Genomic DNA, 144,179 nt, shown 5'->3' on the forward strand with positions numbered 1-144,179 from the left:
TGGGACCTGCAGGAAGGGCATCGTCACCCCTGTCAGGACTGCCCCTGCGTTTGTGGGAAACGGGGAGATTCTGGAGGATGAGGAGCACTCTGGGGGATCTCAGCCGGCATGACATCCGGTCACCTCGGCCTTTCACGCCACTCTCCAGCCTGTACCGTCACTGGACAGGGACAGCAAGGGATCCTGCCCACAGAGACGCAGGGATGGCACCCAGGACGAGACCTTGGCCCACAGCCTCCATCTGCAGGTCCAGCCTGCTTCCTTGCTGACACGGTGCTTGTTGGACTTGTCCTTGGAACAAGGCGCTGGCTGGCTCGGTGGCTGGCTGGCATCAAACCTCTGACGGCGCTCACTCTGCCTCTGTGTGAGAGTCCCGATGGCACATTTTATAAGTTCACCCGTCAAGCTCCTCCACAGAGATGTTGGCCAGCTGCTCGCTGTCGCTGCCCGCCGAGAGGGACCGGTTGAGGTAATTGCCCTTGTACAGCAGGCCGGCCGTCACGTGGTGGAACGGCATCTTCTCCCTCTCGCTGGGCCGGGGCCCCGCAGCCCGGCTGCCGAGGCGCCTCCGCGAGGCGCGGGGCTTCCTCTGAGGCCCGCAGGCAGGGGGCGGCCTATAGAGGCAATTTCATGAGCACAATTCTAACATTACTCCCATTCAAAGACAAGAATATAAAATGTCCAAATAAGGATTCACTAGAGTTCTGTGCTATCCCTGAGAATCTCTTCTAAATACCAGAAATGATGAAAGTATTAAAACTATGCTTAGTAAAAAAAAACTTATAGGTTTGATAAATACATACCTATCATTAAAGAGATATATTAAATGTAATTAAAATTGTGCATTTAAAAATATTTATTTATTGGCCAACAAATTCATATTATAGTGATGGGTGTTGACCTTCTAAAAACTATTTTAAAATTAAATTGTACCTAAAATTGACATATATCCATATACATTAAATATATAAAGAATCTTTAAAGTGGATATCTATATCTCAAAAAATAGCAAAAAAGTATCCCTTAGTGTTAAAAAGCCTTGGTTTCAGGAATCTTTCCTTCTCATATCCTATGCAAATACTAAAATCTGCACTGTCCCAGGCCTTTATATTAAGTGTTGTGGTATTTGCATATAAGCTATGCACATCCATATATATATATATATATATATATATATATATATATATATATATATATATACATTGTCCCCAGATTACACATGACACATAATACACTTTAAATACTTTGTGAATATTTTTCATAGTGTATAATTTAGGGATTAATGAGAAAAAAATGTCTATATAATATACAGACTTAATAAACTTAGTATTCTTTTTGCTGAATATGTTGTTCTGTGGTTGGATATATCTGGAGATACAGAACTCACAGATATATAGGGCTGACTTTGCACAGAAAAAATATTTCTCATACATAACATATTCCCATTCATAAAAATAAGTTTCTTAATTGCAATTTTGTTTAATACTATGTCAATGATACTCTCTGAATAATACCATCTTTTTTCTCCCTCAAGATGGTCTTTTGCATCTTTTTTTATTAATTCCTGTAAACTGTTCAAAGTTGATTTTTATGATTAATACATTTGAAAATACTGACACATTCAACTAAATCTTGTCTGTGGACCATGAGTTTTTAATTGATAAAACAGTCTGACCCACTTATACATTGATACAATAGAATTTCTTCTCTTTCTATTTCTCTCTCAGTCTTTTTTTCTTTAGTCTCCTCAGATATAGCCATGTTAATTTCTGCTTTGTTGTGATTGCTCTAGCCGGTCCAGGACCATGTGAATTTCAGACAAATGTAAACCAAAAACTACAAGTTATATTGGAAGAAATCTCACCTGGAACTGTTGGGGATAATAGAAGCTAAGTAGATTAGAAAAGGAATGAAAGGAAGGAGACAGGAACAGAAAGACAGTGGAATGAATGTGACATGACTTTGATATGCACATATATGAATACACTATGGTGAATCTCCACATTGTGTACATCCACAAGAGTAGGGTCCTAATTAGAATAAGATATACTCTTTGTATAAATAGCTTCTACTGTGATATATAACTAAAAGAACAATTTTAAAATTCTTAAAACATAAACAAAAACTCAGCAGCAATGAAGTATGGGACTCATTTGGAAAAACAACAATTTCCAGTTTTTCTTTTCTGGGACTTGTGAGAGGATCTTGCTTTTATCTCACAGACAGAATAAATACATTTCCAATTCTTGAGTGTTGGCAATGTGTGATTAGCCTTCAAACATTAATGTGCTCTCACAGAAATTGAAAACAGAGTGGTAGTTCCCAGAGAATAGGAGAGAAGGTGGGGCAAGTTCATTCAGCAGGTACTAAGTTATAGCTAGTTAGGTGGAAAAGGTCCTGGTGTACTGTGTATCTAAAAAACTAGAAAAATGAATGTTGAATGTTTCAGTGTTTTAGTCATTATGAAATTGTAAAGGGTTTAGTAGACAGGTATGATTGCCCTGATTTAATTACATAATGCATACCTACACAGAAAAATAAGAGGATCCCCCAATTTCTATGATTTTATGCATCAATTAAAATTAAAAAAAAACAAATATAAAGATTGGAAATATTTTAAAAAACTAGAAGAAAAAATGAACAAAGACCAAGCATTCATAAATTATGGGGGTCAATTAAAAGTAAAAACTCATGGACAGGTCAGTTCAAGTAACCATGAAGTCTGGTAAAACAGGCCTGCCTTTGACAGTCTGGGTTTCAGTATAAGAATCATATTTAATTTCTTACATAAGTCTCAGTGTGCTTAGTCTTTACTTAAGATTTTTTTTTCCTTTGGATACATTCCTCCCTGGTCCCCAGATTAAGTAGTTCTTAAACATATACTTGAAGTCACTTATTTATTTTATCATTCTTTTTTATTTCCCTCCAAACCCCTAAAATCCCTTTCTAAAACTGAAAAGAGTAAACACTCCAAGACTAAAAGATTTCCCCAGCTGGGATCAAAAACTAGCCTGACCCAAATAGCCTCCTGCAGATCTCAGCATGTTCTAATCTCTAGGACCAGACACCTTGGATAAAAATATTGCTCAACATTATGGATTCGACTTTACTTTGGCTGTCTGAATTTGCCATCTTTGAGGCCCTCTGAAAGTGGTATCCTTTATTCAATACTTACTGTCAGCCTAATTTTTTCCATGCAATCAACAGATTCAAGTATATATATATATATATATATATATATATATATACATATACTAATACATAACATTGGGGATCATTTTCACATCATCACAGAAATATGAAATATAATGTGCTCCACTTCAATCCCCACTGATTCCCTTTCCCTCTTCTCCTCCCTCCCATTACTTTTCCTGTACTTTGCTGGTCTTCATCATATTTGCTTACAATGTTTTTTTTTTCTAATTAGTGCTTATTAGATAAACATAAAGGTAAAATTTACTGCAGCATATTCATGTATGTACACAGGATATGATAGTTTGGCCAATTTTTTTCTGATAAGCAGTAGTCTTCACTCAGCACTTTTACTTGGAATAATATTTCATTGGTCTGAAAACTTTCCCCCAATGAAATATGCTTTACTTTTAACTTCCTTTCACAGCATGAAAAACTCCCCTAAAACAATAATGTAAATAAGAATTTTTTTTAAAAAAATGTTTCATTTAAAGGAGCAAATGCCTTGTTCTAATTAGCAGTCACGAATTCCTAAAACCATTCTGTAGTAATACAAAAATGTCAATATATCATCTATTTTCTTGACTAATTTTTGATTCATGCATATTTTATAACCATATATTTTGAGGCGTATACCTTGTTAGCACTACTGGTTATTTTAAAAGGCAGCACTGTCATCTACTTTCAAAGAGAAACTCTTTCCAAGTGTTCTTTGCTTGCGCTGCTCATGGTGAGAATTTGCCATAAGAAGTGTTAGCAATGTAGGAGATGTCAAGGAAGCAAATGGTATTATTCTTCCAAGTAAGCAGTGTTCAGAGACAAGCTTTAACATTCACATTGGGGCCACTTTTGGTTTTGGAGGGACTTTGTGTACTTCTCTGTAATTTTTCTTAGAAAAGCTTTGATGCAATTCGTCTCCAAACTGTTCTTTTTTTTTTTTCTTGCCCAGATTCCAATATTTTCATCTGCCACACAACAATATTCCAATCTTTGATCCCCCAGCTTCTTGACATCCAAGAAAGCCCTATTCCTAGCCTGTGGCCCTCATTATTGCCATACTTGCAGGTGTTTGTTTCCTAGATGGAACCCAGAATGACCACATATTCATTGCACTTCTAGAATGTAGGAGACTTGAATTCTCTGGATTTTAAGAATTTTGATGGTTGGAAAAAATTTGGAATTCTGTCCACAGTGTACTCAAAAACTGTGTATTTTCCCTCCCATAAAGCCTCAGTACATAATTAATAACCAATCAAGGAAGAAGTTTCAATATTTGTGCTAAATGATGAATTTTAAATATTGTCATTTATTAATATTTGCCAAATATATAAACAAATTTTAACAAAGTATTTGCTAAAAATATTGTTTTCCTCTTTATAAACTGTGAGTAAATTTTGAGTGTCAAACTATGGGATTACGAATGGGACAAAATATTAGATTCCCTCTAAACTGAGAATTTTTATTTGAAAAAATAATCTTTACTAAGATTTTCTAATGGTCAAAACACTTCAACATGTGCTTGCCCAGCATGTGTGAGGTGCAGGGTTCGATTCTCAAAACCATATATAAATAAATAAAATGAAGATCCATTGACTAAACAATATTTTAAAAACAATTATATTGTGAATATAAAGCATATCATTGGATCATACTTTTAGTACAATGAGTTATTGGATGAAAAACTTGAGCACATAATTATTACTTAAAAAGACAATGCTCAGGGGAACAGATTTTTTTAGTTATTTATTGCATTGAGTGTATATGAACAAAATATAATATGACATAATCTGAGCACACCAGTTCATTCTTCTTTGTTATTTTATTCTTTGGATTTGAATGTTATGAACAATGGTGAACTGAGGAATACTATATTTTCTAAAGTTAAAAGTATCAAAATTAAAATGATCCAATATATAAGATTACAATGCTCTGGGCATTTGCAATAGAGTTGTTTAAACAGTCAAAAATCAATCAGAATAAAAATGATTTTCTCTATAATATATGGATAGTTGAATTATTCAGCATAAATGTTATAATTTGTGCTTAGAAAACTTAACAATATGAGCCACAGTTTATTTCATTATTAGAAATAATCAAGCACTACCTTCATCAACATTTAGTTTATATTTTTGGTTGAAATTTATTGGTATTGACAAAACTTAGTCTAGAAGAGAAAGGAGATAATAACAGTAACATTAATTGAATCACTACATACTGTTGTGAATAAGAAAATTTTTGTTGCTTCTTGAGTTTGGAATATTTGTGATATCTAATTATTCTAAAGAGTACATGTAAATATGTGATTTCTAGAAAATACATTTTTTCCAACCATTGTGATTTTTCAACTATCTTAGTGTGCTAATTACCTAATTAACTGGGATAGATAGTTCAATTATAATTCTGAAGTTCACTGTGGATGCATAATTATTTTCATAATCATTAACTTGGCTTAATCACCTTTAACACTAGTTTTGTAGGTCCTCAACTAATTAGTTTTACTAGCTAATTACTGAATATACAGAAATTTGACTTTCATTAAGATCTGATAATATCTATTGTTATAAGGATGGAAATGTTAGAACATCAGGTACAGGACACTAGACAAAGTCCACTGAAGGTCAACTTTTGTCAAACTCAGAAATTCTAAAACATGATTGATTTATAGAGACACAGATAGGTGCACAAACCAGGCTCTCATTAGTCTCTAATAGAATCTTTGATTGTGTCTACACATAAACTCCCTTCCATGTAAATTAAATATTTTTGAAAAGTCAATTTTGCAGCTTTAACTGAAGTGCTTTTTGAAAAAGTTAAACCATTAAGGGAAAAAAATGTTAATGGATAACAAAAACACTCAGTAGATTTTTTGGAAGTCAGTAAAATTTTAATCAAGTTTTTTCTATATTTATTTTTTAGTTTTAGGTGGACACAATATCTTTATTTTACATTTATGTGGTGCTGAGGCTCGAACCCAGATAGGTGAACACTCTATCAGCCTCAATCAAGTATATTTTTTAATTTTTTTAATGTTTTTATTTTACTTCTATCTCTGACAAATTTGTCATAATCTACTTTTTTCATGTTTTTATGCCAACACACACTTGAAAAACCAGTCATAACTGTTTCACTTTGCAATATGATATTCACTTTGAAAAGTCAGACCCTGAAAGTCATTTACTTTGGCAAATCATGTTCATTATAAATTCTGGAACCAAGTTCAATAGATATTTGTTCCCTTTGGATTATTACTTGGATGTAATACACTGATTTGGTCCCCAAAGATGAAACAAAATATTTACATATTTATGAAAAATAAGTAGTCAAATATATCTGAAATTATGCACATGAATGCCCAATGGCACATACACTATAATTTATATTTATAACTTCAGAAATATTGCCATCTGTCTTGCAAATAGCAAGAGACCAGTCTAAAACATATTTAATGTGATTCATTTATGTTAAACTTTACCATCTGTACATTAAAATATAAAATAATTAATATAAATTATCCAAACAATTGGGGAATTTAAAGTAATTTCCCCTTTATCATATTTGCTTCAACCAGAAAAAAAGGGGTAGTTTTTACAGAGAAGAATTTAGGAAATATTTAAAATATTTGCTAATGTCAAACAGCAGGAAGTCAGAACAATTAACAAAATATAAAGCAAAATCCAAATAAATGCAAGAGATATTCTAGCTGCCACTGTCTGATGCATAATTTGATTCTACCCCCACCAAACCCTAGTAATAAAGACAACATTCAGAAAAAATATTAAACAATTTGGTCAAGATCAAATGACCCCAAATCCATAGAATTTGTGCCACTTCTTAATTCCAAATTTTTTACTTCCACTATGTTGTAATGTTGCTTCTCACTCTGAGTAAAAATTCAGAGTAAAGAAATAAAAAAAATGTGTCTTCCTTAAAGGAGGGATTTTATTTTATCACAAAAACTAAATGCAAGAAAAATGGCCTAAATAAGTAACAGAAAACATTTATAAACCATATTCATTAATGTAAGCTTAATCACACAAAAATTGGGGCCATTAATATGAATTAAGTGAAAGTTACAAATTTTGAGTCATTCTTTCACTTCTATATATCCAGATTACTTCAATTCAGAAACAAAAATTTTGAAATTTAGAAGATACATAGGAAGTATCCACATACTTAGAATTATTATATACTTGTCCTCCTTATTAATTCTAGTGGGGTAAAAAATATTCACAAATTATATTTAAAAATTCATATAAGTAGTGAGATACATAATACATGTCTGTGGTACAGTTTCAAGAAGTTTGAAGAGTACACTGTATATTGTAAGATCATAAATACTCTTTTTCTCAACATCCTCTTTCCCTCTCCAAAGGCAACCATCCACCTTCAGTCCTTGATTACTGCTATTGAAGAAATATCTACAAATGTATTAGTTTAAACTATTATAGCACATATCAAACTATTTATATTGCCTTCCACTTAGAAGTATTTTTCATGTAAATAATTTTCAGTGTGTACAAAATTTTTCCTTGCATGAATATTTTCTAATTAATTTATCCTTTCTCGATACATGCCTGATATTTTTATGATAGGCTTTATTTCTTGCTAAAAAAAGAAAAACTCGCTAAATAATATTATCCATATATGATAACACATGTCTAAGTTTATAAAAGACTGCATCAATCAATGTTGCAAATTTGTTGTTCTAGTTTGTATTTTTATTCTACTCTACAGATCATAGATGTTTAACTGTTTTGACTTCTTACTGTTGCCATCAGTAAAGTTCTCTTGATACTTAATCTCCTATACTCTTGACTTTTGACATGTACCTTTCAACTTAATATTAGTAAGGAGGTGAGGTTTATTTTCTCACTCTTAATTCTGAGCTCAGTGTTATAACTATGTGCCAAGGAGATGCTGGTAGAAGGAGATAAGCAAAGGCTTGAAAGACAGTTTCAATATTTTCTTGTATGACTACATTTACCATGAGAACATTCTCACAGTAGCCTTTTGGAGAGATGTGAGTGAAACCTGAGTGTTAATTGGGTCACCCCAGCCAGTAGCAGGCCAATAGATATCTGACTCAATAAAAGCACTGGAGAGCAGACTAGGTCAGAAGAACTAGCTAGCTTAAATGACTTACCCATAGATTTCAAAGCCAGAGGGTTGGGGGGATGAGAATGAGACTATTTAAACTATGTCACAGGCCCAAGGTAAAATTTGCAATTATTATTGCCTTAAGTCAGGTGGGAAAGGATACTATAAAAATAGAGCAACAAGGAAAATTTCTTTATGCATATTCCAATTTACCTAACAAATGGTTAGTTTCTCTTTTTGAGGGCAATGTTAGCTGTCATTCCAGAAGATGTGGCCTAGAGAAATTTTTAAGAGTACGCATCATATGGACTAGGAGGAGAATGGTAACAGTGAGTTGACTGCACAGAGTAGTGAATTTCTATGTTGAAGTTTGTGCTAAAACTTCCTCTGTATGAATTGTGGTATCATAACCAAATTTTTATTTAAACTTCTGAGTTTGATTATTCATTTTGACAGTAATGAGTTTTGAAAGATTTGGAGTGTCAAAGATATTTGTGTGATAATGTAATCGATTAGGATTACTTTGTGTAGGCAGTGGTTTTATAATCTAACAGTCATTTCCTAAAAGGCAACAGTAATTGAATCTCTGTAAAGGAAGTGATATTTCATTAAGTGGGTTAGCAAGATTTTTAGCATGCCTTTGATGGGAGATAAAATTTCATGTATAAAGGAAATTGTATTATAATTAATAAAAAATAAAAATGTGAAGTATCTTTAATAAAAGCAAATGAAACAATGAATTAACATCCTCTAATATAATAAACCCAATTCAAATTAAGTAGTTTTTAGTAGTTTCAGTCATATTATAGCGTTTTCCCCCCATCTTTTCTCTACATTGGCAATATTTTGCATTTTGATTAAATTAAAACATCCATCTAAACTTTTATTTCCTTTTTGTGTTAATTTATATTGTTCTGTTCATGTTGGACTATTTTCTGGCTCAAAAGATTCTCATAACATTTTATTATTCTTATATATTCTCTAGCTTTTCCTAATAAGTTTTCTACTTCATAAATATCAAAACTAGTTTATGGTATGTTCTTGAGACATATGCTTTAAAAAGCAAGGAAATCTTTGGAAATGAAATAGCTTGAACAATGCAAATGGAAATAATTTCCCAAATATTAGTTTCATTACATTTCTGTTTTGTTTTTAATTCTTTGCCTCCAACAAAAATATAGTCACTAGATAAGTAAGATTCCCCCCAGAGAATTGCTAAATATGCTATTATGGATCAGGAACCAATTTATTCTAGTGAATCAGAATTTGGTACAGATAGAACTTGAAGAAAATAAAAAATGTTACTGAAAGCTCTTCCTCTGTGATTATTTAATACATCAAAATATGAGATGAAATTCAGGCATAAAGAATCAGTTAAGATAAAGTAACATTTAATGCAATATGAAAGTTTATCATTGAAATGATTATTACAATATATGGTTTATTACATTAAAAATGGCAATGATAATTTATGTTTATTGAGCCAAGGACAGTGCTAAATGTAGATAAGTAAAATTATTATCATTTATAGATTATAAAGTTATGTGATCAAGTAATTATATAAAAGGAATGATGCAACTGACCAGTGGATGAGTCAGAATTAAAGGGTATTGGTGTCAACAGCAGCAAGAGCTGTGTGCATGTGTGGCCTCTCATTACTGTATTACTTACCAGACAGGGGCTGGCCAAGCCCTTTATTTGACATTTCATGAGGAGATTTTGCACATTGTAGCAAGATAGGTTGTTGATCTACATATCAGAAGATTGATTGTCACAGCATAGATGAACAAATATGTATAATAGGGCTGCAGTGTAGCTCAGTGGCAGAGCCATATATTTAACACGCCAGAAGTCCTAAGTTCAGGGCTTTTATTTACATCTCCCAAATAAAAAGTAGGGTAAAAGGAAAAGCAGAAAACACGTGAAAAGGGAAATCTGTCAAAGAAGAGTTAAATTAGATAGAAATAGAGACTATACAGAGAAAAGTACTACACGTTGTGGAAATTAGTATTGCACTTTTCCACATATTTTCAACATTTTTCTCCAAAACAAGTGCTAGATTTTCACCTCATATCCTCTGTGAAGTCAGATGCTTTGCTCTGGTTTGAATGTGTTCCTCAAAGCTTAGGTGTTGCAAATGTAATTCCAGATGCTACAGTTTTGAAGAAGTGATTATAATATTACTACTAGGGAAATGTTTTGTCGTCGTGAGAGTTAATTTTTCACAAAAGTGAGTTCGTCTGCCTCTATCTTTTCTCTCTGTCTCTTTTTCCTTGACTCTGTCTACCTTTGTGTGTTGCCTCTGCCACAAGATGACACTTCATTAAGAATCTTACCAGACTTTCTAGCCTTCATGAGAAAAAAATGTGTGTTCTTCATAAACTACCCAGTCTCAAATTTACTGTTATAGTATGTGAAACAGACTAAGATATGATTTATATATTTATTTAATTTTTTTGAGAGAGAGAGAGAATTTTTTAATATTTATTTTTTTAGTTTTCAGCGGACACAACATCTTTGTTGGTATGTGGTGCTGAAGATGGAACCCGGGCCGCACGCATGCCAAGCGAGCGAGCTACCGCTTGAGCCACTTCCCCAGCCCAAAGATATGATTTACATGACTTGTTTTTTAAAAGAAATGTAAGTGGAAGGTACACATGAATTCTAGGGGGAAGCATTAAGACCAGTGAGTTATTTACAGTGCTTTTCCTCAATTCTCCTGTGATTTGTAAACATATAACTATGACAAACCTCTATGCTACCAAAATATACTAAACACATTGAACATACAGAATTCAAGGGAATATTCTAATTTATTTATTAAGCTTCAAAATATAAGAAAATCTGTACACTTACAGTGATAAAATTAGAAAAATCTAGGGAAATATTCACAGTTAAAAATAAATTTTAGTGGGCTGGTATTGTGGCTCAGCAGTAGAGTGCTCGCCTAGCATGGGCGGGACCTGGGTTCCATTCTCAGCACCACATAAATATAAAAGCATTGTGTTGTGTCCATCTACAAAAAAGATTCAAAATATATATATATATTAGTTATATTTTTGTTATCATAAAATAAGAAAACATTAATAAATAATATATTAAGATCTATTTATTTTTAGATAGTTTTTAAAAATTTATTTATTTTTTTTTAGTTCTAGGTAGACACAATATCTTTATTTTATATTTATGTGCTGCTGAGGGTGGAAACCAGTGCCTCATTAATGCTAGATGAGCGCTCTACCACTGAGCCACAACCCCAGCCCTAGTAATTTTTATTTCATATCAATTTCACTTTACTATGTTGTCTACTCCAACACACTTATATAACTCAGAATTATAGAATTTGTTTTCAGTAATATGTATTTATAATAATTGTTATAGTACTTTAAGTATCAGGATACCCTATCCTGGTAATCAAAAGTTTATCCTGAAAAAAAAATTATAGTAAAGGTTAGCTCACAGATTGACGAAATAGAAAACATCACTCACTGTCTCAAGTGAAGAATAAATGTTACATGTGTAAGAGAATTGTACTTCACCATACTATTTCAACATGAACACATGTTGTGTAACATTTGTGTGGCTAATTGAAAGATTACATTGCTACTTCTTTGAAAAAAAATCAATACAAATTGTCGAGAAAATATAACTTATTTTACTTTCTTAAAGCCAGATTTGTATGGGATCATTTGCTATATTTTAAAAATCAGGAACAGACCAGTGTGTACATTTTTTTTTACTGTTCATAGTTGATTTTTTACCTAAAGGGAACTTTTTTCAAATAAATTTTTTATATTATGCACTCTGAAAAAAATAGATTACTTATGATTCATAGTGTAGCAATCATCAAGAGATAATTAGAAACAAATACCAGAGGGCCAAGGTTTGAAGAAATGCTATACAAAACTACATTTGGTTTGAGGGAACACTTTAGTCTAAAAATTATGAAGATTTACTAAAATACCTGACTTTTTTTAAAAAAGTATTCTTTCTACATATTCTTGTACATTATGTGAATTGCAAATTCTAAGTAATAATAAGAAAAGAAATCTCTTAAGCTTTCTAAGTAGACATACAAGCTACTTAGAATATAGAAGATTCAAATATATTAAATTTCTCATCTCTAATACCAGGAGCTAAAAGATTGTATGAAGAGACTCCTCTACTAAAAAAATCATAGAACAAGTTAGTATTATTTTTTCGTATATATATATCACTTTCTCCAAGTATAAATATAATTTAATATATTTTCACTAATTCAAAATCTATATTAAGGTGCAACACACCTGCAGAAAATACTTAACAGAAGACAACAGAATAGTAAATTATAGAGAAAATGTTTTGATATGATACTGGAGACAATGAAGAGAAAGTTGAGTGGTGAATAATCAACCACCAAATTACAGGTAGCGTGTGTGTGTGTGTGTGTGTGTGTGTGTGTGAGAGAGAGAGAGAGAGAGAGAGAGAGAGAGAGAGAGAGAGAAAGTCAAGAAGTTCAAATTGATTAAGGATTAGAAATTCCAATGCCAAAGCAAATAAAATACTTTCTTTAGAGAAAATTACCACAAGAGGACTCAAAATTACAATCTAAATCTGAATATATTAGCCATCTCAGCAAAATATAGGAATTAAGGCAGTTTGATTAAAAAATGCTTTTAAATACAGCATAATGTGAATAAATTTATTGGAAAACAATTATCTTAGAAATCTTGCCACACACACTCACACTATATATATGTTTTTAGTTTGCGATCAGACTATTGTTTTTATTAAATCATCTGAATTTCCAGATTAAAACTATATGTCATATATGTTACAGAGGATCGTATGAAATTCCATCAAGCAGGCACCAGTTCCTAAAGGAAGCTACCATAATATTCTGTAACCAACACTTGAAAGAATCATTCTTTATTCTTTAACTTTGCAACGAGTATTTAGTAAACAAGAATAACTGCATAAACCATAACTGAACATGTTAATAAATCTCCACAAACTCAACACACTTGTGTAAAAAACAACCTGTCAAGAAACAGAACATTGGCAGCACCCTCAAAATCACCCTGAAACCTCTACAACAATGTGCTCAGAAATGATGACTATATTTTGATATCTGCCATATGTAGATTTTACCTGTTTTACCTTCATATAAATGGAATTAAATTATGTAAACTTTCTTTTACTTTATTTAGCTCAATAAACATCAATTTGTGAGCAGTATCTATATTATTGCACATACTTAAAATCTATTCATTCATTGCCTCACAGTATTTTATGGTATTAATATATAACAATTTATCTGTTTTGATTTGGAGAACTGTTTTGTAATGTCTAAGTGGAACTATTATAAATAGCATCACCATGATTTATATCCATTCTAAAAAAATATATGCATTATGGGAAGAACCATACATCTGTAATGATTCTTAATCTACAGAAGAGTAGTAGAAGATATTTAAAAAAAATTTCAAATGATATTAACACAATTAGTTGATAAAGCATTGTACGTCAAATATTAGCAAATAAGGAAAACATTTTAAATTTAAAAGGAAATTTAAATACATATTTTTATAATTACATCTTATTATAAATTCCTACATGCTTTAAATACATAAATTTTACAAAATTACAAGGATTTTAGCACAACTGGGAAGATATTTTTTGTGTTTGGGTATATAATTATGATCTCCTTTCAAATTTATACAAAATACAACCCTGGTATTTAGTCAGATTTAAAATGCAGAAAATGTAACTTGCTGTCATACCAACTTTCATCTTTTTACTATACATTTTTGGTCATCAAAGGCATTGATAAATTCCATAAGAGTTCCTTATAAGAGCTCTGACTATATCAGTAAAGTTTTGGTTTGTTTTGTTTTATTAAAACTTGTTTCTGGATGGCATTCAGTTTATCCTCATGCAAAGGAAGTGACAAGGATCACTACTATGTTCATACATAAAAATGACCAAAAGTTAGAGACAAGGAAAAAAAGGGAGAAGGAAGCAATACAAACGGAATGGAGCTCTCATAAGGAAAAGAGGATAGAGAAGGTTGAGTTTAAACTTAAAATCAAAGGAGTACTGAGAGTTGACTTCTACTTTTGGTGGAATGGATGTCATAATTTTAGCAGGGTGAATTAATGGTGTGCTGGAACCAAATTCTAATTACAGAATTTTTATTAGAGAGTGGAATTTAAAAGAAAGACAGTCAATGCACTGTGTCCAGGGCCACTTAGATGTTTTGTTATAAGGAGAGTAAAGATAACTTCCAGTGAGCTGCAGGGTCAAAAGGAAACTGTAGAATAATTGCAGCCTGCTCCTGGTGATTGCCTGATGATATGAATATTCTAGAAGGAAGAGGAAAACAAATGGCCAAAGAGCAAAACAATTAAGGACCACACTTTCTTATTTATTTATTTAGGTACCCAATTGAACCCAGGGGGCTCAACCATTGAGCCACATCCCCAGCCTTTTTTTATATTTTATTTAGAGAGAGGGCCTCACTAAGTTGCTGATGTTGGCTTTGAACACTCCATCTTCCTGCCTGGGCCTCCCCATGCACTGGATTACAGGTGTGCACCACTGTGTCAGTCAGTTCATCCATTTTAACAGGAGAGAAAATAAACTGTAGGGGCTCAGTTGTACTCAGAGGAAAAGATTTGGTGGTGAAACATGAGAGTGTGATTTTGTTCCCTTTATTTATTTTCTTTGACAAATGAATAGGGAAGTAAGGTTTGAAAAAAAAATAAGAGGAAGAAGATGCTGTTTATCCATAAAGAGATGAGAAATAGTAAAAGAGGAACTCACACAATAGGAAAATAAGTTTCTAGATGTGGTCACAAATTGAAGCTAAGATAATTCACAATGATTGTGTCTCTCCCTTACCAAAACTCAGCAACAGTGTCTAAAACCAAAACTAAGTCTACTTGAAGTGAAAACATTTTGGTTTTCACTAACAAAAATTACAAATAATATTAACAAGATTAATAGATAAAGCATTTTTTGACAAATATTAGCGACTAAGAAACTTAAATTTAAAGTTTAAGATGAAACTTAAATATATATTTTCATAATAATTATAAAAATATAAGTGATATTTTTGTTATTTTAAATCAACAAATCACAATAAGCTATACAAGTAAAGCAATGAAATTGATAAAAGTACAGTGAGAAATGATAAAATATTGTTACTAAATATGAAAATAAATTACAGGGATTAAATATGAGTTTCTTAAGAATATTTTGTACTGGGAATGGAATTATTATCAAGGGTATGTTATCTTCAACATATTTATTTAAATCCAAGGGAAACAGGTTAATTCCCATCAAAGTTTAAATTGGGCTGGGTGCCCTGGTTTATGCCTATAATCCCATTGACTCAGGAGGCTGAGTCAGGAGGATTGCAAGTTTGAGACCTGCCTCAGCAACTTAGAGAGAACCTGTCTCAAAATTCAATAAATACATACATACATACATACATACATACATACATATGTAAAAGGTGTTGGGAATGTGTCTGAGGTTACATGGTTAAGTGCCCCATGGGTTCAAAATCTAGTACCAAAAAGAAAAATAAAAACTTTAAATTAGTCCAACATAACAAAACAAAGTGAAGAGTCCTATGAAGATAATATTGAATGCAAAATAATTTTTAATGGATGTTTAAAATCACTAATCCAGAAGATATCTAGAAACATCTCATTAGATAATTAGGAACATACATTTCCATAATTATTTAAGTTATTTCAAACTTATCTCTTATAGATGAGGTCTTACCAAATAAAAATTTTTTAAGAGAGAATGACTAAAAGAAAATACCATATAGTAACAGAATAAAATTAAAGTTATTGAAAAATACCACTTTATCATAAATTCAAACACATTAAATCAGTCATAAGCTATTGGTGCCAGCATCATACCTAGATTTTATTCCTTATCATTATAAAAAGTATAGAAACATGAAAAAAGTGAATAGAAGAATACAAAATAAGACTTAAAAATAAAATATTACTTTTCTGTTTGTGAGGACTCCTGAGAGCCACGGCCGAGTCTGTATGGCGCCGCCGATTCACACACCCTCCAGTAACGAAAAGTATTCAGTAATAGCCTTTTGCTGCAACTTTTTTCCTGATAATCCTTCCTCCTCTGAACTTTCTTTTTTCTGCAGGCGACTGCGGCAGAATAACCGGCGGGTTGCGAGCAACTTGTGTACATTGATACAGCAGGAGTGGGAGCCCTTTTTTGTAGGACAGGAGGGGTATATATACATTCCACACAGCTTATCTTAATTAACATGAACTAGATACAGCAGTCAACCAATAAGGAATCTCCACACTTAATGGCTCGCTGGCATTACTTCACAAACCACTCCCTCTGGCAAAATTCCAGGCGCCATCTTGACTTGTTTACAGACCCTAACAGAGGACTGTGAGAAGAAGGGATTAATTTTATCAATTAAAAACTGATCAGAAGTCAGGTGTGGTGGAGCACCTGTAATCCCAGTGGATCCGGAGTCTGAGACAGGAAGATCACAATTTCAAAGGCAGCCTCATCAAAAGCTAGGCCATAAACAACTCTTTGAGACCCTGTCTCTAAATAAAATACAAAATAGGCCTGGGGATGTGGCTCAGTGGTTGATGTCAATCCCTGGTACCAAAAAAAAAAAAAAAAAAAAAAACCACTATCAGAAAATCATGCCTAAATGATAAAGTTCCATTTATTAAGCAATAATAAATTGCTTTCAAATATATGTAATGGGTTGGCAAACATTTTTTCTTCCTTCCTCTCTTCCAATTCTTTCCTCCATTCTCCTCATAAACTATTTTTAAAGAATACATATTGTTTAGGTTTTCAGAAAAATTCATTAAAACTAATTACATGGTGTTTTAGTTTTTTTTTTTTTTTTCTGCTGTGATTAAAAGGACCTAACCAAAACAACTGTAGAGGAGGAGAAGTTTATTTTGGGGCTCATGGTTTCAGAGGTCTCAATCCATAGACAGTCATCTAGTCCTTGGGACTCCAGGTGAGGCTCAACACCATGGTGGAAGAGTATGGCAGAGGGAAGCTGCTCACATAATGATTAGAAAGCAGAGAAAGAGAATTCCACTTTCCAGATACAAATATATACCCCAAAGCCACACCCCAACTTCCATCTCCTCTAGCCACACCCTACCACTTCAGTTACCACTCAGTTAATCCTTATCAGGGGATTAATTCACTGATTGAGTTAAGACTCTCACAACTCAATGATTTCTCCTTTGAATCTTCTTGCATTGTCTCACACATGAGGTTTCTGGGACACCTCACATCCAAACCATAACTTGTAGCATAAGAGGAAACAATGGAGACTCTTCCCACAGTAGAGGGTCACATGTCAATGGACCCTAATTCCAAGCATGTTGAACTAGTGGACATGTAAACAGATTTGGAAAAGTGATATTCATCTTATACATCATTGAAAGCTCCATATGCTTTAGTATATGCAAAATATAGAGGGGAAAATTGAAATAAAAGAGGTTAAATTACTATCTCAATTCTTTTGTGGGTGTAAGGGGTATGGTCAATACATAAAATTGTCAGATTTCAAATAAAAACTCAGTCTTTACTGCTTTGTACTTATTATACCTTTTAATGATTCATAAAGGCATTCTTCTGATTTGAATGGTTCTGTGTTGTTGGAGCTCTGATAGATGTTTGTTGTAGCTCTGTGAAAATTTGTGGCTTTGCTCTTAGTAAATCTTAATATGCACCTTTAATTTTTTGGTATGTATTAGATATTTTGCAATATAACATTAACAATACCACAACTAAATTCCTTTGTTTTATAGACAAAGAAACTAAGATAAAAATCCTTAAAATAGCACCTGAATTTTCAGAGTAAGTAACTAATTTATATGGGAAAGAAGCCATTTCACTGCACATTCTCTCACTGCTTTGTTTCATTACCAAACCAGTGGTAACTAAAGGCCCTTGGCTGAGATAATTATTAGATAACAGTGAAGTTTTGACATACATTAACACAATTAACAAATGACTACCTTATATATACCAATGACATACAGTGTTCCAGGCACTGAATATTAGCCTTCAACAAAACAAATAGTAATAAAAGAAATTCTATGCATTAAGTTTTGCCACTACATACTCCTGAGCCTGGAGGTATAAAGTAGCTAACACTAAAGGTTGCAGATTAAAAAAACAAAAAATCAATTGTTACTAGAAAAACTGGTCAGACTCAGGTAAATGCTACATAATGATAAATTTGGAATAGTATTTGCTAAATTCAACTAACTGGAGTTTATCAATCCACCAGGCCATTTCTCATTGTAAGCATTCAATTCTGAAATGACAAACTAAAAAATTGACTGAGAAGGATTACTCTTATGTGAAAATTTGTGGCTTTGCCTCTATGAGTTTTGCCCTCACTAGTCACAGGAGCACTTCTCCTTTGTAGTGTCTACACCAGTAAATCTCCAAGTACTCTAAACGAATAGGCTTTCATTTTCCTCTTTGCCATTGAACCAAGTTTCAAGATTTTATTTCTCTTTTCTGAGTACATAAAAAAGACAACCCATTTTTAGTAGAATGTTAAGGTCTGTAAACAAGTCAAAATAACAATGTATGCAAGTTATTAGTCACCCCCCGGTTATTTTGCTGCAGCCAGACTGCGGCAGTAGAAGAGACAAAACATAAACAAATAAGCTTTCTACAGGATTTACTAGTTGGCAACAATATTACAAAAAAAGAAAAAGTAAAAAAGAGGTTAAAGTCTGTGCCTGTGAGAAGTGGCCATTTTAATTGGAAAAAGTAATGCTGTTCCCAGGGATTCAGAAGGTTGAGATAGGACGATCTCGAGTTCAAAGACAGCTTCAGCAACTTAGTGAGGTCTAGAGCAACTCAGCAAGACCTTGTCTCAATGGAGGGAATACAATTATGTTATGTACATGCCCAAATATGCTACAACACAACTAAATACTCTTGCAAATATCTCAGCAATACTTCTGTTTGGTTCATACAATTATAACTTCACTAAATCCAAAATCCATTTGTTTGGGGATCCATGGTCTAGAAAATGGGTTCAGGTTATGAGGTTTCAAGATGGGAGTAATATGCTATTAAAAGGATATCTGTCCTTTCCTCTCTCTCCTAAAAATGACAGTCTAAAGATGAAGAAATTGAACTTCCATTACCCCCTCGAAAATTGGAGGTTCCTTTTGACTGCAGCCCAACTAACTATATGATGAGACAGATTTTAACACACTGCTTTTAAATGGAAAAAGGGTCTTAATTGACTTATATTTCAAGGATCAATTGTTCACAAATCCTCACTAAAGAACATAATTAGTGTTATAAGCTGTTGACATTATAACAATGATTAAAAAGTTTATGTTGGTCACATACACTTATGAAGCAAAAAATTAAATACCAGCTGTGTCTGAATAAACCTGTATTGCTTTCTATTTGTAACAACTAATGAAAGCACAGCTTACAGAAGAAATAGAAAGTATTATTTTACACACACACAAAAAGAGTCTGTTTCAGAATTCTACGTGATATATTGATTCTAATGTAAAATTTATTTCATGCATTATAATTTAATTTTACTTTCTCTTTGTTTATAGGGATTAAGTGCTGAAGGAGGGTATGATGATCTCACTAATAATTCTGGGAAGGTTTTGGAACATTTGCATTCTGAGAAATTCTTAAAAAAAAATTTTTTCAGTAAAAGCAAACTTTCCGAAGGAAAAAAAAATTAAACTGAAATTTAAGTAAAAGTCAAAACTGCTCTTCCTACCAAAACTAAATTCCCTTGCTTTTCTACTCAACTTGATTTTAAAATTATATCTATCCAGAGGCTGGTCACAAACCTTTTTCTTTTTCCCCTTCATATCTTCCACCTTAGGTGCTTTATAAAAAAAAAATAAGGATTTTGTAGTTAGATCTTTCTTCTTCTTCCTTTGGCTTTTGCTGTAGTGTCTCTGAGAGTCTAGTTACCCTCTGTCTCAGACATTCTCAACCACATGAATCATTTTTCCTTCCTTCTCATGGGGTATGTTAAATATACCAACATCTTTTGGTTTTAGCCAGCTCCAGTTTCCTTTTACTTTTTCTTTTATCTTTACATCATTATACTTTTACAGTTAAAACACACATAACAGAAATACACCCACATGCATGCACAAGCGCACACCAGTGGAAAAACATCCACAATTCTCAACAGAATCTTTGGAGCAAGACATTTTTATAGTCCAGAATTTTAGTTTTTAACTTTCCCTTGCCATGGAACAAAAAGCAATCACCCAGTAACCACACTGGAGGATTGACTTTGAGTTACTATTGGGTCTGTGCATATTTGATTCATGTCCCACATGTGATCAGTCACCACAGCCACAGCCTGTGAACACCAACTCTATTGCTTCTTGGCAAGGGAGACAACATATAAAAACATTGGTAGCTTATTCTTGTGTCTAGGTTATTTCCAAGGAAGATTGCCATTCACCTATCTTAAAATATATATTTCTCCTTTGAAAATTTTGTTATCTTCTTTGAAATGTCCAATAAACTTTGGTGGCTAATGCATTAAACTGTAAACTCCTTAGTGCCCCACTCCAATATTTTCATCGACTATGACTTTTTGTTGTTGTTATTCTTGAATATAGTAACTACATCTCACTCTTTTACTTACAGTATGCATTTAAATGTGACTGGAATGTTATGTATTTCCAAAGTTTCACATACTCAACTTATTTAAGTTACTATATTCTTAAGTTGCAATTAAGTTTTATTATGCGGTTTGATTTATTGAACCAATTGCAGAAAATGCCTTTTATAAATTCATCTACTTGTCAAACTGAGGACACTGTACTTTGTACAATACTATGTATTGATGTTAATTCACCAATGATAATAAAAATTTTGTACATTTTAAAGAGTAAAATTCCTCATTTATTCTGACACTCATTTATTCTGTTATGCATTGAATTTTGTTCTCCAATAAATATTTGTTGAGGTCCTAAACCCTACTATCTCAGAATGTGAATATAGCCTTATGTTGCAGTTTGGATGTGAAATATCTTCTAAAAAGCTCCTGTTTTGGAAACATGATATCCAATAAAGCAATGTTCAGAGATTATATTATTAGATTACAAGAGTTGTAACCTCCTGAGTGGACTAATCCATTTAATGGATCAATAATTTGAACACAATAAGTGGGTGATAACTCTAAAGTAGGTGTGACTGGAGGAAGTAGGTCTCTGGATTTATGCCCTTGGGGGGTACATTTTGTCCCTGACTTTTCTGGGTCTCTGCTTCCTGGGTGCCATGAGTTGAGCAGCTTTCCACTGTCATGCCCTTCCATTATGATGTCCTGCTTCACCTCATGTCCAGTGTAACTGTGTCTGGAAACCATGGGCTGAACCTCTGACACTGGGAGCACAAATTAAAATTCTCCTCCTCTAAGTTGGTCACAGTGAAGAAAGATGCTAACAGGTTTGGGGAATAATAGTCTACCAAGTTAGTTATATGTTTGGGTTTTGTAGAACGTTTTTAACCCATTTTCATTCAACATAACATTCTTTGGGGTTTTGTGGGTGTAGACGTAGACGTATTTTCATTCTTATCCCTAAGCTCTTTCAAGGCTAGCTTTCACTTTGTGGTTTGTGGTTTGTGGCATGCCTGAACTATCAATTGATACACTTCCCTACCTCAAGGAATTTTATATTGGGGGCTTACTTATTCTTTCTCACTACTGAGTTTTGATTGTATATCTGTTCTACAGTAATGCATGTAAATCAAGATATTAGGCTCAAGGATAGGAGGTCTCAGATCCTTTTCTTTCATGAATCTAAAATGTAATTTATTTCACTTCTCCATTGGTGATATGGCCTATATAATAAGTTACTCAATAATATTTGGTAAATCCCTTGAAAGAAATATATCTTGTTACTTTCATATTCCTGAAGAATGAGTACCCATTCAAATGTCATTCAATAAGTGTCTGTATATTCACTGAAGTTTCTGTAGGATAGCTTAAGTATCCTCATGGAGTGTACATGTGTACACTTACATGGGCTCCACTATATTAGGTTTTGAAAAGCATATAATATGGCATTCATTGAAATAATATTTTTAACTGGATGATATTTTTAGAGGTAGCTATTTCAAAAGTTTCATAACCTCATGGATGACATTTGCTCAAATCAAGTCATTCACTCTCCAATAAATTCATAGACAACATTTGCTTCACTTATTGTAACAACTCAGGAAAGATATTATAAATTAATGTTGACAGTATTGATTGAGCAGAGCAATGTTATTCTTGGAATATAAAACTAGGTAGCATAATTCTACCTTGCTGAATAAATTTGCAAATGCTTCTTAAGATTATTTTTATGTCTCTCACTAGTAAGGTAGATGGGTGGCAATAATTTAAAATGTTTCTCTTCCTCTTGGAGACCAGAAATACCACACTTAGATTAAAATGATAAAATCAGGGATCCAAGGTGCCAGGCCAGAGGGAGGCAGCATTCTGTGTTGTTCTGTGACCTGGGAATTAAGAAGTGAGACTATTGCTTCTCCACAAGCCATATTCCTATTTCTGCATAGGAATCACAGCCACCCTGCCCATGCAGAACTCCAGGCCTCAGCATCAGAGTAGGTATCCCAACTACTCGCCCACACAGGACTGCTGGGTGCGCGAGCAGGATCATCAGCATCAGCACCCACACAAAATTTTGGGTACCCACCCGACAGAAATCTCACATGCAGTTCCCATACAGGATACCTGGCAGCTATCCACATGCAGGATCTCCAGCCATCACTCCTTTGTGGACCCCCATAACCAACATGGGGTTCCATGTCACCTCCATCTTAGGAATCAGCAGCAATGGAGACAGTCCTCTACATGCCTTAGCCTGCCTGCACTGAATAACTACATACAGACTCTGAAGACAGCTACGTCCACAAGCTGCATGCCATCGACCTAGTCTCTTAACTCATTGTCCAATGCCATCGCCCAGCTCCCCCAACCCAACCCAACACCTAATCACTGAAAGCAAATGCCTCCATCTTGGTTCACCTTCATCACCATCATTAGTGGGGGCAAATACCATTTTGGAACTCCGGCTGGCTAGGTACCAAATTTCTAACTCCCCTCTCTCCCCAGCAGCCACTACCTGGCACACTGACTGCTCAACAAAAAACAGCTCTCAGCGGGGCAGCTGTGGAGTGCCCCAAAGCTACACATACAAGAGCCCAGGACAGAATGGTCCCTTATTAGGAAGCAGTAAGGGAGAGAGTGAATGTGATACAGTTTAGAGACTAACAGAGACCAGGAACTGGGAGGACCAGACACTCACATTAAAGGAGTAGGCCCCAAAATAGATCCCTGAGGTGCAGTCTCCCTTCAGAGACCAGTGGGTGCCACAACCTACTTGTAGGTGCCCTCACCCAGGACCATCCCTTCCCCCCTGAGGGCAGAAAGTCCACCTAATAACAGATGATCCCACCTATTGGATGAGAGGGGAAGCAGGAGAGATATGAATCTCCAACCAAAACTATCCTTGTTTTTTCCTTCAAGACATTTTTTTTTAAATCTTTCATTCTTTCTTTTCCCTCTATATTCTTCTGTCCTCACATCCCTAACATATGTGAAACCAAGTGCTTTGAAAGAATTAGGACATTGAGGTCGGAGATAACTGAATAGTATATTACAGTTGTGTTCTACATTCTTTTCTTTTCTTATTTGATTTTTACTATTTTAACATTTTTTAAAATTTTTTCTTAATATATATGTGTGTTTGTTTTATGTACTTTACTGTCTTCTCTCTTACTTATCTACTCAAAATTACTTCCTCTCTATTCTCTTGCTACTAATCTTCCTCTTTAGATTTCTCTTTCACATTTCCCAGGATATAATAACTCTATATTCTCACCTCCTACCTCCTCAGCATATCTGTCTACACCTCACCCCTGGTTCTTTGACCAGCATTGGAAACTGTAAACCCTATTACAAGCCTACTGATTAAATTGTAGATAATAATTAAATCCACCATTGCTATAAATTGCGACCAAACTGTAAACATCTATTAGCAACTATTGGTTTTTAGGTGATACATTTTTACGTTAGGATCTGTTAGCATTGTCCTACCACACAAAGGATAGGTATTGTAAAACTACAGGGGCACTATAAGCCTATAGAGTAAAAGTGGTAATGCCTTGGATCCATGGTGCTAAAAGTGAAGACACAGGAGCACCATGAAAAGACAAGGGAAGAAAGTGCCCCAAACAAATCAAGATACTACAATATTAGAAGCCATGGACAGCACCGCAGATGAAATTACAGAGAAGGAGTTCAGGATGTACATAACTAAAATGCTCTGTGAATTAATGGGTGATATAAAGAGCAAATACAGACAGCAAATGATCATATTGACAAACAGCTACAAAAACAAATGCAGGAAGTGAAGGGTTATTTAAATAGGGAGATAAAGGTTCTAAAGAAAAACCAATCAAAAATCCATGAAATGAAAGAAACAATAAACCAAATATATTAACCCCTATATTTAACATGAGTAAGAAATAATCCCTTTGCTCTTTGAAATTATAATTTATATTGAAATTATAATTTGATCCGGAATAGAACTACTTTGTAAATGAGTGCTGTGCTATTAATTACTATACTAAGATAATAGACATATACATGGACAGTCCTGAGAAAATAGGATGGATGTGTACCTTATTTACATAATACAGTTTAATGAGTTAAAATTCTGAAAGACATATTACCATTTAAAAAATATATATGAAATTTACTCTTATTCTTTTCCACTGCCTTCTATTCATTCTAATTAGGTCAACCCTTATTTGGCTACTATAATCAGTGTATGCTAAAAGTTTAAGTGAAAGCATCACCAACAGATTAGACCATTGGAAGACAAGACCTCATATAATACAGACAAAATATATAATCTTGAAAAGAATACAGACTACACAATTAAAATGGAAAGAAAATACCAGAAGAATATTCAAGAATTATGGGATAGCAAAAAAGACCAAATTTAAGAGTTATTGAGATAGAGGAAGGCATAGAACGCCAAACCAAATGAATGAACAATCTATTCAATGAAATAATATCAGAAAAATTTCCAAACATGAAGAATAAAGTGGAAAACCAAATTCAAGAGTCTTGCAAGATGCCAAATGTACAAAATCACAGCGTATCTACATCAAGTCACAATATAATGAAAATTTCTAACACATGGAATAAGGAGAGAATATTAAAAGCCATGAGAGAAAGGAATCAGGTTACATATAGAAGAAAACTAATTAGGTTTTGTGGAGGTTTTTCAACCCTGAAAGGTAGACAATTATGGAACAACATATGTCAAGCTTTGAAAGAAAGTGGATGTCAACCAAGAATCTTATATCTAGCAAAATTAACCTTTGGATTTGATGATGAAATAAAAACCTTCCATGATAAACAAAAGTTAAAAGAATTTACAACTAGAATGCCTGCACTACAGAACATTTTCAGCAAAATATTCCACAAAGAGAAAATGAAAAACAATAATGAAAATCACCAAAGGGAGATTACACTAAAGAAAAAAAACAATCAAAGGAGAAACCAAGTCAACTTAAATAATAAAAAAAAAATCTAGAAATACAAATCATGTCTCAAAAATAACACTGAGTGTTAATGACCTAAACTCAGTAATCAAAAAATAGATGCTAACTGATTGAATTAAAAAACAAAAGAAAGGGAAAAAAACCCAACAATATTCTGCTTCCAAGAGATGCATCTCATAGGAAAAGACATCCAAAGATTGAAGATGAGAGGTGGGAAATATCATACCATTCACATGAACTGTTGAAGCAAGCAGAGCTTTTCATCCTTGTATTAAATAAAGTGGACTTTAAGCTAAAGTTAACCAAAAGGGATAAAGAAGGACATTTTCTACTGGGTATGGAACCACCATTTGACCCAGCTATTCCTCTCCTCAGACTATAGCCAAAGGACTTAAAAACAGTATACTTCAGAGAGAAAGCCACATCAATTTTTATAGCAGCACAATTCACAATAGCTAAATTATGAAGCCAACCTAGATGTCCTTTAGTGGATGAACGGATTAAAAAAATGTGGCATATATACACAATGGAATTTTACTCAGCATTAAAAAAGAACAAAACCATGTCATTTTCAGGTAAATGGATGGCTTGAAGAAGATAATGCTAAGTGAAGTCAGCCAACACCCCCAAAACAAATACCAAATGTTTTCTCTGATACAGGGAGGTTGACTCATAGTGGGATTGGGAGGCAGAGAATGGGAGGAATAGATGAATTCTAGATAGGGAAAAAGGGGTGAGAGAGAAAGGGAATGGGCAGGGGAGTAACAAGGATGGTGGAATGTGATGGACATCATTATACAAAGTTCATGTATACAGACTTGAACTGAGTGTCAGCATACTTTATATACAAAAGGTGTGGTATTTATGTGTATTAAGAATTGTAATGCAAAATGAATAATGTTACCTTAGATTAGAGTGAAAGGAGGGAAAGGCAGGGGATGTGGGGATAAGAAAGATAGTAGAATGAAACAGACATTATTACTGTATGTATGTATGTGATTGTATGATCAATGTGATTCTACAATATATATATATTCAGAAAAATGAGAAATTATATCCCATCTATGTATGATATTTCAAAGTATATAAGTGCATTCTACTGTCATGTATAACAAATTTTAAAAAATAATAAAAAAAGAGTTTAAGAATTATTGGGATAGAGCAAGGCATAGATCTCCAAACCAAATTAAAGTACAATCTATTCAGTTAAATAATATGAGAAAATTTTCATACTACTCAAGATAATCATACACGAACAATAAATAAAAAATTATAAATATATATGCCCCAAACAATGGAGCATCTATTTTTAATCAAACAAACTCTTCTCAAGTTTGAGAGTCAAATTTACCACAACACAAAATTTCTGGGTCATTTTAACACACCCTTTTCATAACTAGATAGATCTTCCAAACAAAAGCTGAGAAAAGAAACGAGAATTTAATTATACAATCAATAACTTAGACATAACTGACATACATAGAATATTTCATTCTTCAATGAGTGAATACACTCACTTTCTTCTCAGCAGCACATGGATCCTTCTCTAAAATACACCACATATTACAACACAAAGAAATTTTTAATAAGTACAAAAAAATAGAGATACTACCCTGCATTCTATCAGCTTACAAAGGAATGAGTTAGAAATCAATGACAAAATAAAAGATAAAAGCTACTCCAACACCTGGATACTAAACAATATCTACTGAATGAACAATGGATTAAAAAAGACATCAGTGAGGAGATTAAAAATTTCTTAGGGGTAAATAATAACATTGATACAACATATTGAAATCTCTGGAACACTATAAAGGTAGTACGAAGAGCAAAGTTGATTGCATAGAGTTCATTCCTTAAAAGAAGAAAAAGTTACCAAATAAATGACCTAACATTATATCTCAAAGACCTAGAAAAAAAAGAACAAATCAACATCAAAACCAGTAAAATATATGAAATAATTAAAATCAGAGCTGAAATTGAAACAAAAGAAACAATTGAAATAATTGACAAAACAAAAAGTTGTTTCTTCAAAAAATGAATAAAACAGACAAATGATTAGCCATGCTAACAAAGAGAAGGAGAGATAAAACTCAAATTGCTAATATACGTCATGAAAAAGGAAATTTCACAACAGACATTATTTTGAAATTATTTTGAAAACTGGTACTCCAATAAAATAGAGAATGTCAAAGGCATCAATAAATTTTTAGAGGCATTTGACTTGCCCAATTGAAACAGGATGATATTCACAATTTAAACAGAACAATTTCAAGCAATGAAATAGAAGACACTATCAAAAACCTACTAACCAAGAAAAGGCCAGGACCAGATGGATGAACAAATGAGTTTATAGGACCTAAAAGAAGAACTAATTCCTATACGCTTTAAATTATTTTGTGAAATAGAAAGAGAGGGAGAACTTCCAAGCTCATTATAAGAGGCCAATATCACCCTGATTCCAAAACCAAGCAAAGACATATCAATGAAAGAAAAATTTAGACCAATATTTCTAATAAACATAAATGCAAAATTTCTCAATAAAATTGTGGCAAATTGAATACAAAACCATATCAAAAAAGATTGTGTACCATGATCAAGTGGGATTCATCCCAGGGTTGCAAGGTTGTTTCAACATAAGAATATCAGTAAATGTAATTCATCACATCAATAGACTTAAAGAGAAGAATCATATGATTATCTCTATAGATGCAGAAAAAGCATTGGAAAAAATACAGCATCCATTTATGTTCAAAACACTAGAAAAACTAGAAATAACAAGAATATATCTCAACATCTTAAAATCTATCTTGCTAAGCCTTAAGCCAACATCATTATAAATGAAGAAATATTGGAAGGATTCCCTCTAAAAACTGGAATAAGACAGGGATACCGTTTTTCACCACATTTATTTAACATAGTTCTTTAAAGACTGGTCAGATCAATTAAAGTGATGAAAGAAATTAAAGGTATACACATAGGAAAAGAAGAAGTCAAATTAACACTATTTGCAAGCAATACGATTCTATACCTAGAAGACCCTAAAAGCTCAAATAGAAAACTTCTAGAACTAGTAAATGAATTCAGTAAAGTAGCAGGATACAAAATCAACACACATAAATCAAAGGCATTTCTGTCTATCAGTGACAAATTCTCTGAAAGGGAAATCAGAAAAATTATCCCACTTACAATAACCTAAAAAAAATACTTGAAAATACATAAAACAGGAGAAAGGCCTCTATACAAAAATTTCAGAAAACTACAGAGAGACATTAAAGAAGACATTAGAATATGGAAAGATCTCTCTTGTTCTTGGATAGGCAGAACTAATACTTTCAAAATAACCACACAACCTAAAGCGCTATATAGATTAATGTATTTCTGATAAAAATACCAATAACAGTCCTCATAGAAATAGAAAAAGCAGTCATGAAATTCATCTGGAAAAATAAGAGACCCAGAATAGCTAAAGCAATCTTTAGCAAGAAGACTGAAGCAGGTGGCATCACTTTACCAGAACTCAAACTATACTACTGAGGAATAGTAACAAAAATAGCATGGTATTGGCTATAAAAGACTGGTAGACTGATGGTACAGAATAGAGGACATAGAGACTAATCCTCATAGTTACAGTTATTTTATATTAGACAAAAGCACCAAAAAACATTCTTTGGAGAAAAGAGAGCCTTTTCAAGAAATAGTGCTGGGGAACTGGAAATATATACATAACAAAATGAAATTGAACCCCTATCTCTCACCATGTACAAAACTCAACTCAAAGTAGATCAAGGACCTAAGAATTAAACCAGAGACACTGCATCTATTCAAAGAAAAAGCAGACCCAAATCTCCATTATGTCAGATTAGTCCTCAACTTCCTTAATAACACTTCTATAGTGCAAGAATTAAAACCAAAATCAATAAATGGAATGGGTTAAAAACTAACAAGCTTCTTCTCAGCAAAAGAAATAATAAGTGAGGTGAATAGAGAGCCTACATTTGGGAGCAAATTTTTACCACTTGCACATCAGATAGAGCACTAATCCCTAGGGGGGGTGTGTCTGTATATGTATGCATATACATATGCATACATATACATATACCCAAAAAGCTAACCCCCCAAAAAAACAAATAGTCCAATCAATAAATGGGCCATCAGAAGGTGTTATATAATCAATCAACAAATACATGAAAAAATATTCATCATCTCTAGAAATTAGAGAAATGCAAATCAAAACTAAGATTTTATCTCACTCCAGTCAGAATAGTAGCTATTAATAACACCAACAACAATAAGTTTTGGTGAGGATGTGGTAAAAAGAGACAGACTCATGTATTTCTGGTGGTACTACAAATTGATGCAGCCAATATGGAAATTCCTTGGAAATTCCATAGAGTATGTAGATTCCTTGGAAACCTGGGCAGGGGGTTAGCAATGATAGTGAAATGTGATGGACATTATTATTCAAAGTACATGTATGAAGACACAAATTGGTGTGAATATACTTTGTATACAAACAGAGATATGAAAAAATATGCTCTATATGTGTAATAAAAATTGTACTGCATTCTGCTGTCATATATAAGTTTAAAAAAAATTTAAAAATAACTCACAGCAGTTCAGGATTCTGAAGCAGGAGGATCTCGAGGTCAAAGCCAGCCTGAGCAACAGTGAGGCACTAAGCAATTCAGTGAGACCTATCTCTCAATAAAATATTTTAAAAAGGACTGGGGATGTGTATCAGTGGTTGAGTACCCCCCCAAGTTCAAACCCCCCCCAAAAATGATATGATACAAAATGAAATGGAGAGTTCCATATATTAAAGATATTTTTATACTAATGTTTAATGTTTAATATTTAGACAATATCCCCTGTTTTTTTAATAATCTGGTTTCTTGTCATATACAGGCCACTCTCTACTTATATTGCTAAACTTATTATATTAGTATATAATAAAAAATTCCATATGTATGCGGTTAATTAATCCTTAAATGAATCAATAAGGAAGCTAGATTATTTTGAAAGATACCAAACATCATTTTAATAGTGTTGTAATACTTTTTCTGTTATATTCTTATTTGCACTGATGATCACAGTTTGAAGCTGAAAATTTATGGAAATAAAATATAATACACTTATATATCAGGAAATTAGAAAACAGTCTTTAAATGCATTTTATTATGGTATTTGTCAATTTTAATTATAACTTTTGATTATATTTCTTATTATAAAAGTGCTTAATCCTGTGGCTGTATATTATATTGATTTTCTTAAAGTGGACCCCACAAGTTGTATAACTGTCAGACTCTACAAATTTTGATAACTTTGTTTTAGACACTGTTCTACATGAGCCTTTGTGGAGGATTATGACCCGGTATTAGTTGGCATGGCTACACCTAGACCCAGATTTTTCACTTTATTTTCATCTAATTTTTCATCCACTGTGTCTGCCCACTACTTTATTGTTTAAATTTCCTTATAATTATATCATGCACAGGAAAGTTTTTTCAGTCAAGGAAGCTAAAGAGCTGGTGTATTGCTTTCATGACAAGAGGTTTTAATCTTTGCCCCAAATCTTTGTTTATGGCAAGTAATCTATTCTTTATTAATTTCTAAGTAAACCATTACTGCAAAACATGTAAAATCATCTGCATCCTGTCATAAAGATCAACATACTATTTTAAAGTATATAATATCAAAAGATATGTTTTTATCCATCTAGTGTAGTTTCTACTTATTCATTTTAAATTTCTATAATAATTGTATGGTTAAGGAGCATTGAACCATGATAACTTTAAATTATGAATAATTGAGTATGCATCTTAGGGTATATTTGTTGTCAATATTGGAAAGCTTTTAAATGTATTTTGAGGTTGTCTTCCTACAGGCAAACACTTGCATAAAATTTTCAATATTTTCTTGGTTTCTTAGCAGTCATTGAAACTATGCTACCATATGCTTCAAATGTTTGATGTTTGACATTTTTTAATCATTTATACTGTAGGCATCATAAATGTATATTTTACCATCATTAGTTTAAGAAATTTAGCAAGCTGCTTTATAAGAAACAGCTAATATTATCTAACCAGGTCTCCATATATCTGTTTAGAATACTAACCACTGAAGTCACTAAAACAAAGGCAATAATTCTTATGATTTTTCAAAATATCATCAGTATTTTATTTTTCAACAGTTTTTTCTTAGAATATTGAATTTCACTTGAAAACTGATCCTAATTTCTGGGGAATATTTAAAGTATAATATACATGGATAGCTGCCCTCTTAAAGTGACTGGTGTTCAATTCTGACCTAACATTCTGAATATTAAGTCACGTGCACATTTAGCTGGGAAAAGATAATCTCTTGTGAATTGACAAAAGTTTTATAAAGTTTCTTTCACTGTGACAATTTTTTTTACCTAAAATAGTGTACAAGTTATGTTAAACACTCCCATGAAACTAGAAATCTATTACCTCATGACTATATTATAAAGTTTCAAGATTCTACCAAAAACATCCTCACCTTAAATTCTATGGCACACTTAATGGTGCAATTTGAGCCAGATTGAGCATGTCTACATCAGAAGGGCTCTCTTTATCATACCAATATGTACTGCTACAGTTTGGATATGAGGTGTCCCCCCAAAACTCATGTGTAAAAAATTCAAGAAGGCCTGGAGGTGAAATGATTGTGTTATGAGAGCCTTAACCCAATCACTGTATTAATTCCCTGACTGGTAGGGTGTGACTGGAGGAGGTGAGTCATTAGGAGTGGAGGGTGTGCCTTTGGAGTGTATCTTTGGTGAGCTGAGCTTTGTCTCTCTCTGCTTCCTGATGTGTTTCCTGAGCTGCTTCCCTCCACCACGTTCTTCCACAATGTTATATTGCCTCACCTTCATCCCCAAGAAATGGGGTCCACTTTCTAGGGACTTAAATATCCAAAATCATGAGCCCCCCAAATGAACTTTGCCTCCTCTAATTGTTCTTGTTAGTTCTTTTAGTCACAGCAGCAAGAAAGCTAACTAAAACATGGACCCATGAAATGCTTCCTGAATCCTTAACTTTAAATACTGATTCGCTTACAGTGTTGTATGTTGTCATCCCTTCTGCCCATTCTGCTTGTCAATGGAATCTAGAGATCCCTAAAGCAGTGCTTAGGATAATTCAAAAGACATGATGGACAAACAAGGTGGCATACAGGAGGTGATGTAAAATGCTAGAAATCTCTTATGAATAGGTGATGGTCTTGACTCTTGCCTGGCTCCAAATAATATTTCATTTATTTATACAGGCCCTTTCTTAAACTATTAAAAAGAAAATTCATTCTCTTCTTTTGAGGAGCTTAACAGAAATGAAGAATCAACCTTCCAAAACTCCTAAGTTCTTCACCAGAGGTGATGGGTACAAAAAACCTATGTCACAAATTTTATCTTATATACCAAGTCTCTTATTTGTCCCTAACATGTCCTAAACTATAGATGAACTATATATTATTAAAATTCCATATATTCTGGATGGTATTACACATTCAACAATTATAAAAAACCAAAATAGTGGTCAAATTTGATCATTATTTCTTTGTTAACAAAGCAAAACTTTGATGTCAGTGGCAAAGTTTTATATACTAGAAGAGTATTGATAATATGGTTCTATCATATAATCTATACTTCAGAGGTTTCATAAGGCAATTCACAAAATCGCCCTTGCATGTATTCTATACAACTAAAATTTAGATTCTGATTATCTGTACTGCTACAGTTTCTAAAAGAACAATCAGAAGGAGATGAACAACAGATAGATGATATGTAGAAAGGTAGTTGATAGATATATGATAGGTAGAAAGGTAGTAGATAGACAGATTTTGGGGAAGAGATTTGCTCACCAAACTACTTAGCCTAAGTCCCTAAATCTGCTATACATAGTGAAACATGGTGGTAGAGTACTAATTTAAACCTGAAGACCTGAGTACAAGAAGAACCAAAGAAAAACACCAACCTATCAGAAGGTTTAATAACAGGGAAAAAAAGGAATCATGTAAATCCAAGTCTGATCCCAAAGTCCCAGAAACACTCATGTTCAAGGAAAGATATGATGAATGTCCTAGTTCCAGAAGCAAAAAAGTGAACTGTCCTTCTTCCATTTTTTTTTAATGCCATCAACTAACTGGATGATGACAACCTGCCTTGACAAATGTGAGCTTTATTCTATCTACTGATTAGAGTGCTAATCTATGTTTTCAAAATTCTTGCAAACACAAATAGAAAAAATATTTTTATTTGTATATTCCTTATCCCATTCAAATTGGCAAATAATATTAACTATCACATTATCTATATGTTCTTCCTTTACTGTTTGTCTTTGTCAATTAAATGTTTAAGTTTATGCTCCTTGACACTGATATTAGATCAATTTGTTTTGTGCCAAATACTTCGAAAAGTTCACATTTCAATAGTGGTTCCATGAGATGAACAGAGAAGGTAGGAAAATTGTGTTTATGTGTGTGTGTATATATATATATATGTGTGTGTGTGTGTATATATACATATATATATGTATGTGTTTGCATTTACATAATATATGTACTATATATGCACATATACATAGTTGGGTGATAATTACTGCAGGATAAAAACATATCTCAAAAACTGGGAGAAAAGTAACTACGGATAAAATATACTGAGTTAAATTGTGATATATGTTATATGAAATTATAGAGTCTGGTAACTATAGGCAAGTAAGCAAATAATTGAATTATCATTACATTTATGCTTTCTGGTGAATTTGTGAAAATGAAGTTTAAATAAATATATAAAATATATCTGAATAGGTGACACCTATGATATTAGTAAGATAATATTTTTTAATTTATGTTTTGATTATAGTTTGGTATCAAGCTATAGAAAACAAAGCTTATGAATACACAAGCTCATTTGTGTAACATAAATTAAATGCTATTCTATGTAGTGTTCCTTTCTTTCTTAAGTCAGGAAATCAAAGCCAGGGTCTTTTGCATGTGAAGCAACTAGTCTACCATTAAGCTTGATTCTCTGTCATTTCTATTTTAAAAACCTCTGGTTTTGTTTCTGAAATCTATACAAGTTTTATTTTCAATGGTATACTATTCAAGTTATTAGAATCCCAATATCAATATGATGAAGATTCAAAAGAAACTACTTATTTTTAAAATTCAAAAGAAACTACTTATTTTTAGTTAATCTGTTCTGTCAGAAACAATCAATTAGGCATAAGAAACTTGATTCAGAAATAATTATTATTTCATATTAGATAAGAAATGCCATGGCTTTTGTTGTAGTCTCCAAGGAGAAGTAGATCAACAAACCTAAATTCTTCAAATCAGAGTGCACTAAAATCACTTATTTGAGCTATTTCAATTATTTTTCTCAAGGCTTATTACAACTTTATAAACTGAAGTGTTTATTACACAGGATTAAATATAGGTTCTAATAAAGATAATAATAACTACTTATTTCAAAGTCTAATGATACCTTTTTTTTTACTATATGAATGAAATTTGCATGGAATGATTTTTAAAAAAAAGCAAGTTTTGGGGTAAGCTAAAGAATGAAGTTAAGAATCACTATGATCATAAGTAAATCTTTTAGGTGTTTTTGCTAGGCTATAATGATCTGAGAAAAAAAGTTCAAATAATAAAAAATCATTGCATTTAATATCATAAAAAACTCTATTCATTTGGTGTATGATTTTAAACATTTCAGGCCTTGCTCCTCTAGTCTGTTGTAGAGATTTTCTGAGACATGCTGGAGTTGGAATTTCATATAATTTGTGTAATCTCAAAAGAATATAATTTTTTTGTGAATTTTCAGTATCACTGACATATTATGTCTTTTTTTACATGAGTAATGATGATGGTACAACAATGATGGAATACTTATCAAATCTGAATTGTACACTTTAAATTGTTAAGTAGTAAAATGAAGGTTAGATTTATTTTAGCACATAAAAATAGTAATGTTTTACTATGAAAATAAAGTTTGAAAAATTAAGCTTTGGTATCAGATTAACCAGTTTTAAATTTTTGTTTCAAAATCAACTTTTTAAATGAATGTAGTCGTTACTTAATCTTTTTGACTTCTTTTTTCTTCAACTCTGGAGTGGCTTGATTTAAGCCTCTATCTTAGAGGGTAGTTGTAAGAATTAAATGAGATATAAAAATTATGACTTTATATTAAAGACTCCATAAATGACACAACTCAAAATCTGAAAGATATAGCACACATTTCTGTAATACAGAATTTGTTAATAACTTCTACAATTCCATCATAAACTCTAAGTCGTATACATGTTTCCAAACATTTAATGTTTTTATTTTTTTGAGAATGAGAATCAATGTTAGATGACATTGTTGTTCTAAGGATCACTTCATCCTCTCAGAAACTCTATGTATGTAATAGAAATTTGCCTGAGCAATTGTCAGTTTGTGTCAGTTTGTTGTTTATATAGGTTAGAAAAATGTATAGAATCCCATTTGATATGATGCTATATTCTTAGGTACTGCACTAGTAAAATGATGACCAAGAAAGATAATTTTGAATTATATAGTAACATTCAGTTGTATCCATGCAGATTTTTGCTCTGTGGTCCACTCATGGGCACCAACCAAACATTGTGTGCCTTTATTGCTCAGAGCAACTACTTGGGTAACGTTCTGGAAAAAGGCCATCAAAATTATATTTTTACTACATTTATATTTCCCAGTTTCAACATCTATCTCTTGAAGACTTTCCTGCAAAAAAGGTCTAAAGCAAATTCTGTTCTTATATTTGACCAGTTATCAAAATTAATTATACAATATGAAAACTAAATTCATTTTATGTGTGAATGCTCAAAATCATCTGCACATTATTGTATTGGGATCATGATCTCCATTTTAATAAGAAATGCATCAACTGATCACTAATTAAGAACAAAAATATATGCAACATCTGAAAATGTGCCAATAAGAAAAACTCAACACACTAATTTATAACATACTATAAATAAATAACAGAAAGATCAGTGGAGAAGAGGAAAGGAAACAGGAAGAGGGAAGAAGGACAGAAAGGGGAAGTACTGGGGAGTGAATTACATCAAACTATATTCCGTGCTTTTATAATTATGTCAAAATGAATCCTATTTTTATGTATAAATAAAAAAGAATCAATAAAAAAAGAAAAACTGCAAAAATATTAGTTTTTAATTCCTTTGTGAAGCAAAAATTGTTACTATTTATGTGGTTCTTTCCATGATTGATAGATCAAATGGTAGAACATAGATTCTTTGCCCACTGATTTTAAGATTTAAATAATGATTAACAATGGACTTTAGTGTAAATTTTATTTCAATATTGCTGCAATTTTATGTGAAAAATGCTGTTTAAATTTTGAACTTTTTAAATTTATATAAATCCCTAGATTTAAAAGAAAGTTTAACTTTAAAAGTCTATGCTTAATCAAATGTATTTTAAAATAATAAATAACTATATAATTGTTTATATTTTTGTACATACATTTGGGTATGCATGTATCTATATAGTGAATCCCAATATTTATGACAATTGTGCTCTATAAATTTGCTGCAAACACTGAATTTGTAGATATTGAGCCACTAGTCCTATGGAAAATAATTTGGGGTTTGTAACATTTTGTCAGTCAGTCAATATATAACTTTATTTTTATATATGCTTCTGTTAAAAAAAACTTTAATTAATATAAATTGCTGGCATATTAATGTTGCACTCAAGTCAATAACACTATAACTAATGTCCTTATTAAGCTTACCTAACACACATATTTCTTCGGTGAGGCATATCACAGCCCCCATGTGCTTAGGAAAATTAGACAACACTTATGAACTGTGTTGGCCATTTCACAGTGAATTTACTACCAAAATCATCAATTTTAAAAAGCAAAAAAACAAAAACTAAAACCAAACCAAAAAAACATAATTTTAATTCATTGATTTAAAATACCCCTGTTTGTGGTTTGAGATTTGAAACAAAAACAAAGCATTACCACCTCAACTGGGAAGTTCCATGCGTCTGTTGTGACTCAAAATTATCACCACAGTAAGCATGTCTGCCTGTGAATGGCCCTTACAATGCCCCACGCTTTGATTTGGTGGTTCCAAATTAATTTTGAAGAATACAAATTTGCAAATATGAAATTAGATAATGATAAAAATAGACTGTCACATTATAAATAAATTAGAACAGTACACTTTAGAAATGATATTTTTCTTTTTAAATAATATTTTTTATAATTTTTAGTTGTACATGAATACAATACCTCTATTTTATTTATTTTTATGTGGTGCTGAGGATCAACCACAGTGTCTCACACACGCAAGGCAAATGCTCTACCAGTGAACCACGATCCCAGCCCTACCACTGAACCACAATCTCAGCCCTAGAAATGCTATTATTCTTTGATACAACAAATGTAAATATAATGAAAATGTTGGGGGCAATAGAGATTATTCTATGATTACTAAATATCCAGATAGTAAGAAGCCAAAAATACCTATTTTATTTTTATATTTATTTTTTAACTGCAGTGTTTTATTCTGAAAATTTATTAGAAAGGCTTTTAATACAAATACATTTTCAGACTATTGGAACACTTTAAATAATTGAGAAAATTTATTTTAAACAGCTGTATCATTTCCCCACAAAGGAAGGCTAACCATTTAGTCTAACAACAGCAATGAAATCTAGTCAGATGCAATTAGAAAGAAGGGAATCTTGAATAAAGTATAAGAATGTTTTCCCAGACCATTTATTCTTTTTAGAAATAAAATGATATAATTTAAAGCCTGACATAATTGCTAAGAAAATTAATAAGCATTGATTAGGAAAGTTCAACCAATTTCCAGTGTCTCACTTTGTCTTTTCATTAACACATTTAACTGAGTAGCAGAAAAAGATATTTCTAATAAACAACAGTTCAGTAATTTCAAAACACTTGCCTCATGAAAACATGTCTAATTTACAACTTAATAAGAAGTATTGTTAGAACGTTTCGTGGCAAGAATGATAATTATCTTAAAGCATGTTATTCAAACCAATGTGGAAATATGAGGTAATTATTGATATGCTCCAATGTATAGAATGAAAATATTTGTGCAAATAATTTAATTGATGCTCAAATTATTTTTGGAGTCAGAACGTATAGATACACAAATAACAATTTTTTGTTAGACCTAAGTAATAACCAAGCAAACTAAATTTTAATATACTGAACAACAAAATAATCTAGGTCAGGGGACAAAAATCAGTAATGCTCTGAATTTTAATGTCATTTGTAAAGGGTTAATATTAATGTTATAGCATGTATTTTTGATAATTAGATATTTATAGGTATTAGAAACAAGAGACTATAACTTACAGGGAAATAATGAAAGATTCTGTAAACCCAATGCAATTATAGTCCAGCCTAAAGACTCATAATTAAAAAGTAAACAACTATATGTTAGAATGAACTTTACTGCAATTCTAACTTTACCGTCAAGCAAAAGTGTTATAGTTTCTATTCAAATAGAATTACAAAAATACATAGCTGTTACTAGGTTTCATGGAAAAATTTATCATGAGTTTTGTATACACAAAGAAAAATGTTTGTTTTTCCATAACTCCTCTTCTTCTTCTTCTTCTCCTCCTCCTCCTCCTCCTCCTCCTCCTCCTCCTCCTCCTCCTCCTCCTCCTTCTCCTTCTCCTCCTCCTCCTTCTTCTTCTTCTTCTTCTTCTTCTTCTTCTTCTTCTTCTTCTTCTTCTTCTTCTTCTTCTTCTTCTTCTTCTTCTTCTTCTTCTTCTTCTTCTTCTTTCTTTTGTAAGGAATCCATATACTAAGCAGTCAGGTAACTTATTTCATGGGATGGTCATGGAAAAATCAACAAATTTAACAGTTTTAGATGAATTAATGAAAATAGTTTTAGATGAATTAATGAAAACAACTGCAAAAATACAAATAATGTCAAATGCCTTTCAGATGTTTCTAATGAACACAATGGAAAAACTAGTGTAGAACTTCACATTTCTTTTTTCTTTCACAAGGTCATACAAAACTATACCTTAGATTTCTGAATGTTAACTATTTAGCTATAAACTAACTTCTTAAAATGCTACTTTCCTGTCAAGAATATATTATTATTGAAAATTTCACATATTTATATTTCTAAAAATAGTATATGTGTGTTGCTTTTGATTTGTCAGTAATTTTCAGTCTAAGCTTTCTTTTGTATTATGCCAGTAAGTATATTTTTTAAAACATAGAACAAAAAAACCCCAAAAGCAATAAAAGCACTCTTTAATATTATCAAGTTAATACCCTGGTTTTATTAGTAACCATATGAACACATATAAACATTTATTTAACTCAGGAATTATTTATTTATCTATTTATTTATTTAGTGGTGCTGAGGATTGAAACCAGGGCCTTGTGCAGGCAAGGCAAGTACTGTACCAACTGAGTTATCTCCCCAGCCCAGGAATTATTAACTTAACCATACAATTCTATTAAATCTAGCAATAGAAATGAAAGAAATTACTGTTATATGCTATTACATGGATAAAACTTGAAAACATGTTAAATTAAAGAAGTAAGTCGGCAAAACTTACCAATAATATGACATATATACATGTACATATATATATGTACAGAGTCTCATATATAGATATACATTCAATCTCTGCAGCCAGAAAGTAGACTAATATTTACATATGGTAGGGAGACAAGGGTGTATGATAGAGAAGGAGAGATCAGAGTTAATGTTGATGGGTATGAGAATTTCTTGGGAGGAACATTGATGATAATGTTTTAAAATTATTGGCAGTATTTACAAAAATCTATGAATGGACAAAAAATTATTAAATTATGTGCTCTGAATTGGTAAATCTTACATATGGGAATTATACTTCAATAATGCTACTTTCTAAGGAAAAACAGAATATAAGATGTAGAACTATACACAGTCTGTCAATAATGGCAAAATAAAGTTTCTAACAAATAAATGTAATGAAAAATAAAATTGTAACCATCTGATTACTACTTAATAAAAATAGGTAAGTTTGCATGTAACTTAGTAATGGGTGTACTCCAATCAAATAGTAAATAGCAAAACCAAGTAGATATTTTTTTTGAAAAGTTAATAATCATATATCTGACTTATTAAATCTTTCCCAGTAATATATATATATATATATATATATATATATATATATATATAAACACATATACATACACATACACACACACTCACACACACACACATATTATGGAAATTTCTTCACAATCCTTTTTCCAATTTTGATCATATTTGATTCTTTATCATGCACAGTGCACTAATTAGTACTGTCCAGAGATAAAATAGAACATTTAGATGTTTTGTGTTTGTTATTAAATATAAAATAATACATATGTATAAATTATACATATATGTATATATATATATATATATATATATATATATACACAATGGGAATTAGTATAATAATATGAATGCATGATCATGGAGGCCAAGTAATCCCACAGGTAGTCATCTGAAAGTTGGAGAAACAGAAACCTCAGTGGTGTTATTTAATGAAAGTCTAAAAAACTGAGGACAGGAAAAGGAATGTTAAAAGCTTTAAACCCTGATAAGAGTCCAAAGACTCAGAAACCAGGAACTTGATGCCTGATGACAGGAGATGAATACTTCAGCTGAGAGAGAGAGAGAGAGAGAGAGAGAGAGAGAGAGAGAGTCAGTCATTTTTGCCTTCCTTCACATTTTTGTTCTGTTCAAGCCATCAATGGATTGGATGATCTACATCAACAATGGTAAGGAAGATATTCTTTACTCAGTTTGATTGATATCCTAGTATTTTTAAAAAATACTTCATAGGGCTGAGGATATAGCACAGTTGCTAGAGTGCTTGTCTTGCATGCACAAAGCCCTGAGTTCAATCCCCAGCATGCACACACAGACACACACACACACACACACACACACACACACACACACACACAGAAAAACATAAACAAACAAACAAACAAAAACTTCAAAAATGTGATCAGTAATAATGTTCACCAGCTATCTAGGTCTCTTTTATTCACATAAGTCAAATGTAACAATCAGATGCAAATACATACAGAGAGGATATTGGTCCTACTTTTCTTTGTATAGGCTCTAACAAATTGGCCCATCAATAAGTTGTAAATTGATGTATACATCTTTGTTTACTCTTATCATTTTGAGCAAAGTAAGATGAAAATATTTCTGGAAACGTTCTGGAAATTTGTGCAAGAAATCTGATTTAACATTTAAACTATCTTTTAAATTGCTTCTTCCATATCCAGGTTATGAAACAAGATTTGAGAATATTTCTTCTAAAAATTCCAGTCAACTACACATAATTAAAGGGAATTAATATCCTTTTGATCTTTCACAAAATTTTGAAGTCCTCTGCACTAACAGAATGTGTTCATCTTTATAAATTCTGAGGCTAGATTTCTGTAATTTAGACACTGAAAAAATGCGTTAGTAAGTTTCTGTAGGCATTGAGTCACATAAAGTAAAACACTTGCTTATCAACAGTCAGCTTATCAAAACCCACTGAGCTTTACTCTTCTTATGGACTTTCAGGTTAGACCATGTTTGCAGAATTCTTTCCAACAATTATTCTCTAGTAGAAAAATATTCTTTATGGCAACACTAACAAAAAATAAGAAAAGGGAAGTGATAATATAAAATATAATTTAAAATTTGGCAATTAAAATGCAAAATTAGTTTCAAACTACATAGAACATAAAAGTGGAAAGAAGAAAATGATAAAAAAATGAATTAGAAGAAGTTAAGAGAGAACAAATAGGAAGAGAAAGAAAGGTAAAATAGGAGAAAGCAGAATAATGAAAGAGAGAGTATATCTAGTTTAATTAAGAAAAATATATTAAATTGTCTAGAACTCTATGAACGATGGGGGGGACCAAAATAAACCTACTCAGAAAACAATATAAGCAAAATAAAAATTAGCATAAAAATATTATATATTCCTCCTTGTCCATATATTTTAGATGGAGAGATTCCTTTTAAAGACTTTCAGATTTGGGATCCTCTAGGCATTGGAAGTGTAGTAAATGTTCAAGTCCTCTGAATGTCTCTAGTCATGAAGGCTGTGACTAAATAAAACATCTTTTGTGAGACACCATGTAATAATTTTTCCCATATAGAGATTAGCACTCTGTTTCAAGAAAATGCACATAATTCATGCATGTGAGCCTATCTACATGATCCTCACACTGTCAAACTCTGGCATGGTCAAAGTAATTCTGAGAAACTCCTTTATGGGTCCAGTTCCTGGACCACCAATATCAAAATTGAATGCTTGGGCTACAGTTGTGGCTCAGTGGAGCACATCTGAGGCACAGGTTCGATTCTCAGCACCACATATAAATAAATAAAATAAAGATCCACTGACAACTAAAATAATATTATTTTTTTAAAAAGTAAATGCTCTTCACCTTTCTCTGCTTTGCAGATAAGCAGAATGGCAGAATGCATACTCCAAACCCTAGAGATGTCAATGGATCTTCGACACAGCCTCTTTTTTGGACTCATACTGAATCTTTGGGTGGGTTCATACTCTCCCTATAAAACATGAAAAAAGAAAGAGAAACAAGCAGAGCCACTGCCACATCATTTGTGGATCCTCGGAATGACTGTGTGTGGGAGAGGTGGCTGAGCCCACAAGGATCTGTTCTGGGGTGGTGGCTGTGGACTCTCAGCCTTCCACTGAACCCAGCAACCGGATCCCTGGCCCTAGCCCCCTCCTGAGTCCATATAAAAGAATCTAGCTTAAACTGAACTTCCTCTTGGTCACTAACCTCAGACTGCCAGTTCTGTTTGTAAAGCCTCTCTGCTTCTTCCCACTGTGCCTTTAGTCATCCAGAGATGGTAGATGGATTTGTCACAGTCTCTCTTCTGGCCCCAGAATGAAGTGGTGTAGACATGGTCTGACCTAGTGAAGAAGAATTAATTTTAGGTCTTTTATATTGAAAAGTTGCTGAAGTTTCTGATTTTCCTTGCTTTGAAATAAATACTCTTATTCTTTTGAAAACCAGTATTTCTGGGATTCACCTAGTAATTGCTTCTCTAGCCTTTTTTTTAAATATTTATTTATTTATTTTAGTTTTCGGCTGACACAACATCTTTGTTTGTATGTGGTACTGAGGATCGAACCCGGGCCGCACCACTTGAGCCACATCCCCAGCCCCTGCTTCTCTAATCTTACACTGATATTCTCTTTCATGGCCACACTTCTTCATTATGAAGACACACACCTATTATTTGATTCAATATCCCGGAGCAGTCAGTATGTGCTGGTGCCCCTATTCCACCATTTGCCTTCCCTCACACCTGAAGTTTTAAATGTAACTAAAGATGATGAAATCATATTTTAGTTGACCCAGAATGTAACCTAATTATCAGTCACTTCTGTAACAATTAGAATTTTATTGCATCCGTACAGTTTGTACAATTATTTAATTAAATAATGTTAAATATTGTGCATTAGTAATTTCAATTTATCTGATTCATAAATTATTATTAGAATTTTGGAAGTCAAGCACAACCAGATTTGTTATTACTAAATAAAATACTATGAAAAATATGCTTCAATAATTCCCCATATTAAATCAGAGAAGGGCATTTTTATGTATACTTATTGAATTATATGCAGCAACAAACCTATATATATGAATATTTATATTGACTCAATTTATATGAAGACTATTTTTTTTAAACATTTGTATATGTAAATTGCAAAAAGTAGCTGGACATCACTGGAACAGTTCTACTTTTTGGTACCAATTTTTGTGTTTGTCAGATTTTCATCACTAAAAGAAATATCTGAGATAATCCATTTTAGAAGATAAAAGGTTTAATTTTGCTCATGGTTTTGGTAGTTTCAGTTCATGATCAATTGGTCTTATGGTTTTGGATCCTGAAGTGAATGAAAGCACCATGGCAGGAGGATTTGGCAGAAACTGCTCTCCTCAATGCCATAAAGCAAAAGAAAGTGAGTGGCAGAGGAGCAGGCTTCCCATTCTCATTCAAAGCCATGTCCCAGTGACATCAAAGTCTCCCACTAGGTCCCACCTTTTCTCAATAGTGCCAACAGAGACCAAACTTTACACCAACGGGCCTTTGGGGTATATTTAAACTATAACAGTCATATATAAACAATGGTATTTTTATGCCTGGGTAAAAGGATCTGGCTTAAATCAAGAATTACCTTAAGTAAAGGGAGACTTTTATTTTTGTGTTTATTAGAGTAATTGAATTCACTATTAGACATTTATAGTTAATGAACAGGAAAAATCTCTGACTTGTGCAAAACTCTACTATATTTCCATCATTATCTTCTAAATTATCTTGAAAATAGGGGACCATTTTAAGATGTCTTACTTGTGTGTCTTTTACTTTAATCTCTTTATGAAATATAAAAGTAAAACTTTTTTAGTCTCAGATGTGTCATAGGTAGTTTAATAATGTTATTTGATTTTCAATCCAATCAAGAGTCTTCAGCAATATGTAATTTTGAATATAATTTTGAATGCAATAAGTTTGTGTAAATTTTTTGTTTCTTTGTAATAGGGATTGATCCCAAGGGTACTTAACCCTTGGGACAAGGTTTAGCTAAATTGCTTAGCGCCTCACTAAATTGCCAAAGATGACTTTGAACTCACAATCCTCCTGCCTCAACCTCTTAAACCATTGCAATTACAGGTGCATACTGCACACAGTAGTTTGTGTTAATTTTAAAAAAATTTAAAGGAAAAAGTCTCCTTACAAATTAATCTGTCTTTAGAAAGTATTGTTTAAATTTATATTTCTTAAAATTAATTTTGAGTTCTATCTGGTATTGAGAAACTGGACTAAATTCATAAAAGAAAAAAAGCATAATATAAATTTGGAAAATGCATAGGAACAATGACATTATATAAAACAAATGCAATTTCCAATGATTCAAATTAAGCTTTTCACTTTATAACTTTGCAAAAATGCTATTTAATCAGTAGACGCCATTCATTGAATTTTGACACTTGTTCTCCTCCTGGGCTTCAACTATTCATTAGCATACTTTGTGGTGTTTCCCATGTATATGCTAACATAAATATTTTGAGCATGTTATGGGCTAGACTGAGCTATGATGTACAATATGTTAGAAGTACGAAAATAATTAATGTTATATTCAAATTAATGATGGATTTATCAGGACATTACTGCATCAGAACTTGAGGGGCATGTGTATACAAACGTGTATTTGTTTTATAAAAATACATGTAAGTATAATAATACATATACAATGAACTATTAAAACTATGATTCAAATTATACTGTTTAAAAATTAAATAAATCAAGACCAACTGTATTATGGAGTATTCATTCCCAAATTTAACTTCCCACACTCTGATGATCTTTCTAGATTCATACACATAAACATACGTACACTTTAGACCTGCTTAAATTTTACAACTCACACTTAGTTCCTTTATCCTACAACAGAATAGCATAAGGACATTTTGAGTTAACTTATTATTCTGGTTAATATTTTACCCCTATAGATGTAGAGAGATGTGAATAAGCCTGAAGGTTCCAAGAGTTGGTTCTACTTTAATAAGTTCATATATGAAGATCCTACCACCATCTCATATTCCCTTACATTAAGGCAAAAAAAGTCAATGGCAGTTCCTCTTTCACTGGGATTACACTTCTCAAAGGTTTTTGTAGTTATCTTAGGAAATATCACTTTGCCATGTTGAATGAGTTGAAATTAATTTAATTAATTGATTAGATTAAACAATTAATTTCACCCCCATTCCCTATAAAAGCTTGATTATTCCTGGAGGTATAGGTACAAATATACCCAACAAACTATCAAACTCATTGTTCTGATCCAGGCAGCAGATGGTCTGCACTCCTTTGAATGTATGTGGCTAGTCATTAGAATGCCTATAATTTCTTAAATTGACATTATTTTTCATAGCAAAAGATTCTGTGTTGTTGTTATTTTCCTCAGCCTAGGAGAATAAGAGGAGTTTGCATTAGCCTTTAGAAGTGAGAAGTGAGTGATGGTTTTTTTTCTCCTTTCTTTATTTAATTTCATTGGAAAACAAATTATGGAACCACAGTTAAAAGTCCAAAGACCAAGTGTGAAGAAATTCTAAAGCCAGCTCAATGGTGAGTGTTATGTTAATTAGAGTAATTAAACAAAAGCATATATATCAAATCTTTATCCTCCTGCTTTTTTTCAAGTAAATAAATAATTACATACAAAATATTCTTTAGACTCATTCATTAGAGGGATGCAATAGTCCTAAGATCTACAAAAGATTATATGAGTGATGCTGTCCCAATCACCTTGTCACAGGTACTTCCCATTCATATTCCAATCACTGGCTATAGAGGGAGTTATTGGAATGTCTTGCATATGTTTGTGAATTTCTGTAACTTCTATTTTGTTCCACTACTGTTTTCTTATATTCAATAAGTGATTAAGTGCTATATCATATTGACATTTTCTCCTGATGTTAACATTGGTATGGTGATAATAAGTGAGAAAATTGATAAAAAATCTGAATTATTTTCTTAATACTAAAAGAACGTTAACTCTCATGATAGACTGCCTGCCAGTGGCTCAAACAAGCATCCCTAATTAAATCTGATCAAGCCAGTGGGAAGGGGATGATGAATCACTATTAACCCAGTAGAACAGTTTTGCTTTATGGAAGTTGTGGGAGTTTTAGGCAGAATTTTTTATTGTTTTTTAAAGCATCTTTAGACATAGCCACCTGTATAAGAAAAAGTTATAAAAATCATTTTTTATTTTGAAATTTACTTTAATGACACTTTAATTGAAACTAATGATACCTCAATTAATGTTAATGTAAATTTTTTCATTTGCAGATAGCATTATAAACTTCTGGAATGTTGCTATGATATTATTATCTGCATTAGAATGAAGAAATTTTACTTAACAATTCAATCGGTGTATTGAGAAGGTGCATGTTTTTATTGGATATCAAAATACATCTTTGTATTACTTATTATGTAAGAAAAACTATACAAGTGATGGAAAACTAATGGAGTATTTCATAAAAGAAAAGAGTAGGGGCGTTGGGGGACACAGAACAGTTGGTAGAGTGTTTGCCTCACATACACAAGGGCCTGGGTTCAAATCCCAGCACAACAAAAAATAAAAAAAGAAGAATAGGCTTCTACCAATTATGAAGTGGGAAATTTGATAACGAAAGAGTAAAGTTGCCATTATTTAAATTTGATAAGATTTGTCCATGAAACTCTAAATTATATCAAATGCATAGAAATCATTAGAAGCATATATGCACAATAATTTGAGAAATAAAATTATAATATTTTACAAAGTAACCTTAAGCAGATTTGTGGGTAAGAAGTTTTAATATCATAAATATCCTAATTATCTTATCATTTGCCCAGGTTTAATAATATAAGTTTGATAAAATTTTAATCAAATTATCAGTAGAAATTTATCCAGAAATTTAAATTTTGATTATAAATATTATATAAAACAAAAATGTACTGAAATTATTTATACCTCTGGTCATAAACAACTGGCAGTTGTGGTTTGTCATTCCAACAGTGGAACTGACATAAAAGAATAAAAATTAAAACAATGTTGAATTGTAGGAAAAGTTGTACTTCTGCTTTACCTAAAGGAAGCTCAAGGAAAGATTTTAAGTTCTCTGGAACTTTATATTATGATGTATTAAATTTGTAGGTCAATGTATGATTTTTGTGTTTAACGCAGATCATGAAAAATATTATTGAAATGAAAATTAAGTGTACCTTGATGCAAATCCGATGCATTTTATATATAATACATCAGTAATATAATATATACATGTACTTCAAACAGATTAAAACTTTAATGTTGAAAACAAACTTTTAAATATCTAAGTAGGAAATATGTTTAATAATAGGGTAGGGAAGAATTATTTTAAACTTCTAATTCAACTGAGAATATATGGAAATTTAATTATGTTTAAGTGGATACTATTTTCATAAAAAGACACCCTGTGGAAATTGAAAAAAAAGGAACACATGGAGAATATATTTCAATTTTTAAAACTAAGAACATTATTACTAAGATATAATTCTTTTAAATTTTTAAAACAATCAGAAGCAGTAGAAATCTAAAGAGAACATGGGCAAAGGATATTATTAAAAATTTCAACTAAAAAGATTATATGAGCAATACATATTTGAAGAGGTGCATATATTGTCCAATACTTAGGGAAATGCCAGTCAATGTCATTATAAAATAAAGTTTGATATTCACTGTACTGACAAAAAAATAAAAGTGTGAATGTAATGGTTTATTATTGAAGGCATTTGAAAAGTGACGCAAAGTAAGAGCCAGGGTGTAGCTCATTGGTTGAGTCTGTACTTAGCAGGGGCCCGAGTTCAACAATAAATAAATAAATATATAGATAAATAGTAAATATCTGAATGAATGATATATAAATAAATAAAATCACAGACTCAGTAGCTTAAACAATGCACATTTAAACTTTTGCAGTTTGGGAGATCAGAAGATTCACAGGGCTAAATTCAGGGGTTTGCACTGTTGAATTTTGTTTTAGAAGTTCTAAGGAAGAATATATTTTCTTTTCCTATTTTGCTTTTAGAGATTACCATGGTTCCCTGGCTCATGTTCAGTTTTTTTTTTGAGGGTAGGGGCAGATACTGGGATTGAACTCAGGGGCACTACTCAACCACTGACTATATCCCCAGCCCTATTTTGTATTTTGTTTAGAGACAGGTTCTCTCTGAGCTGCTTAGTGCCTCCCCATTGTTGAGGCTGGCTTTGAACTCAGGATCCTCCTGCCTCAGCCTCACCAGCCACAGGAATTACAGGCATGCACCACAGCACCTGGCTTCATGATTACTTTTTGTCTCCTATCACAGCAATATTGTTTGTGTCTTTTTCTCATCAAGTCACTCTGGTGTTGTTTCCCCTGTTCTCTCTCACATATGTAAAAGGCCATAGTCATTAAACTGGATTGTAGATAAATGAAGATATCTTCTTACATTAAGTCCAGAATATTAGACACCTTAAGCCCATATTCACTCACATGCACCATCTTGCCCTGCAACATGGCATATTACAATATTATGGGGATTAGGTTATGGAAAAATTGAGCTGGCCTTTTTTTTTATGCCTATCACAGCATCCAATACTATATATTGGATGTGTCTATATCTTTCTTATTCACTATTGCTAGAGTGTCTTTAAGATAAAGAATTTAGTTTATTAGGATGGTGAGAATCATGGTAATAAACAACCTTGTTATCATGGTAGCCTCGAAAACTATTTCTTGCTCAACAAAAATAACCACTGAAGTAGGGATAAAAACATTTGTAAAGATGTAGACTTAGAAAACCCTGACACATTAATTATGCTTGGAATTTTGTATCTAAAATAAATTTATGCATATGTGTTTAGGGAGATGTGCAACAGCTCTTGGGAGCAAAACCCTGGAACCAAACACCCATCAAACTGTAGAATATTCATGCAATAAATATCGTACCTCAGCCAAATGGTACTTCTCAGTCACAAACTGATAAAAAAGGTACAAGGAATTTCTTGGAAAAGTCAGTTGTTTTCTCATGCTATGTCAAATTCAGTCTTAGAGTGGAGGAAAATATCGAATAATTCCCTTCAAAGGAAATGCATATTTATAAAAATAATATTTTTAGTATAAATAATTCACTATAGTATGTTTTAAGACCAAACCCAGTTATCATTTCACTTGGGAGTTTTTCAGTTACCACAGGTAGCTTGTGTTTTCATGTTGCCACCTCCCTACCGCTTTCATCATACTCACCTCCCTGCATTATGTGTCTTTTTATAGATATATTTCTGAAACTTTATTTAGTCAGGACATATAAAGAGATCAAAATAATATTATTTTTTATATTAGTCCCAGTTTCTAGACTATAGAGCTTTAATTATCTATATGTTTTTCTATAAAGAGTTAGGTCATAAATATCTGGGCTGTAACAGCCACATGTAGTCTGTGTCACTGCTCCTCAGTTCTTATATGCAGTATGAAAGTAAATATAGAAAATACACAAAAAGATGGGTGTGTGTATGATCAAATAAAACTGTATTAGTAAAACCAAGCCCTAGGATGGATGTGGCTCAAAGCTATCCTTTCCCCATCACTTCTCCTGGGAAAATGGAATCTAACTTGCAGACAAAGAAATGTATTGTTGGTTCAGATAACTGATAGGAAAATGGTTTTAGCATATCTGAACATACATTAATTCATATTGATATTTTTGAAATGTTTTAACAAATGTGTGAGCAAAAAAGCAAGTTAGGATAAAATCAGAGTTCTATCAGCTAAATTTTATAAATTAATATCTTAGTTTAAGTTAACGTAGAAGTGACTTGCCTCATGTCTGTATTAATATATAATGTAATTAATCTTCCTAAACCTGTTTGATAATTGTTTATTGATCATATATTATTATATTTGACATTTGAGACCAAATTGTATTGAAAGCAAACTGTACTCTATGCTAATTTTATATGAACAATGATATTCTAAAGTGGATCATCACTATTTTCACTTTTTAATTTTCAATATTCTAAATATGCTTTTATTTATATTATATTGTGTTTTTTAATATCTAATTGGTAATTTTGATTATTTTTGCATTGGTTGAATTTAATGTTTAGTGAATTAACAAATCCTATGATAATTCCTTAATATCCTCTAAAATATCCCAGCAAACTTAACAAAAAGTAATTCATAATAAGGAGCCAATAAAATAATGAACTATATCCTTAAATAGCCTCAAAAGAGAGATAAAGATATTTTCATTACAGCATTAATAGACTTTTTCAGGTTATTTATGAGAACTACTAGATAATGGTTTTTCATTTTTGTTTATATCCATAGTTTAAAAGTATATGGAATATCATAAATTGATTGGCATATATTATACAAAATAGAGCACTCTGATATTTTTATTCTCTTTTAATGTTGGCAGTTCTATTTCACTTTTTAAAATTCAGACAAAATCTATTGAAGTAATTATGTAATTGAAAATAAATGCAATGCAGTATTTGAATTCCTGTTAGAGCACACAGTGACATGAAGTTAGTGGTGCAAAGGCTTTTCCACATGTTCTCTGTTGCAAAATTTATTTACTTGTCATGCACTTATACTTTTAAAATAATTAAGTACTAAGACTTTAGAAAATTGAACAGTTGTTTGATTCCAAAAATTCTGGAGAAATAAAAAGATGTTATATTGTCTTTCTAATTATTTGAAAAAAATCATTATTCTACTGAATTCATTACATCAATGTCAATTATTTATCCTGTAATTCTTTTTATAAAGCTTTGTCAATTTTCTATGTTATCAGGCTAGTCATATTTGCTTTTTAAATGATATACTGCTGATACTACCCTGCTCAGATTCATTAAAATATTGATTTTTATAAACATCTATTTATGTGTTTCACATTCATTGAGGAATAAAAGAAAATCCATTCTTGTGAATTGATAGCACGTATTGATTCATTTAGATTTATTTGAATCAATCTAGTTGCATCTTTTATGGGAGAAGCAGTTTTACAATTTTATGATTTTATTCCCAAATCACACACATTTCTGGTCAATTCCCACAGAGAGGAATTAATTTTCTTTTCTATTTCTTTTTCTTGGAGGAGAGGGGAGTTGTAGTATAGTTAAAAATTGGTCTGCAGCTAGCACAGTTAAAAATTGGTCTACATTCATGACCTCATGTTTTTTTCTTTTTTACTTTTTGTTTGTTTGTTTGTTTCTGTATGACCTAGCACAGCACCTGAAATGTATTTGTCATGCTACCAAAATTTATTGGTTTAAACAATGACCAAGTATTTTCAAAGCATTGTGACAAACTCTGTATAAAACAAGATATTGTGTTGTATCCAAAATAATGTTGATTCAATCAGATTCTTTACAAAATAGGAACTGTTAAATGAATAGATGCTTTCAAGAACACATGAAACCAACATAGGAATAGTAGCACTGTTTTGTAAGGGGAGTTTAGGAATTGCAATCTGTACTTTTTAATAAAATCATTTTTAATTGAACATATAATAATTTCATATGTGAAAAAATTAAATGTTTACAATAATAAGATATAAGTATCTATGTATTAGAATGGCCAAAATCTAAAATATGGATCATGTCAAATTCCAACAGGAATTTTCATTAATTGGTGGGAAGGCAGAAGATTTCAGTCTCTTTGGAAGAAGTTTCCAAAACTGACCATAGCTTTTTATAACATGAAATATCAATCCCAATCCTAGGTAGTTTCTTAAATGAGTTAGAAACAGGTCCTCCGAAAAACATGCACATAAAGATTTGGAGCAGATTCACTCATAATTCCCCATATTAGAAATAACCATGATGTTTTTCAGCAGATGATGGGATTAACAAACTATGGTGTATCTATAGAATGGAATAATCATCTTCACTAAAAACAAATGAGCTCCCAAGAACAAAAAGACATGAGCAAACTGTAATTGTATATTTTGAGGTGAAAGACATCAGTTTGAAAAGCATAAATGCTCTCATTCCAACCATACAACATCTTGGAAAGGGCAGAAGTAGGGGCAAGCACTAGCTTCCAGGAGTTGTGGGGACAGAGGTGGGATGAAGTGGTGAAGCCTGAGCGTTGGGAGAGTAGTTTAAATATTCTATATGATATTCTAGTAGTAGAGAAATGATATTTGACATTAGACAAAACAGAGAGTACTATACACACACATGAAATTATGGACTTCAGCTAATAATGTATCATCTTTGTTCATTAATTGTCACTAATATATCACATCAATGCAACATGTTAATAAGAGGACCAATTGAGGGCAGGGAGAATGGGAGTATTTAAGAGGGAACTCTGTACATTCTGCTCTGTTTCCTGAAAACCTAAATCCTTTTATAAAAATAAAGATGACTAACTTTTAAAAGCAGAAATTAGAAATATTAAATACATGGTTTATGATCTTTTTCATTGAAAAGGGAAGTGATAACTCTTTATATCTAACCATTATAACCTCTGTGATACCTTAAAAAATCACAAACTTATTTTATTTCCTTCAAGGCTATTTATATCACCCAGAAATAAAAAAAATAAAGATTTAAAATTTCTAGGAGGGATTTTTCTGATGGATTGGCTATTGTATCATGACTTAATGGGCTCCTACAGCCCACCCTTTGCTCTACAAAGTTGTAGTTACGTCCATCTCTGGTCCTGTGACTTGCTTTGACCCAAGGAACAGAACAATTAAATGATAAGCAGAGGTGTCCAAAGGACCTCCCTTATTAACATGGCAAATATATCAAGACTTGGCTTTGCTGAAGTATGAGAGAAAACATGAAACTGGCAAAATGTAGTCTCAGATATCAAACTAAATTAGTAAGAGGCAATTGACTTAGAGTTATCTCTACAGTTTGAATTATTATATATTTAACAATAACTTAAGTTATTAAGTAAACAAACTTAAAATTACTTTTATATGTAGTTGTATAACAAACAGCCAGGTTGTAGTTAGTCATAAAGGCAGCCAAGCATCACAGGCAGCCAACTGATCAGATCACACCCAAAGAAAGTAAGCACCTCACCACACCATATCTATCTAAGAAATATCCTGCTGCATTCAATTAGAACATGTCTCTATTTGCCTTCCCCTTGAGAATATAATGTTTCCCTTACTTCTCATGCTACCAGGGGAAGCTCTCTGAATGTCTTTTAGTTTTTAGTATTGTGCCATTAAAAAGAAAGAAAAGAAAGAAAGAAAGAAAGAAAGAAAGAAAGAAAGAAAGAAAGAAAGAAAGAAAGAAAGAAAGGAGGGAGGGAGGGAGGGAGGGAGGGAGGGAGGGAGGGAGGAAGGAAGGAGAAGAAAAAGGTGTAATCACTTTGGAAAGCAGTGTGGAGATTCCTTAGAAAACTTGGAATGGAACCATCATTTGACCCAGCTATCCTACTCCTCAGACTGTACCCAAAGGACTTAAAATCAGCATATTACAGTGATGCAGCAACATCAATGTTTATAGCAGATCAATTCACAGTACATAAACTATGGAACCAAACTAGATGTCCTTCAATATATCACAGTTTCTTAATATATATATATATATATATATATATATATATATATATATATATACACACACACACTGTATATACATACACACACACACACACACACACACACACACACACAATGGAATATCACTTTGTATTAAAAGAGAATAAAACTGTGGCGTTTACAGGTAAATGGATGAAGTTGAAGAATAGCATGCTAAGGGAAGTAAGCCAATCCCCAAACACCAAAGGACAAATGTTTTCCTCTGATAAGTGGATGCTCATCCATAGTTGCGGGGTGGAACAAGGGAAAAATGGAGAAACTTGAGATTGGGCAGAAGGGAGAGAAGGAAGGGGAGGGTGTGGGAGGAATTTTGTGGAATGAGATGGAAATTATTAACCTAGGTTCAAGTATGATTGTATGAATGGTGTAATCTACATCATGTACAACCAGAGAAATGAAAAATTGTGCCTCACTGTGTAAAAAATTAAATTTTAAAAAATCATCCTTTTGGTCAAAAGTCTCTACTAAATTTAACTTACATAAGATTTTCTCTTAACATATCTAAATGGACTCTATTCTACACACTAGTCCTCAGCAAACTCTCTGCTGACCATAAACATGGGAGCAATAGCCACATGGATTTGCTGGGCCTTGCCCAAATTAATAGATATTACCCAGCTAATGTACTGATTTAAGAGCAAAAACAAGTAGTTAGTTTTGTAAACCCATTATACTTTGATATAGTTTGTTATGCAGCTTTATTGTGTCAGAAAATTAATTTAGTTTCTGTTGAAAAAAATATTGCTTGTACATTTTCACTAGAACTGTATCACAGATTAAGACCCTATGTATGTTTTAACATCTTCAAAAACTGAGACTGGATATATGGAACTATTGTTAGATTAACTGTATATTTCAGTTCTAAGGGATATATAGTATTTAAATACCTGGCAAAAATAAATAGATTCTTTAGGGGAACAAAATGTCTGAAATTAATCCCACATAAAAAAATGGAGACAATAGAACAATAATGCACTAATTGTCCTTGGAATAAGAAAAAGAAGTAAATAATTTACCATATAATCTTCACAATAGAGAATTTTAAAAATTTAAAATACATTATTGCATTATATATAATATGGACTATAGTGTGTCAACTTTAGGTAAGAAAGTTTTATGTCTGAGGCCCTCCTACTCTAAGAAAGCCTATTATTTTTGCCTAGTAATAAAAATAGTAGTTTAATGTATTATCAATTAATCTTAAAGGGCATAATTTCAAGATAATGCATTCTGAATGAGGCAATGATAAGGATGTATAAATGTTATAAGTGTGCTCTAAAAAAATCAGAGTATTATTCTGACATTTATCATTAAAAATCTAAAATAGTTAAGATAATGTCTTAAGAAAGCCAAGGATTGTAGACAATTTCACACTGACACTAATTTGTTTGCTCCAAAATTCCTGTGTTTATAAGAATATATTTTCAAGAAGTAGAAGCCATTTGAAATATAATAACTTCTTCAGAATATTTCTTTTACTTTCAACTGGACTTTTGCCACATTATACTTTCCCATCTTTTATTCATTATAATGCCCTCTAGCATATTCCCCAGAAATATTTGGCTGAACATGAAAAGTAACTCACCCTGGGTAATAAAGAGTTCTCTACAATGTGCTCGCATCACATAAAAGTAGATTGTTTAAAGTTAGTAACTCCATCATCTATGGGCAACTTTGAATAATATAGGAATTGTAAAATATTCCAACGGGTAGAATTTGAAAAATATATATTGTGGTAAAAAGCCAAAGTCTATATCAAATCTTAGAATTGGCTAAGTGTTGAAAAGTTATTTTAAAACATGTTTTTCACCTTTATAAGGCTAGGAACTATTCAATTGTATGTTACTAAATAATGAGAATAATGACCCAGTTAAAGCCTGCCTCTATGGGGACATGAAGAGGGTTAGGTTAGTAATCACATAAATATGGCTAGGGAATGTAAAATACAATAGTATAAACAGGCTGATTAGCACATTGGTGATGGTTTTCTTTGAACAAACCTGAAGTTTGAGCTCACTGATATTTACTGTGGTTGTCAAATAGCACACTCTAAATACAAAGATTTAAGTGACCAAATAAATTTGACGACACATTATTGGACTGTCAGTTTATTGCTTACCTCAATTTGTCTAATTCTTTTCAAAGAAACAATGAGGAAATGTTCCACAGTGGTAGGATTTCAGACAATAGAATTAAAAAAAAAACTGGACTTTTTCTAATCAAAGCCTATAGGTATTTCAAATCTGACCAATTTTTCAGCAGTAATGACCATTCATGGGTCTTCACCATTGTCTTAACATGAAAAAGCCAGTCAAATACATTAGGATAGGAAGAATTCACTGGACTACTTTCATCATAAAGAAAAAATCATGATTATTTTAGTGACATGGCCTGGCTTCTTACATTTAATTCATGTCTACATCTTTCAACATGGAAAGCGTACAATATATTCTCATATTATATTACATAATAAAGCCTTCATCAACAAACTAAATTCACAGTAAACAAATTTACATATATATATATATTTTATAATTTCTCTACCAACTTGATGTTTCTTAACTCTGCATTTTATTTTCTTTCTATAGTTAGCTGTTATTGTTGTTGTTTTGCTGCTGGAAATGGAATCTGTTGCTTCTCTCATGATAAACACCTGCTTACCACTGAGTTAAAAATCCAGACCTAGCCAATAAATTTTTCCTACTAAAAAGGAGAGATATTAATATTTGTCAATCAGAAAATATTCTGCTTCCTGGAAAGCATTGATCTAACTATGAAGAATGTTTTTGATACGATGGTGCCAAAATTAACAAACAATTTTACTATTCTCTTAAAGACTTGATTACATATTATTGGATGCATTTGAAAGTCAGTGCCTGTCATAACCATGCACAAACTATTGTACATTCAGTAACATAAAAATGCCCTTTACTTATTACAATTCTACACCAATGCTTTATTTTTATAAAAAGTATTTTTTGATTCTCCAGATGGTGATATAAATATTATAGGCAAAGAAAATCAGGGCACATTTAGTGATATATGAGTTCTGGTGATTGGAATCAATGCATCTTCCCCATAAGTAAGCTAAATTGTCACCAAATGGTTGTCTGGTCCTTGCAAGGAACTTTGTCCAGCTTCTGTCTTGGATCCTGTATATGTAGGAGTTGAACTTTAACCAGTGGCTGTAGCTAGATCCCACTGGACATTACAGAGCCCATTCTCTGAACAAATTCTGACCATTCAACACTGTAAAATCAGACACTCAGCTCATGATCCCCATGCTGTCAAACCCTGAATTCTGATGAGTAGCAGTGTCTAACATCCACATAATGTGTTATTCTGTATTTTTCTAATTAATGTTATAAAGTCTAGCTAAGAAAATGTTTTCCATTATTCTGAAAGAGTCTGAATCTGTGTAATTGTCAATACTTTTTAGATATCTATGTATTTTTTAAAATTTTTGTCTCTTTTTTGAACATGCATGTGTCCTATTGTGACATTCAAGGTACTTGCCAGTTTCTCTTCATAAGTCCCAATTAGCTTCATGCCATTAATATGTGGATGATCATTGGGTGTTTGTTAAGTATCATTAAGATGAACATTCTTTGAGTCTAATTTATGACTAAAATAATAGAGTTGAAATATTCATAGGGCATAATGGTGAACACTTACTTTTTATGCCAATTGAAAGCCAAGGATGTTTTATATTCTTTATTGATGCACATCAATAACAACATTTTTTACAGATAATTAGAGATGATTAAGTGCCAAAGGCTAGGTTATTCTACTACAGTCAGCTACCACATCTGGGAAAGCAGCTGTGATTTGGATTATAACCTGAAATTTTGTCCTTGGTGTCATTTACAACAATTCAGATATTTTGCACTGCTCAACATTGTGATAACATCTAAATTCAATTTGTTGATAAAACTAACCTCTGTAAAGTTTTCTGGAAAGGGAAACTATTTTTATTTGACAATGCTTTACTTTATGGTCTTAATTCTACGTTAGGAAAAACCAATGTAATTTTTCTGCTATTTGCTTGTTATGTTCATTTCATTACATACTATGGGACCAGATAAACTCCTTCATAGTACTTCGGAAACATGACCCCCACTGTGAGTTTTGGACCAATACTCCACTGGTCAAGTGGTCTCTGTAACTCTCTCTGCAAATGAAGGTTATGAAGAGGCATGGTTTTCAGTCCTCTAGTTTCATATCACTTCAAATCTCCCATTTAAGCATTATAATATCTACAGATTATTTTCCCTCAAGTACAAATGTATTGTTGTAAATTTATAAGGGAATAAATAACACATGAATACATGGTAGTGTTGTTGGGTTGCTTCTCATGGCGATATGACCTTTCCATATTTGAGTGAGATCCAAGTCATTAAACTGACATAGATCAGAGAAGGAAAAAAGATACTCTGATTCTTCAGCTGAGAAAGTTGATATCTTATTATCTTGTTTGTTGGTCTTATACAAATCTAGCAAAATTCTCCTTAACATCTCTTCTATATTGAAACACTAAGATTTACCATCCTTTCCCCCAAATATCTGCTGACTAAGGCACTGTTTATAACCCTGGACTTATTACACCTTAGAATAACTGTATTCACTTTGTCTTCTTTGTCTCTAACAATTAATTCTTATGAGTAGGTTCTTTGGTTTTAAATTTCCATAATATATTGCTGATAATAAATAGTATTAATAATAAGTACTCATGATCTAAGGTCGATGAAAATATCTCTTTCCTCCATTCCCAGCCCACATAGACAATTAATAAGAAAATTCTTATGAATTGGGGTCTTGCTTTGTTAGCTCTTTTCCTTATTCCTTACTAATTGTGTCTAAGGAGTTTCTTCTGGAGCCATCCAAGATATGTAAGTGAGGCCGCACATCCCACCTAGAACCTCCTCTTCTTGAAAAATATGTCTGTGAATCTCTGACATTTCATGTCATTTAAGGTTAGCCAGTTGTTGTGCCCTATCCCAAAGGCAATTATCAAAAGATTGTTAGGATTTTCTCTAAGTTTCCTTTCTTGAATAAATAATTCTAATTCAGGGGCAGTTGTCCTCTTATTTAAAACAAAATTTTCTAATTCAACCTCATATTTAGCCCCATGAGCCATGGTGCCACCTCATGCAATGCCCTCCAGCTTGACCTGAAGTCACAGCCCTCCTTTCCTGCTACCACGTATCAGCCAGTAATATAATTTCCTTGGCATACTTGACATATTTGCTCTGGAGGAAGAATTTTAATATCTTCTTCCTGCTGCTTTGACACAGATAATTAGTTGAAGCAAGTTAGGGTTATAAAAAGAACAAGGTTCATTACAAAAGGGACCAAAACTGTGGTAGTATTTGTAGGAAATAGAGGACGGCTCCATGAAATTTTTATCTCAAAGCACACCAAATAATAGAAGGGGCATTTCGTTTATCATACTTTTTGGCAATGACAATCAATGTTCTTTTCCAATGCCAATTTCAAATTACAGAATATCAAGTGGAACACAAAATATTTTGTTTTCTGTGCATGTGACAGGAAAATGGTATCAATGCGAACATACTGTTTATAATGCTTCTCTGTTTATATTTTTCACATTTTAAGGCCTTCATACTCAATCTTAGTTTGTATCTAAGTTGCACTGTGTTATATACTTTTTTATAAGTATAATAGACTATGTTATCCATGTGTCCTCGTAAGGTTGAAGGTTGTTAAGTAGAAATGATCAGAAGGGTCATACCATTGAATAGAACAGTGACAAGAGGAACAAGTATGTGCATTGTTGTGATGTGCCTTATGTAGCTTGGCTCATGATGATTGTTTCTGTGCTGAACAGACATTTTTTCTCATTACTGTCCTCTAAACAATAGAGTATATGATCTTTACATAGAATTAAGTATTGTAAGTAATGCAGAGATAACATAAAATACTGCACATGGGAGGATTCAAAAAATTGTAGCATTTTATATAAGGGACTTTTATATAAGGGACTTGAGCATCTGCAGACAAGAGTATCCACGAAGGGTACTGAATCAAATCTCCCAAAGATAACAAAGGAAGACTGTAACTTAATTTCAACAATAAAAAATTATCTTCTAGGCTTATTAATCAGGCTCTTTCAAATTGTGATCTATCATTTAATCTAATGTGTTCCATTTAAAGAGCTTATTTGTCATTGGTTCTTATTTTCTATCTTACTACTTTCAGAAAAAAAAATAGTAAAATGATAGAATCAATTACTTTTAACACAGTACATATTTAGTATCAAAGCATGGCCCCTTAGTTTATAATAATGCAACAAGCACATCAAATAAATCTGTGTTCTTCTATGATATTTATATAAAATCATGCAACAAAGTTTCCATATTATCTATTGACCTGGTTTATAATTATGAAAATGCATTGCTTTTGCAATAGCAGATTGAGGGAAAAACCTCATGCACGAGGCATTAATATAACTAAATGTTCTGGGCAGAAATTTCATTCATTGGATTTCAAGAGATCAATGACCTGTTAAACTTTATTTATTATTTTGAAAGTATAAAAAGAGCAGGTACATATAGTTTCGTGATATAGGATTACATCAGAACAGCCAACCAAAAGAGCACATTGATATTCAAGTCCTAAGCTGAATAAATTTAAAACAAGTAAATTAAACATGTAACTATTAAATAAACCACAAAACAATGTTAGCCATGTTTTCCTTTTATTGTGTAATTAATATACCAAAATCTGATCATCTATTCATGGATTACACCACAAAGCAGTTTGTGGGGTGTGTGTGTATGTGTGTATGTGTGTGTGTGTGTGTGTGTGTGTGTCTGTCTGTCTGTCTGTGAGTGTGCATGTGCATACATGTTTATGTATGTTTAATACCTGTCTGTGGCTAAATCCATAACCCAGAACACTAAAATAAAAGATGGGGAGAATGCAGGTGAGTCCTGATAGTGTGACCCTTGCCTGCTTCTATGAAGAATTTTTGCTAGGGAGAAGCTCTCTTTTTATGTGAGAGGTAAGGATATAAATAAGTAGCATTTATGTATAATGCAAAAGCCCCGTCTTTCTAGACATGTGCAATTTAGGTCAGAGTGTAGGATTTTGACAGTGGGCTGAATGTAAATACACAGTTCACAAACTGAATACATGTTAGAAATAACAAAGTGCAGCAAGAAAACAAACATGTCCTTGATAATGTGTGGGAAAAGCAAAAATACTTCTTTCAGAAGGACATACTACCAAAATTCACTACTGAGTGAGCCTGGGTGGGCATTTGGCCTATATATACATATATATACACATACATATACCTATTTATATACATATATATATACACATACATATACCTATTTATATATCTATTAAAAGGCTACCCTTCATCTTAATTGAAGGACTCAGGGGTACAATCTATACAACTGGCTAATTTAGAATTAAGGCAGGCAAAAAGGAATGGCTATAACTGGATCCAATTAAGGCTGAATATTATACTGAAAATGGAGCACCAGACTTTCTATTTTTCACACCACATATAGTAGCCTGATCCATTACCCTTTCTTGCATCTCTGGAACCAGGCAATCCTGAAGCCATTATATAGTTGGATTTAGCTATTACTAGAGTTAGTTTCCCTTTTTGCTCACAAGAATTGGAAATCTCTTGCAATCAGTTGAGTCTTAACATTTGGTAAGTGGAAGTGGAATTCTGTGTTAAATCTTAGAATGTGCAATTGGTTGAACCAATATTTGACATGAGATGTATATTTATTATGTTATAGCTGACTAGATAGATAAATTATGGTTATTGAATATTGGAACTGAAACAAGGGTTTCTATGAATGCTTAAGTTTAGAGTTAGGTAAAATTATTTCATCTATTTAACTTTAATTTGCTTTGGTGAAAAGGCTTTTAAATAAACTGGGAGAAATTTCAGTTGAAATCGAATAATCTCACATATGAATCAGTTTTTTGAGACAACTATTTAAGGCTAATTTTTACTGAAATAGTTAGTTGGAAGTAATTTATTTCTTCCATAGTTCGTTCTCTTTCAAATTTCTCTGTTATTAAGTAAATTTTGTTGTCATGTTTAAGAATTTTTTTCTACCATTATTTTTGCTAAATACGCATATACCTTAACACATTTATTTAATGATACATTATTGACATTTTCTTATTTTCATAATTTTTAACATATTAATATTATATATTACTCTAATATTTTATTTTATAAAATTTTTTTTAAAATTTTTCTTAATTTTTTTTTCTAATTTAATTTTTTTTTCCTTTTTTGGTATTGCATACAGATTTGGCCACCTCACTTAAGTTTTATTCACAAAACAATTACAATTCTGCCAAGATGGTTTGTATTCTTTCTTCACGTTTAGAGTCTATATTTCAATCCTCTCTCTTTCTCTGGCTCTCTTTCTATTTCCATATCAATTAATTTATTTTGGTTCAAAGTCTGGCCACATATTCTTTGGGGGTTTTATTGTCTTCAAGTTGTTTTGCTGACTCATCTGATTTCAATCATATTAAAAATTAAAAACATTCAATAGGTTTTGTAGAAGAATTTATACCTCAATATATACACTTTGTTGTTAGTCTCCTTCTAGGGTCCATTCTCAGCTTCCATGTTACTATCCTAGTAACTAAAATCCACGATAAAAAACTGGAGATATTGATGAATAATGACCCAGAAGAGACTCCTAAGATTTGTCTTTGAAAGTTTTGCTTCCTCTTTTCAATTACCCATAACCATACTAATCAGGCAGTTCATTTCTATTATTTAAAAGTTTATAAATAAATAGTAAAAAAATAATTAAATTCTATCTGAATTTTCCCTAAATCTACCAACAGAAAGAAACATAAATATTAACAAAATGCTAGATCAATAATTTTATGGTAAGCAGGTGTACTTTAATTTGGAGCATTATAAGTACTACTCAATAGTTATATTTTTACTAAAAAGAAGGAAATATACTTCATATATCTAAGCAGAAAGTATCGTTTTCTCTGACTTTGATAAACTGGTTTTCAGCAAGTGTGACAGGGCAATTCAGTTGGGGACATAATGCTCTTTTCAAAAAATGATGCTGGCACAACTGGATACCCACACACAACACAGAGGAGTTGGTTGTCTACCCCATGCCAGAGACAAAATCAACTCAAAAAGGTGAGAAGATCCAGACAAACACAACCGTAAGACGCTGAGAGGGAAATGGAAGTTGAAGTCCTGGAGTAGCCAATTTCCTTAGATATGAGACCCAAAGGATAAGCCACAAAATGAAAGGATTGGGCCTCATCAAAATTAAAAGCTTCTATGCTGCAGAGGGCACAATCCTGTGAAAAGATGCTCCGAGATGGTTAAAAAACCTCTTTTCAAATCTTGTATCTGACAAGGTTCTAGTATGCAGCATATGGAGGTGGCTCTAAGGCTGAGAAATAAAAAGGCAGATGAGCCAATTAAAAAATAGACAAAAGACTTTAAATCGACAATTTTTTTCAAAGAAGAATCAGAAATGGCCAGCAACATGAAGAAATGCTCAGTAGCTCTAGCGTTTGGAGGAAGGAGCTCCGTGAGATGCCACCTCCTACCCACCAAGATGCCTATCATCCAGTCTAACCACATCACGGGGCGCACACTGATCCCCGCCCGGGGGCCAGGCTGTGGAGAACTGCACCCCTCACTCACCGCTCGCAGCGGTATAAAATCGTGCAGCCTCGTTGGAAATAGTCTTCAGTTCCGTAAAAACGCACAGAGAGACTGACCCTGTGAGCAGCCCGGCGGGCCCTCCAGACGCCCACGCAGGGTTCTCACCACTGTGACTGTGCGGAGGAGACCAGGGTGTGGTTAGATCACCAGAGCCACAGGTTTAGTTAAGGGAGAGGTGACAGGGGTGCCGAGGTCAGAGAGGAAGGAGGAGAGCCCACGGCCGGCCCAGAGGAGGAGGAAGCAGCCACATACCAAGGAACATGGTGGCCCCAGGAGCTGGGCAAGGCAAAAAGCAGACTCTCCCCGGAGCCTCTGGAAGGAGCAGAGCTGGTCTGTTCGTACCCCTGGCGTGTAGTGCAGATGCCACAAACTGAACAAAGACATTTGTAGCAGAGGTAACAATAAAGGACCAGTATTTCAAGTGCTGTATCAGCCCATTGACTTTCATTATGGTGGAATAACTGAAGCTGTGAACTTTATAAAGAAAAGAGGTTCATCGAGTTCACAGTTCTAGAGGTTCGAGGGCATGGCTCGGCTCTGGTAAGGACCGCATGGCAGATGGCACCATAATGGCGGGGTGGGAGTGAGAGGAGATCCCATCACCAGACAGGAAGCCAAAGAGCAGGGAGGAGCTGGTCTTGCCCCCTCCACCGGGCCCCACGGGCCCCAGTGTCAGGTGCCACCACGGCTCAGCCCCACCACACGGGGGCTCAGCCCCAGCCCCCAGAGGGAACCACTCAAACCAGATGACAGCCCCAGAAGGTGCCCCATAAAGGTGCTGCACCAAGAGAAGAGGAAACCAGACAAAAAGGATCCGTGGCCATTTGCAAAAAGGAAACAAACCCAGCAAACACCTGAGGTAGAACACGGCGGGCAGGGGGGGACTGACCTGACAGGACACTCACACATGTGGCCAGCAGGCGGCTCTGGCACCCACGGGGACAATGTGACCATCCCACTGAGGTCGCAGGCACACATCCAGTGGCCGGCACTTCTGCTCCCTCTAGAAACCTCCTGCACCTTCCGACAGGCGGGGAGGCTCCGCAGCAGTTTTCCTTGCAAAAGAAAAAAGTCAGATGGAAATGAAATGTCCAACCCCAGAAAACAGATGAACTCGTCCCCCGGGAAACCACGCTCACGAGTGTCGGGGATCCAGCCCACGATCCTCAAGACGGGCAGCTGGGAACACGCTGAGAAACCTTCAGAAGGAGCCTGGCCACCCAGCCACCGCGCCTGCCCACGGCCAGCTCCACCCACGTGCTCCCTGCCACAGAACACCACGGGCTCTGGGCCATGGGACACCCACGTGCTCCGGGCCACGGGAGCAGAGCCAGGACCCCAGGTTTAGCTTCAGCTACCCCAAGTTACATTCCTGCCACTTTCCTCTAGAAGCACTCAGTCTGTGGCCTCCTGGACCAAGGTCACTTCTGGACCATGCTGCAGGGTGGAGCTACCGTTTCCCAGACAGTGACACACGGGCACAAGTGCTGCCCATCAGCCGTTTTCTTGACCCTGGGGGTGGCCAGGCACCACTCTGTAGACGTCTTGCCTGGGTTTCCAGAGTGTCTGGGAGATGCTTGCTGATTCCTGGCTTCTTGGGACCATCCACCTCTGGAACAGGGTGCTGAGGTGACTTTGGCCTCCGCGTCCCACACTCCTGAGCAGGCACATGCGCATCCTGTCCCTGCCTTTCCTCACATTGGTGAAGGGTCTGGGACTCTGCCAACTGTAGACGATGGGGAGGCTTAGGTACCGGACACCCGGGGTCTTGGTGCATGTGCCTCAGTCCTCTGAGTCCCTCCTGTCACTGCAGGGTATGGACACCAGCTCTGCAGCCATGCTGGGTGGGAAGTGGCCGTCTAGGGGAGGGGGAGCCTGTTACCTGTCCTGGAGTCCTCCCTCTTGCCTCTCGGGACCCCTGCGTGGCAGACCACCCACTCAAAGCAGGGCACCATGAGCAGCCTCAGCGTGTCTCCAGAGCCACTCTCACGTGGACATGGTCGAGGACAGCTGGTCCCAGCCTCCTGCTGTCTGCGGCTTAAGCTTTTGCTGCTGGTGATTATATTGCTGCCCGTTACTGTCCGTGGATAATGGGCAGCAGTGCCCAGTTCTGCAGAACTGCCACGTGGCCACCCAGAAGCACAATCCTGGCGGGCAGTCGGGCCATGGAGAAGCCCACAGGATCCTCCAGACAGTGGAAGCTGAGTCTGGCCCCTGGGGACATGAGCCGTAGGTCTGCGGAGGGAGTTGAGGGAGTCACAGAGGTGGGGCAGGTGGCCCGGGAAGCAGGCCCCTGTGACCCATGTTATTCTGTGGGGACATTCCACCTCACAGCTCTCCTGGACTTATGACCGAGGGTGGAGGTCATTTCTGGCTGTCTCCACCAGGAAAGGGGAGCGGGGACCCGCATGGTGCCAGCTGGTGAGGCTGCAGACAGCGTGATGGGACCTGACGGAGAACCGAAGGCCAACTCTGGGCAGGCGAGGGTGGGAGGGGCAGAGGTGGTGCCTGCCCTGGGCTGGACAGATGACCAGCCAGGCCGGCCATAGCTAAATCTTACCCCGTGTTTTCTGCATTTCCTGGGGAGGAGGTGGGACGGCTACTAACATTCTGAGGAATCAGATGGATGCCGTAAAAGTCGCTGGCGACCCTCGTTATATTAAAGGGAATAATTGCAGGGCCCGGGTGGCGTCGCCTCCACCTTCCCGCGTGTGCGTCTCGCCTTCTATGCCCAGCCGTGACCGCCTGGTGGGTGATGGCCGTTATAAAACTGATGGACAGCTGAGGTGGGCCTGAAAAAAACGATCAACTTCTGACACTGCTTCCTTAAGGGACACCGCGACAGGGGACAGTGAAGGGCTTCTGCCTCTCTGCCAGGTGACTTTTTTTTTTTTTAATCTGTTTGGTTTTGTTTTGTTTCTAAAGGAAAAATGTTCACAAGCACCAACGTCTCTCGATTTGCAGAAAATTAATTCCGTAGATGATGTGGAAATGATGGCCGATGAAGTTAATGAGATATTACCGAAGGCTGGGTAAACAATTAGCAGTATTAGCCGGGAAGATAAACCAGGACCTGTGGCCATCGCACAGAACCGCACTAATTAAACTAAAATTACAGTCAGCCAGGGAGACAAAGGCGCGGGACGGCTGGCCATGGACGGAGCTGATATTGCAAAAGCCAAACTGATATTAAAGATAAAAGGGGGAGGGGCGTTAAAGCCACCATCTCCCCCGCCCCCGCATTGTCCCCATGAGCCCAGGTTCTGCATCTGGCCACGCTGTGGGTCTCTGGAGGTTTTGAGTCTGCATCTCCTCATGTGCATCACCTGCGTGAGTCATGCCCATCCGAGGAAGGAGCCCCTTCCTGACCCCACAGATGGTCCACCAATTCCCTGAAGCATGAAATTAGCTTCCTTGTTTTTGAGCATCAAGAGCCGCAGACCTTCCTAAGAAAAATTAGCTGCGTTCAAATCTCAGCGTTACACATTAGACCTGAGACCCTCACATCCTGTCCCTCAGGGTTGCGAGGCTGCAGTTCTCATCATCATCATCATCATCATCATCACTATCCACAGTCTTCCTGCTTAGGAGCCTGCTGTCTCCTCCTCCTGCCTTGGGAGCCTGATGGAAATGGAGATGGGTGAACCCCGAGGCAGGTGGCCTTCCACCCAGCAGAGCCCTGGGTGAAGCCCGGGGTCTGGCTGCTGTGCTGGCACCTGGCCTGCGCCATGGTGGAGGGATCCTGGAGAACCAGGTGTCTCTGTGAGACCCAGGGTTGGCTGTAGAGGGACACAGGAAGAGCTGGCCCCTCTCTTGAGCCCATCCAGCGTTCCCAGAGCTCTGGGTCATCTACGCCCGTGTTTGCTGACTCAGAGTCCCATGCATACGGAGGGGCCCCATGGCCGCCTCACTCCTGGGATAGCCAGGAAGCCTGCCTGGGCAGTCCCTGCATAGCCCAGATTGGTCACCAGAAGAGGGACAGGACCAGAGTCCTCTGAGAGGATCTTGGGAGGTCAGAACCAGCTGGGCTGTGTGTTCTCAGATCTTTATCCAACGGCAAGGTCCAGGGGCAACCGAAGGGTCACCCTGCACCAGCCGTCTGAGGGTGACCGTCCATGGCTGAGCGCACCTCTGCTGCCCGTGCGATTTGCTGGATCTGGGACCGGAGCCTGAACTCCTAATGCGACTCTTCCTCTAGAACGCTGCATCCTGGCTGCACAGACCCCTCCCGCCCGGGCCTGGAGCCCTTTCTGTGCCACCATAACAGGGGCATGGGATGAGGCTGGCTTCCTCTGCAGGCACACCGCTGGCTGCTGCCTCTGTCACATCTGGTCTTCTCCTCCCTAGCTGGACACTCATGGGTCAGCCATCGAGACTCTTCAGACTGGGCCTTTCCCTCCGGTCCGGCCAGCCCCACTCTGGCTCATGTGGCTGCTGCCTCCCAGAAGCCGAAGCCCAGCTCCTTCTGAAACCCCAGAGCTCTCCTGGCTGCCATCACAAGGCCAGTTTTCTGTCTTGGCCTTCTGTTGGGTGAAGGCCGGCTGTTGAGAATCATCTGGGGAAGACATGCTGTCCAAGGGGCCAGTGGACCAGGGCTACTGCCATGTTTGACGTGAAGTCATTTGACAACAGTGTGCAGGTCTGGGCTCCGGGCATGCTGCCGTAGCCCTGGTGGGGTTGGCTGCAGAAGGCAGGACGTTGGGGACAAGCTGGAGGGGTGCTCAATGTTGAGCAGTGGCCCTGAGAATCCCACCTGAGTAGTTCTCCAAGGGCAGGAGCCAGGGACTGAGTTTCCCAGGTGTGATCCGGTCCCGCCAGGCTGCACAGCGCCCAGAGACAGGATCAATTAGCCCTCGTTAGTGACTCCTTTATCAGTGCAGCCTAAGATGCCCGCCAGCCCAGAGCCAGCACCCATCTGTCAAACACAGCATCATTTCAGGTCACAGCTGTCATCTGCAGCATTGGCGGGGCTGGAGGGAAAGCTCTCAGCGACTTCCGGCACCTGAGAACAGAGCTGAGAGAGACCTCCAGGTAAGCACTGTGATTCTGCCAGTAATTAAATAACCTTAAACTGACTCATTATCTTCAGAGTTACATGTTAATAATTTAACTGGCAAACATTTCATAAGTTAATTCTGAAGACTTAAGCAGAGACAGATTTAATTAATTCCATATTTACACTGTTTTTGCGCTTTTAACTTCAAGTGATTTCCTGCAAAGTCAAGGAGCATCTAGGCACGTTCCAGAGGTGGCAAGATGCCAGCAGCGACCAGACTGTGGGGGGCGGGCGCTCCTCAGTGGGCGAGGCCAAAGGAAGAGGCTCCTGGCAGAGAGGGCAGGTCTCTCGGGAAGGGCAGGTCCCTGCTGGGAAAGCAGTATTGATAGGAGGGTTGTCCTGTCATCTCAGCTCGTCAGAAGTCACAAGGTGCCATGCCATAGGACATCACATGGTGCCTTTCCACGTGTTTGTGTCCCCAACATGCTAAATGCTGGACACGGCGCTGGTGTCCAGGGATGGTTCTCGGTGTTCAGGGGAACAGGGAAGGTGGGCGCCTTATCCTTTGTCCAGAGAGCTTCCAGTGTGCAGCCTCGAGCCCTTGCTCCTCCCCTGCAGCCCACTCTGGGCCAGGGAAAGACCCAGTGCAGCTTCAGCTGTACCCAGGATGTCCCTGGAGTCACCTCCCCTGCACTCCCAGGGCATCGAGCCTCCCTCCTCTCTAGCTGGTTCCGAGTCTTCTCCTTTGTCCTGAGTGAGTCTCTGCTGAGCCCGGTGCTGGGGCTCCCGGCTTCCCTCTGGTCCTGGTGGAACAAGCATGCCCCTCTCCCCACCGGAGCGCCACGTGGGCAGCAGCCGCCAGCCCTTGATCTTGTCTCCTGTCTTCCTTTGTTTTAGGAAAGGATAGACGTTGGCTCCTAATTAACCCAAATGCCTTTGCTTTAGTGAAAGCCTGGGTGAGGTTAATGATTCCACTCTGCCTCTACACGTGTTCTTTCAGAAGGTAACCCAGGCACAGGAGGGGACTGGACGGGAGGGGACTGCAGGGCGTAGCAAGCCCGCTGCGGGGGCAGGGCACGGAAGCCACTCTTACTAAGGCCCGGGGAGGCTCGGATCTGCTGCTAATCACAGACACTGTTCCAGGATTGATGGACATTCAGAGTCAGGCCACAGCTGTAGGGGAGAAAGGACACAGTGGGAACCAAGCGTCAGATGTCCACGGCGGGAAGGGGGCGTGGGCTGGGCTGGGTCGGTAATGACTGCCTCCTCTGCCACCTCTTCACTTAGGGCCCAGACTGAGCCCCAAGGAAGGGAGCAAAGGCGTGGAGCAGCCCAGGCACGGCTGCACCGCCCTCTCTGGGAGGCCGAGGACCTGGGGCTCTGCACCCCGAGCTCCCACCCAGGACCTCCCGCTGTCCCCAAGAACACCCAGCTCCATCGTAGATACGCACCATTTCTGGGCTGCATTAATTTTTAATCAGCCGGTTACATCCAATCTAATCATACTACTGAGGGCAGTTTCTATATTTCATAAGCACAAATAAATCCCTTCCCCATCTCCCCCGCCCCTGGTGGCAGTTTGCAAAGACCTTTGGGTAGCGGTTTTCAACCTCCATCTCCTGCAGGCATCCCCGGCTTGTAAGTACCTCTGAAAGATTCATTGTTGCTTAAATAATTGAATCTATTTAAAGAAATGAAGCCAATTAACTTTTCAGTTTATGACTAAGAAATAATTTCACTGTGTGTGGTCAGATTCGAATAAGTATCTGGGGATTCAATTACTGTTTAGAGGTCAGAAAAATGCAAGCAGCATCCTAAACTATGCAGGACAGAGCGTTCGGGCACGTGGCACGGGACACGGGCCCTTTGCACAGGATTCATGGTAAGACACCAGGCAATTGGAACTCTGTGTCTAACATCCTCAAATAGACTTTTCTACCAACATCCTGAGGCTATACTGGCCAGTGAAGGCTGTGCCCTGCTCCCGTGACCTCTGTGCTTCCTCCTGTGCCCTTTACTTCCTGCCGTAAGAAACCCAGTCCCCTCCTGGTCTCTATCTGATCTTAGGTCTCTTCTTGGGCTCTCTGTTCACATCAAGCTGTAAATAATGGATATAAGGTAAGAAAAATGTAGAAAAGCAGGTGTCCTCCTCCACCTCCTTCAGGACAGCCCAGCACAGAAGGCCCATGCTGACCACCGGCCACACTGACCTCCGATGGCGACCACAGCCATTCTTCCCAGCATGCACCTCTTCTGTGCCCATGCCCAGGGCTTCCGTGTCTGGTCCTGGACTCCATGCTGGGGATGGCCAAGCTCCTTTGCCCCTGAGCTTCATCCTGTGGCCGTGTGGCCATCTCTGCCACGACTCCCAGTCCAACTCTGCTCCAGCCCTTCTCTCAGATCCAGAAAGGTGGCTCAGACATTTGTGTGGCTGTCCTTCCTCCCTTCTCAAACTGAATGCCCCAAAGTGGACTCGGCCGCTGCTGGAGGCACTGCCCCCCCCCCACCTTCCCAGCTGCCCAAGCCCCAGGTGTGGCTGCCGCCCGGCTCTCCCACTTTGTTCAGTCACAAAGGACGTGAACTCCGTCTCCTCGAGTTCTCTCATCTGACCCCGCCGGGTCACTGAAGTGGCTCTGTGGGCTCCCTATACCTGCTTTTGACTTCTCCACCCTGGTCATCCAGCAGCCTCCGTGGGGGATCCTCCTCCCTGCAGCCTCCTCGCATCTCCACCCACCAGGGTGCCTCTGCTCAGCCATCCTCTCCTCCCCTAGGTGACACGTCAGAGTCACCAGGGAGCCTGTCTCCACCACCTGGCCCTGCCCCTCCACACTGCACTCCCCCCGCCCCCTGGAACGGCGGATCCCTGGCCCAGGCCTCCATGTGAACAGTCGGCGGCACTTGGCAAAGGCCAGAATCAGGAGACACCTTGAGGCGGGCACCTGGCCAGCTGCCTTGTTGTTCTGCAGAGGGACAAGGGAGGTGACATTTCTGGGAGAAGGGCCGAGTGACTGCGTTGTCTCCTGCAGGATTGGAAGGGTGTCAGGGTGGGGGCCTGAGGCCCAAGTCTTCATGCAGTGAGATTTTACTCTCAGGGATTCCTCTGGAACACCCCCAGTTTCATGTCACTGGGGGTCATGGGGCCACCCGCAGGCAGTCCTAACAAGGCAAATGCATCTCACTACCCGACGGGGCCAGTCTCCTGGAAGGAGTGCCTGTAAGTAGAGGGACACAGGGACTGACCCACAAGGCCACAGACACCTTCCCTGCCTCCAAGGCCTTCAGGACCCGGGACCACACCGTCCAGCAGACAGCAGCACGGCTTCCCTCCTGCTCCAGGTGGGCTGGGGACCCACCAGGCTGCTCCTGTGGCGTGGATTTGGAGAAGGGTCCCACCATGGCAAACCTTTTCTAGAACAACCCAGTGGGAGTGGCCGCTCCTTGGGCTGGAAGGGTCAGGTGTCCCCAGACTGGCTGAGGTCAGCCGTGCTGTGGAGTGGGGGGGTACCCTGGGGAGGGGAAGCCCAGGGGCCTCGAGCAGGTGACCCTTCCTCCCCTGGGGTCCAAGCAACGTCAGTCTCCTCCTCAAACAGTCGACCACAGGGAGAAATGACCCTTGGCCACAAACTGGAAGTTAATTGTCTCCGTTTCATTAGAGGATCTTATTATGTCAGCGCTGGCCCGGCTCTGGGCCAGAGGAGGGAGGGTGTGTCCATGGCCCTGCCTAGGGACCCTGGCACCCTGTGGCCCGGACCAGGGAATGCAGCTCCTAAGCAATGACAAAGTGGCCCTGGGCGAGACGCTGTGGCCAGGGAGGAGCCGGCCAAGATCCAGACAGAACAGCAGCCCCCGGAGCACAGTGCCTGATGGAGAAATCCAAGTTCCTCCATCGCCGAGGTGGAGATGGAGCCTCACCCCAGCATAAGCCAAGGCGAGTGTCCCCAGAGCCATGGCCTGGAAAGGAGGCCTCTACCCCCCAGCAGCTGGGTAGGTGCAGTCCCTGGACATGAGTCCTGGGCGGAGGCTGCTGGACATGTATGGGCAGCCCTGCGCAGGGTGGGCCCTGAGCTGGGGGGGGTCCCCTCGCTGCAGAGCCCCTGTGGCCCCTGTGTGAGTCACAGGCCACACACTTTAACCCACCAAGAATGGCTGAGCATGAGGCGACTGTCCTCAGATCTCCCCTCTGGGGACAGAGCTCACCTGTCCTAGGTGTGGCCTGGGCTTCTTGGTGCAGTGTTGACTGATGTTCATGTTTCCCCCCGAAACAGTCCACTAAAATCCCGAACGTCAGTGGACTCTTACCCCTTGGACCAAGCCCCACTGATGCCCGCCTAGGTCATGGGCGCACTCACTGGAAGGTGCTTTGTGTGTGTGAGATTGAGGCGGGCACGGCCGGGTGAGGGGTGGGCGCACTTCCACCCCAAGGGCCTCACTCTCTGTTTTCACACAGTCAAGTGGCTCCAGCAGCTCAAATGAGGACGACATGGGCTCCCAGCTGGCTTTTCGGGGGCCCTGCAGGTGCAGGCCACCTGGCAGGAGGGTCTGGTGAGGTCCGTGAAAGGCCAGTTCTCTGCGCTCTCACACATACCCTGTGCCTAGTCACTGCCACCCCAGCTGACCCTGAGTCCCCAGGTCTCTTTCTGGCCTGGGACTCCTCTGGTTTGGCTTCTCCACACCTGGTGTCATCTGCTGAGCACACTGTCACTCCTCGTTCCCTGAGTGATGGAGAGAAGGATCGCAGCAGCACTAACCGGGTGGAGGTGGGGGTGTTAGTGCGGCAGCACAGGATGGGGTCATCGAACCCTCTGGTCCTTTTAATGAGCTCCGAAATGACTTCTGGTCTGTCCTGAGACATGTCCCTCCACAGCAGACCACACGCCTTGGAGTCCATCCATTTTTGTTGGAACTGTGGACCGAAGTGGATGGCCCCCAGGGATTCCACCCGACTGAAGCACCCAGAGGCACCCGAAGGCTCTCCGAGTCATGAGTCCAGGACTCTGTGTCTTGAATCAACTTCATTCAGTCGTATTTACCGGTATCCCCAGCATGCCAGACCCCGTGCTAGATGCCACATCCCCAACTCAGGGCTCAGTGTCCTGTTGGGACAGCTGGATGGCACCAGAGATTAAGGAGACCAAGGGCGGACCCAGCCCACCCAGCCTCGGGAAGCTGCTGCTACGGAGGGGCTGCCAGCAGGACCCGAGGCTGGGTCCCAGGGAGCAGGCACGGGCGCAGGGACGGGCACAGGGCGGGCGGGGGAGCGGACTGCTCTGCAGCCAGGGCACTCGAGGAGAGCCACGACTCTCCACGTTCAAGGATGCTCTGTGTCCATTCTGGCAGACGGCCACCTCTGTGCTGTCGTCACCTCTCTGAATGGTGCAGCGTGACGGGGAAGGGTGGGCAGAGGAGAATTTAAACCCTCCCACCTCCACGTTTCCTGACCAACACCCCCAGGGCCAAGCGTCTTCCCACCCATCTCCTCCTGACCCCCCCCCCCGAAATTATAGAAAAGAGCTGAGCTGGACACACTGTGACCACAGGCGTGGACCGAGGTGGTCACCTGACTTCCCAGCCTGGCTGATTGGCAGCCTATCCCCGCTGCACTCACAGCCGGCCTGCCAGTTACAGCTTCGTGCAGGAGACCGGTTTATCAGGGACAGGACAGTCCTGATGGTTATAAGAATCTCTGAGGGTGCTGTCTGGATGATATTAAGTGGAGCAAAGTAGGTCAATATTGTGTGGAATAATGAACTCGAGTTTAATCAACACATCATAAGCAAAATTATGTGGAGAAGCCTCGCATGTTATTGTTGCTGTTTGGTTATTTGACTACTTAATCTTTTAATATATGCACTTAATAATAAAATAATTTTACATGTAGATAGAAATCATTTTTCGACAATCATGCGGTGTACTTAACAATATGTTAATAATGCATCTTGCTGTATTTGTGGGGAAATGTCTTTGTACCGTTGGGAGACATTGGGGGCACACCCATGGACAGCATGGTGTTCCACATGCACACAGTAGGAGCTTAATAACTTGGGCAGAGTGGAGTTCAGATGTGTGGCTGTGCCCCGGGTCGCCAGCTGGACCTGCCCCAGGGAAGGACTTCCTGTTGTTCTGTGACACAGGGATCCAGGGAAGACTAGTTCTGTCCACTCAAGAGGCCAAATGTGACCCTTGTGCTTTAGAGGGGCCTCCTGGCTGGCGACTCCCGAGGCTGCTGCCCCCCTGAGCCCAGCCCCTCCCTGGGAAGTGAGCTGGCTGCAGTGAGCCCCGGAGTCAGGACAGGCCCGGTCAGCACCTGCCATGGATACTGCTCCTGCCAGCTAAAGGAGGTGTGCCCATGTCCAGGGGCATTTGACCCGCTGAAGCTACACCATGCCCTGGCTGACCCACCTGCACCCTGGCTGAGGGCAGGGTGGTGCATTCTGGAGGGCGGCCTCCCTCTGAGCCTGCTCTCTCTCCCTGGCCTCTCCGGTGCCCGCCGTCTGTGAGACAGCAGAGGAGGGAGCACGCCCCTCTCCAGGGAGTCGGGCATTGGCTCTGGCCCAGGGATGGATCCTGTGCACCTAGGAGGCCAGAGCCTAGCCGTGTGGTCAGCAGCCCTCATCATCCCACCCGGCTGCTCTGCTCCCCTCTGAAAGTGACCTTCAGAGCTGGTCCATGGGCTGCAGGAAGCCAGATTGCTTTCTAGTAAAGCACAGTTTAGGCTCAGTTTCAGGGATTTTCTGGGTGTTTTTATCTTCGCAGAGAAGCCATAAAGACTCCGTGGCAGCTGGGCCGGCCGTGGAGCTGACGCTGGCTGTGCTCATCACGGGGTAATGGCCTTGCTGAGCCGCGCTCAGCTCAGGCAGCGGCAGACGCAGGCGGGCAGCTTGATGGATGCGCTTCATCAGCACCTGCACCAGGCGGGCGGCTCTGGGGTTTCGGGGGGCCGAGGTCCCGCTCCAGGGGAGGGACGGGTGGTTTCCAGGGGTCAGGTGCAGAGGGCCAGGCCAAGGGCACCAGTGGGCCTGGGGGCAGCTGAGGGAGCCCGGGGCGCTGGTGGGGAGCGGGGTGAAGCCCTTTCTCCAGCTGAGCGGATGGTCAGTTCTGACACTGCCCTGGCTGTTGGGTTGATGGGATTCATTGGGGGAGGCCGTCTTGGAAGCCGGGCAAATCCCAGTTTCAATCTCAACTTCCTCGTGATCTCCAGGCCTCAGCAAAGTCCACGTTTTGAGCCTCATTTTCTCTGTTCGTCCAACCAGGACCCACAGGCTTCTCGTCACCCTTTGCCCTGTCACGAGCCACCCCAGACTTAGAGGCTGACCAGGAATTTCATACTGTCCTGCAGGTGGGTGGACTGACCGCTCAGCAGAGGGGGGTGGTGTGGCTTCTCTCGTGGGTGTACTCAGGTGGTGGCTGTACCCAGCCTCTCCACTCAGCCTCTCCACTCACTGATGGCCAGGGCGGGGTCACCTCTCCCTCCCTGGTGCCTACCCTCCCGGCCCGGCTGTCCGTCTCCTGGTGGTTGGTTGCTTACATGGTGAGCGCTTTTCCCAAGACTGTGCAAAGAGGACGCAGACAGAGGCCACAAACAGACCCCAGGGCTCCTGCCACAGCCTCCTCCCCAGCTGGATGGACAGCCCACCTCCACCTGGCTGTGGGAGGAGTGGCCGAGCACGACTGTGGCCATCTTTCCCCATTCTCCAAGGACCCCTGAGCGCAGTAATGAGGGAAAGACGCCAGGCGCCCTCCAGCCCTGACACCGGCTCCCAGGAACTGGCCGCTCCTGTCCCTTCTGCCCGTGTCCTTCCCTAGGCCTCTAGAAACAAGAGCTGTGTCAGTAGCACCAGAGGCCCATGTCCAGCCTGTCCTCCAGCTGGCCACGCAGTGGGGAACCTGGACACCGAGGCTTTGAGTGAAGATGGCTGTCTCCACCCTGGCTGCACAGGGGGACCCCAGGGGGCCAGCACACAGGCCAGCTCCTGTCCCAGTGCCGTTCTCATTTGGTGGTTATGCACGGTTCCCAGATCTACTTCAACGCCAGCCGCGAGAGGGCAGCCCTTGGGCTCCCCAGGGAGTGCACTGCTGAGCTAGGACCCAGGGGGAGAATGCCGAGGGAGACCCCAGACGATGGGGCTCAGGTCGCAACGTCCCATGGGCACCTGTCACCTGCGCTCTGGCTCTCAAGTTCAGCCGGAGGGCACAGACGGCCATGCCGCATCACCCCGCCTGCCCGTCTCCTCTGGTGAGCGCAGAAGGCACTTTTCTTCTCTGGAGATTCAATGCCACAGTCATAAAAGCAGCATGGTCACAGAGACCCCACTAGGGAGGACGCGGGCATATTCGTTTCTGCCAGGCCCGCCGCGGGTGATGGATATAAATAGCCGGCGTTTCAGAGGGGAGCGCTGAGCAGGTGCAAATATCACCACATCTGAAGGAAGGTGCTGCGAGCGTATTTTTCCTGGGTAATTGGGGTTATGAGCAGCTGCCCCGAGAGCGGGCAGGGTCTGCTTCTGCAGCCAGCGCCTCCAGGCTGAGTTAGTGCCGCCCCTTGCTGCCGCCAATGTCCACCAGCCAGTTAACCCTTTCTAGCTGCTGGGCGAGTGTCCCCCACCTGCACCTGCCCAGCTTCCTTTGCCCATGAGAACTCCTTCCCTGCCCACGGTCACTGTCTGAGGGTGAGGACGCAGGAGGCTGCAGGAGTCAGGGTGGGAGGCGAGGTGACTCTGCCGCAGGAAGGAGAAGGCAGGCGAGCCTGATGGCCGTTTCTACACAGAGGCACAGGTGGCCCACTCCACCCTCCCGCCTGCCCACCCCTCAGGCTGGGACAGGCTCTGGAGGGACCCTCCACCTAAGCAGGCTGCCCAGTTTTCCGCTGGCATTGGGCGAGCTCAGGAGTGGCCTGCTGTTCCAGAGCAGGAGCGGGCAGCAGAGCCCAGCTGGGGCAGTGTCTCTGGGCTCCCGGTGTGTGCGTAACCCTCCTTTGCCTCTGCTCTGGACGCTGATGCAGTGGGGAGGCCTGGCTGGGTCCTGGAGCGGGGAGGCCACTTTCCAGCAATCTTTGAAGGTCCCAGCAGGTTTCACCAAGTCCTGGGTCACCGCAGGGCTTGACAACGCCCGACCCTTTCCTGAAGAGTTGGTATTTGGAGAAACTAGGTTCTGTCCATTCTGATGCGGCGAGCAGCCGATTGGCAGCTCCCGGGTCACCTCCCAGGGACCTCGGCAGCCTGGACAGGGGATGTGGGTTTATGGGAAACCTCTCTAGCAGGGCTGGGGCCTGGACAGGACCCTCCACCCTGGGCTGAACAGGGTCAGGGTCAAGTCCAAGATCCAGGTGGGGCAGGGCGGTGACCCCTGTAGCCTCTCCTTGGTTTGCAGAAAGTGTCTTCTCCCTGTGTCCTTGATGGCTGTCCCTCTGTGTGCTGAGTGTCTCGTGGCCATCCCTCTGTCTGTCCTGATCCCTTCCTAGGAGTACTGCAGTGATGTTGGGTCAGGGCCACCCTAATGGCCTCCTTCTAGCTTCATCAGGTAAGGGATGCCGGCCCTCCTGACAGCACGGTCAAATCTGAGATCCTGGCCTAAACTTCAGCCTGGGAGTTTAGGGGGACACTGTCAGCGACCAGTCTGTATGGTCACTCAGCCTGGCCACATGACGACGAGGGGCCAGGGCTGCCGGTGCAGGAAAGGGATGCACCTCCAGGTAGCCACCTTCCCTGGCTAGCCACACCTTCCCTGCCACTTCCCGCGGCAGCTGTCCCTTCTACCCCTGCAGCCTAACGAAGACGGATTGCTCCTCTCACGTCTAAAGGCTCTTGAACAGAGAGCAGAATCGATTTCATATATGGAGGCGGGAGCGTCCCCTGCCAGGCCAGCACGGGGTGCGCTTGATGACAGAGCGCCACCCTCAGCAGATGCTGCTATCCGGGAGGCCGGGTGTGCGCCTGCCCCCGAGCAGAGGGCAGCGCGCTGGCCTCGTGCCCCATCACCGCCCCAACGGGTCTGAGTCAAAATTTTTTTCCCTCATCATTTTCCACGGATCTGCTGCCCCTCAGTGAAACCGTTTGCAGGTCATGAAATAGGACCCATCAGCACTTTCAGAACTCATTTCCTCCACGGCGTCTCCGAGCTGGGAGTCTCAGCCTCGTCAAGCACTTCCCTTGCTCAAGAACCTTCGGAGGCTCCCCACTGCCTGCCCTCCTGCAGGAGCCGTGCTTCCTCCCCTGTCTGCAAATGGGACTTACATCTCTGAACAGCTCAGCTACTCCCCACCGCACCCCCACTTCCTGGGGGTGCAGTGTCTCACCTTCTGCCCCAGCTCCCTCCAGCTCCCTGCCTCTCTGGGTTCCTACTGCTCCTGCAGCCTGAGCCAGTCAGAAGGTGGCTACTCCGGGATTGGTCTCACAGGCCGGAGCTCCATGACGCCATTCTTCTCTGGAGCTGCAACAGGCAGGCAGTGAGGAAAGGGCTCCCACGTTCTCCAGGAAGTCACTAGGGCTTGAGGTCTGGCTGGACAGGGGTCTTTTCAGGCCACAGGATTATTTTCTACAGTACCAATCATGGCTTTGAAATCAAGGCATTACTTATTTATCTAAAGCCCCAAATACTTTAATCTGCAGGCTTTCTGCCTCTGTGACTCAGCTGTTTCCTTAAACAAGGGTGCTCTAGGACAGTTGTGTCCTTTCTCTGCTGTGACCTTTGGGGCCGGGAGTCTTACGTTGGTGTAGAGAGGACAGATGCCTGCCACCCGATCCCGGAGCAATGCCCACACCGTCACCAATGGACTGCTGGCTTTGTGAACTTTCTCTGCAGAGTTCCTCAGCTTCGGTTTTTCAGGGACACTGTGTTTGGTTTTGCAAACTGCAGCGTAACGTAGGGGTCAGCGTAGGAACCCTGGAGCCAGCATCCTGGTTCGAGTCTTGGCTCTGATGCTTGCTAGCTGTGCGGCTTAGGGCAAGTCACCTCACGTCTCTGTGCCCTGCTTTCTTCAGCCGTGAGGTGGAGGCTAATCAAAGCACCTGGCAGAGACAATTGCTTCAGGGGCCAAGAACAGGGTCCTGTGGCTCCCTGACACAGCCCTGGGAGCAGAACCCTGGATTCAACCCAACTTCCCAACTTGACTTTACCACTCGTCCCAAGAAATTCTGGCCCCAGAGAGAGGCTGTCAATGAGTGAATCACTGGTTGTCACCTTCAGCCATGTCCCCAACGTCCCACTCTCGTGCTGCCTGCTGCACCTAAACCCCATCCCTGAGCTCCCGATCAGATCCACGTGTGGAAAGTCTGCGCCCGAGACTCCCCTCGCCCACCTCAGGCTGCTCTGGGGGCTTGGGAAGGGGCCGTTGGAGCCTCTGTGTGGTTTGTGATGTCCAAGGGGCTCACACCCTGCTCAGCCACCACGGACCTTCCTGGGGCTCCTGTGTTGATGATTGTGCGTGTGTAAAAGTGGGTAGTTTGCATTCTTTACGTCCTGCTGATGTTGGACAGGGTGTCTCAGTGCCCCAGTGGGACCAAAGAGGTTGTCTCCCTGGTGGAGAGAAGAGAAGCCTCAGCAGAGCTGCAGGAGGCCAGCTGCAGGACAGAGCCCAGCAGCGGCCATGCCGCCCCCTCGCTCCTCCTCCCTCCTGGAGCAGAAGGGTCCTGGCCGTGAGGGACAGAGCGGGACCAGGCAGGGCTCAGACCCACGTGCCCCTGCCCTCTGGCCCTCTTACATGACTTCCCCTTGCACCCCTGTGTCCTCCAGAAGCCTGGCCCTGCCCTCCTGGACAGGAGGTGAGCTCAGAGGAGACCACTGGGTAAGGCAGACAGGCAACATTTCCAGAATGTTCTCTCCCGCCACCCTTTCTAATATCTCATAATTGGATATCAATGCTTTCTGGCGAAGGACATCTCAAGGACGCTTCCTGAGGAGTGACAGGTTTGGGGGGACACACCCCCACCCCGTGACTTCCTGCTCCGCGTGGTTTGGCCAACCACAGTGATTGGTGGGTGCTGCCGTGTGATGGTCTCTGGTCTGACCTGGGGCTGGAGAAGGCTCGGGGGGCACAGGAGGGGGGCCCTGCGGTGGAAGCAAGCCAGCTGCGAGGTGACAGGAGAGGCCCAGCCACACTTTGCCCCGGCTGCCCCAGAGAGGGAGCTCAGGGGACTTGGGAGGCAGCCACCTCCTCCCAGGGGCAGCCCAGCTCCTCTTGGAGCAGGATTTCCACCCCCTCTGCTGGGCTGGGCTGAGCCCCTTCCTTCACTTTCTTCCTTCTTTGGTGTTTAGCATACAACAAAGCCACCCCTTTTGTCCCCGGAGCAGATCTCCTTACAGGATGTGATGACCTCTCGGCCCTGCGAGTTCTTCCATAGTGCACGCCCTTGGACTCCCGCTGAGGCTGTTCTGAAGGTGGGCATCCAGCCTCGAAGGCAAGCCGGAGCCAGAGCGGGCGCTGCAGGGGCGCGGGACGCTGCCTCCGGGCCACCTGAACCTCAGTCCTCACATCACAGAGGCAGGGTCCTCCTTTTCCGTTCTGGGGCCATGGCGGGGGCCAGGTGGCCCTGAGACTCAAAGCCCCCCAGACTCGCTGGGCCAGGAAGTGCTAAGACTCGTTTATACCCACGCTGTGAATCTGAAATTCAGGCAAGTTCAGAGAGGGCGGGCAGCCGGGAGAGGAGGGTTCAGGGAACAGATCCCTAATGCAAGTGGGCAGGCAGGAGGGCAGTGCTCCCGTGGGCAGCCTGCGCCTGGACAGAGGAGCCCCCCATTCACATCCCCATAATCGATTTGCCAGTTACCAGCCTGCCCTATCTGGGTCCACTGTACTGGGCAGCAGGGGCCTCACATGGCCGGGACAGCGAGGTGCTTACAGCTCAAGAGTTATTTGCTGATTGAAGAAATGAATGTTTCTTTTCTTTCTTTTTTTTTATTGAAATAAGCCCTGAAGGGGAAACACTTGATTCTGGTGATCAACTCGCTGCTGACTGGCTCATCTCCATTTCTTTTAAAACCCGCGCAGCCTTGGACTCTTTCCTAATCCACATTAGTGGTTCCCAGCGGGAGCTGTCTGGCCTCGGGAGACATGTGGCAGGTCTTGAGAGGCTTCTGCTTGTCATAGGTTGGGGGTCATTACTGGTGTCCAGAGGGGAGGACCAGGTGCTGCCAGCACTCCACAGCTGCTGGACGTCTGGCCCCACGGGGATGGCCCCCGCCCCCCGTGGAGTGGGGAGCCCTGAGGCTATGGTCTGAGGTTTTCACTGTGGCTCTTGATGCCCCTGGACATTCCTGTCCATCTCCTCAGACTTAAGTGGGTCCAGGTCAGGAGCTCCAGAGGAAGCTGATTCTTCATGGTCACAGGTGGATGGATGGCCAAGAGGGGCAGGGCAGGTGCAGCCTCCCCCAGGTGGATCCGTGTCCAGGCAGCATCTTCTGCGTGCCTGGAGGGGGAAGTACCAGAGGACAGTAGGGGCTTCCAGAAACCGCAGCTCTAGACGGACCCTGGGGTGCAGCACAGGCTGGACAAGTGCTGGTGTGGTGCAGGGATCAAGGCCTGAGCCAGAGAAGGTTCTGGAATGGCTCCTGCTCAGTGGCAAGAAGTGGACTCCTGGGCCATCTCCTGGCTTAACAGATGGCCCCTGGGGTGGACGGCAGCTCACTGCAGTTTGCCGTGCTCCGTCTGCCTGGCCAGCCGTTCCATGAGAGGCAATTTGGTGGCTAAGAAACTGCTTGGAAGCATGTCCCATGCCGTGACGTGGAGCACATGGCAGGACACAGAATTGCAGAAGGTCGGGGGTTGGCCTTCTCCAGAACGCTGGGCAGCCAGCCTCCTCCACAGTCCACGTCTGTCCCCCCTTCAGGGTCATGTGGGGTGACCTGGGGAGGGGGTATCCACGGTGTGGGCACTTCTGTGATCATGGACCTGGAGTGAGGGGAGGTGGCCACAGGCCGCCCCTTCACAGCCGTCTCCACCTCGCGGACGCCGCCTGCACTGGTGAGCCTCGGCTCCCCCCCCCCCCCCCCCCCCCCCCCCCCCCCCGCTAACCTGGGCCCAGGGAGCCTGCCCTCCTGGCCCGCAGTGAGAGGGATGGCCCCGCAGAGCAGAGAAGAAGGGAACAGGCGAGGGACGCACCCTGCAGAGAACGCTGGCCCCCAGGACAAGGCAGGTCTCCAAGCAGACCTAGGCCAGGGCTCTGTGACGAGGAATCCAAGGCAGCAGGAGCGCGGCCATCGCTGAGGACGTGTGTGACATCCTCAAGAGACAGACAGCGCGGGACACCATCCAGGCTGAGGGAGGATGTCTCCAGCTGCCCTGGGGCAGGCAGAACTGGGGCCACACCTGGTGGGAAGTGGCAGAGCTGGGGTCAGGGACGGTGGAGGTGATAGCAGGTCTCTTTGTAGACGCAGGTCTCTGCTGTTTGGAGCAAATGGTCTCACGCTGGTTCACATGGCACCGTCACCCACAAGGACACAGCTTGAGGACCTCCTGCGACTGAGCACATCTGTTTGCATCCCAGGGCCTCCAGCGCCCCAGCCCACCATCCTCCTGCCCAGGGCGGCCGCTGTCCTGAGTTCTGAAGCCGTGGGCAGGTGGCCTGCTTGTGCGTTCACAGGGAAAAGGTGGGATGAGCTGCTCCTCACCCGCACGTGCGCTGCCCCTGGGGAAGGGTCACCCTCTGCCCCCAGCAGCCGCCCATACGTGGCTGCATAGAGCCGCGTGGTCTGACCTCCTGTGTGCACACGCTCTGCAGTCCTCTGGTGGTCACCGTGAGTCACACTGCAGCTGTTTGCCGGCCCACGGTGGCCACAGGGCTTGTGCCTGTCCAAGGTCAGGGGCTGTCGTCACTGCTCCACGGTGGCTGTGGCCTCTCCCGTCACCAGGCATGGCTGTGGCTTCTCCCTGCTCAGCCCGAGGCCTGATCTTGCCCTCTCTGGTCAGTCTCCGCTGGTGATCCTCGTTTCCTTCCCGCGGTGATCGATGAGGGTGAGCGTCTCATGGCCCATTGGAAGGTCCTCGTCTGCCAAGTGCTTGTTTGGAGCCCTTGGCCCTTTTCCACGGTGCTCCTGTCATTTTTAAGTGCTGAATTTGTGGGTGTTTATTTTTAAGTTCTAGAGTTTGTTTGATCAATTTCTACAGTTTCCAGTTCTCTGCCAAAACTCCGTTTCTTGCTCTTAAATCTCCTGAACGTATTAATCAATTACTCACGAGGCGACGTCTGAACTCCCAGCACCTCAGGGTCACTGTGGGTGGCCTACTTCGTCTGCTTTTCTCTTAATTCTGGCATTTTTAAAAGGCAGCCCGCAGGACATGGACAGCACATGGACAGGACATGGACAGCACACGGACAGGACATGGACAGCCGTGTTTCCCAGGGCTCTCTGTGGTGGGGGTCCTGAGCTCTGGTCGCCTCCCCACAGTAGCCTCCTGCCTCAGTTTCTCCCTGGTCCTCTGATCCCTGGACTCCTGGTGGGGACCGAGTACCTGCCTGGACAGCAGCCCTCACCGGTCCCCACCTGCTCCTGTCCTCTCTGGAGCCGAGCGGGTGGCCTGAGCCGTCTGCGCAGGCGCGGCTGGAAGCCGAGGTTCACATTGTCTTTCTTTCTGTTGCTCCTACTCCCCTCGGTCCCCCTTTCTGAGGCTCGGCAGGACGGCCACCTCCAGCTGCTCAGTCCTCGACCCCAGCCTTTCCCGGGTCCTCGGTGGCCTCCAGCCTGTTGGCTGTGACAGCTCTGTCAGTCCAGGGCCTCCTGAGCCCACCTGCTCCGGGTACTGCAGAAGCTCTGCGCAGCCGCACGGCCTGCCTGCGTCCCCTCTGTGTGTGGCCCCCGCCTGGCGTCCCTGCTGCCCTGCTTGGACTCATGTACCTTCAAACAGGGCTTGCTTCCCCCCAGAATTTTCTGTTCCATAGATTTTGTTTACGACCTTTTCTATCTGAAGGCTCTTCTGTCCAAAAGGGATCATTCACAACAAATTTGTCTTGGGTGCCGGGACGTGGACGTCTGGGGAGCCAGCCAGGCCCCGGAGAGGGCCTGTGGGACGTGGTGGACAGCAGTGGGGGACCTGAAGGCTTCTCTAACTGAGAAATGCAGTCTGACCTCTGCCGCTCTCACATCTAGGGTCAGCCTGTGGCTGGCCCGAGGGTCTGCCCTTGTCTGGTGTGTCCCTTCCAATTAGAGAAGCACTTGGGACCAGAGGGTGCGAGGTTCCCTGGGCACCCCTGAGCAGGAGCTGGTGTCACCTGCCCCGATCCCCAGGGTCCTCCTGTCCGTGAGTCGGAGGTGCTGGGGCAGGGCCCGTCCCGGCAGGTCTGAGTGCGCCCTTCCCCAGTGCAGAGCCAACACCCCCAGAGGCTGCTGGTTGCTTTTGGAGAAAACTAGGATGAAAGTTCAGAGTCTTTTCCTCGTGAGCTCATTCCCGATCCGTCCTCATGTGGGTGTGCCCAGCTCCCGATTCAGAGACCCCTGGTCCGCGAGGCTCCCAGGTCTGGGATCTGGAGAGGGGCTGGGGGTCTCAGGGTTAAGGCGTGGGTCAGGCTCTCTTGCCCAGGGCCACACCAGTCCCGCAGGACTTTAAGAGCTGCTGACCGTTCTGCTTCTAGGTTTCCAACAACAGTGACCTCCCCTGCGCCTCACACAGAGCTCCCACATTGCCTCGTGGGACAGACCCTCATCCCGGGAGGCAGTGACCTCTGTCCCTGGGCCCCAGGCAGCTGCCAGTGCTGTGCTGTTAGGGTCAGGCCTCCAGCTTAGCACACCTCCGGATGCGTGCTGTGTGAGCCCTCTGCCTCTCCTGTGCAACACCGCTTGGGCAGGCCGGGTGCGTGATGAGTGTGCCGTGCGCAGAGGTCGTCCTCCGGGCCTCTTTCCTCTGCAGCCATTGGAAGGCGGCCAGCATCCCGGCTTCATTAGCGGGCCTCTGATGGACTGTTGGGTCCAGGTCCTATTCAACCGACTCAGCAAATAATCAGAGCGATTTCTAATGCTTGACCTGGCACTGCACAGTCTCTGGAACAACAGCCACATCGGGAAAAGTAACCAGCCTGTCTGACACCGTTCTCCTCTGCTCGGACGAGCACCTCCTCCCCAGGCAGAATCTCCGTCCTTAATTGGTGATTATCAATGGGGCTTACTCTTCTTCCAATTTTTACTCTGTTTCGAGATCACTAAGCCAAACACAGCCAGTCCTTCCTATCTGCAGAATCCCCATCCATGGGCTCCACCAACCTCAGACTGAACATAATAAGTTATATTTGTACTGAACATGTGCAAACAATTTTCTCTTATCATTTTCTCTGAATGATACATAGGGACTATTTGCATAGCTTTTACATCCTACTCCATAGTAAAAGTAATCCCATTAGGCCTTCAGCTGATGGGATGAGGCCCACCCACATTACGGAAGGCCTCTTGCCTCACTCAGGTTCGCCTATGTTAATGTTTATATCCAAACGCGGCCTCACAGGAACCTGCAGAATAAGGTTCCACTGTGTCTGAGCGCTGTGGCCCAGCCAAGCTGACACATGGTATGAGCCAGTCTGCCTGGGGAATCCTAACCGTCAACACCTCTGAGGCGTCCTGGCAAGTTACTCACCCACTGTTGGGGCCTCTGTGCGGATATGTGGCTGCCACTCGTGAGCCATTTCCAGGAATTGGGGAGAAACCCTCTGCATCCCCACAAGATAACCTGGAAGCTCCTTCCTACCAGCACAGGCTCCGCTGGGCCTGCAGCGGGTGGCCTGGGTGCGAGGCATCTAGTCCCCAGGGGCTTCCCTAGGAGACACGGTCCACCTGCACCCCTGTCTCCAGTGTGGGCTCCCGTGGCTCATAGAGAGACAGCAGCTATCTTCCAGAGATCTCTCCTTGCTCAGGGCTCCAGGGACACAGGCCCCGCGTCTCTGCCGAGTCCATTCCAATAATCTAATTTGAAATCCTATTTCTGGAACACAGCGGGCTTCCTGCGCCCGGGCAGAACAAAAGAGAATGGAACAGGGGCCATAACGGGAAGCATTCCGGGTGTTTGCCGACTTGAAAGTCAACAATCTGTTCTCTCACGGGGGCTCTGACCTCTCGTTTTGAAGGGAAACAGGAAACACAAGCCGGGTACAGACAGTAAATATTTTGCTCTCACCAATCCTCCCATCTGGGCTGACACACGCCTCCCCTGGACCCTGCACCCTCCCCCGCCTTCCGAACGCGACTTTGGAGATCAGCGTGAAGGTGGATGATGGAAACGAGTTGGAAACGCGATTTATCACCTTTGAAGAAACAGACGCCTGGTTCCTGGCAGGGGAGGAAGGGCGCGCTCTGGGGCTTTCAGGGAACCCTGGGAGGGAGGACGTCACCTCCTCCCCTTGGGAGCCTCGGTGGGTGGAAGGATGACATCTTGTGGGTGCAGATCGGCCCTGCACCTCCACTTTAGGATCCTCAGTGACCCCTGAAGGGTCAGGGTCTGCACAGAGCGCCTGGTCTCCGGCCCGCAGAGGCGCCTCCTCCTTGGGCATTGGAGGCCCCCTGGGCCGCGCCCCACCACGGCCCGCAACACCTGTGCCTCCAGACCATGGGCATCTCCTTCCCCCACAGCCCTGGGGAGCCCCAGGAGGCCTGGGGCGCAGGGGACACGGGCAGAGACAGCGGCGAGCAGGCTGGGCTGAGTGGCCGGGCCATGGTGAGGGTTGCTGTCTGTGAGTAGCTTAAAGACATTCAACAGGAGCTTCTTCTTCTGGGGAAAACCTGAGACAAACTGTCCATTAGGGCATAACTACCAGGAGAGGTTTCTAAAGTTAGAAAGTGAAGGGTCCACTGATGGCCCGGGGGCTGCTGCCCCGGGGCCAGTCACCTAACCACAGCCCACTTCCCGCTTTCTCCCCACCCTGCGGCAGGAGAGGGCTTCTGTCCCCCAGCCTTTCCCCTCTACCTGCTCCTCAAGGGGTCACTCTCCAGGAAGCCCAGCTCTTCAACAAGGCCAGCAGGAGTCTGGGCGTCTCCCAGGAGGCAGGGTAATGGAGGTGCATGACACAGGAATCCGCCGGTGGGGACAAGCATGTCCCCTGCTCCAGGAGAACACGGTTTGCAAAGAAAGTAGAAATACCTTGCACTATGGCGAGGCCACCGAGACAGGATACAGGCTGAGAGGGCAGGGCCAGCAGCCCGCAGGGGGCGCTGAGGACGCCCCACTGGAGGTCAGGGTGAGCATGGGGGGGGATGTGTGGCAGGGCCAGGGCAGGAGGAGGAGCCCTGGTGCCCCAAGGAAGGAGGTGAAGGGGACCCCAGGGGAGCAGGCACAAAATTGGCAGGGAAGTAAGGCAAGACCATGAATGGCACTCAGGCCTCTGAAGTAGGGGCAGAGACACAGAGATGAAGAGACACAGGGACGCAGAGACACAGAGACTTAGAGACTTAGAGATGCAGAGACACAGAGACACAGTGACTTAGAGATGCAGAGACGGAGACTTAGAGACGCAGAGACACAGAGACTTAGAGACTTAGAAACAGAGACACAGAGACACAGAGACTTAGAGATGTAGAGACAGATGCAGACACAGAGATGCAGAGGCACAGAGACACAGAGACTTAGAGACGCAAAGACACAGAGACTTAGAGACACAGAGATGCAGAGACACAGAGACACAGTGACTTAGAGATGTAGAGACACAGAGACTTAGAGATGTAGAGACACAGAGACACAGTGACTTAGAGATTTAGAGACACAGAGACGTAGAGATGCAGAGACACAGAGATGCAGAGACACAGGGATGCAGAGACACAGAGACTTAGAGACACAAAGACTTAGAGATGTAGGAACACAGAGACACAGAGACGCAGGCCACTCCAAGTGAGTGGGGGGGCAGAGAGCAGCCCCGCCCACCGTCCATGGCGGCCCAAGGCCCATCAGGGATGCCCTGGCTGCAGCCCCCACGCTGCTCGCTCCAGCAGCTCCCATCCTGCGGGGCAGAGTGGCGGAAAATGCTCTCCAGGCCTCCAGGGTCCCTTGTTCCTGCGTCCAGAACCCCGAGGACACTCCAACCACTTTGTGCCACACCGACCTGCCTGGACCGCTGTGTGAGTGCTCGAGGTTCCAGGGTGATCTCGACCTCTGCTCGTCTCTCAAGCCAGCTTGGGGTCCACACAGGAGAGAAGGGTCCACGTCGCCCTGCGGAGGAGCCAGCACTGGGGAGGAAGGACAGGTGTGTGGGCCACCAACTCAGGCCCCAAACCTGCCACAGGCCACCATCCATGCCCACCAGGTGACACCAGTCAGGGGCAGCTCCTGGCCCTGCAGCTAGAAAGGAGGTGACCAACCATGGCCTTTTCTTTCCTCCTTCCTCATCCTCCAGGGACCAACAGAGACCCCTGGACCGGCCGCGTGGCCCCGCCAGATGGGAAGAGTGGAAATGGGGTGGCTTCAGACTGAGTTTGGCGCTGTTTTTCAGAAGTGTCCCAATGCCACATCAAGCTGGGGTCACCTTCATCCCTGCCCTCGGCAGCGTAGCTGAGCCCAGAAGAGCATCACTATGAAACCCAGACTGGGCCTAGTGGGTCAGAACCAAGCTGCAGACCAAGGAGGGCCCTGGGACGAGGACAGACGCTTTTCCCTTTAAGCCCCAAAGCTTGCCAGTGTGGCCCCAGAAGGACACCAGAGGGTCATCTAGGACAGAGCGGGGTGCGGCAGGTGCCTGGCCTCAGTACAGAGTCGTGTGGGAGCCAGGCGGGGGCCCCCGCTGGCCTCTCTGCAGGCCTGGCCTGGCTCCCGGGTGCTGGGTGAGCCGTCCTGGGCTGCAGCCCTCGGAACACTCCTGCGTCCTGGCTGACCCAGCTCAGTGGCCCTGCCGCCGTGGGCACCAAGTGGCTCAGCGGGAATCCTCGGGCTCCCGGAAGTCGGCCTCACCATGGAAAGCTCTCTGGTTTGGAGTTGGGCTTGTGTCCATCTGCAACACCGTGACGCCACGGGCCCTGCGTGGACTGCTGAGTTCTGAGCCTGGTGACCTCCGCTGGCCGGGGCTGCTCCCTGCAAGCCGCTCCCCCTACTCAGTCCACTGGGCCGGGGAAGCTGCCCCAGCCAGCTGGTCTTCATGACAGCTCAGGGCTGTCACCTGCCAATCTCACCATGGCCCCAGCAGGGCCAGCTCTGCCACCCAAGCTCCACTTCTCCCTTTGCCCCGGCCTCTGGGTGTTCCTTGAGCACTCAGTCTCTCACCGCAGGGCCTTTGCACCAGCTGATTCCTGTGCCCAGTGCCCTCTCACCCAGAGAGCCCTATTGTCCTCAGCAGCTTCTCCTCCCCTCCTTGTGGAAAGGGGGCTCCCGCCGGCCTGTCCTCCCTCCAGTCTGTCCATCTCTCCTGGGTCGCTTTTCCACTGGTGCTTTTCCATCTGACTTGCTCTGTGTGGACCTGGGTTCTACTTCCTGTCCCTAGAACGTGAGCTCCCTGGGCAGGGTCCCACTGTCCTCCCAGGGCAGAGCCTGCACATGGCCCATGGCCGAGGCTCAGTGAAGGTCTGCTGAGGGGCTGAGAGGGTTCAGGCCCTGTGGGTGGACCGACCGCCTCTGCTGGATTCCCGCTTCCTGCCCCCTCGCCCACACGTCCACCTCCACCTGGTTCTAGAACCCTGCAGAGCCTGGCCTCTCCTCGCCGGCTCCGCTGTCCTGGAAGAACCACGGCTAAGGAGTCTGAGCCTTTCTCCTAAAAGCAGAGAGCAGAGGGGACAGCTACTCCGGGGGCCATTGGTGGCCCTTCAGCAGCCCGGCTTCCCCACTTCCTGGAACCCCGCACTGCCAGGAAGCAGAGGGACACCTGCTTCCAAGAACTAATTCCCAGTGGATTATCCCCTCAGCCCCGCCCGCCCCCGCACACGGCCACCCTCCCAGGGACAGTGCTGCACAGCCTCCAGGCAGCTCCAGAGATCACACACAGCCTCCAACGTCTGAAGGGGGTGGAAAGGAGCCCAAATGATGAGCTGGGGCCACAGAAGGAGAGCCTCTGAGGTGGCCTGGCCCTTTGGAAATAGGCTTAGGCTCTGCGGGCCCCGAGGAGGCTCTGGGCCAGGACCCTGGCTCAGTCGAGCTGGGCTGGCCAGGGGACCCGGCCCTCCTGCCAGCACTGGGCACTCCCAGGCGCCCTAGCCCTCTAGTGGAAACTGTGGCCATGGGAGTCTGGAGCACATGTCCCTCTCTGGCCATCTGCACGCCCTGCTCTCTGGGGCTGGCCCCTGTGCCTGGGCTCCTCCGTGTGCCCAGACTGGGCAGGGAGGAGAACCTAGGAGAACCTAGCAGACCTGTCCTGGCGTTTGGAGGAGCCAAGGGTTCATGACCTCCGAATCCCGGAGCCCAAACTCAGCACCAGTCCATGTGTTGATGTCAGCTCCGGGGGCACCTCCTGGCAGGGGCAGGGTCCCCGCTCACCCAGGAACAGCAGGGCCCAGGCAGCTTTGCGCTTGCATAGACCCTGCAGCATGCTTGGGACCCCTGAGGACACACATCCTCCATGGGTGGCATTTAGTAAAATAAAGTGGGAGAAAGTAAAAGCAGAGAAGCCCAACGCACTGCCCATAGCACTCACCTGTGCATCTCAGACTGGGAATAATAGGCCAAGTGTCCAAATCGAACTTCAAAAACCATGTCCCACGTCACGTGAATGTGCCCATAAACCTTGGTCAAAAGAAGGGCAGTTCCACCTGGGCCCAGGCCACAGGGGCCAGAGAGTTGGCATGAGTGATCCCCGCTGCCACCCCGGCCCGAGAAGCAGGCCTGGCACACGACAGACGCCCAACATGTGCCCCCGGCATGAACATCCCCCGTGTTGTGTGCTGGAGAAGCTGCGGCACCTGTGTCCAGGGCCAGGCCTGAGGAGTTGGCCACGTGTCCCCAGCACCCACCGGCCAGGCCCCTTGCCTGGGTCTTCTCTGGGCCTCTGCTCCCTGCTGCAACATGGAGCTTGCTCAGGTTCATGAAGCGTCCCCGAGGGGTTAAGAAGCTCTGGGAGCCACATCGTGCCTGGCCCCAGAGACTGCCCAGTACCATGTGCCTCAGTGGCCAGGGACAGCAGCAGTGGCTGCAGAGGGAAGTAAGGAACAGCGGGCCACAGTAGGTCCAGGAGAGGAGGCTGGACGTCCGGGAGACACTCTGGTCCCCAGCTCTCTGGGCACGGATGTCGTTGCTTGGGCTGTGTTAACCCAGGGGGCCTGCAGCTGCCACTGCCAGATAGGGCTCCCCACTCCCTGGAGGAGGCCCCCGACTTCCTGCCATCTCAGCACACGTGGTGAGTATCACCCTGGGACTGGGGACGTCAAGGTCACCTGCTACAGGCTGAGCATGCCACGCCAGCCACAGGGTCAGCACCCCGGCCTCCAAGGACCAGAGGCGGAGGCCACAGGAAGCCTTGAACTTAAATTACAGAGTAAATTGGTTCCAGATTCCAAATTTAGGTCCTGGTGGGACTGCCCTCCCTTTGAACCAAGATTTATGGTGACATTGCAACGACGTGGGACGCAGTTCTTGGAATTTGATTTGAAAACATCCCTGTTATTCTTCAAATTCCAGAATACATAGGCGACCTTGTATGCTCCAGTGGGTTGGGCTGCTCTATTTTTATTTGACACTATCGTATTTTATAGCCCAAACTGATATCACAAAACCACATTCGAAAGCCCCTGAGTCGTTGGTGAAGACCCTGCTGTCATCAGGCCCACTGGGAGGGGGCCAGGGCCTGCAGCAGGAGAGACTAGTGCTATGTGGGCAGACGTTCTCCTAGCGCAAGCGGAGCCAGGGGCTGGAGCCCTCCTGCTGGCCAGCGATGGTGTCCATCCTCCTGGTCACTGGGCTGGATGTCCTGACCTCACAACCTGCCCTCCGTCCAGCGAGGGCGAGCCGCCCTCCCACAGCACGAGGCCGGTCCTGGCGTTCCCCGCCCTTGCGTGTGGGCTCTGACCAGGACAGGAGGCAGGGGGTGCTTTGGGGCTCCGCTCCTCTCTACAGGGACCCACAGCGGGCAGTCCCCTGTGCAGATCTCACCACAGGAGGTGCTGCAGGCGCCCGAGGAGCGTGGGAAGGCAGCTCACCCTCCTCAGCCAGCTGCCCCCACGTGGCCCGGCCCCCTCCCTGCAGACACAGCTGGCCTCCTTGCTCGTGGCCCCTGGAGGAAACCCCAGGCTCAGGGTCGTCTAGTGTGAAAGTGTGCACAGTGCCGGGGACCCCTACACCCCGAATGCATGAACCAGGGAGGCCCATCTCAGCGTCCTCCTCCTCTTGAGTCAGGTGGGCGTCCAGCGGTGCCTATGAGAAGTGGGCCACTCCTGGGAGAGTTAGAGGCCAGGAGGATGGGCCCCAAAGCACACAGAGAACCCTCTCTGGGGAAGAGAGTGCTTGGACTGAAGGCGCACAGGACGCTGTCAGAGGCCGCGGTCAGCCAGCGCTCGTCCCCAACAAGGCATCCAAGCAGCGTTTCTAGAGGGTTCTATTGATTCTGGATAAATGTCTCTGCTCTGGGCAGCCCTGTCTTCAAAGGTTCCATGGTCCAGTGGGGGAGTGGGGACACGTCCACCCACGCACACCCCCCTGGGGTTGACATCTGGGAGGACGCGCCTCCCAGTCCCACCTGCCGTGTGCAGACATTGGCATCCTGTAGAGTTAGTTTCCCAAAGAGGTAAAGTTCTAATCATGGTGTCAGTTTCCTGTTAATGCCTGGTAAATGACGAGGTATTTATTTATTTGTCAAGTGCTGGGTATTTGGTACCTGCTATTTAAACTCGGGCTGTGCACCACATTTAAGCTTATTAAGCGCTAGGCATCTGAATACCTGCTACTTAAACACAGGTGTTGTGTTCAGATCCTGAGTGTTTCAGTATCCAGTACCTGGTGTTTAGTGCCTATCTCCCGTCCCCCAGTGAGTGCACATGGCCCAGCAAGGTGCCATCCAGGAGGTAATGAGGACGAGCAGCGGGCGGGGTGCCAGGCGGCACCTCAGCTGCCAGACCCACTGTCCCAGCCACCGCTTCCTCATCCACAACTTAGGCCCACAACTTAGCAGGATTCCAGGGATGGCCAAGCCCGAGTTGCCCGAGGCCTTTCCTCAGCTGTATCTGCCCTGATGCTGCCAGCCGCACACTGGGGAGGCCCAGGAGGTGTCCCTGCAGGGCTGCCGTGGACGGCTCCAGGACTGGAGCGGAGCTTGGGGGAGCCAGGTGGCAGCCTTCCAGAGGGCGCAGAGTGTCCTGAGGGAGAGGCTGCATGGCCTGACTGCAGGGCAGGAGAGGAGAGTGGGCGGACAGCAGGTGGGGACACCACAGTCCTTCCCTGGAGGCCTCTGGGGAGGTGGGAGGACGCCTCGTCTGGGCTCTGGGAGCGAGGTGCAGCTGGCTTGGCTGAGGTGTAACTGGGACGGGAGGAGCGCGGGAGGAAACTGGGGCTCAGAGAGGGCGAGTCCTCAGGACCACACAGCAAGCACATCAGGTCTGGGGCCTTCTGATCCAGGGCCCCAAACCCTCTGCTGGACGGGGATGGAGGCTCTGCCTTCCAGGTCCTCCTGCTGGGGAGCGTCCTCTCTGACCTCCGGGCAGCTCTGGGCACCTCCTCACTTTCAACAGCCACAGGCCCCCTTCCCCCTCCACAGCCCGACACACGAAGAACCGCCAGGTGCCGGTGCGGGGTGCTGGGTGCTCAGTGCTCACGGTGCTCAGTGGGTGAGTCCCTGATAATGGTCCTTCATGGCTTTCCCAGAGAGGGTGGGGGCACGCCACTCTTGACCCAGCCACACTGAGAGGACAGACAGACAGACAAAATCCAGCACCACTCCACCCTCACCGTGACCCAGGGGGCCAATTTGCCCCTCTGCAGGGCAGCCCTGGGGCTCCCAGCTGCTTCTCAACTGTGAAGAGGAGGAAGCAGAGAGAAGGTCGCGGGAGTGGGAAGGGTGCGTCCCCAGGGCCAACGTCCCCTCAAGCTCCCGGATTCAGCTGTCCTGTGGGTCCCTCACCCCGTGGCCTCCCATACTGTCTGCTCTACCTGCTCCCCACCACTCACGGAGGGAGGTCTGTTGGGTTCCCATGTGTCCCTGGTGGCTAATGAAGCAGGCATGGGTTGTCACCAGCCATGTCCCAACCAGGGCAGTTCTTTCAGGATGTGACCAGTTGCAGGTCAAGGGTGGCAGTGTCTGTGGGGGCTCCCCTACTGGCCACCACACCTGGCAGTCCCAGGGGCTCGTGAGGGCCCCTGCTCTAAAGCTGGGAGAGCACGGGGCAGGGCCCCTCCTGGATTCCCCGGGGCTGCCTGTGCCTTGGGCTCATGTTGCAACCTGCCCCGAGGACAGGAGGACACTGGCAGCTGACACCCCTCGGGCTGGGTGCACTCCGAGCCCCCAGCCCCGGAGGAGCAAGCCTGCCCCCCAGGGAGCCCCAGAGCCTGAGGTGCTGCCCCTCACTGGGAGGCCAGGGCTCTGGAGAGCCCCTGTCCCCAGCACCAGGGCTGGCATCTCAGGCCCGACCTTCTTTCCCCCAGCACTGGGGTTTCCTTGGGACAAAATCTCTACAGATGGGCCACGAAGCGTTGGCGTCCCCAGCAGCTCCCAGGCCACCTTCCCTCCAGCGCTCAGGACTGCGTGAAGGAACTCTCTGGAGAGTCCCACGTCCCTCCCCTGGGAAGGGCCAGGCCCACGCGAGCCTCCCCAGCCCTGCACAGACCTGTCCCAGTGGACGCCTTATCCTTCCGCCGACCGTCTGCGTGGTTTGCTCCTCGCCTGTTGGCCTTGGGTTCCGCTGTTTCTGCAGCGGTCTCCTTTCTAGAGGGCAGGTCGGCACCACTGGCCTCGTAACCAAGCACGCGCAGCAGGAGGGCTTCTCCTGGAACCCAGGACTGGGCTTCTCTGGGTGGCTCAGGGGAGGGCCGAAGCAGACAGAAACAGGCAGCAGAAACAGCAGGAGAGAGGGGTCGGGGCAGCGAGGGACGCTGTGACCGGACGTGGCCAGCGAAGGCGGGCGAGAACCTGAGCCCCCGCCCCGGCCAGCCAGGGAAGCGCGCGGGGTTCCCCCGGCGCCTGCGCTGACAACTGGCCAGAACGGCTTCTTTGGCACATTTCAACCGTTGAGTCATCTAAGGTGATTTGCCAAGGGCCTCTTGCCTGGACTCTCGGAACAAAGCCCAGGCCAGGACAGCGGAAGCCAGGAGCCTGCCCTCCAGAGCACCACTGTGGAGAAGCTTGTCACCCTGCCACCAGGGCAAAGGGGAACCGTGGCAGGGGACCCGGTGTGTGCGAGCGGGGGCCTGAGGACACCATCGCGGCTCCACAGGAGGAGGCCCAGGCGGGTGCACTGGGCCAGGTCAGGGCCTGGGGACGGCAGGTGTCTTGTCCCTGGGGAGGCAGGACAGCAGGGCTCACTGCCCGTGGGCAGGGTCAGAGGAATCTGTTTCCTGGACAAGGCTGGCCAGCCCACCTCCTGCTAGGTGCAGTGAGGGTTCTAGTGGGGGACATTCCCAGCCTGGCCAGAGCCAGCTGTGGGCACGAGGCCTGAGAGCAAGGATGTCCCCAGGGACAGCAATGGCTGTAGGCTGGGGCCAGCCACCCCCCAAGCACCCGCTCAGGACCCATCAGCACCACCTGGTGCAGGACTCGCCTTCAGTGTTAAAAGTCCAGCCCTCGACAGTAAACGGGAAAATGCCGGAATCTACTGTTCATGTCCAGCTCTACTTGAGAGTGTCCCCTCAGTGGGTGTCCAGCGAAGTTCCCCAGCTAGTCTTCCCTTGGGGCAGAGTGAGGCAGCTTCGGCTTTGAAGTTGGTGACTACGTGTGGATACGATTTAAAGTCCCTGAATCAATATGCTCACCATGACAGTGACATAAAATACACAGATTTAATAATTGTGTCCATGAAAGAGGTGAAGGAGCCTTTGAGCCGGCTGATCTACCTGGGGACTTTACCGACCTCAGGTGCCCTACGAGGGGACTCAGGAACTCGGCTGCAACTCGCAGAGGTGGTCTGGAGTGTGCAACACAGCAAACTGTGTTTAGCACCCCCCCCTGCCCCCCCGCCACATGAGACTCTGAGCTTGGAAAATGGTGACCTCAGGTTATCAGAGTTCTTAAGGAGCCTGCACTGGGGGCCATCGGGAATAGCAAGTTAATTATGTGGCTCCCGCGTCACCCGGAGAATTTGCTGATGGAATTTGCAGCTGGGGATCTGTACCCTCGGGGGAAGATGTTCCTCACCTGTCACGTAGGCTGGTACTTAGGACAGACCTCAAGGCTGACCGTGTCAAGCGTGACCCGATCATCACTTGCTCTCAGGAAGCGTGGCGGGTGTGACGGATGCTGCGGGAGCCCTGCCGAGCTGCGGGTTAAGTGGATTCCAGGAATTGTTTCGGATTCTCAGCAGCAGCGACCTGGCTGGCATGTGGTCAAGTCCACCCTCACTGCTAAACACCAGCCTTCTCAAGGTCGCCCGGGACATCCACGCGACTGGACCTGAGACGCACCTGGTCTCCCCGTGCCCCGGCTTTCAGCTCGGGGGGACCCTCAACTCCCTCCATGTTTCCCGCTGTCTCCTGGGTCACTTCCTACTGCAAGGTCCACTCCTGCCCACCTCCTGAGCTGTCTCTGCTTCCTCAGCCCAGGAGGTGGGGAAGGGAGCACTCAGTCCCCCTGGGGGTGATTCACAGTGTGGGCTCCTCCAGGGCTCTGGGCTCACACCGCCTCCTGCTCCCTCCAGTCCACACGAAAATGCACCAAGATCTCAAGGTGCACCGTCAAAAGGGAGAATCCCAGGTTGTCCCTCCCTGACCTCCCTCATCTCAGGGAGTCTGACGCAAACTCAGGACCGATTCCGATTCTTCCGTCCCCTCCCCTCCTCCGTCGCCATCACCCAGTTCTCTGGTTCTCTCTTCTCACGTTCTCTCTCTGAGCTCACAGCGTCCCAGGCCCACCCCTGCTGACCGGGCCAGCCCCATTAGTGTCCTGCACAGCCCCCGCCCATCTCCTGCTGTCCTTGGGCCTAGTCTCCGCTTCACAAGCAGCAGGATGACCGCTCTTGGGCTTGTTACTCCGAACCACGTCCATGGCTCCTTAAGACCTTGCCAGGGTGCCCGAGTCCTCAGGATGAAGCCCAAGCCCTGAGTGTGGCCAGGAGACCCTGGGGCCTGGCTCTGCTCCTGCCCCAGGCAAAGGATCCACGGGGAGGGGTTGTCATTGTCATCTCCCTTGCCAGGAGGTTCCACCGGTCCTAGGCAGAGCCCTCCCCCCCAACTGGCCCTTGGGGAAGCTCTCCTGCCGGCCCCACCTCCATGAGGGGGCGCCTCTCCTGTGCCCAGAGGGTCCACCACACTCCCTCTGTCCCTCCAGCTGCACATCCTGTCCTCTATGTCTGTCCCAGCACCCCCTGTGCCCCTCTTATCAAGCTGTGCTGGTGGCGTCGGGTGCCAGCTGTTCCGTCCAGGCTGAGAGCCTCGTGCTCTACCGTGTCCGTCCCTGTAAGGAAAGGCCGGCCACATGGGAGCCCCGAGGAGGGAGGTCCACCTGGCTCACGGTCTTGGAGGGTCAGTCCATGGTCGTGGGTCCACTGCCTTGGGGCCCGTGATGAGGCACAGGAGCAGGGTGGAACAGGTGGCAGGAGCCGGTCACTTCCTGGTGGCCAGGAAGCAGAGAGTCAGGAAGGGCAGGCCCCACCTCCCCTTCAAAGACACACCCCCAGGGACCCCACTTCCTTCCACGGGGCACACCTCCTGAGCTTCCACCAGCTCCCAGAACACCAGGGCCGGGACCAGGCCTTTGGAGGACACTTCCCCAAGCCACAGCATCCCTCCGTCCAGGTCCTCGGCTTGATGGAATCCGTGTGTCCAAGGTGACCTCCACTTTGCTGTCCCAAAAGTCAGCATTCATGTGTCCAAGCACTGGGGTGTGGTCTGCTTTGGGGCCACCTTTAGGCCCCTGCACACTGTTTCGTAAGCTTCTTAAAGAGATGCTGTTTCCCGCGGGGGCTGGGGGGGGGGCTGCTGTCTTAGGCGCTGGTCAAACCACTGGGATTAGCCAAGGGACATTGGGTGGCTTTTCTGTTTGCTCTAAGAGTATTCTCAACAGGGAACCACAAGCCTGGGGTTGTGCAGACCACAGAGCTCCGTCTTCAGGACAAGAGGGTGGCCCTCTGTGCTCAGGAGAGGAGGGCCAGGCCTTGGGAGACTTGCTTCCTACACAGTGGTCCTCCCCTGGATCAGCGTGAGTGGGCATCTGGGCAGGCAAGAGTGACGAGGACCTCAGCACACAAGCCAGGACCTTCCCATACACCAGGCGGTGTTTCTTGGACAGACCCAGCGGAGGTCCTCTTGTTCCAGTACTCAGAGTGGGGTGCAGCAGCCGGCTTGTCCTCCCCACCCACGTGTGACCAATGCCCTCCTGTTCCTCCTCAAGCTCCCGGGCAGCCTCCGGTGGCTGGGGGAAGATGCTGGCAATGGCTCCCTGCTGCTCCCTCTCCACCCTAGGTGTCCTCCGTGGGAGGCTCAGCCTTCCCACCCCGGGGGGCCCAGACGCCCCCTTCTCCCTCCTCTCGTTCTTTTTGAAGGCCCAGCACGGTGCCTGGATTGTCCACAGGACAAAAGCTCAAATTAGGAGCATTAAGAAATCACGATCAATCTCCCCCCAGGAGTGGAAAGGACGGACCCCCAGCAGCCCAAACCCATTTTCCTTCATTTCTCTCCTGATGCTGCTCCCCTCCCCGAGGAGGAGTGAAGTGAGACTCATTTCATTTTTGGTGTGAGAAAAACAACAGGCAGACGAGCCCCGGGGGCCCTCTCGGCTTTAGTCTGGGAGAACAGGGCTGCCCAGTCCTTGCCCCCGGGCCTTCTCTGTGGCCTCGGAAGGGCTGTGACCACGTCCGGGCTCCTTCCCTTTAAAGCCTGCAGAGGGGAGGCAAGGGTTGGCCAGACAGAGCCAAGGGTGAGTTTTAGAACTAACAACTGCTTTCAGACCCCACCTAGACCTGCGATCTGAGCTCTTCTCCACCTGGCTCCTGAGCTGAACTAGACCCATGACGCCAGGCTTACTGGGTCTGCTAAGAGAATCCAACTGGAAATGCACATGCCGACTCCGGCCCTGTGGCACCCAGAACCCGCCAGCTCTCCTTTTCTCCCAAATGAAACCAAGGACTGAATGATGAAGTGATAGGTCCAGCCCAGGCCACCCTTGGAGAAGCGATCCTGAGCAGCAGGAAGCCGAACAGCTCCTTCTCCATCCATGGGAACACAAGGTTAATACACTTTAGGAAGTTGAGTGGAAGGACAATGTCAGTATGTTAGAATGTTGCTCAGAAATCATGCATTTCCCCCAATCGGCTAAGAGGAAAGATGGAAATGTCTTCTTTGAAGCCTTGCTCTCTAAGTGCCTCCCAATGGTCTGACCAGCCAGAGAGGGTCGAACCACCTCTGAATCCCACGAGATGTTCTGTAGTGAGCTGCCTTTTGCTTACCTGGCCTGGGCCTGGCCTCTCCCTGCCGATGGTGAGACTTCACGAGGACCCCGAGGGACTCTGGAGGGGGCTGGGCTTGCTCGTGGAGAGGGAGGGGTGCATGTGCTTGCTCCCGCCCAGCCAAGTGTGCCCTGCCTTTATTTTGGAGATGTGTCAGGTAGGACTCTGCTGGTCATAAGTCACCAAGACCACTTCACAGTGGCAGGAGAAAGGCCAGGCATCTGGGAACCCACCGGCTCAATGGTCTGGCCAAAGAGGGAGAAGCCACCCCCATATCCACTCATATTTGATGAGCTCCCTCGGGCGTTGCAAGCAGGTGGGTGGCCGGAGACGCCAGGTGCGACTGTGACAGCTCTGGAGCTGGACTGGAGCCCCCAGACAGGGTGTGCACATTGGTGGGGCACAGTCCCTCGAGGGCACCAGGGAGGGTCCTTCCCAGGCTCCTCTCCAGCTTCTCGGGGATCCTGGCATTGGGGGGCCCTTGTTGTGTGGCCACCCCACTCCCTGCCTCTGTCTTCACATGGCCTTCTCCTCCATGGACAGAGTCAGCCAGGTGTGGTGTGCACAACCGTGATCCCAGGGGCTGGGGAAGCTGAGGCCAGGCTCAGCGACTCAGCAAGGCCCTGTCTCAAAATAGAAAAATAAATAGGGCTGGGGAGTGTGGCTCAGTGGTTACGTAGCCCCAGCTGATGCCGAGACTCAAAACAAAAACAAGGGCCGGCCGCATCCGGTCAGCACCCACGCTGCCCCTCATCTTAACCACCCACATCTGCAGTGGCCCCGCATCCTGGGTTCCGGGATGCATGAGTTTGTGGGGACGTGACAACCCAGGCCCCCAAATCTGACTTCACTGGCCACGTCTCCCTGCCGCCAGGTCTTGGCCAAGGCTGGTTCTCCCACGTCCTTGTTGAAGATGGTCAGCACACTGGTCACCAGCTGGGCCCTTCCTGGACCTGATCTGACCCACCTGTCCCAGAAGATGCAGAAGCTCACTCAGACAGGTGTCCCTGGACATCTGCCCACTGCGAAGGGGCCCTGTGGCCGGGATGGTGCCCTTCCCCAGGAGGAAGGAGACAGTGCTCACTGCTGCACAGAGGGACAGCTCCACGGTGAGACAGTGATGAGCAGTGGCAAGGGGCACCTGGCTGCGCCATCAGGGTGGGAGGGGATGCGCCTCCCTGGCCGCTGCAGCTGACCAGCCCTGAGTCAGATGGCTCCAACGCTCCGAGTGATTAATGGCCCCTCGGAGGAGCCCTGCTGAAGGAGTGAACCGGACTGCAGACCCCACCCACAGCCCCTCTCAGCCCTGCCAAGGAGGCTGGTCCAGCCCTGCCCACCGAGGCTGGTCCTGCGGCTCTGTCCTTCGCTGGAGGTGGCTGCCAGGTCGCTGCTCTGCTTTGCTCCTCACCACAGCTGAGTGTTTTCCTTCATTTCCAGATAGATGAACCGGAGGAGACAGAAAGTCCTTTCTCCAGCCTTCGGGGAGGGGCGGGGGGGAGGGCAGCCACCTGGCAGGACCAGGGAGCAGCCTCGCAGTCAGCACCCCCAGCTCCTGGGATCCAAGGGGTTCTCCATGGAGAAGAGAGTGAGAGAAACCAGAGAGGCCCTGGGTGGGCCTGGCACTGACCCTCTAGGGTAGATGAGAGGACGAGGGGTCCTGTGGAGGGGTCTGTCTTCTGCGAGCCCCATGAACCTGCAGGATGGCATCTCCCCGGCCTCCGCCCCGGCCTCCGCCCCGGCACCCTCACTGATCTGTCTGCAGGATCAGCACATCAGGACAGCTGCCTTGACAAGAAGGTCGAAATCCTCGGTGCTCCAGGCTGCTGGGTGGGTGTGCTTTGCACAGGGACAGTCAGAAGGGCCCAGCAGCCCACCCTGGAAGGCCACCCCTGAGAACGGGAGGCTCCTGAGTGGACTTCTGGAGATTCCAGTGTGCACTGAGCCTGGGCCCAGGTGCTGCGCCCCGGGGCACCACGCAGGGCCACTCTGCAGAGGCCCTGTCCCTCAGACCCCCACCCAGGACCTCCAGAAGACACCACCGTTGGAGGCTCTGCTTCCTCCTCCACAGCAGCTGGGTCTCAGGAAATCCTCACTCAGATGGATAGAAAGACAATGTTGATCCAGCCCTGGAGGAGGGCGGCTGAGCAGGGACACACACACACACACACACACACACACACACACACACACACACACGCACACACACGTTGGTGCCAAGTGCAGGCTGTGAATCACAATTCACTGTAAATCAGGTTATGCTTTGCACTTTACATGTAATTGTTAAATTGCTCTAAAAATAAGTCACCGATGAAATGGATAATGATCCAATTTGCCTCATCTGTGACTGGGTCTGAACCCAGAGCTGACATGGGCCCGGCACGTTCACGGGCCACTTGGCGGCAGCATGGAAAAGGCTCTGGATCCCCTGACATGGCGGGAGGGTTTCCATTCAGTTGGCCAGGCCTCGGAGTGCAGGCCTGTCCCTGCCCTGGGCCATCGGATCTGCACAGGTCTGCAGCTTTGAAAGGCCTCGGTGAGCGGAGCTCTGCCCTTGGGCAGCTGGTCCCCCAGTGTCTGGAGTAACAAGGTTTCCTGGGCTGATCTTTCCGTGGGGTGCGCCCAGGCCTGCTTTGCTCCGTGTGTGTGTGTGTGTGTGTGTGTGTGTGTGTGTGTGTGTGTGTGTTTGTGTGTGTTGGGGGGATCCTGGTACAGTCACCCTGCTGCCTGGACTTGGGAGAAGAGCCCCAGACCTAACATCTGATTGACAGGCTTTGAAACCCCAAGTCCCCCAGCCCACAGGAGGGTGGCTCAGGTCCTGTCTGCCCCAGGCCCCTCTCTAGCTGAGCGGCCCCTGGTGTCCTCAGGGGGCCTTCGGGACATAGAGTGGCAGGGTGGGGCCCGGAACCACTAGACCTAGTCCCCAACACACTGTCACACTAGTCCCCAACACCCGCGTCACACGACCCTTCTGCAGGAAGAGGATGACAAATAGCCTGCCCAGCGTCGGGCTGAGCCCGTGAAGGCCACGAGATCGTGGGCAGGCAGCCCCACGGAGGACCACAGAGCCGCACAGAGGCACCAAGAGAGCCACGGGAGGCCTGTACATGTCCACCTGGATCACACGTGGCAGGAAGCAGGCGGGAGGTGAGATGGGCACCAGGAGACGGCCCAGCACTGGGCATTCCAGACTGACCAGGCCCTAGTGCAGGCCTAGCGCTGCCCTGTGTGAGAGAAGCCTCAGGCCAGAAGCCATGTCATGGTTTGGATCTTCAGTGTCCCTAAAGGCCATGTGTCAGAGGTTTGTCCCCAGCTGAAGGTGGCATTGGGGGGTGATGTGCCGCAGTCCGGCTACAGCAAAATAACCGGGGGGTGACGAGCCACTTGTGAAGGTTGATGCAGCAGGAGTGGGAGCCGTTTATTGTAGGACAGGAGGGGTCTATATACACTCCACACAGCTTATCTTAATTAACATAAACTAGATACAGCAGTCAGCCAATCAGGAATCTCCACACTTAATGGCTCGCTGGCGCCACTTCACAAACCACTCCCCCTGGCATTTGCCAGGCCCCATCCTGACTTGTTTACAGACTCTAACGGTGATGGACCTTCAGGAGGGGACCCAGTGGAGGACGTGAGCTCGCTGCCCTGAAGCAGGAATCGGGACCCGGCCCCTTCCTCTTTCCTTCTTCCTGGTCACCGTGAGTTGAGCAGCCCTCACCATGACGGTCTGTCCTGCCACAAGCCCACAGCCACGGCCCAGGGGGCCACAGACTGAAAACTCTCAAACCAAGAGCCCCAAGAAACCTTTTCTCTTTGTCAGTCGCTTATCTCAGGTACTGCGTGCCAGCAGCAGAAAGGCAGCAGGACCCTGGTTCCAGTGAGGTCGTCACTGTAACTGCCTGACGCTGAGGTTCGGAAGCCTTGGGGTCGGCTTGCAGGGGGGATGTGGAAGAGTTTGGAGAAGGAGGACCCCAGCTCCTTCCATTCTCTCTCTGCTTCCTGGCCATGAGGAGGTGAACATATGTCCACCACACGCCCCGCCATGGTGTGCTGTGCTGCCACGGCTCTGTTGATCTGGGGTTTGAGACGTTTCAGCCCGTGGCCACTGGACTCTCCAACTCTGAGCCTAAACCTTTCCTCCTCGTGTGCTGTTTATCTCAGGCCTTCTGTCACAGCGGTGGCAGCCGGCTGGCACACTGTGTGATGCACAGCCAGGGGGCTGGGCGCCGTGGAGGAGGGGGCCTCCATTATCAGGTGCTGGGGGACACAGGGAAGCCAGAGAGAAGCCGCAGGGAGAGAGTAGGCAAGAGCCCTGAGCCCTGGAGGGAGGCCGAGGGGTGGAGACGGGGACAGGAGACACAAATGACAAGGCTCGAGGGAGACAGAGCGGTCTTGGGACCAGGCTGGGGGGAGGGGGAGGCGCCAGGCCCCAGGCTGCAGGGCAAGCCCAGGCTTGGCAGGCCCATGTTCAATGTCCTGCAGTTGGGACCTGAGAAACAAAGCTGTGTCCCCAGAGCCCCCCACGACCCCCCTCCTGCAGGGGGACAGACAGCAGACACTACCCACAGTCCCACGGGCTGGGTGCAGCCAGCGCGTTCGGTCAGGGGCAGGAGGGTCTGCCTGTCCAAGGGGCCACTGTTTGGGGACAGTCGAGGGGAAGAGGGGATAAGGGATGTCCTGGAGGAGGGAGTGAAGCACGAGGCCTCCCGATGGAGGAGGAGCGCGCATGGCAACAGCTAAGCCAAGAACCAGGGAGACGGGCAACCACAGGGCAGGGGCCTCCGGGAGGGCTGGCCTCTGGGGCTGCCGTGGCTGCTGCCGACGTGGCCGTGGGTCCTTCTTCAGGCCAGGGCGCAGGCTCTCTGGACCCCCGCTGGGCCACTGGGTCGTATCCAGGCTCCCCTGACATGGTGCTGGGAAAGGCGGAGGGGCTGAAGAAGAGCCATCTGCCTCGAGAAATGGAGCAGTCCCCAAGGCCCTGGTCACCCGGATCCAGCATCAGAAACCAGAGCCCAAAGCAGGCCAGGCAGCCTGCTCCCCGAGAGAGGCCCCCAGCCCGCCACACCTGCGAGTGGCGCAGGAAGCCATTAGCAGGCTGTTTTGATTGGCTCATGTCTGGGGGCTCATTATTTTCACAGGGACAATTTCTAACCATTTTGCTTGTCACTCAGGCCCCTTGCTCCTCGCTGAGCTGCTTAGGCCATTATGAGTAAAAGATCACACGACGGCCTTCGCAGGTAAAAATGATTCCTGTGGCGCGTACTCCGCAAAGCACGGGCGCGGGCCAGGTTTCTGGGGAGTCACTCTGGGCTTCCTGGAGGGCGGGTGGGAGGGAGCAGCGAGGCCCCCAGGGCGGGCTCCAGGAGAGAGGGTCTCAGAAAGCCCCCGTCCCTGAGCCAGGAACACGAGCCCCCTCCCCCTCCCCTGGGTGGCAGCAGGGGTTGGAAACGCTGAGGGGAGACTTGGAGGTACCAGGGCTGCCAAAGACAGGGGTGTGACAAGCTGGTGGCCCCTGCTCCCCCTGCCAATGGGGCCTCTGGGGTTAGGGCCAGGTGATCCTGAAGCCCAGTCAAGAGTGGGATCCTGGCAAGGGGTGCGGACAGCCTCCTGGACAGTGGGGGAGGAGACAGAGAGAGACTCCAGTCCAGTTCCAGAAGCTTCTAGCTGGGGGGTGTAGGAGCCCAGCTTCTGAGCCTGGTTTTCTCATCATGGACACAATTAGACTGGCCACGGAGGGCTGCTTAACGTTGAGCCTGTAGGGCAGCCCTCCCTGGGCACTGGGGACTGCCTAGAGGGCAGCAGCCACGTGGCCGACATCTCCACGACTCCACGCTGGCCGACCACATGGCCGACATCTCCACGTCTCCACGCTGGCCGACTTTCTGGGTTTGGGTTTGGGTCAGGTGCTAAGGTGAAAGCCCAGCACTTCTGGGACCGTCAGTTCCTTGGTACAGAGAAGGTCAGAGCTAAGGCCAGAGACAAGTGAAGCCCGGAGGGGCAGGGGACACGGGGGAGCCACAGAGCCCCTTGGGGTCCCAGGACAGGACAGGATTCCTGAGGTGTAGGTCCCTGGTGTGTCTGAAGAAGGACAGCGAAGGCAGCAGGAGGGGCAGGGCAGCCATGGGCTAGGGTGGCCGGTGAGGCAGAGCAGGACAGATCTGTGCAAGGTGGTGGCAGACTCCCACGTGGGTGGGCACCTCTCCTCCGGAGCCCCTTCTCCTTCATCTCCCACACGCTCTTTTTACTGAGCGCCAGCCGTGGGCCACCTGGGCCAGCCCCACTAGCTCAGGGATCTCCCCCCAGCCTGGGCTCACCTGGCCTTCAGGGGTCAGTAAGGGAGTGACCACCTGCAGGTGGCCTGTGGCCAGCTGGGCTCTCCACCCAGCGGTCTCCACCCGGCTCCTGCAGCCGATGTGCTGCCACGGCTTCCCTCGCCTTCGACTTACCGCGAGGGGCTCCCCAGCTCTCTCATGAGACCCCACCATGAAGGGCAGAGCTCGTCACAGGGCATGGCACCACGTGGGACAATGACTAACTCCAGCAGGGCCTGTCCTGCTGGAGAGCTGTCTTCCTAGGGTCACGGTCTCCTTCTTTGCACTTGGCGACCACTGGTGTGACAGTCCTTAATTTCCCATCCCAGCCTCAGCTCACTGGCCAAACCCCCAGAATCCCCAGGTGCGCCCTGGGACTCCACGTAGCAGGGCAGAGCACCCACACGGGGGCTGGCCGCTTCTCCTGGGCCAGGATGGAGAGCCCAGATGTGGCTGACGGGGGCTCCAGCTCTCTGAGAACCCGAGCCTCTCTTCCTGTAAAGACCCCCCAACACTGGTCACTCGCCCGGCGGCTTCGCTCATCCCAGCTGGTCTTGCTGGGTGCCCGTGTCAGAAGCCACACATTTGAGGCAAAGATTCCCCAGAAACTTCAGGGATAGGAGAGGCCAGGAGACCGGGCAGCAGGGGCAGAGGCCTGGGCAGGAAGTCATGGTGGAGAGGCCCAGGCTGAAGATCAATCAGGACAGGCCTGGAGAGGACGGCGTCAGCCCAGGGAGGAGGAGCCCCCGGGGCGCCCTCTACGCCCTCCCTGCCCACGCATGCCCCTGTGAACCGGCAGCCCTTCTGCTGTACCGTCCAGAAGTGGCCGCCAGGACTCTGGGGCCCCAACCAGGGCCCAGGCTCAGGTGCACGTCGGGTCCCTGCAGTGAACAGGGCAGAGGGGAGCACAGACCAAGAGGGCACCCCATGGCATGTGCAGGTCCTCAAACAGAGACCTCGTGGGGACCAGGGTCTGCAGTGGCAGAAACCAGAAGAAGAGTGGCCACAGAGGGGCGGGACAGCGCTCTCCTGGGAGAAGGACGGGCTGCTTTCGTGGCTCGGTGCTGGAGACCAGAGTGGATCGGCACGGGGACGCTGATGGGGTCCCCAGCCTGAGACCTGGGCTCAGCTGTGCTGCCACCAGGTCCAGCCTAGTCAGCAGCCTGGGGCATCTGCCTCAGAGGGAACAGGCCGCCCTGGGAATGGCCCTCCTAGACCCACGGGGACGACGGCTGAAACAGTCAGTCATTCACCCTGTCACTAGAGGAAGACCCCAGAGCCAAGGGGAACTGAAAACACTAAATACGCAAAACATGTATTTACACACTAACACACGCAAATGTCTCTATTACACCTTCATCGTAACATGCTTAACATTAAACACGTTATGTGAATAAGAGAGAAAAATAATTAAAGTCATTTATCTTTGGACAGATATGTTGGTTTCCGTAAAATGGCTAACCCGTTGGAATTTTTTTTTTCCCCATAAAATTGCTGAGGCCTTCTTCAAAGTTATATTTTTTTGGGGCAATAAATTTGAAATCGTTGACACCTTACAGCAGGTCCTCTCTGTTGGACCGTGACATTTGTAATTGAGACAGTGTGCTCTCTGCAGGTGCCGAGGTGCCTGGTGCAAGCGAGGCAGGTAAACTCTGCTCTGCTGAATACCTTCCGTCGCATTAGAATGTGCAACTATTTCACCCAAAGGTGTCCACAGGCGGGCGTCCTGCCTGCTGCCCGTGGCCTTCAGAGGAGCGTGAGGGGGCCACAGGACTCCGTGAGTGATGGCCGCTAGCTACGGTCTATTTTGGAGTCGTTCCTTATGTTTCCTGTGAACGCTTCTCAGATCTTAGATCCCGCAGACTCGTAGATCTCGCCGCATGCTGGTACAGTCTATAAATTTGTTTAATTAAAAATAGGGCTTTATTAAAAGATGCTTTCCATGCATCGGAATCCTCCAGGGCACAGTCCTGTCACTTGAGATTGCATCCCGCCTGCGAGGGGACCTGGCTGCCTCTGGCTGCTTCCACCTGCCTCCACCTGCCTCCACCTGCCTCCCTGTTGGAGGCGGGGCTCACTGGCTTCCTGTTCCCAAGCCCTGGATTCAATAATGACCATTTTCTAGAAGCTTTGAAAGACGAAGCTGCTGGTCCTTGTTGCTCTAGTCATCGAGTCGGTTTAGTAATCGGATGCCACCAACCTTGAGGTTTGTTTGGAAGGGGGTTCGTGCCATGCTGGGTCCCTTGGTCTGGCACCCAGGGCCCTGGATTCAGCCCCGTGAGGCCTCCTGCAGGTTCTCAGAGGCTCCACACCAGCTTTGCTCCAAAGTGTTGCAACTCAGTGATCAGGACTTCAGCCACCTGGGCAGCCGGGACTCACACTGCGGGACGGTCAGGTCGTCCCGACTGGGCAGGGCTTTCAGTGGTCATGCAGGTCACTTCCTGTGTGGCAATGTCACTTTCCTCCTGAGATGTCGGTTGAACACGCTCCACGTTGCCACCAAGTGAAGCAAAGGGTGCCATCCTCTGTGTGGGGACTTGCAGAGCTGTCACGGGAGAGAGTCCCGCCATTTCCCTGTGCAGAATGGAAGGCTGAAGCTGCACTTTCCTGGGAGGGCTCGATTCCAGGTCAGCATGTGGCACCCACGAGGAGGCCCCATGAGCTGAGGCTTGCTGAGGGGACAGGAGCCGCCGTGGGGCTCCAGCCTGCTTCCCCACTGGGGGCAGATCCATGTGGGTGCGGCTTCTCCTGGAGCCCTCCCCCATGCTGGATGGGTCCTAGGGCTTCCTCAAGGCTAGTGTTCCCAAGCCAGCAGCACTCTGCCCGGGGGCCCACTGTAGCCTCATCGGCTGAGGGAAAGTTCAGCACCGACTTCTGCATTATAAAATTTAAACATCATCAGGAGACAGTAGAATGACTCGCTGTGGCTTGACCTTGTGGCAGGAAGACGCACTCCCGGCCTGTGGGGTGGCTGCTCAGCCCTGAACTTCACCTGTCAGTGTCCTGCCACTGCATCTGGAGACTGGGACATCTCAGGCGTGTGCTGAGAGCCTTAGCTGAGTAGGAATGAGCTTGACATTTTTGGTTGAGATGATAATGGTTCAGATGTGCATTCAATTGGATATTAGACCCCTGCTGTCCGCCTCCACCTGCTACTTCCGAGTTCTCGAGGGGATTCCCGGAGAGTTCCCATTGGTTGGGGAAGTGTGGGAGGAGGGAATTCCGGAGGAGGGATTTCTGGATGGTGTGGTGTGTCCCGGGAGAAGGCCACATGCGTGGCGTTTGTGGGAGTTTTGGAAATAAAGTTTGTTCCTCCTTGAGTGGCTCGTGATTTTGTGCCCAGCCACACTGCGGCATTTGGTGGCCCGTATGGGGAACGCCTGAATCTTGGGGTAAGTGAAATTGCTTGCCCCTGAGGGAGAGCAAGAGCTCCAAAGTAGCAGGCTGAGGTTGACAGCAGGGGTCTAATCTCCAATTGAATGCACATCTTAACATAACCATGATCATCTCAATGGCTTGCTGGAGTCACCTCTCAACCAAAAATGCCCTTCGTCCTCAGCAGGCTCTCAGCAGGCGTGGCTCTGGGAGGGCCAGGGAGGGCTTCTCCAGACACGGCTGGAGGTCTCCCACTGCAGGTTCCGCTAAAGCCACCCTCAGCACATGGCCCAAGGTTGGTACCTCAGGCATGCACGGGCAGGGCACTGCCAAAGCCGGGTCGAGGTGGAGGCCAGCAGGCCCGAGCTGCTCGCCCTCACCCAGGTGACCACAATGTCACTCAGTTCACATGTGAGGAACTGGCCTAAGAGCAAAACCCACCACGGGCGGGCAGCAGGCACTGACGGCACTGAGGGCCACCTGCTGAGGGCGGCTACCGTCTTCCCTGAGGTCCTGGAGCAGAGGGCCATCCTCAATGGGCCACGAGCTGGGACAGCTGTCCCAGCCCCAGCGGAGGAGGAGCACCTGCTGTGGTGGAGCCAGGCTGGACGCTGTGACAGGGTGTCCCTCCACACTCGTGGGGCAGGGAGGCCAGAGCCTGCCTCTGTGTCTAATGCCAACCACAGAGGCCCGTCCTGGGAAAGCAGAGTGACCGTCTGTGAGAGCCAACTGCGACTGCGCGGCAGAAGCCAGTGTCCTTCCAGTGGCACCTCGTGTCTCGTCCTCCGGGAGTCACTGTCCTGGGAGTTTCAGGGGCTTGTCCACGGAGCAGACTCCTTCAGTGTGCGGCGCTTCCATTTTCAGCATGCTGTCCCCAAGGCCACCTCCATCCCAGCCAGCAGGTCAGGAGCCCCCTCCCACCTCGTGAGGTGGTGCTCCGCCAGGCCCGCCAGGGGTCCTCACTCTGCCCATCTTGGGGCACCCACAGCCACCCCCAGAAAGGGCTGCAGGAAGTGAGGAGGAAGGAAGGTCCTGGAGGGTCCAGGGCAGCGCCCACCCGGCCTGCGTGCCCCCTCGGGCAGGGCTGCTGGGAAGCCGTCACCCGCTGCTCACCAGCCAGCCTGGTCCAGGAGCCAGAGCACGCATCAGCTGCTTGGCAGGAGCCTGGACTCCGGGCCAGGCCTCAAGGCTCGGCCAGCTGCAGAGCAGGGGCGTGCTGTCCCACGAGCCTCACAGGAGAGGGCGCTGGGGAGCAGCCTGCCCAGGGTGTAGCCCTCAGGCCAAGGGGCTCGCTGGGCCAAGGCATGGAAGAGCACCTGTGTATGGCACTGGTGGAGCAGGGCCTGGCTTGGCCCCACGTGGTCTCCAGGTCCCACGAGCAGGAGGGAAGGAGGCCAGGGCCATCCATGGACTGTCCTGCAACAGCTAGGGTGTGAAGGGCAGCTAACTGGCCTGCTCATCAAGACCCACCAGGGAGGCCGTGCCACACCACACCCTGCCAGGCTGAGCAGGTGACGTCGCCTGCTCCCCTCCCGGGTTCCTGGAGCTGGACAAATGGAAAGCTGGACATCTCGATGACTTGGTCAAGGCCACCGGCTACCAAGTTCAGGCGGTGCCTGCGGGTGGTGCTGCGGTAGCCCAGGCCCGGGCTGAGGCAGAGACCAGGGCCTGGCACAGCTGACACGGCTGTTGCAGCCTTGGTCCCCGACACTGACCGGATCCTCCACGTATGTGTCTCTCCCGAGCCCTGCCTGCTGCTGATGGGAGGCAGGACACGAGGTGGGTCTGGGCTGGGACGCCCTCCAGGCTCTGCCCCCACAGGTGTGAGTGACGAGCACCCCGTCCAGTTTGGAGACCGAGCCGCTGCCCCAGGAGAAGAAGGCCACGTCCCCACCCCCACACGACTGGCCACCAAGGAGGGGCCAGTGTCACTTACCACTGAGGCCCGTCACTCACAGACTGGCACCGCGAGGGCAGCAGGGCAATCCGTCCAGACTCCCAGCAGGAGGGCTTGCCAGGGCATCCGCGGCGATCACTGTCCACGCTCTAATTCCAGCAGTTTCCGGCAGGAGACATGGCGACCCAGAGCCGACCTGCAGCTCCCTCCACCGCAGCTGCCGGGCTTCTAAGTGAGTCCGTAAACACGACCTTCTGGTGGGAGTCTACCTTCATTCACTGCTGTGCTTTTATTGAGCGCCTACAAGGTGCCCTGCAGAGTGAACTGTGCAGGGAGTATCTTCTGGGTCTGCCCACGTGGTCCGGGAGGGAGCGGGAAACTGAGCCTGCTTCCTGTTCCCCTCACAGGACACTGGCAGGGCCAGCTGAGGAGGCAGGTCTCCTCTGGCTCTGGGGTTCAGAGGCTCCAGTGCATATGGTCCCCTTTGCTTTGGGACAGTGGCAGCCTGGTTCATCATGGCAGGAGTGTGGTGGAGGCCTGTCCACCTCAGGGCCGCCTGGAGGAAAGAGAAAGGAAGAGCTGGGGTCTCAATGTCCCCTCCAAGGTCACCCCAATGACCTGACTTCTCCCAGCAGACCCCTGGTCTAAAGCTTCCACCACCTCCAACAGAGCCACAGGCTGGGGACTGAGTCACATGGGTTTCGGGGGACCTTCCGGACCCCAGGAGCTGCTGAGGGTCCCTAGCCTGGTCCTGAGAGCTGGTCAGGGAGGGCTCCCGAGGGGACAGCCCTGTGCTGCAGGGTCTGGGAGCGGAGCCCAGGGTGTGACCGTGAGAGCCAGGCTGCAGGAGCAGGGACGGGAAGCAGGCAGGCTGGCGAGGGCGCGGTGCCCAGCACACGGCGCCAAGGTGGGCAGTGTTGGCTGAGCATGGGGTCCCTGCCTGTGGGTCAGGGGAGGACACAAGGCTTGCCCCCCAGAAGGCAGAGCCCGGTCGAGAGAAAGTGAAGGCGAGCAGCGGTCTGGCTGCTGGTGGGGACGGCCGCGGTGCCCGCGGCCAGGGCTCTTGGAGGCTTCCAGAGGTGGGCAGGCAGGGGGCAGGCAGCGGGCAGGCAGGGCTTCCCGAGCTGTGCTCCAGGGGCAGCAGGAACCGCCTGATGCAGCATTTACACCACGGGCATCGGCAGAGTTTCCTCATCTCTGAATGGGAGCCATGTCCACCCAGGGAGGAGGCTGACCCCTGGCTAGCGCTGACGGAGGCACAGCACGGGACCCCAACCCTTGCAGTGAGTGGCAGCCAGGAGGGGCCTTCCTGGTTTCCCCAGATGCAGAAGATCATCTGGAGTGGGCTGTCCAGGAGCAGGGGCAGGATGGCGAGGGGAGGTGACCGCTAATGCTGACCAGGGCAGCTTCAGAAGAACTTGGCCTCTGGAGGAGAGGCCTGGCTCAAGGAGGGTTCAAGTGGGAGTGCAGGGCGGAGGCACAGAAGGTAGCCATGCGGGTGGAGTCCAGAGGAGGTCGCGCCAGCCAGGCCAGAGTGGGAGGGTCCGGCAGGCAGCTGGCATGGTGAGCAGGCTAAAGGGGCCAGGCTGCCCAGGCCTGGGGACAGAGCGGGGCCTGGGGACGGTGACAGGACTGTTTTTGAAAGGGGCAGAGGAAGGGCCAGGCCAGAACCTCTGGCTCTCAAGGAGGGGCCCACACAGGGAAGGACAAGCCCAGGTCATGGAAGCAAGGGTGGACAGCTAAGGGCAGTCTGCGGGCTCCCCTTGGTTCATGGTGGTGACCGTGGGAGCTGAGAACCTGGGGTTGTCAGCAGAGAGCTTCTCTCCTCTCCAGACCAGCTGGCCATGGCTGCGACCCCCAACACGAAGGTCACAAGAAAGCCCGAGCCTTGGGACCATCCCTGATAACAGACCCCAAGCGCCCGCTAGGGCTGGAGCGCCAAGGGAACTGGCTGAACTTACCCACAGTCCTCTGCACATTTGCACAAGACAGGTTATCAGGAGGGCCAGTGCAGGGCATCTTCCTGACCCCATGAGGACCTTGTGTTGAGCAATGAAGAAATGACCAGGTTGCAAATTGGTAGGGCCCCGTTGAAACCCAGCAGAGTGATTACACCCAGATGCTGTGTGGCCTCAGGCTAGTGTGTCTGCTTCTCTGTGCCTTGAGGCCTCAACTTAATATTTACTAACTTGGAAACTGTGGGCAGAATTAAGTGGTCCCCGGAGGGCGGTTCAGCCCGGGACGTGGGTCGTCTCACAGCTTCCCATGAGCTGCTGCTTGTCTTTCATTTAGTTTGTGTTTTCTTACATCGGGGAAGGTCCCAGCAGAGCTGCCGCCCAATGACTCTAGTAAATAAACCAATTACTACGTCCAGGGACAGGCCAGGCGAGGGGGACCCGGGCACCATGCTGCAGGTCTGGGAAACACATGTCCGTGGGCAGCCCTGGGCGTCCCTCTGGTGTGACCACCCTGCTCTCAGCCAGGAAGCCCAGCAGAGCCAGGGGCCTCCGTGACCTCAAGGTTCTGGTGAAGGACTTGACCACAAGGAAGGCACCGTGTAGGCCCTGGGCTCGCCCAGAGGGGCCCAGCCCTGGTCAGGGCTTCAGGGTGCTACTGGCCAGTGAATCCACCAGGTGGCCCCGGGGACTTACCTGCAGGACAAAGGGGGGCTGTAGCCTTGGTGGGAACGAGCCAGGCTGCCCGCTGCCCGCTGCCCGAGCACCGTCCATCTCCCCCTCGCCCACTGTTCATTCTGTGGACAGCTGCTCAGGCATCCCGATGCTGGGCCTGCAGTGACCTCTGAAGCACCTCAGCCCTGCCCACGATGCCTAGCCACATCTTCAGGCTGGTCATCCCCCAGGGCCAGGGGGCGGTCCCCAGGAAGGTGCCTGGGCATCAGCAAGGACCTGATGCCAGAGGACAGTTGCAAGTCCTGCCCTGGAGGAAATGGTGGCCCAGGGGGACGAGGAAGAAAGAAGAAAGAGGAAGAGCAGGGGGAGGGGGAGCAAGGTGGGGGAGGGGGATGGAGAGCAGGGGGCAGGGGAGGGGGCAGGGAGCGGGGGAGGAAGGGGGAGGGAGGAGGAGGAGGGGGAGGAGGGGGGTGGGGGAGACCCAGCCAGGGCAAGGTGGGGGAGGGGGGATGGAGAGCAGGGGGCAGGGGAGGGAACAGGGGGCGGGGGAGGAAGGGGGAGGGAGGAGGAGGAGGGGGAGGAGGGGGGTGGGGGAGACCCAGCCAGGGCAGCAGGGAAGGCGAGACTTCTGGGCGGGGGGGGGGGGGGGCGGGGGGTGCGGGCAGGAGACCCAGAGGACCAGGCCACTCTGGCCAAGGACGTGAGAGCAAGGAGGGAGAGCTCCCGAGAGGGACCTGGCCAGCTCAGGGGGACATGGCCAGCACAGGGCCCAGAGCGAGTGAGGGCAGGGACCCTGGGCCGTGTAGGACCCATGACAAGTATGCAGGGCAATGGCAGAGTTGGGGACGCGGTGCACCGAGTGCAGGTCCATGAGGAGGGGATGAGGGTGGCAGAGAAGGGCCAGGCCAGGTCAGATTTTCACCAAGGAATGACATCACCACACTGTGCCTGGCTGTCGTCAGTTATCAAGTGACCGCTGTGTGCCAACGCTATTCCAGGGCAGGCCTGTGACAATCCGCATGGTAGAGCACACAAGAGCTGAAAACTTTAGTAACTCCCTTTTATGGAAGGGAAATTGAGGCTCAGAACACAGGACACACAGCTGCAATCTCAGGAGCAAGCAAGGTCTGGGCCCAGCAGTCTGGCAAAGCTTGTTTCAGCAGAGCCACTTTGCCTGGGACTTTCGACTGATCCTGCTGCCCTGTGCAGAGGGTGGGCATGAGGGGGGCAGAGTGGCCCCAGGATCTCAGAAGTGTGGACACCCACGGTACCCCTCCTGCTGAGCCTCTGGCCTCAGGGTCTGGCCCCCACTTAATGACACATCCCTTCTCCAGGGCGTCCAGGGCCCATTAACCACTGGGCAGAACCCAGTCTCTTCCTCGCGGAGTCTGCGAGCTCCATTTCAAAGGTGGCGCCTTGGTCCCAGGGAGCAGTGTGTCCCCCGGAGAAGCCCTCTTGAAACCCTGGGGGGCAGGGCCGCCGCTCAGAGGGCGCTGAAGACAGGAATGACGGCAGTGACCGTGACCTCGGGGGACCTGGGGCCTGGTGTGGAGGAGCCTTCTCCTGCCTCTCACCTCCCACCGGGTGAGGCCTGGCCAGAGCTCTGCAGGGTCCCGGCAGCAGTGGCCCTGGGACCCAGGACACCCAGGACCATCTTGGGGCTGGGCCGCGTGTCCATTCCACGCTGCTCTTCTTGGGAGGCGGTCACCCTGTCTGCCCCACTGCGGGAGCCCCTCCTTGGAGGGCAAGTGGTAAGTGTGGAAAGATCCGTGAGCTCCCGCCACCAGGCCCAGCCCCAGGCTGCGTCCTCCTCCCGCTGCTGAAGGTCAGCTTCCACTTCTCGCTGGGCGCGTGGGAAGCTGCTGGGCAGGCTGGCCGGGAGGGGATCGCCAGATGCCCACCTCAGAGGACCGTCCTGGCCGAGCTGCGGGAAATAAGGGGGAACCCAGAGCAAGGAAAGGCCGGGAGGAGCGGGTGGGATGGGCTGTGCTCTCCGCCCTCCTGTGCGCTCACCAGGGAGAGCCGCAGCAGAGGGACCCTCAATCCCCCGCCTCCGCCCCTTCCCGTCTGGGGCAGGCTCAGGGTGGCAGTGTCCCAGGGGCCCTGAGAGAATGACCTGGGGTTTCCCAGGAGTCTGGGTGCTGAACAAAGGGGAAAAGACGGGCCTGCAGGAAGCTCTGCGAATCCCTGACCGGGTGCCATGGCCGCGTGGGCAGCTGTCTGCTGGCCTCCTTGCCCTGGAGAAGCCCCTTCCTGAGCAGGCCTCGGCTGCCGGAGGGCCTGGCTTGGGCTCTGGTTAGCGAGGGGTGCACTGCAGCACACCGGGGTTCCTGAGCTTCAGAAAGCCCTCACACGGAGTCTCTACATGGGAGGACAGCGTGACCTTTACCTGCAGCCGGGGGCTCTCTACACGGTGCTGCCTCGGCTCAGGGCACGGAGGGAATGCAGATGAGGGGACCGCGACCCGGCAGCCCCGCGCGCCCTGCAGCCCCGCACCCCTCCTTCCAAGTTCCTCCTTCTGCCAACCTTGGTTGCTCAGGGTCATTAACCTTTCCTCTGGTTGGGGGACCTACCACCCATGCCTGTCCCTCTTCGTAACTGCCGTCACTGCTGCTGTGAGGCACGGGGCCCTCCCAGGAGTCCAGGCACTCCACGCCCAGAGCGGCCACTTGCAGGCCCCTCCACACTTCCCGGGATTCTGTGCTTCTCTCTCCTTCCTTAAAAGTGGTGGCCTGGTGTCCCTGGGATGCCCAAGCACACGCTGGATCTTGTTTCCTGTGCAGCTTTTATTAGGTAAGGAATCTCGTGCTGCAGGCCGTCTGTCTCGGTGCCTGCGATCCGATCCGGCTGTGCTCCACTCCACCTGATTACATGCGGGCCTGGGGTCCCCCGTGCAGTGCCTGCTCCTGAGCTTCTGTGGGCTGCTCCTTGGGGGTCTCCTGGCCCTCGGGGCCGCTGCTCCTCCATTCTGTGTTGGGGCCACCTCCCGAGCTGTGGCCTGTCTTCCCTCTCTGGAAGGGACTCTGACATCAATCTTACTGCGGCCGACATATCGGCTTTCCTCTTCTGTCAGTGCCCAGTGTGGTTAGTTCAGGACCTGTTCACCGGGCAGGGCCTGCGGTCTGAGGGCGCTCCGCGGCTGCCGGCGGTGCGAGGCGGGGTCCCACTTCACACTCTCCTCCGGGGATCACTGTCTTTTCAGCTTTGCTGATTGGTCACCCTGTCCTCCCCTCGGTCCCCAGCACTGGGTCAGCTGTGACTGCATGAGCTTCAGCCCTCAGTGTTCAGGTGTTGGCAGGTGAACCCCTGGTCACAGCCTCCCCAGCATGGTGCGCTCCCAGTGCTGGGGACCCTCAGTCCCTCGGGGCCCCACCCCGTGGCCGTACAGGGTTCAGAGGCCCCCACGGGGCAACCCTGGCCTCCTCCTGAGCAGCAGGGCACGGAGGCCGCCGCGGGGGCTGTAACTCTCACCCCACAGGGATGCGTCCTGCCCGAACTGGGTCAGAAGAGGAGGCGTCCCTGGCCCAAGGCCACTTCTCCTGAGTGTCAGGATCCAGATCCGACCCCACTGGCTGGGCCCTGCCGCGCCTCTGGCCACCCTCAGAGGTGCTCCAGGTGTCCCCGGGAGGGGCATGCGCATCCCTAACCAGTCCCCGAGACCTGCGCCTCAGCTCTGGGCGCCCACCGGGAAGCTTGAGAACCGGGTGGATGTCCCCTCCACAGTCACCGCGAAGCCTTGGCACCAGCTCCACATCCTGCCCAGGACCTGCCCCTGAGGAGGACACAGGCCAGAGCCGTGGAGGCAAGAGGCTGTGCCTCCTGCCCGGGGCCTCTCAAGGGCAGAGTCTGGACAGCAGTGGCCGACTCTGGCTCCCAGGATGGTGATATTCCTGCTTCACTGGGTGCCGGGGGGTTGGTGGCCCCATACAGTGGCTAGTTTGATGGGATCAGCTTGTGCTAACACCATCGCCGTCACCGTCACAAGTGCTCGCCCACCTTTTGCAGCTGGCCCGGGGCCCGAGGCCTGCCCGCTTCGCCCCAGCCCGTGCCCAGCCTGGGAGGCTCCGCTTGTTCCTTGTTCTTCTGTTTTTTATCCATGTTCTCAAATGACAGTTTTTATTGAAAATAACATTTCCAAATTGGAAAGAGGCCGTGCGGGGCTCTGGGCTCCTCTATGCTGCTTCCTTCAACCTTCTGCCATGTGTCATCCGGGTGGAAGGACGTGGAGAACACTCGGCCTCCCTCGTGCACGTAGCTGGGAGCGGCTGAGTGGCGTGGTGGCTTTGGGACGATGGCCGTGCCCCGCCTGGCTCTGCATCACAGGACCGCGTGGCCCTCCTCCAGGTCGGCCACAGTGGAGCGGTGCTGCTGGAATCTGGGCTCGTCTCCCGAGGCGTGGGGGTCTCCACACCTGCGTGATTCCCTGCAGCCTCATGGAGTCTGACCCACTCTCTGAGATTCCCCGTTAGACACGCCATTCAACACATGGAGCAGACTTTCCATCCACAGTTAGGTGTGGCCGGCACCAAAGCCAACCATGGAAATCACTGCCAAGAGAAGCTGTACCTACTACCCCCCGCTGTCCCCCAGCCACCTCCCCCGTCCCTGCCAACCCCCTGGGATCAGGTGGCCTCCACCATGTCATCACCTGCAGCTTCTGTCTGGTTTCGGTCGCTCAGTGAGTCTTCAAGTCCATCCACGCCGCAGCCTGGGTCGGATAACACTCCACCACAGGCAGGGACCACGTGCGGCCCACCCGGCCACCCACCTGTGGACACTCTGGTGGTGTCCACCTCCTGGCTCTGGTCTACAGGAGTGCAAGTCTCCTGTGGCTCTCACTCGGCTTCAGACCCCTGTGGCTGGAATCTCTGTGGTGCTGAGGCTTCGCTGCAGGAGAGTGTGGTGGACGGGTCAGGGCTCTGGACCGCACTCACGCTCCCTGACTTCCGTCTGTGAAGCCCTGGGCTGTGGACTGCACCTGGAGACAGGGTCCCTGAGGAGATGACCCAGGCTGAAGGAAGGGCAGGGCCCTCATGGGCAGGGCATGGCCTCGTCACCAGAGGAGGACACACTGGGGTCCCCTGCAGAGGCCAGACCACCGAGGACCCCTGAGAAGAGACCATTTGGATGCCAAGGTCAGGGCTGCGGAGGAGCCCACCTGCCAGGCCTGCTCCTGGGCCCCCAGGTCTGGGAGAAGATAAGCAGCCGCTGGCCGAGCCGCCCCAGGGGATTGAGTTACAGTGGCCTCAGAGAGCCAAGGTGGCCCGTGTCCGTCTGTTCTGCATCTCCACGTGCCACGCCCGAGGCCCGGTGTTGTGGGGAAGAGAGGTTTACGCTGCTCCAGGTTCAGAGGCCAAACGTCCAAACAGCAGGGGGCCAGCTCCGGCGAGGGCCACCTTGACCCCATCCACCTGCAGTGGACAGTGTCATGGATGGAACTTGAGTGTGGGGACAGCACAGGGTGAGACAGGAAGCCAAAGAACGGGGGGCCCGCCAGAGCTCCTGACCCCTCCAAGCCAGCCTCCCCGGTGACCTCTCACCAGACTCTGCTTCTTGGGTTCCAGGGGCCACAGAGCCACCCTAGGACCAAGCTCCCAACATGGACCACCTCCAAAACACAGGGTCACTGCAGACCTACGGGCCATGGAGGGATGTTCTGAGAAGTCAAGGGAGGCAGCAGCCCCAGGCAGCATGTCCAGGGTGACCGGAGCCTCCCCCGGGGTCCGTCCCAGACGGGCCATCACCTGAGGCACTGTGTGGCTGAAGCTGCGTGACCCTGGCCTGCTCCAGCAGCGGTCAGACCTGGCGTCCAGGCACAGGATGCCAAGCACTGTCCCATCTGGGTGTGTCCCTGGGTGCTGCCTGTCAGCCATGGTGACAGGAGAGGGCCACAGTTCCATGACGGGGGCCTTCCCCACCAAGGCCGGTCCCTCTCAGACTCGCCCAGCTGTGGACTGAGCAGGTGCCGAGGCCTTTCCTGACAGCATGGCTGCCAGCTCCTTAGGAGACCTGGACCGTGCGTGAGGCATCGGAGTCACCTGGAGAGGATCTCAAGTCTGCAGAGACTTGGCGGGTTCTAGGCGGGGACTCGGGCTTCCCGGGGTCAGGCGACCCAGGGTGTCCTGGACCCTTCCCGAGGGCGACGAGGGGCAGCAGTGATTTCCTCCCGCTTCCCGGAGGGAATCGTGGCCCGTGAGGTGACCCTCTGAGATGGCAGCTGGTAAGCAGTGGGACAGGACGGGGGACTCGCTTCGTTCCCCACCCCCAACACGCAAGTGGCACCAACTCTCCCCGATGCTGTGAGCTGCTTTTGCTGGGGACAAACCCCTGTGCTGACCTCTCCTGTCCTTCAGCTGGGCTGCCCTGGGGGAGGGGAGGGGAGGCAGAGGGGAGTGTCCCAATCGCTCTCCTTGCTTCATGTCCCCTGAATAAGGGGACCCGCCACTCCTTCGGGAGCTGTGGCCTGAGTGAGTTTCTACAATCTGCTCAGACCTGGGGGCTCCCTGCCCTCTCCAGGGCCTCCTCAGGTGCCCCCAGGCCAGATGCCACAGTCCCGTGGGACTCAGCATTGACCTCCTCCTTCAGTGAAGTTTCCCTGAAGATGAGGGTGGGGGCGTGGGGGGGGACCTGGAATTCCTGCCTGATGCGGAAACCGCCAGGAGTGGGCGTGGAGCTCGGAGAGGCAGGCGGGGGACCACAGGGACCTCGGGGACAGCACAGCACCGAGGGGCATCTCCCCGTTCAGACTTTTGATCCCAACCCACGACGTCACAGGGCCCTGACCTTCCTGTCCTGCAGCTCAGGCTCTCGACACACCACTTCCCTCGCAGACCTGCCACCTCATGGTGATGGTCTCCTTGCTCCATCTCCTGCCTCCCCTCTGCATCCCAGGTAGGGCTTGGGAAGGTAAAGAAGGTAAAAGTGTGAGCCAGAGGTTCAGCCCCTCCTTCAGAGTTTGCCAGATGTCCCTCCAAGCCACTTCAGCTTACCACCGTTGGCCATAGCTGCTCCTGAAAAGCAGAGCCTTCCGTGGGTCCCATTTACCACGCGGTGTCCCCACCAGTCTTGTTGGCAAGGAGGAGGTGTCGCACTGCGGTGGCAGTGTGTGCCAGGAGGGGTGAATGAGCCCACGTCCAAGGTGAACCTGGGCCAGCTTAACCGAGCACTGGGGAGCCCCCACCCAGCAGCTGGCAGAGTGGCTGGCCCTGCCCTGGGCACACACTGCCATCAGGGTCCCGCTCTGTGACAGACTCAGGGAGCAGGGTGTGAGTGGGGTGGGAGGTGCTTGTCCCTGGGGTGTCCTCCACAGTGCACCTAAAGAGGCCATGACCCCAGCCAGGCCACAGCTGACCCCACCACAGTCTCTTTCCCGCCAAGAGACCTGGACAGCCCTCTTGCACATCAGCAGGCGGTCCCTCAGCCACACCGATCTTTGGCAGACAGCCAGGCCCCACCTAGCTCCACCCACCCCAACACACGGTTCCACTCTGACCCCTGGGATGGCTCTCAGTCCAGGAAAAGCGACTGTTGCTGGCCCTGTGGGCATGGCCACCCTCCGCTCCGGAGCCCGCTGTATTGGTGACAAACATTTGGAACATTAGATCTAGCGGGGATGTCACTGCAAAGCCCTCTGGCCTTGCGGAGGCTGAGCAAGACCACACACGCACACCTCGCCCCGAAGACTGACTCAGGGACTGGGCCGAACCGCAGACCTCACCAGGCACTGGGAGATGTCTGTCCCGCATCAGGCTGCTCAGTTAGTGACACATCCCCCTCCTCCTCAGCATGTTCCGGAAGCCTCTTCCAGCCTGAGGATAGAGGCGCAGACAAGGCATCGTTAGAGAAAGTGGCTTTTCCACTCCATTACTCTCTAGATTGGCAGCAAACAGCCCAGATGCCACCAGTGCCCCTGCTTGGGAAGATGGGGTTTGAGAATTACCGGCCCAGAAGGGGCTGTGGAGGGGCAGCTGCTTGCTGGTGCGTGGACAACAGTCCTCTCCACATGGTCTGGGCTCCAGTGGAAGGTGAGAAAATGATGATGGTGATGATAATGATGATGTGGGTAAGGATGATGGGGGTGGTGACGGAGGTGAGGATGGTGGTGATGGTGGTGATGTGGTGGTGACGGAGGTGAGGATGTGGTGATGGTGGTGGTGATGGAAGTGAGGATGTGGTGGTAGTGATGGAGGTGAGGATGTGGTGGTAGTGATGGAGGTGAGAATGTGGTGGTGGTGACGGAGGTGAGGATGTGGTGGTAGTGATGGAGGTGAGGATGTGGTGGTAGTGATAGAGGTGAGGATGGTGGTGTTGGTGGAGGTGAGAGTAATGGGGGTGATAGTGGTGGTGATAGTGATGGATAGTGGTAGTGATGAAAGTGGTGATGGAGGTGAGGATGGTGATGGTAACGGAGATGAGGGTGGTGAGGATAATTGATAGTGCTGGTGATGGAGGTGAAAGTGATAATGGAGGTGGGGGTGATGGTGGTGGTGATGGAGGTAAGGGTAGTGGTGATGGTGATAATGGAGCTGATGGAGGTGAGGATGTGGTGGTAGTGATGGACATGATAGAGGTGAGGATGGTAGTGTTGATGGAAGTGAGGGTAATGGGGATGTTGGTGTTGGTGATGGACACTGGTAGTGATGGAGGTGAGGACGATAATGGTGATGGGCATGAGGGTAATGGAGGTGATGGTGGTGGTGATGATGGTGATGATATTAATGATGGATGGTGGTAGTGATGGAGGTGGTGATGAAGGTGAGAATAGTGATGGTGATGGAGATTGGGGGGTGAGGATAATTGATAGTGGTGGTGATGGAGGTGAGAGTATTAATGGAGGTGAGGATGATGGTGTTGGTGATGGTGGTGATGGAGGTGATGGTGGTGGTGATGATGGAGGAGACAGGACAATGGTGGTGGAGATGAGGATGGTGATGGTCTTTTCCTGACTGGTCTCAGCTTCCTCCCTAGATAGAAGCAAAGTGCTGGCCATCTCAGAGCTAGAGGTGGACCACTCACCCCATGCCCACTGCCCTGACCATCTGTCTCTGCTCTCCTGCATGGCAGGCAGGCACCTGGGCAGAGGTGAGCTCTGCTCTGGAATCCCCCAGCTTTGGGTTCTCAGGGTCTCTGTCGGGGCTGCAGGCAGAAGAAGGTCTCAGCTCAGCCCCTGAGGAGAACCTCCCTCCCACAGATCCCATGCTGAGCGGCTCCGGGAGAAAACAGAGATTCTGCTGCGAGTTGCTGGCGTTGGGGAGCATGAAGCCAGCACGGCTGTCCCCAGAGCTGCCTGTCCCACCTGGGGCAAGGTTTCCTTCCTCACCCACCAGCACTGGTTGGCCAAGTGACTTGCTTTGGCCACCGAGATGTGCAGCAGTGGCACACCCCTCCCAGCAGGGCCATCTCCTGACGCCTGTCCTTGGCTGTGTGAGTGACCCAGTGTTCAGCGAGGAAGCTCCTCCAGGTCTGGCTCAGACGAAGACACCACGGGCAAGGCCGACGGGCTGTCGATGGCTGTTGCCATGCCCACGCCACGGGCCTGGCTGAGCGACACCGCCCGGCTCTGGGCGTGTTTGTTGATACAACATAATCCGGTCCTTGCTGACCTGTGTGGTTCATGAGCTGATCCAGGAGAGATCGATAGTGTAGACTCTGGGCACACTCTGCCTTTTCTGCCTGCAGCCGAGGGTCTCCGGACCCTGTGGGCCTCCCTCACCCTCTGCTGAGAGCCAGCCACGGCCCCTTGGCCTCCTCTCCGCCCTCCTCTGACAGGTCATGCCTGTTCCCAGGGGTCCTCTTAGGGGTCTTTCCTCCAGGCCCTCATCTGGGTCAGTGCCAGAGTGCCTATGCCCCCCTCCACTTCCAGTGGACGTCACAGTGGAGTGAAGGCCATGGATGCTCACCGCCACTTATAGCCTAATAATCTGCCCAGAGCCCAACCGAGAACGGTGTGCAGTCCACCTCCCTGCTGTCCCCAGCTCCAGGGGGCCCTTCCCCCCTCGGCCTTCCTGCCTGGTCACATATCCTAGTCCCTCTTGGAGCCTTCTACCACTGCTGTTGTCCCCTGCTGCTGTCCACGGCCAAGACCCTGCCCCCCTGCTGTAGCACAGGAAAGTTGAAGTCCTGGAAGACTGTGAAGTGGACAGACCCGTAACTCCAGCAGGAGCCCTAGATCTGGGTCCTTGTCACAGGTATGAGAAAGTCCCTGTGGCCCCTCCTTGGGATTCCTCAGCCTCCAACTAGGCTTCCCTGTCTTCCTCTGCCCGGCCTCTGCTGGGACGTACCCTCTCCCTCCAGCTTCCTGCCCAGCACCTCTCCAGCAGGCCACCTGGGGCCAGAGAACCACTTTCAAATTGTGCCCCCAACTTCACCAGGCGGATGGGTCCTCCTCCTCTTCGCCCCTCAACCCAGACCTGGGAAAGCCTGGAAAGGAGAACCTCCCTGTGGCCAGGGCCAGACAGAGTCCTCGGGCAGCCCTCCTACCTCCTGCGTGGGAGTCCACCGCCACCCAGAGCCAGCAGCGGCCCCTGGGCCTCCCTCTCCCCCAGGTGGACTCCGGCAGGTCGCAGGGCCTGGAGTGGGCCCCTCGGGTGGCCCTGGGCTGTGGGGTGGTTGTCCTGGTCGGCTGCTTTCTGCGGGGGCTCTCTCAGCTCCTTGCTCTCACCTGTGACCCAGCCAAGGGCAGGCCCCCAAGCCCCCAGCAGCAGCCTCCCCGGGAGGGAAAGCAAGCAGGAGAGGCCGGGGAGACGTCAGCGCGGAGGCTGTAAAGAAACTCGTAATAATTTTAATCAGCAATTCCCTCCCATTTAAAACCCAAAACTCTGCTACTTAATCAAACGTCATGCTTAAGCCACATTTACCTCCTTGAGAGAAAAATGAACAATGGCAGCTCAATTTGGCTTTGGATGGGTTTTAAAAATAGTCGAGTCTGTGAAGGCCATTAGGTAAATGGCCTCGGAGAGCCTCGGGGAGGGCCTCCCGCGGGGCCGGCCAGCTCCTTTGTTGAGAAAATAGGAAGGCCAGAGATGAGGCGACCGGCCCACCCTGCCACGGTGGACGGTGGGCCTGGCGTGATGTCTCCCAGGTGGGCACGGCCAGCCAGACGGGCCAGCGGAGCTGCAGGCTGCCCGGCATGCCGGGTCCTCTGAGCAGCTGGCCTTTGTGCCCGCGGAAGCGGGTGGGTGTGATCAAGGGTGCATGTGTGCGTGTGAAGGCATGTGGTGTGCATGTGCGTCGAGAGGGAGCATGCGTGTGTGTGTGCATGGGGGACGCATATCCCCAGGTTGTGTTTTTCATTTCACAATATATAAAACAAATGGCCATGTGGTCATCGAGTCGGTGGGCACTGCCTCGAGGACAGCTGGCCGAGAGCCACCTCGGGAAGGTCCAGCCAGTCCTCCCCACCTGCCCAGCAGTGGAGGAGCCGCCAGCCACGGTGCGGTCCTTCCTCGCCGCCATCCCATGGTGACTCCTGCTGCCACTTGTCCCTGTTGTTGGTCCCAGAAAAACACTTCATCTGTTATCTCCTTATTCCGGGGACCCCCAGGACCTGGGCGTGGAATTCAAGGGGCCTGTTTAAGCTTGTTTGGGGGATAACAGCATCTTTATTTTTGCTAACCTCAGTGAACTCGATCATGTCCTTCCCTAAGTGTGAGTGACAGATGACAGTGGCGGGACAGTACTCGTGACAGTCTGACCTCGAAACCATGGCCATCTCCACAAGATACTACAGGACCTGCAGGTATCTCCACTCATCTTGGCATCAAAACTGTGGTATTTTGGGATCTGCCAATTGCTTATTTAATGCATTAATAAAGAGGAAAGCTCACTGCCCTCCGCAAGTGTGTGCCCTTAATCTTCCTGGGCCCTGCTGGGGATGGAACCCAGGGCCTCTCTCGCATGCTGTGCACACACACCACCCCTGAGCTGCACCCCGCCCGCTAGGCTGATCTTTTGATAATTCATTTTGATGTCAGTGTCTATGATCTTGTGTGTTGTAATCTGTGCACTTAAAATGTTCTGAAACAGGCTAGCAGCTTCCATGAGGCTGTGGACGGGGTCCCCAGCACAGACCCAGTCAAGCCTGCCCTCCCCCAGCCCAGCTGGCCCCAGACTGTCAAGCCCCGCTCTTCCGGGACCATATTATATTCCAGCTGCAGAAAAGGCCTGTCAGTGCAGCACTCGGCTTCTGCCACCGCTAGGTGGCAGCAGTGTGGGCACTGAGCCTCTGCTGGTGCCCCTGGGTCCAGCTTGTTCTTGGCAGGACCTCCTTGTCTCCCTGGCCGCTTAATAGAATCCCTTCAGATGAGGGTTCTGGGGGAAGAAGACCCGGGAGATCTGGGCACACAAAGTGCTGACTCACCGCTGTCTGTCTGGGGTGACTGGCACACAGACCACAACAGTCACACTGTGTGGGAGGTCAACTCCTTCAGTCCTTGCAAAAATCCCTATGTCGAAGGAAATAGGAAACCATCTTACAGACGGGGAGACTGAGGGTCTGGGAGGTGAAGATAATGGACCCAGGACTCCAGTCAGTAAATGTGCACCTGGTCTACCCATGTCCAGGCTCCTCCCAGCATGCTTCAATGTCACCCGCCACTTCCTAGAAATCTTGGTAGGGCAGCAGGTGGGTCCCTCCTTCCGGCTGGATGCAGGCTGGAAGCCTCTGGGTGAGAGGCCTCCTGGGATATGACAAGTCCCAGCCCAGCTGGCCTGGCTCTGCCTGCCCACTGGCTGCCCCTCCCAGGGAGGCCTCACCTGCAAAGCAGGCTGTGCTGACCTATCCCTCCTGGGTGCGGGAGCGCAGGGGGAGGCCCTAGCTAGACTCTCCTTGTGGTCCTGGTCTGGCTTCTCCTCTACTGCATGTTTCGGTGCTCAGCCTTGATTTCTGAGACTCCTGATTTTGTATTTCCCCCAGCAACATGGAGAGTTGGAAGTAGGCTCTGTCCAAACAGTTCGAGGAGCTGGCAGATCCGGCCTTCCATGGACGGTTATCTCTGACAGAAGGGACCCTCAGAAGCTGTCAGCCTCTACTCACACTCTTGCAGATACAGCTCCCTGGGGTAGACACCAAGGAAGCCCTGGGGTGGGGAAGGAACTGGTGGAGAGTCGAGGAGGCCCAGGTTCCCTGGAACTCTTGGTGGCTCCAGAGTTGGGGCCTGGCCAGGCAGCAGCTGCTGGAGAGCCAGGAGGGCTGCCCAGGGACTGTTGGATAATCGGGTCAGAAACACTAAAGCTCCAACCAGGAACTCAGCGAGTCGGCGGCACACGCAGCCCTAGAACGAATCGCTAGCAGGACCCAACCCAGCCTCCTCGGCAGCCTTCTGCGCAGCGCTCGCTCGGTCAGCTCCCGCGGGAGGAAACTTTTCGCACAGCCCCCGCTCCCCGCTCCACGCGTCAGTCCTCCCTCGAGGACGCCTCCTCCCCAAATCAGCGCTCTGAGTCCACTGGGCGTACTCCTAACCGGGTCGGAACTGTAACTGCTTCGCGTGCCATCCGGTTACCGTGGCAACACCATCCGGCGTCGCCAGCGGTCCAATCGGAGCCTGCGGCCTCTCTCGAGCCTTTCCAAGGTGGGGACCGGGACAAGGCCGGGAATGGGAACGGGGGAGACCCAGGCCCCCCGGCAGAGTCGCCCAGGCTGGGCACAGACCCCCGCGGCGAGCAGCGCTACAGCGAGGCGTGGTGGTGAACTAGAGCCGGGGCTGGCCAGGGGCTCGGGCTCCTGTTCGAGGGGCGGGTAAGGCGGGTGACGTGAGCCCGGCCGGGTGGGCTGAGTTGGGACCGGCTCGAGGAGGCGGGGGCGAGCGCGCGGAGAGGCAGACGCGCGAGGGAGGCGGCCGAGCGGCGCTGGCGGCTCTGCGGAGGGCGCGGTGGGCGCGGGCGGCGGGGCCCCGGGATCCCCGCGCGCCTCCTCCGCGCGGCGCCGCCGCCGCGCGTCCCCACGCCCCGCGCTCCACGGCGCCCTCGCTCCGCGCGCCTCCCTTGCCCGCCTCTTGCCAGCCTCCGGGCCGCGGCCGTCTGCAGAGCGAGCGCTCAGACGGAGCTCCCGAGCAACTTGAGCAGCGCCGGTCGGCGGCGGAGCCCTGGACCGAGCCCCCTGACCCTGAGGCGAGTGAGCGGACTCTCGTCCGCCGGAGTGACAGTCGTCCAAATCAGCGGTCAACGCCGACTCTTCGGCGCCGGGCTCCGGCTGGAGGCAAAGCCGCGCACCGCGAGACTCGTACCGCTCGTGGCGGGGCCGCCGGCCTCTTCCCCGCCGCCCGGGAGGGCGAAGCCGCGCCTTTTCAGACTCTCGCTTCGCAGCTACAGCACCGGAACGCGCCCCGCCTCGCCGCCACCTTCGCTGTGTCGCCCCTGGAGGGGGCCACAGCCCCGCGCCCCGGCCAGAGGATGTGCGTCCCCGCGGGCCGGCCCGCTTGAGCCATGCGCCCCAACGGCGGCGGCGCGCCGGCCGGCATGGAGCCCCGCGCGGCCGCGCTCTGACTCGCTGTGCGCCCCGCGGCCGGCGGGCGGCGGGCGGCGGCGGACCGAGAGCCGGAGACCGGCGCCACGGGACCGCGACTGAAGCGAGCGGGCGCTGGCGCCGCGCAGACGGCCGGGGCGAGCAAGGTCTGAGGCTCTGCTCCCCGAACCTGACCATGTGGATTCAACATCTTTTAGGACTCAGGTGAGCAACCCGGCTGACAACACGGTGCGTGTGGGTGCGTGGGTGACGGGCTGGGCTGAAGCAGCGCTTTCCTCCATGTTGCAAATAAAGAGACACCCCCCCCCCCCCCCCCGCGCGCTTCCCGAAAGCGGCCAGCTGGGCGCACCGGGGCGGTAGGGCGGCTGCTTGGAGACCAGAGCCCCGCGGCCCCGCAGGGAGCGGCCGGTTTTCCTAGATCCCTTGTGTCCCAGGGTCCGGGCAGCTGGCGTTCGCCCCAACAATCTGGGCAGCGGAGCTGGCCGGGTGCGCCCGCAGTTGCCGGCGCCAGCAGCGCAGTGTCCTGGCCGGCCGCCCCAGCGCGCCTCCTCTCCGGAGCCCAGGGCGAGGCATGGGCTGCTGGGCGCGGCGGCGGGCGCAGAAATCGGGGCTTCTAGGGAAAGCCAGCGCTCCTGGCTCCCGGGGAGAGCGCTGCAGGTGGAGTCGGAGGAAAGCTGAACCAGCCGCTCCACCCGCCCTTCTCTCTTCCTCTGGGCCCGGGACTGAACCGGAGCCTCCTAGGATCCCAGCTGACGACCCAGCTGTGTTTGGGTGACCTCCGAGCGGACTGTCGCACACAGCTGGCGGGCAACTGAGACTGGAGAGCCCCGGGCTCTGGGGGAGCAACAGCAGGCAGCCTTCCGAACCACTCACATGCACACACTCCGCGTGGGTGAGCCAGGGTGCTGGTCTGTGTCCCCGACTCCAGGGCCCGCTCAAACAGGGTTCTAGCCCAGACACTGTGACGGGAGCTTTCAGAAGGACCCTTCTCAGCAAACTTTGCCCACCCACCCGGGTACTCTGACTCCATCGGCCCCTGCTTTGGGGGCCCCAGGGCCAACCAGAACGCACTTGTCCCCTTTAGAGCTACCTTCTACCCCTCTCGCTCCAGCCAGGGTCTCCTGCAGAGCTGGTGCTTTGGGGTCCGGGATGGAGCCCAGAGCCAAGAGGACTTAAGGTGGAGGCGGAGAAAACCTGCTTGCGGTACTCGAGTTTGTCCACTGGGATGCACTGCGCTCCCGCGATGGGGCTGAAGGGGGTCAGCAGTTGCTAGAACAGGCTGCCTCCGCCGCCCCCACCTGGCGTGAAGCTGGGGGGAGTGGGGCAAAGGGAGGGAGGACGAGTGCGCTTCCTGATTTTGAGAAATGGAAAGGGGACTAGCCTGCCAAGGGTTTTCTAGCTACCCTTGATTTATGAGTCGATTTGGCACGCAGGGGTAAATGCTGTTTAACACATCTCATGAAAATTGTCAAATGTTCTCCTTGGCATCCCTTTGCCTGTCCACGGGACTTAATTGTGGCAGTGGGATTTAAGAGGTTAATCATGAAGCTGATCCTGTGAGGTGTTGATTGTTGCTGGGCCTGGATCAACTGATTGGTGTGCTTGGGCTAGATAAGGTTTGGGCTTGGGGTGTCGGCAAAAGGGAGCAAGGACAGCTTTGCCCAGATGACCCGGATCCAGGTGCCCTGCCAGCCTGCAGTATGCGCTTCAGCTCTGGATTGTCCCGGGTCTCTGCCAGACCCCATGGGCCTGGTGAATGACCAAACAGTTCTCCACCCTGCCCGGCAGTCGCCTTTAGCTCCTGAATGCTTCCGGAGCTGCCTCCTGCCACTAGGTTGCTGATGGCAACTTATTTGAACAGGCTCAGGCTTTTTTTTTTTTTTTTATTGCTAAGTTACTAGATTGAAAGATGAATACATTTTGATAAGGGAAGAGGAGAACAAATATTATGCACAGAAACCTCTCTTTTGATTCAAAATTCTCTAAAACAATTCCTTTACAGCATCCCCACCTAAGAGCTTCCTGAGGTTTTGCTTTCAGAAATAGTTCTGTTGGTGATTTTGAAGTATGACCTTTAGTTTTTCCCCATCAATGTGAGCACGGGAGATATTCTGTAAATGTGCCTCTACGGATGAGCCGTCACCTCTCCACGATCTTGATGGCAGAGCTCTCGGTCATATTTGCTAGTGCCGACTCCTGGCTAGGGTGAGAGGCCTGAGCCAGGGGGTCTGGTGGCTGCACATCTCTCTGGAGGCACAGGGGCTGGGAACAAGGGTTTCTTGCTCACGATCTGGAGGTGCACTTTTCCTTTCCAGAAAGCCCTGGGCCTCTGCTTGCAGGTTTGCTGCCTGGCTCTCCAGGTGAGCACTAAGCATCTTGCTACCGAGCTTGGAGGCTGGTTCGGACAGGTAGAGGCTGAACCTCCCGTGGAGGCCACAGAAGACAGTGCAAGCTCTGCCTGGAAGAGTCTCCTTTAACCTGGGGGAGGGGCTTCTCAGCTCCAAGGCGAAGTCTGGGCTTGGTTATTTCCTTTTGTGTTGGAGCTGAGCTGTACTTGGAGCCTTGACTTTTTAGGAGAGAGAAGCAGATGGAGTCTAATCGATCTACTTTTCTGGTTGGTTTTTTTTTTTTTTTTTTTTTTTGGTGGTGGTGGTGGTGCTAATTGCATCCAAATGCAAAGCTACTTCCCAGCACAGGGAAGGGCAGCCCTTGAAGGAGACTCTGGAGCAGCAGCCCAGAGGGTGTACTTACTCAGCAGGCTACCCCGAGTTCTGAGTTTGGCTGCCTGGTGGCAAGTGGAGCTTCCCACGTCCATCCCAGCCTGCTCAGGACTGCGACCCCTTGCAGAGGGCCCGTGCTCACTCCCAGGCTGTGTGCCTCGGGGTTACTCGTCTCTTCTCACCCCCGAGGCTCCACTGCCTCTTTCTCTCTGGGCCCCGGGCATGTCTAACCATATAATTCGGTTCCTCAAGTCCTCAGTGTGCCTGCTGTCATGTGCCCGGGCCTCCCGCAGGGACCCGCGGAGCTGGCTCACACTGTCCCTGACTAAAGTCCCCCAGCAGCTGGAGCTGAAGAGCCCGACGGATGGAGTCCAACGCTCTGTCCACAGCGCCGCGCCCCCGGTGAATCCTGGCTGGTGCCGACTTCCAGCTGCTGCTACTAAATTGATTGCCACTGGAATCTGTGTAGTGTCAGCCTCTGTGACACCCATCAGGGACAATAATGCTCGAATAAATCACAAATTTAGGAGGCAGTTCAAATCTTCAGCAACATGAGTCCGTCCTCCTTAAGCTTGGCCCTTGTTGGGGATCTGTGGTCCTGCTGGGGAGCGGGGGGGGGGTGGGGGGTGGGGGGGGGTGGACCCCTCCCAGCCGCCTCTGGTCTCTGTTGTCTATTTATTTTAATCACTTCGTCCTTTGCCTCTGTGCATTGGAGAGCGGAGCAGGCCAGGCAGCACAGGAGCTGAGATAGCTCTGCGCCTCCCTGGGGCGTCTGTCTGTGGGTCCCTGGAGAAGGATCAGCTTGCTTTCCCCTCTGTGTGCCTCAGCCTTCTGGCAGGGGTGGCTCTGGGGATGGCCATGCCCCACCCCAGACACATCACCCTGGTCCCAGCCTCTGTCTCTGACACAAACTAGGCATGTGGAAGATGTGGCTCTGTGCCCCCTGTGCCCTGTGCCCCTGAGCCTGGGTGGGAGCCCACCAGACACCTGGAGGGTGTGGAAGAAAGCTGCTCCCTGGGTCCCCATGAGGTGGGTGGGCCCAGAGCTCAGCTGCAGTCTGCACGGAGCCCTGAGAGCCAGGGCTCCTCCCCAGGGTGGCGTTGGAGTCATCTGCTTTAAATACGGAGCTGCCAAGTTTTCTTCAAAGGGTTACAAGTCAGTAGAGACCAAATTGATGTAAAGATTAGCTTGGAAAGCCAAATATATCCTTGATCTAGATTTCCACGTTTGAAGTCTGGCTTGAGAGGGCTGCTCCTGCCCAGTGCCAGTCAGACAGGAGGGGGAGGCGGGAGCAGGGGCTCGCTGGGGCCAGAGCAGACAAACAGGGTGTGCCTGACCCTGCTCTTTGTTCCTGGGAGACCCCTTCCAGGAATTCAAAGGGGCTGGTGACTCATGAGGCCACCGAGTGGGGAGCGGTGGTTACATAACTCAGATTAACTCTCAGTTAATCTGCTGCGAGCAGCAAGTCGGGCCGGAGTGTGCCCATGGCAGAGTCAGGACTTCAGGGTGCCCTGGGCCCTCTGGATTCCATCCTTGTCGGGGCTGTGGCCAGACCCAGGTGGAGGAGGGCAGCTGCTACCCCTCGTCAGGGCCACGACCTGAACCCCACCATAACCAACCAGGGGTGGTGGGTGCTGCTTCAGTGCCAGATCGCCAAAGCCCCTCCAGGACTCAGGCAAAGACGGGCCTGTCCTGCTGCTGGGGAGCTTGGCACCTGCCTGATTGTCGATGGCCTGAGGTAACTAGGACAGGCAGGCACAGAGAAGTGGCCTGAGCGCTATGCCACCCCTCCCCCACCTGCTGGCCAAGAGCTCCTCCAATGACAGATGACAGGACCAGGATCCTACCATTGGTCCCTGGGATCTTAAAGTTGGTGAATATTCACAGTAAAACCAGAGGAGCCCCAGGGGAGCACAGTGTGCCCCAAGTCGTGTGTCTGCAGAGGACCTAGGAGTTCCGACAGCTGGACGGGAGGCCCAGAGAGAGGAATCAGGGCCGTCTGCATCTGTGTCCAGGTGGGAGCTCTGGAAAAGGCCACACCTTTTTTTTTCTTTTTTCCCCTGTGGTCTGGGGATGGAATCCGGGGCCTGGCACATTTGCAGCAAGCTCTCTACTACGAGCTGCATCTCCAGACCAACTTGGTTTCTTTATCATCCCCCAAAAGTCTGGTGGCTCAAAGCTGAATTCTCCTGTGCTTCACATCCTGTGGCCTGTGCCTTCTGAGCTCACCCTAGACTGCCCTTGTGTGGTCTGCTCCCTGGACTTCAACTGTTCATGGTGCTTTCCCTTGGTACAGGCCCAGGAGGGGGGCCAGGCAGGACCCCACTTGTCTGCCTTCCCGTCTTTGCCAGCCCTTTGGGCAGTTCCCTGAGCCAATGGGCTCTGCTGCCCATTGTCCTAGGGAAGTCACGCTGCTCCCTGACTCTGCTGGCCTGTGACCTCTGGGGCAGCTTGAAGGGGTCGCCACTGCGGCAGCAGCAGCAGGAACGTGAACCTGGCTGTGAGAGCAGGGGCTGTGTTGGTTGGGAACGCACAGGACCTCGGTGCAAGGCTCCTGTTCTGCCCTGGAGCAGAGTGCAGGGTCCCGGCCGAGCGTCCCTGTGGGCAGTGCCATGGAGGGTCTGGCACTAGGAGACGCTGGGGTGTCTGTGGACGGAAAGTGTGTTGCCGTGGCACAGTGCCCCTGTTTCATCGAGTCACGGGTTGTGCCCGGCTGCGCACGGAGATCCAAGAACGCGCTCGCAGCCTCAGGCTTGGGTGCTCTCCTGCCCCAGATAGAGGCTGGCTCTTCAGCCTGGCTCCCTGCTCCGTGCTCTCAATCCTACCCACAGCGACGGCTCCTGGGGCTCGAGGATTTTGTCACGATGAGAGTACAGAGGTGCTCAGGAGAAACCATGCCACCAGCTCTGCCGTCATTGTCAGTTCAGGAGGAGTGACAGTGTCAGACCTTCAGCTGCCTGGAGGGAGGGGGTGCCGTGGGCGGGAACGGGGGGGGGTGCGGTGCAGGCCTGGCTGTGGGTGAGGGAGCAGAGCTGCTGCTGGCCGTGGCAGAGGGGGCGGAAGACCCTGCCTGCAGCCCTGGTGGGGACTGGAGCAGTCGCTGCCCTGGGGAAAGGGGTTGGAGGCAGGTCAGGTGCCTCTGAGAGAGAGAGAGGCCTCGGCTTCCATCCTGGGCAGGGAGCGCTGGGTGTGTGTGTCCGACCTGCTCGGGTTTTACTCTGAACTGCCGGTTCCCGGGCCCCGCAGGAGCCTCAGAAGTCACTTTGGACAAGGGGCTGCCCTCCATGTCCCCCGTCCTGGGGACTGGCCTCTGCTCTCAGCCTCATCCTCCCCTGCGTTCTTCCTCGGTGCTCGGGTGGGGGCACCCACCATCCTCAGCAGACGCACAGCAGACGCACGGGCCAGCCAGTCTCTGCCCTCAGGGAGGGGACAGTCTTCCTCCCCGGGGAGAGACCAGCACTCCCTGCAGACAGAGACACAAGCCGTCGGTGCTTCCCAACTCTCAGGAGCTGCATGAGAACACAGATGGAAAAGATTGGAAATGTGTCTAATCTAACCCAATCCCACCCAACTGTGGTCATTTCGATGTGAACCCAGGAGAAACGGTGTTATTGGGCTTGAGTGTCCACTGTCCCTCGCTGCCTTGGGATCAGGTGTGTGACTTATTCTTAGAATACATCTGCGTTTCCGGTTTCCTGATTGCCACTCGGGACTGGTGACTGTTGGGTCAGTTCAGACATTTCCGAGGGAAACCCAGAAGCGGTGTCTTTAGGACCAGTGATTTCTTGAGACACCCCCGAGTGTCTGCCTTCAGCACTGTCCCTGTCCAGCGTGGGCGCTGGAGGCCACCAGGGCAGCTTCCTTCCTTACCCGCTGGGGTGACTGTGAGCACCCGTGCTATCCAGGGTGTGCCAGCACCAGAGCAGCACAGCAAGGGGAGCTGTGGCTGCTATCTTTGAGGCCTGTGGCCCAGAGAGCTGTGCCAGCTGAGCATTTGCACCCTCTGGGCACCTCTCCCACCAGTGTGTAAGGAGCATAGCCGCAGGATCCTGGGGTGGGGGGGTGGAAGACTGCTCAGTGTAATAGGCTTCCTGAAGTCAGGAGGGAGGGGTCAGGTGGCTGACAGTGAGACCAGCAGGTGCAAAGGTGGGTCAGAGGCTGGGCTGGCTGCCAAAGGAGAGCTGGCCTCTCAGAGGGCACGTGTGCTCCCCTGGGCATCACAGGCAGCACTGGGCCTGCACTACACAGTTCCTGAGTGGATGCCCCAGGGGTCAGATGTCCCAGGGTCTCTGAGCTTCATCTGCACAGGCTCAGCTTTGTCCTGTCCCCTGCACCCAGCACGTCACAGAGGCCCAGAGACTCCCGTGTGGGGCCTCCAGGAGGAGGAGACGTGGCAAAGGGGCACAGAGGCCTGGTTTGAATGTCAGCTCCTGAGAGCCTGCGCCAGGAACTTGGTCGGGCACTTTTTTGTACGTGTGAGTGTGCCCGTGTGTTGTGTGTGAGTGTGTGGGGGGGCAGGTGAGCATGTCGTGTGAGGAGCTGGGGTCTGGGGATGGAATCCGGGGCCTGGCACATTTGCAGCAAGCTCTCTACTATGAGCTGCATCTCCAGACCAACTTGGTTTCTTTATCATCCCCCAAAAGTTTGGTGGCTCAAAGCTGAATTCTCCTGTGCTTCACATCCTGTGGCCTGTGCCTTCTGAGCTCACCCTAGACTGCCCTTGTGTGGTCTGCTCCCTGGACTTCAACTGTTCATGGTGCTTTCCCTTGGTACAGGCCCAGGAGGGGGGCCAGGCGGGACAGGACGGGGGACTCGCTTCGTTCCCCACCCCCAACACGCAAGTGGCACCAACTCTCCCCGATGCTGTGAGCTGCTTTTGCTGGGGACAAGCCTCTATGCTGACCTCTCCTATCCTTCAGCTGGGCTGCCCTGGGGGAGGGGAGGGGAGGCAGAGGGGAGTGTCCCAATCACTCTCCTTGCTTCATGTCTATGGAAGAGGAAGTCTGTCTGGGGCCTTGGTAGCCTAAGAAATTCATAGCAGAGATCCCCACATCCAACCCAGAAGGGATGGAGAACAGGCTTTAGGTTAGAGGAGGGAGACAGTAAAGAGGTGTTCAGAGGAAGGAGAAGCTGGCTGTTGTATTCCCCCACTCAAGGTCATGGCACCACTGGGCCATACACCATGTCGGAGGGAAGCAGTCCCTTTGCTGGTCTTTGGAATCATTGTTCTCAGGAGGGCAGCATTTGGAATGTGGCCTCCATTCTCAGAAGCCTGGTTCACATAGAGGCAGGCTCCACCAACGCAGAAGCGTGGCTCTAATGTGGTATCCGTGCTGGTCAGCCTGTCCTCACTGTGGCCATACTTGAGAATCCTAGGCCTTTTCTCTGGGTTTCACAACTTTCTCTTTGGTTGTGCACTGAGGCTGTCCATAAAGCTCTAGTGTGTGGCAGTGGAGAGCTCCTCAGCCCTTGCCACAAAGGCATAGACTGGGAGAGAGAGAACAAGGCTGGGAGAGAGGGAGAGAGAGAAAGACAGAGAGGAGAAGGAGGACCTCTACTTGGAGAATGAGGATTCAGTGGAGCCAACAGGGACAAGGTACTGTTGCACAGGGCGCACCCCTGTTTAGGTCTTCCTCCAACCATGCTCAACCTTTCTTCCAGTCCCTCCCACCCCCCAGTAGTGGATTTATCTTGAATGAGAATTTCATGTTGACATCAGAGGACTCACCATCCAATGCTTCCCTCCAAACCCACCTGTGAAGATGGCTCATGTGGGGTCTGAATCTTCGGCACAAGAGCCTTTTTGGGAGATTTCAGATGCAAACCCTAGTGGTGTGCTTTGGCAGATGCAAGAGGACCTGGGATGTTTTGGAGTCCAAAGCCTTTGGTAATAACAGACATTAGGTCTGTTGAAGTGCTCTGCCTAGTTTTTCCTCAGGGAGGACTGTGGAGGCTGTCTTGTTGGTATTGGTGCTGAATTGGAGAGCTCTCAGGTGTGTGGCTCAGTTAGTTTCTGGCACAGGCTCTCAGATGTTGGGGTGTCCCAGGGAGCACCTCCCAAGCCACCTTATTTTGTACACCCCTCTCTCCCCAGAGCTGAGGATTCCAGCGCAGGCCAACGTATTTTACGCAAAGAACCCTCACACAAAACCCAACTTCGTGCTGAGGAAAAGGAGCCTCTCCCAAAAGAATGATGAGTGGATCCAGCCTCAACCTCCCTCTCGTCCTGCAAAGAAGGCTCCAGCCCTCCTGAGGATGCTTGCAAAACCATTCTGCTGCTGTGTGCCTGGGCGGGGCTGAGGCAGCCCAGGAATATTTACATTGATTACTATTGGCTTCAAAGTTTGAATCTATAGTTTGCCATTGTCCTTGACCTTGTTTAGTAACACAGTTGTTACTCTATCCTGTATTTGTTGTTTCCATTAATATATTATTATTTTAAAATATATATGTTTTTGTTACCTGATCTACTGTGATGATTTGTTACCTGATCTACTGGTGATGGTTTTTGATCAAAATTGTGCATTTGATGACAATGAATGCCGTGCATTTAGGAACCTGTAGACTCTAGACAATGAATGAATGTCTACTGTTGCATGGACTGGTCTGCAGAGTCCTGTAGCATTTGAGCTTGTGTGAGGGCTTCATAGGGCTTGCAAAAAGTCCAGGTCAGATGGTCCTGCATGAAGCTTAGCTCCTAGTGGTCTCCTCCACAGCATAAGGGCCAAGGAGAAACCCACTTCCACACAGAAGATGGGAAGCTACCTTATGAAGGTGATCGTAGGTGTGGGACCCTCTTGCTAGGACCCTTTTTCTATTGGGCCAAAACTGTGCTCTGAATGTGCTTGCTGAGAAGAGCTTGGAATTTCCTGATTGAAACAGTTCATGCAAGCTGCTTCCACTTGCAGGAACAAAGTGTGTTCTCGTTGAGCACTTTGGGGTGTCCCAGGTTGCACTAGAGTGTGTCAGAAGCACTTGTAATGATTGGCATTCACGGTTTCACATTGAAGCCTCTGTGCCATCTGTCAACCACTGATGGCTGCAAGTGGGTATCCTGCCTTTCAATGAGTTTTCTGAAAAAGTAGGAGTTTTGAAGAACTGATCTTCTCAGCATTCCCCTTGCCTTCCCAAGTTGGGTGATGTCAATTATACAGGCTTCCTTGGGAACACACATTTTATATTGAGCTGGAATTTGACTCTGGATGCAATTGCTGAAAATAGCTGGGGAATGGGAGAATGGAAGCTGTTTGCTGCAAGCAGTTTCAATTTGCTTTGTTGATTAACTTTGTTGTAAGTGAGCACATGCTATTTTTTTTTCTGTGGACCTAGAAGAATTCAAAACTGCTTCTTACAGGTGACAGGCATGCTTACACATTGAAGCCTCTGTGCCAATGATAAAAAAACTGTTCACTCATGTGGGCACCTGCACTTCAAGTGAATGTTGTAAACAAGTGTGACAAATGGATGTCAGTGAGACTTTGGAGAACTGATCTTCTCAGCTGGTCCTCTTTTTTCCTGAAAGTTGGTGATGCTAGATTCAAGAGAACTCTTTCCGGCACCCTTCGTGTTTCATGCCTGAACTGTGCTCTGAAAGTTCTTGAGGAGAACAGCTTAGAAGTGCAGAAGTGAAGCTGTTTGTTGAAGCAGCTTCAAGTGGCACAAGCTAACTTGTTCTCAGTGAGCACCTGGGGATTTTCCCTGGTTGAAGCAGTGTGAATGAGAATGGCTTCTCAGAGCTGGTAGGCATGTTTGCATTTGGCAAACTTTGCCATCTGTCACCCAGAGTTCCTTGCATGAAACCTACATTTCCAGTGTTTTCAGAAAGGTGTGATGAGTGGGTTTCCATGGAATTTTTTGGAATTGATCTTTTCAGGCACTCCTCATTGCCTTCTTAATATTGTTGATCCTGGTGCAAGGGCTCTCTTGTCAGCCAACATTGTATTTTGGGCCTGACCTCGGCTCTGAATGTACTTGCTGTACTTCCCATCTTTCCTCTCTCTGGTCCACTCCTCAGATTTCATCCTCCTTTCAATAGGGCCTCATCCAGGAAGCCTGCCCATGTGCCTCCCACTTGATTTCAACTTCTCCAGTGCACTTATTGTCAAAGCAGGACTCCCAGGAGAGAGGGCTCTCCATTCTGCACACGGAAATTTCTCACCAGGGAGGACTCCTCCATGCTTGGATGGCAGGGCTGCAATCACCTGGAAGGTGGAAATAGGAGGCTGGTGGTGTTCCTAGCCAGGATGCTGGTGACTGCAGTGCATTTAATCTATGGCCCTCAAGGAGGTTTATGCTGCAGATTTGTGTACTTCTGCATCTGTATGCACACAGTTCTTCATGTGGGGAAAAAAGCAATGTTCTCAAAGTTTGCTTTATATTATACTCAACTGGTAATTTACAAACCCCAGTGTCCCATCTTAGCCCAGAGGCATTCCATCAGCCCAGGGCCAGTGGGTGGTCCAGCGGTCAGTACTATGCACAGCTCCCAGGTGGCTCCAGTGTGTAGCTGAATTTGAGAGCCAGTGTACTGTAGGATTTGCCCTTGAGGTTAGAATTCATTGACTTCCTCTTATGTCATTTCACTGGTTCAGGATATTTTTTGTCTCATGAACTATTCTGTGAAATCTTCAAGTTAGCCATCTCTGGTCATTTCTGCCCTTTGATGGCACCTGGTTCAACAGCTTGTTGTTGGGTGGGGTCGGTCATGGGCAGTCCTGGGTCACAGAGAGGAACAGGAAGACCCTAATGTGGAATGGTGGTGTAGAGAGTAAGGGTGGGGCCAGAGCCCACACTGTGGTTAGGGTAGGGAAGGGATCTGAAGAGACTACCTTGACAGCGAGCTCTGGCTGCAGTTAACCAGGAATCAGGGCCTGGAAATGGAAGCCATGACAGGGCTTCTGACTAGAAAGGACACATCTTTCTGGGCTCAGTTGGAGGTCCATCGAGGCAGAGGAAAATATAGAGGATGCGGGAGAGGGGGATGATCTAGATCACAGAGCAGCTCCATCATCATATCTTAGACAATGGATTATTTTCTTCCAGTTGTTGTTAAATGCTAATTCATTCACGTGTTACATTCACATCCACCTCGTCCATTGGAAAGGCCGCTCAACCACCACAGGCAGTGGTATCTTGGTGGATGTGTGCATTCTAAAAGGAGGTGAGGTTGGCGCCAATAGAGTGTGTGGGTGCTCAGGCATTGGCAAGCTTGCTTTGGAGAGTGAATCCTCTAAATGTTATTGGGCTGTTTTTGAAAGATCGTGTGGTTTGGCTAGACCTAGAATGCTTCCACACAATTTAGCATGGTGTATATTTTAGAGAGCATGATCACTGAGGGGCAGGTTGCTGGTGTGAAGCCGTGAGCATTAACATCTATCAAGTTTCTCACCTGGAGTTGACTACCTACAACTGGTGACAGTGTTTTGCTCCTACTGAGCAATACTGAACAAGTCTCTGGGCCAGTAATCCATTGCTGAACTACATCACCAACAAAAAGACACTGAGTGAAGGTGAGGACCAGAAGAGCCCGGGAACCACCTGACAGCAGCCCTGAAGTCCTGAGCTCTGGCACATCATATGCCAACTCAACTGGGTATCAACCTCTTCCTGGGCTCATTAGAACTGTGTGCTTCAACTTTCAGAAGCAAATGCAGAATGACAGAATCTTCTCTGAGGACACTTTTCTAAGTCTTGTTTGCAGCACGTGTTCTAAGTCTTATTTGCAGCATGTCTTCACTGGAATGAGTAGTCATTTGGCATTCTGTTGTACTTAAAATTTCATGAGATTCTACTCCTACTTGGTAGGTTGTGTGAAAGTGTCTCGGCCTGAATGCATTTTACATCCCAAAATATGGCTTGTCTTTTCTCCTAAACCTATCAGGGCAATCAGAGCAGCCAAGGAGTACTATAAATTCAGGCACAAAATGGCCAGATAGACTGGGATCACTGTATATCTTTCTAGAACCTTCTTTCATGCTCTGGCTTCCCTGAGGTAAAGTGTGGAGACTCTGTGATCCAGATTTGTTAGCAAGTAGTTTTCTTGGGAGGTGAGTCTAGAAAACTCCAGGTGGGAACAGGAAGTGTTTAGGAACTGGAAGACAGGGTATTCCAGCCAGTTGTTGCCACTGAGTGACTAAGCACAGTCCTGATAAGGAGTGCTGGGGGTCCATGTAGATCATGCTACTAGTAGAAGCCCTCCTACAGAGTGAGAGAGCTGGGGTGTTCTCCACCCACTCCTGTCAGCCATGACGGGAAGATGTTGCTGGCCTTCACTGTAGGCAAATGGGCCATGGTGTTGGGGGCTGGAGGTCAGCTGGGGTATGAAGAAATGGCATAGTGCTGAACAATGTCATCCAGCTTTGAATCCCCAGACTGGGATCTTTAGCAGGGCAAGGTCAGAGACTGTGCTCAGTGCAGCGTCTACTTCTCAGCATAGTGCCAGGCACACAGCAGAGCTTCATCAATACCCGTGGAATGCTCTTGCTCGCCCCAGCCCTTCTCTAGGCCTCTCAGCTGGGCTCTGTCTGCTGATCCTGCCTGTTCTACTATATTCAGCTCTTGCTTCTTCGTATTTCGCTTTCCTGAATTATGTCCTCTTTTTCCACACTCCTGTAGTCACTCTTTCTCTACACTCCTGTGGTCCCAAATGGCTGTGTGGCAGGGCTGTGGCAGAGAGATCTCATTACTACCAGAGATGGAGTTTTTAAGCCAAATAAGACACGTGCTCTGCTGCTAAGGATGGTCTTCAGCATAACGTGAGGTAGAAGGTTTGAAATTAGGATTGTCCTCCCAATCTTAAGGCATGTAATCCCTGTGTGCAGAACAGGAAGTTCCCTGGGAAGAAAGGCAGGTATGGGTTTGGAATCAGAGACCAGCATGAGAAGAACACTTTTACTGCTTACTGGACAATGACCTTGGGCATGTTCTGTAACCTCTTGGGACCTCAGTGTTTGCATATCTGAAATGGGGATAGTTGTATGACTGACTTCAGGAGGTGGGTAGAGAGAATCCTAGAAGTAGAGGAAGAAAACACACAGCATCTGTGAAGCACCCCGCCCCCACCTTTAGTCTTTCCATGATTTTCTAAGCATGTGTTGATTGACTGTTGGTTACGGCATGCCTTTAGATCTACCTGAGGGCCCGTCTAATTTTGCCCAGTTGCCACATTTGCAAGGACACCTTCTAATAGAATCTGATCTAGGAAGCTGGGGTCCCTTTGCAGAACATACAGGATCCACAGCAAATTCAAGCCCCTGAGACAGAGGGCTTCTGCTGTTGTCTTCATGTCCTCATGGGCACTGCAATGCCTTTCTCCACTGATGTTCATTGAGAGCCTGGTCCAGGCCAGGCAGGGCTCCCTCAACACAGGTGACTTTCCCCCTCCCCTCGGGTCATTTGACAATGCCTAGAGACCTTTTGAGTTATCACAAGTCTGGGGTGCTGGTGCAAAACTCAGGTAGAGGCCATGGGTGCTGCTGAATGTCTACACTGCACGGGGAAGACCTCTACAGACTAAGAAGGATATG

The 144,179-nt window shown here is 47.1% G+C and overlaps 2 protein-coding genes and 1 long non-coding RNA gene across 29 annotated transcripts; 1 reads left to right on the forward strand and 2 right to left on the reverse strand.

Moving 5' to 3' along the window:
- Nucleotides 1-39,750: 39,750 nt before the first annotated feature.
- LOC144369002 (uncharacterized) lies at nt 39,751-96,938 on the reverse strand. 12 transcript variants are annotated; one of them, XR_013428417.1, is made up of 6 exons: nt 96,494-96,920; nt 89,869-89,992; nt 65,775-65,924; nt 43,784-43,917; nt 43,421-43,547; nt 39,751-39,786 (listed from the first exon to the last, which is right to left on the reverse strand). XR_013428417.1 is itself a non-coding variant. In XM_078028035.1 (3 exons), exons 1-3 carry the CDS (start codon nt 96,900-96,902, stop codon nt 86,396-86,398), a joined length of 951 nt encoding a protein of 316 aa, XP_077884161.1. In that variant the 5' UTR covers nt 96,903-96,938; the 3' UTR covers nt 83,869-86,395. The 12 variants fall into 12 exon arrangements, 2 of the variants coding, with proteins under 2 accessions (XP_077884161.1, XP_077884160.1); XR_013428416.1 differs by having other exon boundaries at nt 65,759-65,924; nt 96,494-96,919; XR_013428421.1 differs by lacking the exon at nt 89,869-89,992 and having other exon boundaries at nt 65,759-65,924; nt 96,494-96,924.
- Nucleotides 96,939-108,887: 11,949 nt separating this feature from the next.
- On the reverse strand, nt 108,888-130,111 carry LOC144369009 (uncharacterized). 16 transcript variants are annotated; one of them, XM_078028054.1, is made up of 11 exons: nt 128,016-129,473; nt 127,832-127,916; nt 124,797-127,018; nt 123,604-124,608; nt 123,413-123,562; nt 123,191-123,281; nt 122,463-123,043; nt 121,218-122,370; nt 121,014-121,107; nt 120,122-120,884; nt 116,520-120,020 (listed from the first exon to the last, which is right to left on the reverse strand). In XM_078028054.1, the coding sequence occupies exons 3-7, from the start codon at nt 125,086-125,088 to the stop codon at nt 122,980-122,982; spliced, it is 1,602 nt and encodes a 533-aa protein (XP_077884180.1). In that variant the 5' UTR covers nt 125,089-127,018; nt 127,832-127,916; nt 128,016-129,473; the 3' UTR covers nt 116,520-120,020; nt 120,122-120,884; nt 121,014-121,107; nt 121,218-122,370; nt 122,463-122,979. The 16 variants fall into 16 exon arrangements, with proteins under 16 accessions (XP_077884185.1, XP_077884180.1, XP_077884179.1 ...); XM_078028053.1 differs by having other exon boundaries at nt 124,797-127,916; XM_078028050.1 differs by having other exon boundaries at nt 122,463-122,563; nt 122,942-123,043; nt 124,797-129,473.
- Nucleotides 129,999-139,118, forward strand: LOC144369012 (uncharacterized). Its single transcript, XR_013428427.1, has 2 exons — nt 129,999-130,138; nt 138,749-139,118. It is a non-coding gene; the product is annotated as an uncharacterized LOC144369012 (long non-coding RNA).
- Nucleotides 139,119-144,179: the final 5,061 nt, after the last annotated feature.

This window comes from Ictidomys tridecemlineatus, chromosome 12 (genome assembly GCF_052094955.1).
Source record: "Ictidomys tridecemlineatus isolate mIctTri1 chromosome 12, mIctTri1.hap1, whole genome shotgun sequence".
Lineage (NCBI taxonomy): Eukaryota > Metazoa > Chordata > Mammalia > Rodentia > Sciuridae > Ictidomys > Ictidomys tridecemlineatus.

Bases quoted from the DNA above. Each gene is read 5' to 3' on its own strand.
- LOC144369009 (XM_078028059.1), bottom strand. From the start codon at position 125,088: ATGAACCACACAGGTCAGCAAGGACCGGATTATGTTGTATCAACAAAC. The intron at 123,563-123,603 runs CTCCGTCACCAC...CACCATCCTCAC, and splicing joins CACCATCACCACATCCTCAC to CTCCGTCACCACCCCCATCA. The intron at 123,282-123,412 runs GTAATTCTCAAA...CTCTATCCTCAG, and splicing joins CCACAGCCCCTTCTGGGCCG to GCTGGAAGAGGCTTCCGGAA.
- LOC144369002 (XM_078028034.1), bottom strand. From the start codon at position 92,840: ATGGTACTGGGCAGTCTCTGGGGCCAGGCACGATGTGGCTCCCAGAGC. The intron at 89,993-92,379 runs GTGAGTGCTATG...CTTCCTCCCCAG, and splicing joins TCCCAGTCTGAGATGCACAG to TGCTGGCTCCTCCGCAGGGC. The intron at 86,831-89,868 runs GTCGGTGTGGCA...CTGTTGTTCCAG, and splicing joins TCACACAGCGGTCCAGGCAG to AGACTGTGCAGTGCCAGGTC.